The 144,179-nt window shown below is 38.4% G+C and overlaps 7 protein-coding genes across 7 annotated transcripts; 6 read left to right on the forward strand and 1 right to left on the reverse strand.

Moving 5' to 3' along the window:
- Window positions 1-3,619: 3,619 nt before the first annotated feature.
- LOC128564346 (olfactory receptor 4A15-like) lies at window positions 3,620-4,615 on the forward strand. The gene has a single exon (XM_053559844.1). The coding sequence runs from the start codon at window positions 3,689-3,691 to the stop codon at window positions 4,613-4,615; it is 927 nt and encodes a 308-aa protein (XP_053415819.1). The 5' UTR covers window positions 3,620-3,688.
- Window positions 4,616-23,169: 18,554 nt separating this feature from the next.
- LOC128564347 (olfactory receptor 140-like) lies at window positions 23,170-24,099 on the forward strand (the record flags this gene model as incomplete). The annotated part of the gene is made up of 1 exon (XM_053559845.1): window positions 23,170-24,099. A coding segment is annotated over one exon (930 nt), but the record flags the coding sequence as incomplete, so codon positions are not given.
- Window positions 24,100-53,974: 29,875 nt separating this feature from the next.
- Window positions 53,975-54,904, forward strand: LOC128564348 (olfactory receptor 140-like; the record flags this gene model as incomplete). The annotated part of the gene is made up of 1 exon (XM_053559847.1): window positions 53,975-54,904. A coding segment is annotated over one exon (930 nt), but the record flags the coding sequence as incomplete, so codon positions are not given.
- Window positions 54,905-64,992: 10,088 nt separating this feature from the next.
- Window positions 64,993-65,949, forward strand: LOC128564349 (olfactory receptor 140-like; the record flags this gene model as incomplete). The annotated part of the gene is made up of 1 exon (XM_053559848.1): window positions 64,993-65,949. A coding segment is annotated over one exon (957 nt), but the record flags the coding sequence as incomplete, so codon positions are not given.
- Window positions 65,950-86,308: 20,359 nt separating this feature from the next.
- On the forward strand, window positions 86,309-87,244 carry LOC128564619 (olfactory receptor 4C15-like). The gene has a single exon (XM_053560105.1). The coding sequence runs from the start codon at window positions 86,309-86,311 to the stop codon at window positions 87,242-87,244; it is 936 nt and encodes a 311-aa protein (XP_053416080.1).
- Window positions 87,245-105,928: 18,684 nt separating this feature from the next.
- On the forward strand, window positions 105,929-106,846 carry LOC128564350 (olfactory receptor 4C11-like). Its single transcript, XM_053559849.1, has one exon. The coding sequence runs from the start codon at window positions 105,929-105,931 to the stop codon at window positions 106,844-106,846; it is 918 nt and encodes a 305-aa protein (XP_053415824.1).
- An 8,309-nt stretch (window positions 106,847-115,155) lies between these two features.
- Window positions 115,156-116,088, reverse strand: LOC128565598 (olfactory receptor 4C16-like). Its single transcript, XM_053562178.1, has one exon. The coding sequence runs from the start codon at window positions 116,086-116,088 to the stop codon at window positions 115,156-115,158; it is 933 nt and encodes a 310-aa protein (XP_053418153.1).
- Between the last annotated feature and the right edge of the window lie 28,091 nt (window positions 116,089-144,179).

The following is a 144,179-nucleotide window of genomic DNA, read 5'->3' on the forward strand; positions in this document are numbered from 1 at the left end:
TTTTTTTTTTTTTTTTTTTTTGGCCGGGGCTGGGTTTGAACCCGCCACCTCCGGCATATGGGACCGGCGCCCTACCCGCTGAGCCACAGGCGCCGCCCTCAAAATTTTATTTCTTAAGAAAAAGGTTTTGGGTGGCGCCAGTGGCTCAAGGAGTAGGGCTGGCCCCCTATACCGGAGGTGGCAGGTTCAAACCTGGCCCCAACCAAAAACTGCAAAAAAAAATAATAATAATTAAAAAAGAAAAAGGTTTTATCATTTGATCTCAAATGGTTTTTTGCCAGAGCTTCCAAGAATAAGATAGTTCACGCATTTCCTTCATTTTACAGAATATTAATAGAGTAAGTGCAATGGCGATAATCTTTCCAATTTCTTTATTAGAATTGTTTAAGTTCGAACTGAAATAGAGAAAGTGCATAACACAGCATAACTATATATCATAACATATATATGGTCTTTACAATAATTTATTTTGTAGTGCTTAATATAAATTAGAGAATCCAACAATTACTTATTTTATATCTTAATACAATAAAGATAATAGTAAGGATTCCTGTAGCTCTTTAAAATTTGCTTCCTTCTATACAGTATTTTAAATGTTCTGGTTGTATGTAGATGTTTTATTGTTGTTTTTTAAAAATTGTTGTCTTTATAGAGATCTTTCATGTCTTTTGTTAGGTAAATTCCCAAATATTTCATCTTCTTTGGCACTACTGTGAATGGGATAGAGCCCTTAACTGCTTTTTCAACTTGACTATTGTTGGTGTATATAAAGGCTACCGATTTATGGGTGTTGATTTTGTAACCTGAGACGCTGCTGTATTCCTTGATCACTTCTAGGAGTTTTGTAGTAGAGTCCCTAGTGTTTTCCAGATACACAATCATACCATCTGTGAAGAGCAAAAGTTTGATCTAAAGTATCTCAAGAATGGAAGAAAAAGTACCCAATGTACTCAGCCCTACTATGAAACTAATTTAGGGCTTTCACATGAAAGCTATAACCCAGTTACAACCTAATAATAGGGGGAAGTGGGAAAGGGAGGGGAGGGAGGGGGGTGATGGGTAGAGGGAAGGGGGATTGGTGGGATTATACCTGTGGTGCATTTTACAGGGGTATTTGCGAAACTTGGTAAATGTAGAATGTAAATGTCTTGGCACAGTAACTGAGATAATGCCAGGAAGGCTATGTTAACCATTGTGATGAAAATGTGTCAAATGGTCTATGAATCGAGTGTATGATGCCCCATGATCATATCAATGTACAGAGCTATGATTTAATAAAAATAAATTAATTAATTAATTAAATTGTTGTAAAATATGCATAAAACCTTGTTGTGCAACCACCATCAGTATACATCTCCAAAAATTTCTCATCACTTCACCCTGAAAATGTGAACTCGTTAAACAATAACTCACCGTTCCTCCTTCCCCTTAAGCTTCTGGTAACCATTGTTGTAATTTCTCTCTCTATGACTACGAAAGTGCCTTATAAATGTGAGATCATAACATATTTGTTCTTTTGTGGTTTGTTTCTTTCACAACTTAGCATGTTTTCAAGATTCATCCATGTTGTAGCATGTATACAAATTTCATTCATTTTTAAGGCTGAATAATATACCATAATAACGCAATTTATATATCAATCCATTAGTTGATGGATATTTGAATTGGTAGTCATGCCCCTAAGAACAATTTCAATAGTGAAATATGTATTGCATGCTTTCCGTGCTATAAACAATAACGGTTATAATTACTCAACAGGTAAGAGACCTGTTACCATGTTATAAACAATAACTGTTATAATTACTCAACAGGAGAGACCCTCTGACTGGAAGTTACCACTTGAATGCTCAGACAGCCCCCATGAAGTGTGATTTCCTATTTTCTATCACAAATGAAGATGTATTAATAATTGTGAGTAAAGATATTTAATTATATGCATATGTATATACAGTAAAATGTCAGATTCTCCAAAGATGGAACTCGTTCTTCAGGCAGCTGATCTTTTCTACTAAAAAAATCATAAAGTTTAAAATTTGATTTTTTCTTTTTTTTGGTCAAGAAAAATAAAGATCCATCAAAGCAAGTAAGTGCTGGTTCTGGTGCTGTTACCTTCCAGACCACCACCTGATTGGCAGATTTGGACTCTGAAATTCCTGTATTTTCATTCAGGCCCCGAAACCAAACTGCTCACCCTTTTAAAAGCGTATTTTGTTCAACGTATTATGCGTATTATGCCCTTTGCTTGTTCTTATCTGCCTTTTTCTCAGTTATCTCTTATCTTCTTCCTGTTCATACGTTTACTCTCCCTCTGGTGCTTTAGGGTAACTTGGCTTCCCCCAAAGCACAAAGGATAGAATAATCTCCTGACCTTCAAGAACACTTTGAACAAATGTGGACACTCAAATGGAGCACGTTTAAAATGATCCTGCTAACACACAGTTGCACACATTACATGGAACGTGGCCCTAGATCACATCTGAAAGGCCCGACAGACTTTAATGAGAATGACTGTACTCAGCATGAACTCAGATAGCAAAGAACTAATCAATAAAATAACTGATGTATTGGTTATGTTAGGAATCGAGTAACGTTTAACACATGCTAAGCTGCTGAATATAAAAATGGTCTACCACTAAAAAGGTTATGTCATTTAGGATAAAGGCGTCAATGACAAAAAATGCAGAAACCTAGAAAAATCATTACGTTTCCAATAAGGAATATAAGATAGGACCTGATTTTCACAAGATGACTAAGCTAAAAATCAACTGATATTTCTGGATTTTTCATATTCTGTCTACTATACCATGATTTTGCCTAAAATCTTTATTTTTGGCATTCTGAGTTGATCATGAGCAGCATAATGAATTCTAAACAAATTTGAGAAGTGGGGAAAATGTCTGTGTAGTGCTCATCCACTTTCACTTTGAGTTGTATTATCCTATTTTCCCCTTTATAACATATGTTGCATTGAATGGCAATTCCGTTTGTATGTGGGGGTGTATGTGTGTCTATTTTCAATCAAAACATTGCTTTTCTTGTTCTTTCATGGCTGGTAGGAATTTTAACATTTTTATCTATTCACTTTCTCTCTGATGATCTTTGAAAGTCTGTTTAATTAAAGTTTAATAAGCATTTAATGAGCACTAACAAGGTGCCTGGTTCTTTCACTGCTGGGAGTGAATTATTACCAGATTATAGAAGCTCAGAGTAAAGTATTTCAGGAAGGTGCATACCTAAACATCAGCCTATAATTTTGTGCTCATATACTGAGCAGTACTTAACATAAATTTATAAGTTAAATCAATACATATGAAATTATTTTCATGGTACATTTCAGCGAGCAAAAAAACCTCAAGAAAAAAAATCATCAAATATACAGTCTTCACAAGAGATACTCTGGAGAAAGCAGCTGTCTTGATTTAACAGATCATCTCACAGATACACCCACTCACACATACTTTAGAATGCTGAAGTCTCTTCACTGTAGCTGAAACAAGAAATTTAATGAAAATAAAAAGGGTAGTTGTGGGAGGAGATTCTGCACACTTATTTTCTAATGAGCTACTATGGGAGGCTCTGTGGGGGGACATTACATTTTAGACATGGAGCTTGTGATCATCTCAAATTTATTATCGGCCCTTTTGTTTGCAGGCTCTGATACCTGAATTCAATACCTTTAGAGGAACGCATGGGAAGGAGGAACAACGTGACTGAATTTATCCTACTGGGGCTCACACAGGACCCCGCTGGGCAGAAAGTTCTGTTTGTCACATTCTTGCTCATCTACACTGTGACGGTGCTGGGCAACCTGCTCATCATGGTGACCATCACCGTCAGCCCTTCCCTGGGCTCCCCCATGTACTTTTTTCTGTCTTATTTATCATTTATAGATGCTGTCTATTCCACTGCCATTGCCCCCAAAATGATCACAGATTTACTTTCTGAGAGAAAGACCATTTCCTTCCAAGCTTGTATGGCTCAGGTTTTTCTGGACCACTTATTTGCCGGCACTGAAGTCATTCTTTTGGCGGTGATGGCCTATGACCGATACGTGGCCATCTGCAAACCTCTTCACTATTTGATCATCATGAATCGCCGGATGTGTGTTCTCCTGCTGCTGGTGGCCTGGTTTGGAGGCTTCCTTCATTCATTAGTTCAATTTCTTCTTCTTTGCCAGCTCCCTTTCTGCGGCCCCAATGTCATTGACAACTTTTTGTGTGATTTATACCCCTTATTGGAACTTGCCTGCACGGATACCTCCTACCTTGGACTTTCCATGATTGCCAACGGAGGGGCAATTTGCACTGTCACTTTCCTCATTCTCCTGCTTTCCTATGGGGTCATATTACACTCTCTGAAGGCTCAGAGTTCGGAAGGGAAACACAAAGCCTTCTACACCTGTGCGGCCCACATCACTGTGGTCATTTTATTTTTTGTCCCCTGTATCTTTCTGTATGCACGGCCCAAGTCTACCCTTCCAGTTGATAAATTCGTGACCGTGGTTTTAACTTTTATAACCCCCATGCTGAACCCTCTAATCTACACGCTGAGGAATGCAGAAATGAAAACTGCCATGAGGAAACTGTGGCGTAAAAAAGTGACGTTGGTAGAATGACGGCTGTATCTCTCATGTGGAACATGATTTTCATTTTTTCACATTGTTATCATTGCTTTTGATTATTTAGCCTATTTATTCTGAAACAGCCATATAAATTAATATTTATCAACGTGGAATATGTTCTACTCCTTACAGACTAAGTGAATTGCATAGTTTTAATTAATATCTAATACTATTTATGTAATCATACAATGTTAAGATTTCTTTGGTGAAAAACAATTTCTAGGTTTATTTTAAGTATTTTTTCATATTTCAGAATATTATGGGGTACAGATTAGTTACATGGTTTGCTTTTATATATTTTCAGTCAAAGTTATAGGCATGCCCTTTATCTAGAAAGCGTGCACGTGCAGTGAACCCATTGGGTGGGAAGTTGTTATTCTTTTAATGTTTAAAATGATCTTTTTATTTATTTTTAATTGACACATAATATTTATTTAATACTTGTAGGTGCAGTGTGATGTTTTGATATACATATACCTTATAGAAAGATTTAATCAAGTCGATTAATACATACATCACTTCACCAACTTAACAGATTTGGAACTGAGAACATTAAAAATCTATTCTTATTTGTGGGCTATGGAATGTCCCTGGCACATAAAAATGTGATCTACCAAAACCTGTTCACTTTAGTCAATGATATTGGTATTTTAACTTACAAATTTACATTATTAAAACTGTTAATCTAATAGTAGAAATAAATGTCTTGGTCAAATTAATTGAAATTAAAGTTTCATGGCATATGTTCACAGAGGATAAAATTGTAAGAATGAACTTTGTTAACTTTATACTGTTATGGCATAAAGATTTCCAGGTAGAATTTGGTTGATTTTGTATGTTCTGATCAATTTTTGGACAGAAAAGTATTCAATGCCACTCTACCTATTTAGATCAATTGGCCCCCTCCAGTAGCTGAAATATATATTTCTCACACATATCAGAGTAGTGTCCCCAGAATCTGCTTACCTTAAATTAAACTCTCTAGGTACACTTTAAAAAAATAATGAAAATTAAACATTTTGGGAACATTGTTAAATTTTGCACACTGAATACCTTTCTGGTTATCTATAAGCTATATATTCTCATTGTTTTAAGTGATAAAATAAAAATATCTTCTCTATTTACAATTGTTAATATTTCATTATAAAGATAATTTTTTCTTTTTTTTAGAGTGCTGTGACGTCACAGCTCACAGCAACCTCCAGCTCTTGGGCTTAGATGATTCCCTTACCTCAGCCTCCCGAGCAGCTGGGATTATAGGTATCCACCACAACGCCTGACTATTTTTTTGTTGCCGTTTGGCCAGGGTTAGGTTTGAACCCACCACCCTCAGTTTATGGGGCCGGTGCCTTACTCACTGAGCCACAGGCGCCACCCACATAAAGATAATTTTTAAAGGCTCTTGTCAACCCACAACATATATCCAAAAGCAAAATGTTGATCTTTATAATCCTTTTGTCAAGTTAGAATAGATTTACTTAGTGTACATAATAAAAATATGAATGCCTCTAGCAATTCAACAAATTGAATAGGTTGAATAAAAACCAGCCATGAAATTTTATTTATTTTTTATTTTTTTATTGTTGGGGATTCACTGAGGGTACAATAAGCCAGGTTACACTGATTGCATTTGTTAGGTAAAGTCCCTGTTCTCTAGATTTTTTTAATGAAAAAAGAATTCAATATAGGAAATTAGAAACTTCCCAATTTCTGGTTGGAGAATCTAAGATCTGGATACTGGAGAAAATACAGTCAGGCATTCAGCACCCAAGCACCAAAGGTATCTTGGAGGAATAAAGTTCTCTACATGCATTTCTCAAAATCCTTTCCTACCCTGAGTTCTATATAGAGATGACTTTCTCTAAAATTTTAAAGTTTTGCTTTATTACAATAACTTCTTTAATCAATATAGGATTTGAATATTCAGATGAGGTAGAAATATGGTATTTTTTAATGAAATTAACTAAAATTTCCCAGCAAATTTATTGACTAATCACTTACTTTTCCACTATTCTATAATACCACCCTTTCTTATATATCTTTATATCAATTATTCTATTTTCCAGTTTCTTTTTTTTCATTAGTCAATTTATGAGCCAGCACCACCACAGTGTTGACCACTATTGTAGTCTCTATATACTGTTGCTATGTAACAAATTACCCAAACATTTAGTGGCATAAAACATCCAATAAATTTCTCATTACATCAGATCATGTCTGTGGGTCTTAAATTTGTGAACAGGTCAGTTAGGCACTTCTGGCTCATGGTGTCTCATTAGGTTGCAGTCAGAAATATACTATCGCTGAAGTCATCTAAATAGTTTCTTTGTTTACAAGTCTGGTACATAGGATTGAAAGTCTTGAGCAGTGGGGCAGTAGTGGCTAAAATAGCTGGTTCTCCTTGAGTATCTGCCCCCATTTCTATGTGGTTTTTCCATGTGATCTCTCAAGCATCCTGGCTTCAGGGTAATGGGGTTTTTGACATGACACAAAAGCATGCGTCCCAAGAGAGTGAGCCAAGCAGAAGTGGTGTATTTTTTTTTTTTTTACCTAACCTTAGAAGTTACATAGAATCATTTCTTGCCATATTCCATTAGTTAAGACAGTCACAAAGTTCTTACCACGTTCAAGCAGAGAGGGTAGACCCTACCTCTTGATAAGGAAATGGCAATCTTTGGAACATACACAACAAGGTATTATATGACTGGCTGGGCTCATACCTGTAATCAATCATAGCACTCTGGAAGGCCAAGGCTGGTGGATTGCTTGAACTCAGGAGTTCAAGACCCTTGAACAAGAGCAAGATCACATCTCTAAAAATAGTCAGGCATTGGGGTGGGCACCTGTAGTCCCAGCTATTCAGGATGTTGCATCAAGAAGATCACTTGAAAAGAGGAAAAAAGGGATCACTTGAAACAAGAGTAAGAGGTTTTGGTGAGCTCTGATGCCATGGAACTCTACTGAGGGTGACAGAATGAAACTCTTTTCTCAAAAATAAAAAAAAAGATACTATATTGCCACAAAAATATACATTTTCCCATAAGCATAGTACAATAACCTTTCTTTTTTTTTTTTTTACATATATTCCCTTTTTTAACTATTTTTTTATTGTTTGGGATTAATTGAAGGTACAAAGAATTAGATTACACTGATTGCATTTGTTAGATAAAGTCCCTCTTATAATTGTTTCTCACCCCCAAGAGACGTGCCATACACCATGACCCCCACAATCCTCTCTCCCACCTCCCCTCTCCCCACTTGCTCATTCCTCTACATCTCCCCAGCTCGTATTAGCTCATCTACTGCTTTCATATTAGAATAGAGTACATTGGGTTCTTGCTTCTCCATTCTTGTGATGCTTTACTAAGAAGAATGTGTTCTAACTCCATCCAGGTTAATACAAAAAATGTAAAGTCTCCATCTTTCTTAGTGGCTATATAGTATTCCATGGTATACGTATACCACAACTTGTTAATCCATTCCTGGGTTGGTGGGTATTTAGGTTGTTTCCACATACAATCACCTCTCTTTTCTCCAGTCCCCTTTTTCATTTTCACATCAGGCTCCAATTCTAGTTTCAGGACCTCATCATCTAAATCAAGACCAGCTACAGACAAGGCTCATGGTGTGGTTCTTTGAACACAGTTCCCTGAATATTAGTCCTTTCCATTAGAAGATCTTCGAACTGGAAAGACAAGTTACCTGCCTCTTCATCCCCACCCTAATGATGCAAGATGGTGTGACAGGCATGAGATAACTCTTGCACATACTTACCTTCAGAATGAAGAAAAGCAGGGTGAATTCCACAATTCCAAAACCCATCTAGGCATGAGTTGTTTCAGTTCCTTGTTTATTGGAAGTAATTTTTTATGACTCTGTTTTTCTTCAATTTGGGCTCGCAGTTTTGTTTTCTGAGCTATCCATTCTTCTCTATAAAATATGCTCTTGATTGTACGTTAGTAGTTTTCTCATCCTGCTTCATATCTGTAGAAGTTTGGGAATCCAAAATTCTTTTTACATTTCATTTTAAGCAGTCTCTTTTTTTCCAAACTGACATAATTCCTATAAATTTGTTGTGAGTTTCCTACAAATATTATTGGTGTTTACTTCATTGGGCAAGAGCTTTATCCTCCATACCACATTAGGAAAGGATAAGGACCCTAGTATTGAAATAAAAACATGGAAAGAATTTGAATTTCCAAACTCTACTGAGTTAATCTTATCAACAGAAGCATTTCTTCCACCCTGTATGACAAAACTGGCCTTGCCGTGCTTGAAAAGTCTGGTATGTTGGAAATGCTTCTGCTTACTTAGTTGATTAGACTTAAACCTCAGCTCAACAGTAGTGTATGATATTACTAAATAAAGCTGAGGTTCCAGAATGTCATTAAAAAAATCAAATATTTTTGGATCCAGAATTTATTGTGTACAACCTGCTTATCTATTCTCTAACTTTGCCCACTCTAAAGACTCAAAGTCACTCTTCACTCAGGCATTAAGAAAATACATTAGTAGGACTTGGACCAAGATCGCGGCCGAGTAACAGCTTCCTTGCATCTGGGCACCCTGAGTCTGGGGAGATAGGACTCCAGGCATCTCTGGCTGGTGAAATCTGCCTATCATCACCCCTGTGAGGATACAGGGAGTCAGCGAGAGACTTCTGGCCCCCAAGGAGGACTAAAACAGTGGAAAAACGGCAAGTGGTCTCGTGTGTTCAATCCATCTAAACCCGCCCGCAACTTCCACAGGCACGAGAACTTAAAGAGCAAGAGGAAGTGAAAGGAAAATTAGGACAAGGAAATAGATAAAAGAAATCATTCATGAGGAAGAATCAGCAGAAAACTCCAGGAAACATGAAGAACCAGTCCAGAACAACCCTGCCAAGAGAACAGGAGGTAGCTGCTGCAGATGATTCCACCTATAAAGAAATGTTAGGAATGACAGAAAGGGAATTTAGAATACACATGTTGAAAACAATGAAAGAAATGATGGAAACAATGAAGGAAACTGCTAATAAAGTGGAAAATAACCAAAAGGAAATCCAAAAACAGAATCAAATAAGAGATGAACGATATGAAGAATATAAAAAGGATATAACAGAGCTGAAGGAACTGAAACAGTCAATTAGGGAACTTAAAGATGGAATGGAAAGTATCAGCAACAGGTTAGACCATGCAGAAGAAAGAATTTCAGAGGTAGAAGACAAAGTTCTTGAGATAACTCAGATAGTAAAAGAGGCAGAAAAGAAGAGAGAAAAAGCAGAAAGTTCACTGTCAGAATTATGGGACTTTATGAAGCGTTCCAACATACGAGTTATAGGAATTCCAGAAGGGGAAGAAGAATGCCCCAGAGGAATGGAAGCCATAGTAGAGAATATTATAAAAGAAAATTTCCCAAATATCACCAAAGATTCTGACACACTGCTTTCACAGGGATATCGGACCCCAGGTCGCCTCAACTCTAACCGAGCTTCTCCAAGACACATTGTGATGAACCCATCCAAAGTCAAGACAAAAGAAAAGATTCTGCAAGCTGCCAGGAGTAAGCGCCAGTTGACTTACAGGGGCAAATCCATCAGAGTGACCGCAGACTTCTCTAATGAAACTTTCCAAGCAAGAAGACAATGGTCATCTACCTTTAATCTACTTAACCAGAACAATTTCCAGCCCAGAATTCTGTACCCTGCTAAGCTAAGCTTAAAAATTGACGGGGAAATCAAATTATTTACACATATACAAACATTGAGGAAATTTGCCACAACAAGACCAGCTCTACAGGAAATACTTCAACCTGTTCTGCACACTGACCACCACAATGGATCAGCAGCAAAGTAAGAACTCAGAAATTAAAGGACAGAACCTAACCTCCACACTGATGCAAAAGATAAAACTAAGCAATGGACTCTCACAAAATAAGATGAAAAGAATACTACCACACTTATCAATTATCTCAATAAATGTTAATGGCTTGAATTCCCCACTGAAGAGACATAGATTGGCTGACTGGATTAAAAAACACAAGCCATCCATTTGCTGTCTGCAAGAAACACACCTGGCTTCAAAAGACAAAGTAAAGCTCCGAGTCAAGGGTTGGAAGACAATTTTTCAGGAAACTGGAATTCAGAAGAAAAGAGGAGTTGCAATCTTATTTTCAGATACATGTGGATTTAAAGCAACTAAAGTCAAAAAAGACAAAGATGGTCACTTTGTATTGGTCACGGGAAAAATACAACAAGAAGACATTTCAATTCTAAATATTTATGCACCCAATTTAAATGCTCCCAGATTCTTAAAACAGACCTTACTCAGTCTGAGCAATATGATATCTGATAATACCATAATAACAGGGGACTTTAACACTGCTCTTACAGAGCTGGACAGATCCTCTAAACAGAAATTAAACAAAGATATAAGAGATTTAAATGAGACCCTAGAACAACTGTGCTTGATAGACGCATATAGAACACTCCACCCCAAAGATAAAGAATACACATTCTTCTCATCACCCCATGGAATATTATCCAAAATTGATCATATCCCGAGACTTAAAACAAATATCAACAGAATCAAAAGAATTGAAATTTTACCTTGTATCTTCTCAGACCATAAGGCACTAAAGGTGGAACTCAACTCTAACAAAAACACTCCACCCCACACAAAGGCATGGAAATTAAACAATCTTCTGTTGAATAAGAGATGGGTGCAGGAAGAAATAAAACAGGAAATCATTAACTTCCTTGAGCATAACCACAATGAAGACACAAGCTACCAAAACCTGCGGGATACTGCAAAAGCAGTTTTGAGAGGAAAATTCATCGCTTTAGATGCCTACATTCGAAAAACAGAAAGAGAGCGCATCAACAATCTCACAAGAGATCTTATGGAATTGGAAAAAGAAGAACAATCTAAGCCTAAAATCAGTAGAAGAAAATAAATATCCAAAATCAAATCAGACATCAATGAAATTGAAAACAAAAGAATCATTCAAAAAATTAATGAAACAAGGAATTGGTTTTTTGAAAAAATAAATAAAATAGATAAACCATTGGACAGACTAACGAGGAATAGAAAAGTAAAATCTCTAGTAACCTCAATCAGAAATGATAAAGGCGAAATAACAACTGATCCCACAGAAATACAAGAGATCATCTCTGAATACTACCAGAAACTCTATGCCCAGAAATTTGACAATGTGAAGGAAATGGATATTTGGAATCACACCCTCTCCCTAGACTCAGCCAGGAAGAAATAGAGCTCCTGAACAGACCAATTTCAAGCACTGAGATTCAAGAAACAATAAAAAATCTTCCAACCAAAAAATGCCCTGGTCCAGATGGCTTCACTCCAGAATTCTATCAAACCTTCAAGGAAGAGCTTATTCCTGTACTGCAGAAATTATTCAAAAAAATCAAGGAAGAAGGAATCTTCCCCAACACATTCTATGAAGCAAACATCACCCTGATACCAAAACCAGGAAAAGACCCAAACAGAAAGGAGAATTTCAGACCAATCTCACTCATGAATATAAATGCAAAAATTCTCAACAAAATCCTAGCCAATAGATTACAGCTTATCATCAAAAAAGTCATTCATCATGATCAAGTAGGCTTCATCCCAGGGATGCAAGGCTGGTTTAACACACACAATTCCATAAACATTATCCACCATATAAACAGAGGCAAAAATAAAGGTCACATGATCCTCTCAATAGATGCAGAAAAAGCATTTGATAAAATCCAGCATCCTTTTCTAATTAGAACACTGAAGAGTATAGGCATAGGTGGCAAATTTCTAAAACTGATTGAAGCTATCTATGACAAACCCACAGCCAATATTTTACTGAATGGAGTAAAACTGAAAGCTTTTCCTCTTAGAACTGGAACCAGACAAGGTTGTCCTCTGTCACCTTTACTATTCAACATAGTGCTGGAAGTTCTAGCCAATACAATTAGGCAAGACAAGGAAATAAAGGGAATCCAAATGGGAGCAGAGAAGGTCAAACTGTCCCTCTTTGCTGACAACATGATCTTATACTTAGAGAAGCCCAAAGACTCAACCACAAGACTCCTAGAAGTCATCAAAAAATACAGTAATGTTTCAGGATATAAAATCAATGTCCACAAGTCAGTAGCCTTTGTATACACCAATAACAGTCAAGATGAGAAGCTAATTAAGGACACAACTCCCTTCACCATAGTTTCAAAGAAAATGAAATACCTAGGAATATACCTAACGAAGGAGGTGAAGGACCTCTATAAAGAAAACTATGAAATCCTCAGAAAGGAAATAGCAGAGGATATTAACAAATGGAAGAACATACCATGCTCATGCATGGGAAGAATCAACATTGTTAAAATGTCTATACTTCCCAAAGCAATCTACCTATTCAATGCCTTTCCTATCAAAATACCAACATCGTACTTTCAAGATTTGGAAAAAATGATTCTGCGTTTTGTATGGAACCAGAAAAAAACCTGTATAGCTAAGGCAGTTCTTAGTAATAAAAATAAAGCTGGGGGCATCAGCATACCAGATTTTAGTCTGTACTACAAAGCCATAGTGCTCAAGACAGCATGGTACTGGCACAAAAACAGAGACATAGACACTTGGAATCGAATTGAAAACCAAGAAATGAAACTAACATCTTACAACCACCTAATCTTCGATAAACCAAACAAGAACATACCTTGGGGGAAAGACTCCCTATTCAATAAATGCTGTTAGGAGAACTGGATGTCTACATGTAAAAGACTGAAACTGGACCCACACCTTTCCCCACTCTCAAAAATTGATTCAAGATGGATAAAGGACTTAAATTTAAGGCATGAAACAACAAAAAGAAAGCATAGGAAAAACACTGGAAGATATTGGCCTGGGGAAAGACTTCATGAAGAAGACTGCCATGGCAATGCAACAACAACAAAAATAAACCAATGGGACTTCATTAAACTGAAAAGCTTCTGTACAGCTAAGGAGACAACAATCAAAGCAAAGAGACAACCTACACAATGGGAAAGGATATTTGCATATTTTCAATCAGACAAAAGCTTGATAACTAGGATCTATAGAGAATTCAAATTAATCCACATGAAAAAAGCCAACAATCCCATATATCAATGGGCAAGAGACATGAATAGAACTTTCTCTAAAGATGACAGACGAATGGCTAACAAACACATGAAAAAATGTTCATCATCTCTATATATTAGAGAAATGCAAATCAAAACAACCCTGAGATATCATCTAACCCCAGTGAGAATGGCCCACATCACAAAATCTCAAAACTGCAGATGCTGGCGTGGATGTGGAGAGAAGGGAACACTTTTACACTGCTGGTGGGACTGCAAACTAGTACAACCCTTCTGGAAGGAAGTATGGAGAAACCTCAAAGCACTCAAGCTAAACCTCCCATTTGATCCTGCAATCCCATTACTGGGCATCTACCCAGAAGGAAAAAAATCCTTTTATCATAAGGACACTTGTACTTGACTGTTTATTGCAGCTCAATTTACAATCGCCAAAATGTGGAAACAGCCTAAATGCCCACCAACCCAGGAATGGATTAACAAGCTGTGGTATATGTATACCATGGAATACTATTCAGCCATTAAAAAAAAAATGGAGACTCCTGGATTATTGTACCCTCAATGAATCCCCAACAATAAAAAAAAAAAAAAAAAAATGGAGACTTTACATCCTTCATATTAGCCTGGATGGAAGTGGAAGACGTTATTCTTAGTAAAGCATCATAAGAATGGAGAAGCATGAATCCTATGTACTCAATTTTGATATGAGGACAATTAATGACAATTAAGGTTATGGGGGGGGGAAGCAGAAAGAGGGACGGAGGGAGGGGGGTGGGGCCTTGGTGTGTGTCACACTTTCTGGGGGCAAGACATGATTGCAAGAGGGACTTTACCTAACAATTGCAATCAGTGTAACCTGGCTTATTGTACCCTCAACGAATCCCCAACAATAAAAAAAAAAAAAAAATACATTAGTGATAAGAATACCTGTGTACTTGTAAACTATTTTGGTGCTAACTTTTTGTCATGAGGAATAAAAGTGTGAAACCTTCCATTGAAACAGCCTCTGATTTTAACAGTAAGGGGGTGGAGGAAGGGGAGAGCAGAGAGAGAAAGAAGGAGGAAGTGGTGGGGAAAGGAAGAACAGTGAGAGGGAAGGAGGGAGGGGGGTGGGGCCTTTGTGTGCCCCACACCTTTTAGGGGCAAGACACAATTGCAAGAGGGACTTTACCTAAGAAATGCAATTGGTGTAACCTGGCTTATTGTACTCTCAATGAATTCCCAACAATTAAAAAAAAGGCAAAAGGGAAGACTAGGAGGACCAGCTCTATTTTGCTTCTGACCCCCTGCTGTGATATCTTTTAGGTTAAAAGCTTTTGCTTAGCTCTGCATGGAGGCCTACTAATTATAGGAATAATTTAGCTCACAGTTCAACTCTAAAAGAAAGATGATAACTCTCCCTTTCCCAAAACTAACTTCTGGGGACATAAGAAATGTACACGTGCAAATATCAAGGCTATGTTAAGGATTTATAGTCACGTCATGACCTGATCTGCTCATTCAAAGTTAACTAACCAAGAGCAAACAAGTTTTACAACCTCCTCAGACCTTAACCAACACCCAATTTCTGTGGTCCTTAGTTACTTCCTGAATACCTCCCCCTTCATATAACATAAAATGCAGCCTAAAGTCTACACCAATTTCAGATGGTTCTTTGGGAAACCAGTCCACCATCTTGTTTTTCTGGCTCTCTGAATAAAAGTCACTTTTCTTGCCCCAACATCATGTCTCTCAACTTTTAGCTTCCCTGTGCTGAATGGTATGAGAGCTTGGACTCAGTAGCAGGATGGTAGGATCTTGGAGTGTTTATAAACAAAGGTCTTTATCCATTAGGACCAATGTACTTATAAGAGACCTCTTTCACACACAAAGGCCATGTGAGGGCACAAAAAGACAATTCTACTTATAGTTCTCTTAGCAACATCTGTATTGTCCTCCAGAGTGGCTGTCATAGTTTACATTCCTAGAAATAGGGTATAAGAGTTCCCTTTTCTCAACCAACATTGGCTGTTTTTTTCTTTTTCACTAACATCCATCCTAACTCAAGTGAGATGGACCCTCATTGTGGTTTTAATTTTCATTCCCCTGATGATTAGTGATGTTGAATATTTTATCAGATATTTGTTGTCCATTTGTCTGTCTTCCTTTTAGAATTTTCTAAGGAAACTGAATTATGATCATCAATCTCTCACCACCTGATATTTCAATTTGGGAAATTTTCTCCCTTCCTTAGATTTTAGTTACTTCATGGAAAATGACAACAATGAATTAGATAATCTCTAAGAACCCATTCTGCTCTTAGCATCTAAGATTTTATTATTGGTTACCTATTCACAGATAAAATATGGCCTCTCTGGGCTCAAATTCTTAGAAAATTCTCATTAACACCATACGAAATTCAGGATTATTATTCTGCTTAAGGTAAAATATGTTCTAACAATTCCCAGATATTTTGCATTTTGGAAAGCTCTTAAATATGGCAGAGAACATAGTGGAACTGAAAGAGTAAAACTGGCTCACAGTTCTACTGCTTACTAGACAGAGCATTCCAGATAATGAAATAAACCATTTGAGCCCTGCTTTCTCTGTCTATGAAGTGGGAATAAGGTACTCATCTCATAAGGTTATTTTGGTGTTCATATAGAAGTGGCCTTCAGATAATGAGTGCTCAATGTGTATACTTTTGAATAGTGAATTTAGAGCAGGTTGAAAAATGTTATTAACTGATTTAACATGACATATAGTCATATGTCACTTAAGACAGGGATACATTCTGAGAAATGCATCATTAGGTGACTTCAAGGTGTGAACATCGTAGAGGATACTTACATACTCCTGCCTAGATGGTAGAGTCTGCTACACTCCTAGGCTATATGGTTTACCACAAGTTACTGGGCTAAATAACAGGCAATTGCAACACAATGGTAATAATTTATATATCTAAACATAACTAAACATAGAAACGCCAAAATAAAACTATAGCATTACTATCTTAATGGACCAATGTCGAATATGTGGTCCATTATTGAAAACAAACACCACATGGACTCAGTGCTAACATGACACTAGTTTATCCACACTTATCTGCACACACGAAAGTAAAACTCAATGGAAACCCTCATGGAAAACAATTCTACATTCTCCTGAGAGGGGAGTTAGAAATTTCTCAGAGGAATCTGAAAAATCGACATGTTTCAAATTCCCAAGTGGTTTGTGAATAAATTTTTTATGCCTCTATGAGTTAGGATGAGACACAGTTCTTAAAGCCTTTGTTGAAAGATGGATATTAGGGAAGGAGAACTCTAACTGCCTGGGTAAGTTTTTGCATGGGCGGTTCTGTGGAGCCACGATGAGGCTCTACACACTTGTGTTATGTCTTTAGGTCGGCCCTTCATTATCTGCATGTCCTGGGATATGAGGTCTAACCTCTCCATATCTCAGTGTTTCTACCTGTAAGACAGAAGGAGGAACCATTCTGCTACATACATGTATGAATCTTCTAAAAAACATTAAATGAAATAATTTATGTGAAGTACATTTCACAGTGTGAATGTAGTCAATTAATCTTAGTTTTTGATGATTACATGTACTAATAATGGCAAACATTCACACAGAAGTTTATAATTCAATAAAATTATTCACATATCTTATGAAATAATAGCCTCAATTTCCTTAATATTTAAACTTCTCAGAAATTTTAAAATTCCTAAGAGCACAGACATGGCAATACAGATGAGAAAGAGCTATTAGACCATTCAGAAAAGTATTAAAATTTCTTTAAATCTCTCTTTTCTAAAGTGAGAAAAATGTAAAATTGCAGAAAAACATTAATTACACTTAAATGCAAGGAAAGAGAAAAATGTCTGCTTTATCACTGCAATAAACATTTACCATAACAATGCTGTTTTGCTATATTTATTTTTATATTTTTCCATGCATAATTTTGCTTATATTTTTTAAAGAAAATGTATAAACTTAACAAAATAGTAAATGCATATATATACATACACACACATATTTCTATTAAGTTGAAGACTTTTGAGAAATATTCCCTTAATTCATGAAAATAAAAAAGGATGTCTTATTTGAACGAGGTGAAAAGAGTTACTCGCTTTTACTAATTAAATTCTTGTACTAATTAAATACATCCATTCTTGACGTACATGTAGTCTGGTTCTCAGTGTGGAAAGCATTGCTTGTAAATGTGCTTTTGGTTATTCTACGATATTACTGGATTAGAAGGGTACATGCAAATATCATGGATTCTTGGTGAAAGATGTGACTGCTAGTATCACATTTGAAAGCAGCTAAAACCAAGGACTTCTCTTTCCCTATGACTGAAATTCTCCTACTTGATAAAATACATGAATATTTGGAGGCTTAATGTTTTCAAATTCTTAGTATCTTTACATAAGAAATAGCAGTCATTTGCTTTTTAAAGTAATTAAAAACCTACATGGGTCCTTCAAAACTAGGCAGTTACGAAGTTATTCTATTACATATTTTAAATGTTTACTTTATCTTCAGCACACACACAAAAAAATGTAGAGGCATTAGAAGGGGTTGGAGAGCAGTGAAAGCAGGGTTTTTTTATTTTTATTTTTCTTTCTTTCTTTTTCTTTTTTTTTTTTTTGTAGGAGAGAAAGGTTGCTGAACATCAAAATGGAGGGGGGAAGAATTCAAAGGAAAGAGTATCAGTGAATGACAACTCTGGTAAGTAAATATATTTCTTTATGTCATAAAATAATATTTTACATTCATGTTAAAACCGTAATCATGTGTGACAAACACTGCCACTATCTGCCTAATGTCAAAACTAACCAATAACTCCGATGTAGGGTGTGTGTGTGTGACAGAGAGAGAAATATCATAAAATAATATTGGTAAAGGAGGAAAAAAATTAATATTGGGTGGATAAAAACCATGCAGATAAATGATAGACAAACACGTTTTCATTTTTTTCAATAATGTATTGCTTTCGTGTGGTGTACATATATAAATCTTCATTGAAAGAACACTGATTTTAATAGGCATGGTGAAAAGCCATTCATTTTCAGTCAACAATGATATACTCTTTTAAAAATTTCTATTGTGAATTAAAGTAGGTGATATTACAGCTACATACTTTTTACCTATGTAGTACTAATTACTAAGCTGTTATTGGTTTTACTCTCACTGTTAACAATGAGCTAATTATCTTCACTGTACAGACAATAATCTAGAGTTCCCAAAGTCAAATACACTCTGCAGAATTATCTTTGCTCTTTGTTCTAAAGGAAGGCTAGATTTGCAGCCCATTATGGATTAGCTTTCTTAAACTCTTTCAGTTTGAGTTATTTTATCTGTTACATTCAGATAATGCAGTGGTTCTCAACCTTCCTAATGCCGTGAAATTATTTTGTTATAAAATAATTTTATGGTTGGGGGTTACCACAACATGAGGAACTGTATTAAAGGGTCGGCATTCGAAAGGTTGAGAACCACTGGGATAATGATTGCGTGACACGGTGTTGATAGAACAATTGCATGTGTGTGGTACTTGATAGGCACTCAGGCAAATGTTGGTTGTCAGTTGTGGCTTCTACATATAAAATTATCTCAATAAATGGCAATATGGTCTTTAGGTTGTATACTCCAAAAGCTTTGAAATAATATTTATGCTCTTCTCTGTCTGCACCTGACTTTGAGGCCATCAGCAAACTGTACTGTATCTCCCTTCACAATGCATCCATTTCCACTGCTACTACCCCGTCCAGACCACCAGCACTTGCACCTGGATGACCAGGCCACTGGCTTCTGTTCTTGCTCCCCTGTAGCCTATTCTCCTTACAGTAGCCAGAATCATCTATTTGACAATTAAGTCAGATCACGTCATTCTGCTGTGCAAAAACCTACCAAAGCCCAAAACCTGCCTGTCACTTGTGGGGAAGTTTTAGCCTTTACAATGGTCTGAAGGCCTTCCAAGTTCTGCCACCAACCATTCCTGGTTCACGCCTCATGCCACTCCAGAGACACTGAATCCTCAGGCCACTGGCAGTAGCCGCCCCTCCTCCTCAGGGACTTTTCACTTGCTGATATTTCTACCTGGAAACTCTTTCCATAGATACCTTCTCCACTTCTCCCTCGATTCCTGCAGGTTTGGTTATGCCTTCCCTCTCCAGGAAGCTTTCTCTGACCACCTTGTGGACAAGGATTCCTCTCTGCAGACCACACACATCATTTCCTCAGCTTTATTTCTCTCATGACAGGTATGTCAATCTGATGTATATAATGCCTTCTTAAATTTACTATCTACTTTTTTTTCACGAGTCGGGGTCTCACTGTCGCTCAGGCGAGTCTCGAACTCCTGAGCTCAAGCGATTCTCCCTCCTCAGCCTCCCACAGTGCTGGGATTACAGGCGTGAGCCACCGCGCTCGTGAAAAAAATGGAAAAACCCAGCCGGGCGCCGCGGCGAGCGCCTGTAATCCCAGCTGCTTCCGGAGGCTGAGGCAGCGGGGTGCCCGCAGCCCGAGTCTGAGGTTGTGGTGAGCTACCACTCCCACTGCACTCTGCTCAGGGGCATAGGGTGGGACCCTGTCTCAACAAAAAAAAAAAAAAAAAAAAAATTTACTATCTACTCTCTCTCCCTACTAGGACATGAAAATAGGAACTTTGTCTGTTTTTCTTTTTTTTCACTGTGATATCTCTACTTTCTAGAATGCACATAGTAGATTAAATGAAGATTTGAAAATGAATTTATTAATTTTTAAATAGAGCTTAAAATTATATTTAATTACATTTCCTTCCCACCACCCCAACACACACATGTGAGTCCATCATGGCCAAATTGACATAATTTTTACAACTTGGTTTCACTTTACTGTGAAGAATATTCATATTAGCTAAGTCTACTATGGGGACTAGAAAAAAGGTTAATAAGTTTAATCAGAATGTTATCTAAAAGCATATTTTGTTTTCATGGACTTCAAAATTTTTAAAGAAATTTTTATAAGTTGTTTAAGTAGAAACAAGTCCCAAATGCAATAACTCAGAAAAGCTCATGATGAAATAACAGGATAAGAATATGTGAGTTTTTGTGAGTCTTTCAGATTTTTTACGTAATTCTAATAGTAAAAGTCAAAAGAAGTTTCCCAAAAGATGCATAAATCATGATCTTCAAACATGTATAAAATGAACACATGGCAAGTACTTTGTTGTCTCATTAATGATGGAACTAGCAAGATTATAATCAGTCTAAGGAAGAATTCAAGGAACCACATTTAAACATTGTTCAATCAGAGATGTGTAATGTATTTAGAAATAAATGTACAATTGGCTTTATGTGCAATGGTTAGGGAGGCTACTGAACCTCCAGCAGACAATATTTTTAATTCTAGAACATGAATTATTTGCATTATTGTCAGTTCTCTACAATTTAAAAACTTGTAAAATAGCTCAAAGACAGGGAAAAGCTCAAACTCCATAGAATTATATAATCCCAAAGACTGGCACAGACAACGCGCACATTGAAGATGTCCAGTGATGTGTGTATCACATTTGAAAATCTTTCACAATACTTCTTTCTGACAAAACTTAAATATATTTAGCCATTATATATCAAAAGAAGTACAGATGATTTTAAATACAATAAATTTATTTTAAAGGAAAATCACTTTTTTACTTATTTCCATTTACCATTGATTTTTTTTTTTTTTTTTTTTTTTTCAGTTTTTTTGGCCGGGGCTGGGTTGTAACCCGCCACCTCCAGCATATGGGGCCGGCACCCTACTCCTTTGAGCCACAGGCTCCATCATTTACCATTGATTTTTAAACAAATCCAGGGAGTAGTGGTGCCAGTGGACCATCACAAAGGTCTTCATCCCCCTGTCTCCACACTGAGTAGGCTAAGGAAAATAGGAGGGATTCATCTTGCTGTCTCAGAGCTGGCAGAGACAGAAGAAAATCCATGAATAAGTGAACCCCATTCAGTTCAAACTCATGTTGTTCAAGGATCAGCTACATTTACAGGGGAAAAATTCAAACTTTCTGTATCCTTTGAAGTCTCAGCAAGAAATAGCATACTCAAAATAAAGATGGAAGAGGACTTCATTAAGATTAGTATTCAATTTATGGCTAGGGTTAAAGAAAGCTAACAAGGCATGATAAAGCACCCCAGAGCTGGCAGTAACATTAGGCCATCTTCACCACAAGCAGGCAGGAGACAGCAGGGTCAGAAGGTGATCACACAATTCCAAAAGTAATTGGAGCTGCACAGGTCCACCCCAGCCTTGGTTATAGGCACCCAAGCCACAGAAGGGAACCAGTCAAATAAATACCCTGTCATCCTTTCTTCTCTCCTTAGTCTCTGGCCCTCAGTCAGCACTGCCTGGTGCGCAGAGGTCAAGCAGCTGGGTAAAGCTGACCTTGAAAGATCATCCAGACTATCAAGGTAAAAAAGTGTGAGAGCATATCCAAAGGAGAGAAGGGAGTACATGGAGTTTACTTTCCAAACTTTATCCCACTTTTTTCTAAAAAAGATCATGACCACATTTTTTTTGGAGTAACCTGGAAAAAAGAAAATAGAGGAAATAGTAAAGTCTTCCAACTTGTTTGCTTGGTATTTATTGAAGACCTTTGTGAGTTAGACACTGAACCAACGGTAGGGCATAAAAAGGTGAACAAGAGAGATATAGCCCTGTTCTCTGCAGCTTATCTAAATAGCATTAAATAGAAGAGGACAGATGAATTAGGATTCCTCAGCTGTGTGCAGGCACAGAAGTCATGAAAGAGTTTTCAAAAATCCACTTAAGGAAGGGCTTTCGAACATCTCTTATTGCCCGAGAAGGAGTCAGATTTTTCACAGGTGAGTTCCCTACCCCTAAATGTCCCCTAGCAAAGGGCAGTGATCACGGGTTGTAATGGAGAGTTCTGCATTCCCATAAGAAAGTGAATTAGTCAGCTTCAAATATTTACTCTAATCACTGTTTATAAAACAGAAAAAGTAGCATGTTTCTTCACCTCACAAATACCATGAAAGAAAATAGCTTTTATTGTTAAAATGTCTTCAGGCGTGGCACACTGGCACACTATAATCCTAGCAGTGTGAGAGCCTAGGCAGGTGGATTATTTGAGGTCAGGAGTTTGGGAACAGCCTGAGCAAGAGTGAGACCTTGTCTCTACTTTAAAAAATTTAAAAACTAGCCAGGAATGGTGGTGCATGCCTGTAGTCCCAGCTACTCGGGAACTGAGACAAAAGGATCACTTGAACCCAGGAGTTTGAGGTTGCTATGAGCTATAATGACACAGCACTCTAGCCTGGGACAACTGAGTGTCCCAACAAAATAATAGTAATAAAATAAAATAATAAAATGTATTTGGTGTATCTGAAAATCCAAAGTGGATAGAGTCCATCACCTTTTTTAAAAGAATCTTATTTTTACAGGTTAATCCACCACTTCTGAATTTGTCATCAGCTTTTAAATAAAAGAAATCACGATGAATGTGACTGAATTCATACTAATGGGACTGACACAGAATCCTCAGACGCAGAGAATTCTATTTTTGGTGTTACTTATCATCTACCTCATCACTGTCGTGGGAAACCTGCTCCTTGTGTTGACCATAGTCTGTAGCCAGACTTTGGACTCCCCGATGTATTTCTTCCTGGCTTTCTTATCTTTGATAGATGCCTGCTATTCCTCCTCCATAGTCCCTAAAATGCTGGCTGATTTGCTCTCTGACACAAGAGCCATCTCCTTCAATGGCTGCCTGACACAGCTCTTTATTGAACATTTCTTAGGTGCTTCAGAGATTGTCCTCCTGGTGGTCATGGCCTATGACCGCTACGTGGCCATCTGTAGACCTCTGCACTACGTGACCCTCATGAGCCACCGCATCTGCTGCCTCCTGTTGGGTGTGTGCTGGACAGTGGGCTTCCTCCACTCTATTGGGCAGATTCTAGTGACATTATGGCTCCCATTCTGTGGCCCCAACATCATGGATCACTTTGTGTGTGACATTTTCCCCCTGATACAACTGGCCTGCACTGACACTTTTTTAGTGGGTCTCCTTGTTGCTGCCAATGGTGGGGTAATCCCTGTGATCACCTTTGTGATGTTGTTGATATCCTATGTGATCATCCTGCGCTCCCTGAAGACTCACAGCTCTATGGGGAGGAAAAAGGCCCTTTCCACTTGTGGCTCCCACATCACAGTTATTATTTTATTCTTTGTGCCCTGTATTTTTATGTATCTGCGACCAGTAGCCACCTTTCCAATGGATAAAGCCATAGCAGTGTTTTATACACTTGTCACTCCCATGTTAAATCCAGTTATCTACACAGTGAGGAATGCAGAGATGAAAAATGCTATTAGAATGTTATTAAATAGAAATGCAATTTCACATAATAAATAATTTAATATGAAAATTGTATTGTCATCATGATCTTTGTAATTTTATATTTCCTTAGTTTAAAGCTTTTCTCACTTGACTCCCACTGCAAGGTAGGTATTATTATGATTATTCCCATTTTACAGATAGATAAAAACAAAGTTCAAAAAAGCTAAATATCCAGCCCAGTGTAAGAAAAATATTCAGTTATTGTTTTGATCTGAATTCATCTAGATACAAATTTGATGCTCTCTCAAACATATCAAATGGTATCAGTAGAAACAGACAACATTTAGATCAGACATCTCTTGCTCTGCAGAAAAATCAAAAATTGTTCTTTTCAATTATCAAGTTCTATAATGTCCCTTCATTTAAGGAGCATTGCCTACTAGTATTTAGGATAGTGTAAAATATAATTTAGAAAGATGATCTTTCCATACTCTATTAGAGTACACTTGATATATCTAATATTTTAAAATGTATTGAGTTTCTTCTGTTGAGTAAAAGTTGTCAGTGACTATAAAAATTAATTGTGTTAAACCTATGTGAAATTTTTTAAATTTCCTCGCATGGTTCCAGCAACTTTGTCAAAATGAAATCTAGCATTCTTATTTTATAGAAAAGGGAAAATCCAAAGGTTTAATAACAAAATCACAGAACATATATATAATTCCTGAGCTCAAATATGCTTACTCCATGTCCTGTGATATTTTCACTATGGAATATAATGGGACTAATAATTATGGTTGAGTATATTAAAATATTTTTTATTATATGTTATAGAAATGACAATTTACTAGATAAAATATTATTAGCAACAATTAAATGCATATTTTTTTACAAAACATGTAGTAAAATTTATGTGTAAAAGGTTTACTACAGGGTGGTGCCTGCGGCTCAGTGAGTAGGACACCAGCCCCATATACTGAAGGTGGCGGGTTCAAACCCAGCCCTAGCCAAACTGCAACAAAAAATAGCCAGGCCTTGTGGCGGGTGCCTATAGTTCCAGCTACTTGGGAGGCTGAGGCAAAAGAATCACCTAAGCCCAAGAGCTGGAGGTTGCTGTGAGCTGTAACACCACAGCACTATACCAAGAGTGACAAAGTGAGACTCTTGTCTCTAAAAAAAAAAAAAAAGCGAGGATTCACTACAACAAAGCTAGTTGTCATTTAGTTCCTGAATCCAGTATCCTCTCTGAAAACTACTTTAGTGACTCCTTAGCAAGGTCTTTAAAAAGAAATCAGGAATCCTTAAGCCATGGTGAACCAAGGGAAATAGTTCTCAGCTGAACCATTTACCTTGCTAGCAAGACTTTTCTATGAATAACTTTTGGATCTCTTAAAAATTGCAGTCTGTTACCAAAATACAAAAATTTGTGACATAGATATGTTTAGAGCTTACTCTTTAGAAAAAAGATCTAGCCTCTGACCTGGGTAACACCTTTTGTATTGAAGAAATCAGTTATGTAACAGCATTTAGCAAGCATAACATGACTATGGAAACATGATGGAGAACAATAACACCAGCTCTGGGATCAGGGGACCTGAATTTATTTCTCCCTGTGCCATGATCTCATTTAATGATTTTAAACCATTCTCTCTCCTTCTACAAATAGTTTACTTCACTCTTTTAAGTAAAGAGGTGTTTAAGAGGTGTTAACAACTCCTGAGATTATGTTCATGCTAACATATTAGAACTATCAATATTATTACATTTACTTCTACCCCAACTAGTAGAAGTAAAATTGGAATGGTTTGGAGAGATCACATATAGGTATATGGCCAGAAATTGATTACCACCCTACTGTGTGAAGTGTGTCAAGCTGGAGTCCCAGAGATTAAGTCAGCTACTGAAATGAGAAGAGAAGACTACCACTCTCTCTGGAAAGTAGTGATTTTGGTTTATTTCTTACAAGCTTATATACTTTAACAATATCAAATTCTAGGGATGCAAGGCTGGTTTAACATACGCAAGTCTATAAACGTTATCCACCATATTAACAGAGGCAAAAATAAAGATCACATGATCCTCTCAATAGATGCAGAAAAAGCATTTGATAAAATCCAGCATCCTTTTCTAATTAGAACACTGAAGAGTATAGGCACAGGTGGCACATTTCTAAAACTGATTGTAGCTATCTATGACAAAACCACAGCCAATATTTTACTGAATGGAGTAAAACTGAAAGCTTTTCCTCTTAGAACTGGAACCAGACAAGGTTGTCCTCTGTCACCTTTACTATTCAACGTAGTGCTGGAAGTTCTAGCCAATACAATTCGGCAAGACAAGGAAATAAAGGGAATCCAAATGGGAGCAGAGGAGGTCAAACTCTCCCTCTTTGCTGATGACATGATCTTATACTTAGAGAACCCCAAAGACTCAACCACAAGACTCCTAAAAGTCATCAAAAAATACAGTAATGTTTCAGGATATAAAATCAATGTCCACAAGTCAGTAGCCTTTGTGTACACCAATAACAGTCAAGATGAGAAGCTAAATAAGGACACAACTCCCTTCACCATAGTTTCAAAGAAAATGAAATACCTAGGAATATACCTAACGAAGGAGGTGAAGGACCTCTGTAAAGAAAACTATGAAATCCTCAGAAAGGAAATAGCAGAGGATATTAACAAATGGAAGAACATACCATGCTCATGGATGGGAAGAATCAACATTGTTAAAATGTCTATACTTCCCAAAGCAATCTACCTATTCAATGCCATTCCTATCAAAATACCAACATCGTACTTTCAAGATTTGGAAAAAATGATTCTGCGTTTTGTATGGAACCGGAAAAAACCCCGTATAGCTAAGGCAGTTCTCTGTAACAAAAATAAAGCTGGGGGCATCAGCATACCAGATTTTAGTCTGTACTACAAAGCCATAGTGGTCAAGACAGCATGGTACTGGCACAAAAACAGAGACATAGACACTTGGAATCGAATTGAAAACCAAGAAATGAAACTAACATTTTACAACCACCTAATCTTTGATAAACCAAACAAGAACATACCTTGGGGGAAAGACTCCCTATTCAATAAATGGTGTTGGGAGAACTGGATGTCTACATGTAAAAGACTGAAACTGGACCCACACCTTTCCCCACTCACAAAAATTGATTCAAGATGGATAAAGGACTTAAACTTAAGGCATGAAACAATAAAAATCCTCAAAGAAAGCATAGGAAAAACACTGGAAGATATTGGCCTGGGGAAAGACTTCATGAAGAAGACTGCCATGGCAATTGCAACAACAACAAAAATAAACAAATGGGACTTCATTAAACTGAAAAGCTTCTGTACAGCTAAGGAGACAATAACCAAAACAAAGAGACAACCTACACAATGGGAAAGGATATTTGCATATTTTCAATCAGACAAAAGCTTGATAACTAGAATCTATAGAGAACTCAAATTAATCCACATGAAAAAAGCCAACAATCCCATATATCATTGGGCAAGAGACATGAATAGAACTTTCTCTAAAGACGACAGACGAATGGCTAACAAACACATGAAAAAATGTTCATCATCTCTATATATTAGAGAAATGCAAATCAAAACAACCCTGAGATATCATCTAACCCCAGTGAGAATGGCCCACATCACAAAATCTCAAAACCGCAGATGCTGGCGTGGATGTGGAGAGAAGGGAACACTTTTACACTGCTGGTGGGACTGCAAACTAGTACAACCTTTCTGGAAGGAAGTATGGAGAAATCTCAAAGCACTCAAGCTAGACCTCCCATTTGATCCTGCAATCCCATTACTGGGCATCTACCCAGAAGGAAAAAAATCCTTTTATCATAAGGACACTTGTACTAGACTGTTTATTGCAGCTCAATTTACAATCACCAAAATGTGGAAACAGCCTAAATGCCCACCAACCCAGGAATGGATTAACAAGCTGTGGTATATGTATACCATGGAATACTATTCAGCCATTAAAAAAAATGGAGACTTTACATCCTTCGTATTAACCTGGATGGACGTGGAAGACATTATTCTTAGGAAAGCATCACAAGAATGGAGAAGCATGAATCCTATGTACTCAATTTTGATATGAGGACAATTAATGACAATTATGGTTATGGGGGGGAAACAGAAAGAGGAAAGGAGGGAGGTGGGTGGGGCCTTGGTGTGTGTCACACTTTATGGGGGCAAGACATGATTGCAAGAGGGACTTTACCTAACAATTGCAATCAGTGTAACCTGGCTTATTGTACCCTCAATGAATCCCCAACAATAAATATATATATATATATATATATATATATATATATATATATATATATATATATATATATATATATATATATATATATATATCAAATTCTACATGTACACACATGTACACATTCTACATCATTAACTATCTTTCATCACATGTTCCTAATGATAATGGTCAATTGTTCCTAATGATAATAAACAAAACAACCATAAAACTTGTTAATCTACAATCTACTAAGCTGTCAATAATATCACCTGATGCCAACACCTGGCACCAGTAAATCTAACAAACACATCCATAAACTTCTCTAACTAAAAAACAAAATGCCAAATGTGGGGAATAATAGTTTCTGGTGATCACAAGGCCAAACAACAGACTCTGATCTTCTGCTTTCAAAGCCCTTCCAGGAAATTTCTCAGATATACAGATTCTCCCTGCAGAGTCTGCCTCCTACGTGACTGGCCTCCCAATCCACATGAAGAAACATCTTATAAGAAAGTCCCTTCAATGGATCTCTGAAAACTTCATCACAGTGCCTGCTTCTGGTTCTTAAAGTACTCAGGTTATATTTACCCATTTCTTTTGTTAGCATCCAAATTATACATCATCACAGAAAATACGGCAGCCTGTCGATCGGTCACTTTCTTAGCATACTGGACTCATTGACAAACTAAATATAAAACAAAACACAAAACAAAGAATAAAACAAAAGAATCAACTGAACTTCCTATAAGACCATCAATTTTTGACAATGAATTCAAAGTTTCAATCCCTTCAGCTAAATTCTCCAAAATGGAATCTCCATCAACATGCTCTAATTTAATTTGAAATGTTTCATACACTTTTTGTTTCAATCTAATAATATCATCTGTAAGATTCTCATGATTTAACAAATGCTTCTTAACCTTATACCAAGGGAATTCAGTTGCATTGTACCTTACTGGCGTTGTACAAAAAGAAATCATATTCCAATCACATCTTAATTTTATCCGTTTTTGTAAGCTAGACATTTGGTCTCCTAACATTATTACAGCTTGCTCTAAATCTGAAAGTTCATTATGGATTTCTGTGTCAATTTGTCTTTGAGCCATCCAAAGCTGCTCAGAATTATGGTGCCATTCCATGACAAAATCTTCAGTTTTGATGCTCTTGGTCAGAGTAAACCCAGCAGCAGCAGCAGCAGCAGCAATGACAGCAATTATTCCCAATATCACTGCAATCAGCATTCCGATGAAACATCTGGTTCATCTCAGGACCTTCTTGACTATCATTTGCAGGATGGACAACATGGGAGATTCTTTAGGGGCAGGAAAGCTTCACTGGCAGCCAAGTACCTGTTCTGGCTCTTAGAAAATATACCTGCTCTTTGGAAATATCTAACTGAACAGAGCTGTTAATACATATATACATAGTACAGGTTTGTAGAAAGCAAATTTCACCATTTGTTTTGTTCCAATAAATAGGACATTTAAGCCAAACAAAAGGCAATCTCAAGCAAGCCTGAATATCACAAGTTGTTTCTCTAGTAAAGAACAAAGTATAATTTACATGTTGTTTAGCATGATATAGTCCTACAACCCACGTCTGAAGAGGGCAGAGTGCAATTCCTACCTTCCACAAGTGATTTTATTTATGATATTTTAATAAACCAGGGGAGGGAGGAGAAAATCCTCCATTTCTCCACATAATATGACTAGATGCTGCAGTGGAAATTGATGTATGATTCCTTTTCCATCTCAAAGGTGTCATAGACTCCTGATTGTGTGCAAAGCCATGAGGGTCCAAATCAATGACACTTCCATAGAAAGTATTAGCAACTAAAAACACACTGTCACCTTTACACTTTGTTTAATGCACCCAATCACTTATTTGTGAAAAGGTGTGTGTTTGATAAAGTGGTAATTCAGGAGGAGCCACAGCATAATTAAGTTTTGTTCCGGAAATAGAAATCCCTGACAAAAGATACATTTCCACTTGTGGGAATTCACTAGTGTTATGCCTGATGCTTATCCAGACTTGAAACTTCATGGTTAGACAATGAGGTTTATTACCAAAGCACATAGGTGGTCCACTGACTCCAGTACTATAATTAAAGAGTGTCATGCCTTCTTCATTAGGTTTTAAGGGACCACGAGTGTCATAAGGTCCTGGAAGCCAAGAAAACTCATTCATATAAATTGGAACACTGGGTTCAAACCAACTGACTCCCATCAGTAGAGGAGGGTTTGGAATATATGTCCAATATTGAAAAGCTTGTGCACTTACCTGACTGCTTTGGGAAGAAAATATAGCAATCATAGCAAGAAACAAGTTGAGTGTAGTTAGAGGCTGTTTTGCCTGTGCCACCAGATCTTCAGCTTTACGACAGAATTTTTTAACTTGGTCCCAAGACATCTCTGTGGCATTCTTTGTTCTTTCCAGCAATGTTCTTTTCCTCTTGGTAGCGCTGTTCAGAGTCATTCTGAAAAAAGGTCATGTCAGTGTATGTGGATCTGATTGCTGGTCCTTTGCTTTCATGGTAAAGTTTTAAAAGTTTGTCTGAGATCCAAAGATCTCCAATGTCTGTAGAAATAAAAGCATAGCCTCTTCCCCATCATATTACCTGAATAGGCAACCACTTATTGGTAGGAAGATCCTTATAGTAAACAGGCTGATATAAGGGTTCAGTGATATTTTTATCCCAATGTTTATGAGCAGGGATTTCATTTTTGTCATTCATATTCAAAAAATGTAATGTAAACAGGACAGAATGCAATATATTCCTGGGGGGGTTCATTATACTGTTTTCCCCCTTTCTTTTGTTTAAGTAGCATTTCTTTTAATGTGCGATTTTATCTTTCTCTGATGCTTGACCTGTACTATTACCTGGAATTCCAGTGGTATGTTTTATATAATATAATTGAAAAAATGCTTGACACTTACCAGAGATATAAGCTGAGCCATTATCAGTTTTTATCATATGTGGCTTTCCTATTACAGCAAAGATTTCTAATCAATGCATAATAACTGCATCTGCCTTTTCTGAAGTCTGTAGCACCTGAAAAGTGTGAGTAGGTATCTATAGAATGATGTATATATTTTAATGATCTAAATTCAGCAAATTGTGTAACATTCATTTGCCATTATGATTACTTTTGAATCCTTTTGGATTAACTCTGCTTGGCAGAGTGGTAGCATTGATAGGCTGACACATAGGATAGGATTGAACAATGGCTCGAGCTCAGTGCCAAGATATATGATGTCTTTGTTTTAATGATTGTGCATTAGTATGATGTAGTGTTTGTTCTTGTTGAGCTGATAATACGAGCTTATTAAGTGATCAATCTGAGCATTTCCTAAAGAAAGATATCCAGGTAAATTAGAATGAGCTCTTATATGTGAGATGAATAAAGGCTGAGTTCTGAATCTCAGTTAGCATTGTAGATTCTTGAATAAAGTTATCAATTCTGACTCCTTCCAAGGTAAAGTAACCATTTCTATTGTTTGAACTATATGGGCCAAATATTGGAAGTCAGGTACTATGTTTAGAGAAATATCAGAATAATTAGTCAATAACATAATGATAGCAAATAATTCTGCCTTTTGAACAGATTGATAAGGAGATTGTTGAGTCTTATGGTTATAAGGACCCAGATATTCAGAAATGCCCATTTTACTGGTGGCTGTGTAAAATGTAGGTGTTCCTTGAATGGGTTCTGATTTCACTATCTTGGGCAAAATCCATGTAGTGTTTTTCAAAAATTGTAAACATTTATCAGTAGGATAATGATTATCAATTTCACCTAAAAAAATCAGCCAATGTTATTTGCCAATATTTGTACTTAATATGTATAATTGATTTATTTGTTGGTTGGTTAATGTGACTATAATTTTGTCTGGATCTCTACCTGCAAGCTGACGTAATTGATGACATCCTTTAATAGTTATTAAAGAAATTTTTTGAACATAGGTTTCCAATTTTTTGTAGCTCTATTAGATAAAAAACACTGTTGTATAAATGCTTCCTTTTGAGCTATTAACCCAGTTGAAGAATGTTTAGAAGGAAAAATGTAGAGAATGAAATGAGTGTAATCATATATTCTATCTTTTTGTATGTGACTTTCAAGCCAAACTAACTTTTTCAGCTTCCTTGGTTAATTGATGAAGACTATGTAAGTCCGGATCTCCTTCTAGAATTGAAAATAAATTTTCTAGGGCATAAGTGGGAATGCCTAATGATGTTCTAACCCAATTGATGTCTCCCAATAACTTCTGAAAGTCATTAAGAGTTTTCAGGGTATCTCTTCTAATTTGTATTTTCTGGGGAATTATGGTTTGAGCTGTTAGTTTATACCCTAAATAATTCCATGGTTCCTCTGTTTGAATTTTATCTGAAGCAATACAAAGTCCATATGGAACAAAATGAATACAAGCCTTTTGATAGAGTCTTACAATTCATCCTTGGATGGATGATCAAACAAAGTATCATCCATATAATGTAGGCAAATACTTTGAGGGAATTCCTGTTTAAGCGTTTCTAATGGTTGGTGCACAAATAATTGACATAAGGCAGGGCTATTCAACATGCCTTGAGGCAATACCTTCCACTGATATCTAGAAGCAGGTTGAGAATTATTTAAAGAGGGAATAGTAAAAGCAAAGTGTTCTGCATCTTGTGGCTGAAGTTTACTAAAGAAAAAAAATCTTTTAAATCTATAATAAAAATAGGATATTCTCTTGGAATTAAAGAAGGATTAGGCATTCCTGACTGTAATGGGCCCATAGGTTATATTATAGCATTGATCTTGCTTAAGTCAGTTAACATGCGCCCTCTACCAGATTTTTTCTTTATTACAAATACTAGAAAATTCCATGGGCTGGTGGAATGTTCTATGTTCCCTTGTTCCAATTGTTCTTTCACTAAGGCTTGAAGCACTCTAACTTCTCCAGGGATAGGGGTCACTGTTCCACCCAGACAGGCTTATCTGTCTTCCATTGTAATGGTAGAACTAAGTGCTGTGCAGCAGTCCCTAAGGAAAATCCTCTGTTAAAGTTGAATATCCTAGACCAGTTTTGTCACACCCCATCTGCACAGTTTCAGATGGTAATGATGTATTTTTTGCAGTGGAATTATTACCCATATTAACCATAATGTTTTTAGCCACATTGGAAAGGGTAGGAATTGATAGCATAGTGCCCCCATTGTTGTAATAGACCTCTTCCCTATAAGGTGAGCGCAATTGGGGCTATATATGGTTGAAATTGCACTTGTTGTTGGTCTGGGCCATAGCACTTAAGTGGTTTCACACTTTGTCAATATTAGTCATAGTTCCTAGGCCCACAGAGGTGGCTTTTATTTTTGTTTTTGGCCAATCTTCAGGCCACATATAAGAAACTATAATGGACACATCCCATATCCACTAAACTAGAGAGAGAGAGACACCATTATTAAAGGTAACTGTGGATTGAGGTCTGGCATCATTTATGTAGGTGTGCCAGTATATTTGTTTTCCAGTTCTTCTAAATCCTCCTTCTCTTTTAGTAGGAGCAGTTTTTCCATTATGATAGGGGAGGACAAGCAACTGAGCCAGCCTCTGTCCAGATTGTAAATTCACATCTTTAGTAGCTGATGCCATAGTCAATATTTCCCCCATTGTATCTTCATCAATCACTCCAGTATAAATAGTTAATCCTTCCATAGTTAAACTATTTCTTCCTAACAAAAAGCCTACAGTATTACCAGGTATTGGACCAAAAATTCCCATGGGTATTTTTTAGGGGGTTCTGCAGCTTTAATGGTAACATCCATTGCTAGAGGTATATCAAGAGCAGCACTCCCTGGAGTGGCATGAAATAAATTTTGAACTGAAATTTTTTCAGAATTTTCGGGACTTTTTAATTTTGGTTCATCTGAGCATGGACTTGGCTGTTGCTCACTGGGTAGTGGTGTTGAGCATTCCCTGTGTTGTTTGTCTGAGGACTCCAGGGCCAGCCCCCTGAGGTGTTTCCCTGGCTCTGATTTTGGGAGAGTAAATTGCCATCTTTATCCTTTATGAAGCAGCATTCATTAGTCTAGTGTTCGCCTTTGCCATACCTACAGCATAGGCCAGCAGCCCTAGCATTAGAAACCTTTGAGTCCTTTTGAGTTTTTCTATATTCCTTTCTGATATGTCCAGCTTTGCCACAATTATAGCATTTAGTTTTTGCCGCTACAAGCAGGCCTTTTAAGGCTGTGGCTAAGAGATTTGCCTGAAAAGTTCCAGAACCTACATCTCTGCAGGCATGAATATATTGATCTAGGGCAACACCTTCCTGATTTATTAATCCTGCCATAGCCTTTTTACAATCGGTATCGGCATTTTCATAAGCCAAAGAAAGCAAAAGCATACCTTGAGCATCTACCCCAACAATAGATCTTTGAATAGCTGATTGTAACCGTGCTATAAATTCTGTATATGGTTCATTATTTCCTTGAAAAACCTTGCTAAAGATTTTTTTTTTTCCGCAGTTTTTTGGCCAGGGCTGGGTTTGCACCCACCACCTCCAACATGTGGGGCTGGTGCCCTACTCCTTTGAGCCAAAGGTGCTGCCCTAAAGAATTGTTTAATTTCACCTTTTTCATCTAATTTCTGCCATGCTGTATAGCATAATTCACTAATTTGAGCTAATAATTCATTGGGAAAGTTATTTTGAGCTTGTACATCTTCAAAGGCTCCAGATCCTGTCAGATAGTCATATGTATAGGTCAGAGGATTCTGAGCATGGTTTCTCCGGGCCTGTTTTTTAGCTTCCTCACACCACCATGATTTAAATTGAATATATTGCCCAGGAGATAAAGAAGATTGTGCTAAAGTCTCCCAGTCTGTAGGAATCAAGAGATGGTTACCTCAGTAAGATCTTAAAATGCCCAACACATAAAGAGAGTTAGACCATAAGCATGAAATGCATCGTTTAATAATTTTATGATTTTCATATCAACATCATAGTGAGTAACTTCTACTGCACCATCATTGGCTGCTGCACAAACAATTGGAAAATCCAAAGGCATGGGAGTTATATCTGTTTTAGTAGCCTCTGGAGCTTTGGCTTCTTGGACTATATTTAAAGTATCTGAGTCAACAGGGAACCTAGTAACCATTCTGACCCACAGATCAGGGAGAGGTGGTAGAGCCTGATAAACCAGTGGCAGGGAAGTAGGAGTTAACGAAACAGGAAATAAAGCAGCCTTTTTCTCTATAGGTAAGTGAGATTTCAGGGATTCACAACATTGTTTTAGTAATTATTTTAGTACAGAAATCTCATTTTCTGAAGGGAAGGTGACATCAGAAGAAGCAATTACAGTATCATCCTAGCTAGAGCTATTACTGTCCTCCTCATTTGCAGAACCTGGGGGGATATTTTCAGGCAAAATTTATCAGAAACAGGAGCAGTCTCCGTTTGTTTCACTGGTTCTGCCTTTTCAATGTCAATGGGACGAGTATATTCCTCTATATCTGAGCTTGATTGTAAAGGTTGGAGGGCTACTGTAACTAGATTATAGGCTGACCATACATCTTGATCAATACATTCGCCCCTTTGATGTGCACGTCATGATGCCTTGCCCACATTTTTCCAATCTTTTAAATTTAATTGATTTTTCTTATCAGGACTAAACCAATAACAATGCTTTGCAACAACCTGAAATAGGCATTGTAAAGTTCTTTTCACTTTCACCCCTGTGAAAGGGGTGCTCTTTAATAATGTCTTTAACAAAGTAACATACTGTTCTTCCAGTGAAGGAGAATTACCCATATTTTCTCTTTCTGATGCTGAAAGTCTTGCCTACTTACAGCACTGAGCAATTCCTTTTGGTTTCAGAGTTCCAACCTTACCTTAAGTGATCCGGAAAAGTTGGGGTCGACTCAAAGCTGAGCAGGCCCTTGCTTCCACATCAGTCACGTCCTGCCAACTACACCAAGACGTTGTGTGAAGGGTGCTGAGCTGGGGTCGCAGAGATTAAGCCAGCTACTGAAATGTTGAAGAAAGAGAAGGCTACTGCTCTCTCTGGCAAGTAGCAACTTCAGTTTATTTCTTACAAGCTTATGTACTTTAACAATACCAAATTCTACATGTACACACACGTACACATTCTATGTCATTAACTAACTTTCATCACATGTTCCTAATGATAATGGTCAATTGTTCCTAATGATAATAAACAAAACAACCATAAAACTTGTTAATCTACAATCTACTAAGCTGTCAATAATATCACCTGATGCCAACACTTGACGCCAGTAAATCTAACAAACACATCCATAAACTTCTCTAACTAAAAAACAAAATGCCAAATGTGGGAAGTAATAGTTTTGGTGACCTCAAGGCCAAACAACAAACTCTGATCTTCTGCTTTCAAAGCCCTTCCAGGAAATTCCTCAGATGTACAGATTCCGCCTGCAGAGTCTGCCTCCTACATGACTGGCCTCCAATCCACATGGAGAAACATCTTACAAGAAAGTCCCTTCAATGGATCTCTGAAAACTTCATCACAGTGCCTGCTTCTGGTCCTTAAAGTACCCAGGTTATACCACCCTAAAGTTTTCCATTTTGTAAAAAAAGTAGGAGATGTCCTCCTGGGATAAAACGGTCTTTAGATTGGGCTATGGCAGTAAGTACCTTGAGGACTGGTTCCTCTACCTATTGAAGTGCATGAAACTGCCCATAAGAACACATAGCAAGTACCTGATTTTTGTTGAATTAGTTCCTGAAACTGTTAAACATTAAACTTACATCTCAACCATTTCCTTACCAACTAGTAAGAATTTATCAACTGGATGCACATTTAATTTCTCCTTTCCTTCTGGTTTCTCCTTTTGATTTGAAAAATATGTGCTATTGTCTATCCAGTTTTGTTCCCACTCCCTAAACTTTTATACTGGAAACTTCTTTTGTTTATCATATTCTTTTCTTTTTTCAGCATATTAGAGGGTACACCTGTTCTATTTACATACTTAGGTTTTTTCACAAATTGAGTCAAAGTCATAAGCATGCCTCCTACCCAGATGGTGTGGACTATACCCAATAGGTGTAAATTTAATCACCTCCTGGAAAACTCTCTTTTATTTTTTTTTTACATTTATACTCTACTATTAATATATTTGACATGTATCCTTGCAATATGCACAGTAGGTGAGGTCCCATCGATTACCCCTTTTTGAAAAGATACCTTCTTGCCAAACCCTCACTGATTGTGACCTAGCTCTGTAGAATCTCCCTTATCCATTCTCATGCTACTCTAGGCTCTGGGGAGATGATCTAGACAGGTATAAGGGTGTCAAAGAGCACTCTCTACCTCTATCCTGGCAATTTAAACAGAGTCCGATTAGCCACTAATCTTTCATCAGGTTGGGAATAATTACACAGTAAGTACATGCTAATTTTCTGGTCTGGCTCTCTGCTTTCACTCCAGAGTTGTAAAGCAAATTGAAGACATTTTCACAAAGGACACATTACCAAAATTTATAATAGTCCTTTAGATAGTTCCAAACTTCATTCATAGGTTTTTTTGTCACCTGCTATCACAAAGATTATCATGGCACTACAATGTCTAGTCATGAGTTCTCAGTTTTCTTTTCTTCTTTTGAGACAGAGTCTTATTATGTCACCCTCAGTAAAGTGCTATAGCATCACAGCTCACAGCAACACCAAATTCTTGGGCTTACATGATCATCTTGCCTCAGCCCCCAAAGTAGCTGGGACTACAGATGCCCACCACTGCACCCAGCTATTTTTTTGTTGTAATTGTCATTGTTATTTAGCACACCCAGGCTGGGTTTGAATCCACTAACCTGGTATAGGTGGCTGGTGCCCTAACCAATGAGCTACGGGAGCCAAGTCAGGTTTCAGGTTTCTTAAGCTATTTTTTTATTCTTATTTTAGAAAGGGTATTTGAATAAGAGTAAATAAATGTGGTTCTAAACAGGAAAATTCCTCAATTCAATTTGTTTTGAAAAATAATTTCAAATATTGGTATCTGTTTCTTTTAGTAGATGATTCTAATATGCTTCACAACTAGTGACAGCATAAAAAATGTCATGCCATGTTAGTTTAAAAATAATAATGAGGGAGTAAATTTCCTGGCCCTGGATTTAGGATTCTTGGTTTCTAACTTTGCCTTGGCAGATGATGTTCTGAAGCCCTAGCTTAGATTTTCATGTCATAAATGGGAATACTGATTCCTGTCTTTTTTCCATTCCATTGGCATATTGTTAGATGAAATTAAAATAGCTAAATAAATGCATTGCCTACTCAAATATTATATGGGAATGTAATTATTTTTGTGCTTATCTGTTAATCTAATTGTAGAATTAGCATCAAAAACAACTTCCATGAGGTACTGTATGATACTCTTAGTGTGAACTGCTTCTGTAATCATAGGGGTCATCATCACTGTTACTTAATGTTCACTTGAAATTGATATTTACAAATCATGATAAGCATGAAGGATGGGTTGATAAAGAAATGAAATATTAAGGGTGGAGGCAAGATGGCCGACTGGAGCCAGCTTTCCACAGATGCTCCCCTCCAAAAGGAGAGTTAAAGCACAGAATTTTAGCAAGTTAGCTGATGGTTTGGAGCTGAGCCAAGAGAGAAGTTGAAGAGTGCACATAAACCCTGCTGAGGTGAGCTGTGACCCCAAGGAAACAAACAATAGGTACTAAATCCGTTTGGGGACTCCCAAAAAGATGGGAGTCCCCTTCCCCATGAGAACGGCTCATAGTATACTTTATACAAACAAATGAGTAGAATTCAGATCCCCTCTTATTTCATCCCATGGGAGAGACCCTCTAAAAATTGGAACTCCTTCCCTAGAGAGGACTTACTAGTGTGCCATGGCACTCTCCTGCCAGGCATAAAACTGTACAAAACTATATATATTCTCTACCTGCAATTCTGAACTCCCAGCACTTCCCTCCGCTCTCGCCCCATGATCTAGAAGCCTGTCCACCATGAGGTCCAGATTCTGGGTCATTTTCTCAAGAAGTGTGGACAAGGTGTGAGCTGTGGATGGTCTATGCTGATTCTGCAGTGCAAGAGTAAGGAGAAGACAGTGAACTGAGGGAACCATACAGGAGAGAGAGAGGCAGTGCTCCACAGCACAGAGCAGTAGCAGCAGCAGCGGGAACAATAGGGCTCACACCCCTGGGGATATTTTAGAGAGACACTCACTGCCACTCTAGGCAACCAGAGAAAGCCAAACATTTTCTCCAGTGGCAGCCAGTAGTGGAACACATCTGGGATGGAAATGCAGGCCCCATGAGTAAAGGGTATGCCTGAGGCAGTGCCTGGTGGGGCAGGAGCAGTGGGGACAGAGATTAGAATACACACACACACACAAATGGCATACTCCCAGGGTTGGGCTGAGCCAGAAGGACTGCTTTAGTGTGCCTAAGAAGCACCCAGCCCTAAGGGGATCATAGCTGTTACAAAAGCAGGCAGCAAGAGGGAGAAACCAAGAGCTGAGTGTGAGCTCTAACCACACCCACCCCGCACAGAGTGCAATGGAGACAGACACACCAGCTCCGGGCAGTGGCACAGACCAGGGCTGAGTCGCAGTTTCTATGAACTCAAACAGGGCCTGATGTGCATGGGAATATAGCCAGGACAGAAACAAATCCTGACAAAATATAATTTTCAGCAACATCAATCAGGGGCAGGACTGAAACAGAGTGAACTGCCCCTAGCTTCCATTAAGCACCTGAGGTTGTCAGGCCTCAGTTCCCCCTGCCAGATAGTGGCAGAGAGCAGCACCCTGGCCAAAGAGACACAAATCTCCCTGTAACTCAGGGAGGCGCAAACCTCTGGAGCATCTGCTTATTGGAGGGAATTGGGTCACAGCCCTGCGGGGTTACCAGTGACTGGGTGTGACAGAGGTGCAAGGTGGTGAAGGAAGCATCAACCTTCCCAGACTAATTCATTTGCTGGGTGAGTCCTTCTGACCTCGGGGAGCACTGGAGTGAGTCATACTCTACCTGCCAGCAGACCCCTGCTATATAGTTGCCGGAGACCTTTTGAACTCTCCCACTTGAGACCAGTGCTGACTGGGACAATTGATTTGGACCTCTTGTACTGGGCCAATCACCTGAGGACTGTCCAAAGTGATACCCTGGGTGTGTGGTTGTGGGAAGGTCTGATTTTCCTTTTCCATTTATTACTCGTGGGGGGCAGGGTGACTTATCTGCTGGTATATATCTACAGCTGAGACTTCAACCCAGAGTAACTGATTCAGTAGGGTAGGACAGAGACCAGCTGAAAATAGGACAGAGCCACTTAGCCCCACCACACCAATCAGGTCCCCAGTGTCTCAGGCCATAGCACTATATGGGTCCTTTGCAAAGCTCTAGGGGAAAAGGTACAGAGAAACCAGTCCAAGCTCTTGGGCAAAGGGCTGGTTAATCATTACTTCAGGAGTCTCCAACCCAACTTCACCTTTTCTTCTCATCTAGCCAAATGTTGTAAAATAGTCATGGGGTGGAATCGGCAGGAAAACTCCAGTAACATGAATAACAAGAGTAGATCAAATCCCCCAAGGAATGACATGGTGGACACAACTGAAGACGCCATTCATAAACAAATGGCTGAAATGTCAGAAATGGAATTCAGAATTTGGATTGCAATTAAGATTAATAGAATAAAGGCAAACTTGGAATTAGAAATTCAAGGAGCATTTCAAAAGTTGTCTCAAGAATTCAATGAATTCAAAGACCAAATGACCAAAGATTTTGACACATTGAGACAAGAACTTGCAGCCCTCAAAGATCTGAGAAATACAGTAGACTCCCTCAGTAACAGAATGGAGCAAGCAGATGAAAGGATTTCTGACATTGAAGACAAAGCTTTTGAATGCTCCCAAACACTCAAAGAGGAAGAGAAGTGGAGAGCAAAAATGGACCATTCTCTCAGAAAGCTCTGGGATAATTCAAAGAAAACTAATATTCACCCTATAGGAATTCCTGAAGGCGACAAGGTGGCTTTGAAAGGCACAGATGCTCAACTTTATGAGATAATGAAGTAGAACTTCCCAGACATGCCAAGAGATTCTGAAATTCAGATGGCAGACAGTTTCAGAACTCCAGCATGACTCAACCTGAATAAAACATTTCCCAGACACATTATAATTAACTTCACTAACGTTAAAATGAAGGAGAAAAATCTGCAAGCAGCCAGACGGAAGAAAACCGTAACCTACAATGGGAAGAATATTAGAATGACTGCAGATCTCTCTGCAGATCTCTCTGAAACATTTCAAGCTAGAAGAGGGTAGTCATTGACTTTTAATCTCCTAAAACAAAATAACTTTTATCTAGGATCCTGTATCCAGCTAAACTGACTTTCATTTATGATGGAGAAATTAACTACTTTTTCTTTTTTTTTTTTTTTGTAGAGGCAGAGTCTCACTCTGTTGCCCTCTGTAGAAGGCCATGGCATCACACAGCTCACAGCAACCTCCAACTCCTGGGGCCAGGTGATTCTCCTGCCTCAGCCGCCCAAGTAGCTAGGACCACAGGTACCCACCACAATTCCCAGTTATTTTTTGTTGCAGCTTGGCTGGGGCCGGGTTCAAACCCATCACCCTCGGTATATGGGGCTGGCACCCTACCCACTGAGCCACAGGCACTGCCCGAGAAATTAAATACTTTAATGACATTCACATGTTTAAGAAATTTGCTGTAATGAAATCAGCTCTCCAGGATATTTTAGGACCCATACATCATAATGACCAGCACAATCCTCCACCACAAAAGTAAACTCACTCAGAAACTTTTGATCAAATTCCAACTTCCACAATGGCAAAAGGATTGCAAATGTCCACTGGACTTTCGAAAAACTCAATACCCAAAATTCTACCAGGCTTAGCAATATTCTCAATTAATGTAAATGGCTGAAATTGTCCTCTAAGGAGGCACAGGTTGGCTGACTGGATACAAAAATTCATGCCAGATATCTGCTGCATACAAGAATCTCATCTTACCTTAAAAGATAAATATAGACTCAGGGTGAAGGGATAGTCATCTATATTTCAGGCAAATGGAAATCAAAAAAAAGCAGGTGTTGCAATTTTATTCACAGATACAATAGGCTTTAAAGCAAAAAGTAAGGAAAGATAAGTAAGGTCACTTAATATTTGTTAAGGGTAATACTCAACATGATGAGTTTTCAATTATTAACATTTTTGCACCCAACCAGAACGCAACTCAATTTATAAGAGAGACTTTAACGGACATGAGCAAAGATGAGATTAAGAAAGAAATCACCAAATTTTTGGAACAAAACGATAATGAAGGCATGAATTATCAGAACTTCTGGGATACCACAAAGGCAGTCATAAAGGGAAATTTATAGCACTGCAATCCTTCCTCAAGAGAACAGAAAGAGAAGTTAACGACTTAATGGGGGCATCTCAAGCAACTGGAAAAAGAAGAACATTCCAACCCCAAACCCAGCAGAAGAAAAGAAATAACCAAAATCAGAGCAAAATTAAATGAAATTGAAAACAAAAGGATTTTACAACAGAGCAATAAATCAAAAAGTTGATTTTTTGAAAAGGTCCATAAAATAGATAAACCTTTGGCTAACCAAACGAAGGAAAAAGAGTAAAATCTCTAATTTCATCAATCAGAAATGTCAAAGACGAAATAACAACACACTCCTCAGAAATTCAAAAAAATGCTTAATAAATATTACTAGAAACTCTATTCTCAGACATTTGAAAATCTGAAGGAAATTGACCAATACTTGGAAGCACGCCACCTTCTTAGACTTAGACAGAATGAAGTGGAAAGGTTGAACAGGCCTATATCCAGTTCTGAAATAACATCAACTATACAAAATCTCACTAAAAAGAAAAGGCCAGGACCAGATGGCTTCACCTGGAATGAGTGCATTCAGAAGAATGGCTTCATTCTTCAGAATTCTACTAAACCTTTAAGGAGGAACTAGTACCTATATTACTTAAGCTTTTCCAAAATATAGAAAAAGAAGGAATATTACCCAACACATTCTATGAAGCAAACATTACCTTGATCTCCAAACCAGGAAAATACCCAACAAGAAAAGAAAATTATAGACCAATATCACTAATGAATATTGATGCAAAAATATTCAACAAGATCTTAGCAAACAGAATCCAGCAACACATCAAATAAATTATATACCATGACCAAGTGGGTTTTATCCCAGGGTCTCAAGGGTCTCAATTCATCAAATTAAACAAATTAAAAAATGAAGACCATATGATTCTCTCAATTGATGCAGAAAAAGTTTCTGATAATATCCAGCATCCTTTCATGATCAGAACCCTTAAGAAAATGGGTATAGAAGGAATATTTCTTAACTGGTAGAGGCCGTCTACAGCAAACCCACAGCCAGTATCATATTGAATGGAGTTAAATTGAAATCATTTCCACTCAGACCAGGAACCAGGCAAGGTTGCCCATTGTCTCCACTGCTCTTTAACATTGTAATGGAAGTCTTAGCCATCACAATTAGGCAAGAAAAGGCGATTAAGGGTATACACATAGAGTCAGAAGAGATTAAACTTTCACTCTTTGCAAATGATATGCTTGTATATTTGGAAATAGAACATTTTTTCATAAGGTCCAAGCCTGGAAGATGATATGATTAGTACTCAATCTGATAAAAGTAATCAAGTTAGCAATTGTGGCTTAGAATTAAACATTTAAACAGTATCTAGATGAAATGATTTGTGGATCACTATGTGTTATGATTATTAGATAAGATTTGTTGATAAGCCAGGAATAAGAATAAAAGTATTTAGAAAACTCTAAGACAAAAGGGAAGATTCAAGGAGAGAAACTATGTCTAGTGGTTGTGTTTTAGTGGATAGACCAAGTGTCCAGTTGAAGGAAGTCAGCACAAAGAATGAACAGACCCACACAGATTACGGGTGCAGAGCACTGAGCAGCTCTAGTTGAGTCATACCCAGCAAACCTCGGGTCTGTGTTACTTAGTTCAATGTAAGCATTTCACATTGTATATCAAAGCTGTACACTGAACCCATAAATACACCAATGTACAAAGTTATGATTTAATAAAAAAAAATAAGTGAAAAAAAAGCAGGAAGAAATAGTAGACAATTACTTATCAAAAAATCAGCAATAAAAGGAGGGCCTTGGAAACAGCAGACAACATGTCTCCTAGTTATTCTTGCAAAACCACAGACCTTAAGCAAGTCCTTGCCTCTGTCATCAAGTAACTTGGGAGTCTATAGAATCTTTATCATAACCTTTTGCCCTGGTATTGTCATACATCACAAATTCATTCTCTCCTGAAGACCAGTTTTCTGCCTTCCTGCACATACGCAGCTCACATACCATTCTCATGACTCTTGAGGTCCCTTCAGAAAGAAAACAAGTTTATGCTAAAGGTTAGGATATGCAGAGAACAAGCTTACATAAGAATATTTTAGTATGGGGAATCAAGGTATACTTTCCCCGACACTCAGTGGTCAGGGGAGAAAATTAACGAGACACAAATTATAAATTTTCAACAGGAAACATGGAAGGCATAGGAACTAAAGGACAAAATGCAAGTAAGCCTAACATTCTTGGTGGATGGAGACTTGCTAGTTGCTAAGAATATTAAGATGTTCCGTCATGCTCATCATCAAGAATCTCTCATGAGGGCCAGCTGTCATCCGATTATTTGGGGGCTTAAAAAAAAAAAACCTAAAAGCAAGTATGTGCATTTCCCCCTAAAAGTTAATAAGATAATATTTGGGTCCAATGTTAAGATACTTTGGTTTAATCTGGACGTTTAATTCAGGATTACTTATAGCATCATGTAATTTTATGAATAATTTATGAAGGTAAATTAAAATGAAATAATATTTTTACCTTATCATTTACTGAATATGATTGTGCCATATTATGATGTACAGTATGATCGTACTGTACTCCAGCCTGGATGATAGAGTGAAATGCTCTTTGAAAGATGTATTAAAAAATAAAGTAATATGAAATGATTCTCTTCCCTGGCCAGGAAAGAGTGGGAAGTTGTGAGATTTCTTCACACTACTCAAAAGTGTATGTAATTTAAAACTTATTAATTGTGAATTTCTGTAATTGTCCATTTTATAACATTGGACTATGGTTGACCATAAGTAATGGAACTCTGGAAAGCAAACCATGGATAAGGGAAACTACCATACCGAAAACATTAGGGCAGAGTCAAAGAACATACTTGGTTAAAATCTCTCAACATCTTCATTTCCCAAAGGACATGTCTCACTTAAAAAAAAAAGGGGCTAATTGAAGCAATTATATAGATCTACTAGGAAATAAAATAATGTCTTTTGTTCGAATTACTCTAATGAGAATACCAGCTAATGTATGTGGGGAAAAAATAAGTAAGTTGTGACTCAGGAACCCTGTATGATTTTCAACATTTTATTTTTTTTATTGGCAAATAATAATTGCACATATCCATACAGTCCATAGTGATATTTCCATACACATATGTAGAATAATCAGATCAGGGTAATTAGCATAGCCATTGTGGCAAATGTTTATCATTTATTTGTGTTGAGAACATTCACAATTCCCCTTCTAGCTATTTGAAACAATGTAATATGTGATTGTTAACTACAATCATCCTGCAGTGGTATAGAATACTAGAATTTATTCCTCCTCTCTAGATATATGTTATATCTTTTAATAAACATCTCTCTACTTCTGCAGCCTCTTCCCAGCCTCTAGGATTCTCTGTTCTACTTTTTACTCCTATGACATTGACCTTTTCAGCTTCGCTACATGAGTGAAAACATGTGGTGCTTAACTTTCTGTGCCTGGCCTATGTCACTTAACATAATGGCTTCCAGTTCCATCTATGTTGTTATGCATAACAAGATCCCATTCTTTTTATGCCTTCACAGTATTCCACAATGTATATATACTACATTTTGTTATCCACTCATTTGTGTACATTGGCTATTGTGAATAATGCTACAATGAACATTGGATGTAGGTGTCTCTTCAATAAAATCATTTATCTTCCTTTGCATAAATTCCAAGATTTGAGATTGCTGGATCATAGGGCAATTCTATTTGTGGTTTTCTGAGCAGCATCCATACTGTTCTCCAGCGTGGCTGTACTAGCTTACATCCCACAAACAGTGTACAGAGTTCCCTTTTCTAGTAGTTTTCTGAGCAGCATCCATACTGTTCTCCAGAATGGCTGTACTAGTTTACATCCCACAAACAGTGTATAGAGTTCCCTTTTCTACCAACATTTGTTATTTTTTGCCTTTTTGATAATACCCATCCAAACTTAAGTGAGATGACACTTCACTTTGGTTTTGATTTTCATTTTCCTCATGATTAGTGATATTAATTATTTTATTCCATATATGTTGTCTATTTGTATGTACTCTTTTTAGAATTTTCTTAGGAAACCAAATTAGGATCCCAAATCTGTCACCACCTAATTGTTCAACTGGTAAAGTGTTCCTCCCTTCGTTGGATTTTAGATTTTTTCATGGACAGTGAAAAGAATGAATTAGATAATCTCTAGAAACCCATTCCATTCTCAGTGTTTAAAATTTGATTTTTGGTTTACCTATTCAAGAAAACTCTCATTTAAAATAATAGGAAATTCAGGATTATTATTCCACTTAAGATACAACACTATCTGGAGATTTTCTACTTTGGAGAGCTCTTAAATATGGCAGAGAACATAGGCAACTGAAAAGTAGAAACTGGCTTATAGTTCTACCACGTACAGGATATACCATTCTGGATAATGAAATAAACTGTTATAAGTCTCACCTTTTCCATCTATGATTTGGGAGTAATGGACTCATCTCTGGTGGGAGCGGGGTTGATGCAAATATAGAAGTATCCTTCAGATAATGCATGCTCAATGTATATTTCTTTTGAAAGTGAATTTAGAGCAAGTTAAAAATGTCATTAACTGACAATTAATTGTCAACAGACAATTTACAGTCATATGTCACTTAATGACAAGGATACCTTCTGAGAAACACATCATTGGTTGATGTCATTGTGTGAACATCATGGAGTATACTTACATAGTTAGGCCTAAATGGTACAGCCTCCTACACACCCAGGGTATATTGTACACATGTTACTATGCTGAATACTATAGGCAATTGCAACACAATGGTAAGAATATGTGTATCTAAACATAACTAACCATAGAAGAGAGACAGTATTATTACAATATTATTATCTCAATGAACCACCATTCTATACCTGGTCCATTAATTACTGAAATGTTCTTATTCAGTGTTAATGTTTGTTTGTTTGTTTGTTTGTTTTTTTAATTTCAGGATATCACAGGGGTACTCACATTTTGGTTACATATTTGGATTTTGTACATTTCAAGTTAAAATTATAAGTGTACTCTTCATCCAGAATATGTGCACTATACCTGTTAGGTGCAAATCTACTCATTCCCTCCTCCTCCTCCCCCACCTACATGATTTCCACTGAGTTTTACTTCCATAGGTGCAGATAAGTGTTGGTAAACTCATTCCAAGTTAGCACTGAGTCCATGTGGTGTTTGTTTTCCATTCTTCAATTCTACATTCTCTTGAGAGGGGAGATAAGAGATAGCAATATCTCAAAGGAATCTGATAAGTTGACATGTTTCAAATTCCCAAATGTTGTTTGAATCAATTTTTTATGCCTCTATGAGTTAGGATGAGACATGGTCTTGTTAAAGCCTTTGGTGAAAGATGTTACAGAGGGATAATGCTAACTACCTAGGTAAGTTTTTACATGAGCAATACTGTGGAGCCACGCTAAGATCAAGACTTGAAGCCTGGCCAGGCGCGGTGACTCAGACGTGTAATCCTAGCACACTGGGAGGCTGAGGTGGGTGGATTGCCTGAGCTCATGAGTTTGAGATCAGCCTGAGTCAGAGAAAGACCCCATATCTAAAACTAGCTGGGCATTGAGGCAGGCACCTACACTCCCAGCTAGTTGGACGGCTAAGACAAGAGAAGCACTTGAGCCCAAGAGTTTGAGATTTCTGTGAGTTGTGATGGCATGGCACTCTACCAGGGACAATAAAGTGAGAGACACTGTCTCAAAAAAATAAAAAGACCTGAAGCCCTACAGACTTGTGTTAGGTTTTCACATTGCCCCTTCATTACCTGTATTTCCTGGAATACAAGGTCTAACCTCTCCACGTCTCAATGTTTCTACCTGAAAGACAGAAGGAGGAACCATCCTGCTACATACATGTATGACTCCTTTAAACTAATATTAAATAAAATAATTTATATGAAGTGCATTTGACAGCGCCTAACAAGTGTGAAGCAATCAATTAATATTAGTTTTTGATAATTACACGTACTAATAATGGCAAAGCTTCACACAGAAGCTCATGATTCAATGAATTATTCACTTCTCTTATAAAAATAGCCTCAATTTACTTACTATTTAAATTTGTCAGAAATTTTAATATTCCTAAGAACACAGATTGAAACACAGATAAGAAAGAACTATGGGAACATTCAGAAGAGTATTAGAATTTCCTTAAAGCTGTCATTTCTAAGGTGAGAATAATATACAACATTGAAGAAAAGCATTAAACACAGAGAAATAAAAAGAAAGAGAAAAATATCTCCTTTAGTATTATAATAAACATATAACAATGCTGTTTTGATATATTTATTTCTCATATTTTTATAGATAATTTTATCTTTTTTTTTTTAAAAAAATATATAAACTTCAACTATAGAGTAAATGCACATATATTTTTTTCCATGAAGTTGAACTTCTTTGGAGGAATATTTCCTTAATTCCTAAAGACAAAAACGGATGCCTTATTTAAACACATAGCATAGCTTTTATGCAAATTAAGTGCTTGGTAGAACTTTGCTTTCTTGACACATAGGTGGTTTGGTTGTTAAGTGAGAAAGAGCATTGCTTGGAAGTGTGCTCATGGTTATTCTATTGCTGTGGTTATTCTATGCCCGTTACTGGACTAGAGAAGTTCAAGAAAATATCATGGATATTAGTGAAAGATGTCACCGCTAGTACCACATTTGAAAGCAGTCAGACCAAAGATTTCTCTTTCCCTATGAGTTCTTTTGTTTGTTTTTGACAGAGTCTCACTTTCTCATCCTCAGTAGAGTGCTATGGCATCTTAGCTCACAGCAACCTCAGACTCTTGGGCTCAAGTGATTCTCTTGCATCAGCCACCTAAGTAGCCGGGACAATAGGCTCCCACCACACCTATGAGATAAAATTTTCTTAATGGACAAAAATATAGGAATAGTTGGAGCCTTCATTTCTCCAAATTCTTAATACTTTTGCCAAAGAAATAGCAGTAATTTGCATTTTTAAGTAATGGGAAACTGAGGTGGATCTTAGACATTAGGCAGTTGCACTATTGGAATACTATTACCTACTTTCAATGTTTACTTTATCATCAGCATGGAAAGCATCTAGAGGCATTACAAGGGGTTGGAGACCATGAACAAGCAGAGGTCTTTTTGTTTATAGTAGAGGATGGTAGCTGAGCAGTAAAGTAGGGGACAAAGGATATAAACGAAAGAATATCAGTGAATGAAATCTCCCATGAGTAAATATATTTCTTTATGTTAGAAAATTATACTTGACATTCATGTAAAAATTATAATCATGTGTGACAAATACTATCTCTATTTGTCTACTGTCAAAATTAACCAATAAGTCTGATGTGGGTGATGTGTGTGTGTGTGTGTGACAGCATACAGTCACATTTGTAAAGGAGGAGAAAAAATAAAGATTGGGTGGTTAAAAACTATGCGGATAAATTATAGACAAACATATTTTATTTTTTAATAAGTCATTCCCTTTGAATGGAGTACAATAGCTACAGCCTCACTGAAAGAACACTTACGATTTTAATAAGGATGGTCAAATATCATTTCTTTTCAGTTGATAATGATAAACTTTTTTTAAAATTTCAATTGTGAATTATAATAGCCGATATTACAGCTACATACTTCATACCAACGTAATGCCAATTACTGAGCTGTTGTTGCTTTTACTCTCACTGTTACCACTGAGCTAATTATCTTCACTCTACAGAAAATAATGTAGCGTTCCCAAGGTCAAATACATTTGGTAGAATTCCCTTTGTTCTTTGTTCTAAAGGAAGGCTAGAGTTACAGCCCACTAAGGAACATTAACAGTTTTCTTAAACTCTCTCAGTTTTACTTATTTCATCCGTTACATTATGATAATGATTGTGTGACTCGGTGTTGCTACAACAATTGCATGTGTGTGGTACTTGATAGGCACCCAGGCAAATGTTGGTGGTTAGTTGTGGCTTCTACACATAAAATTGTCTCAATAAATGGCAATATTGTCTTTAGGTTGTATAGTCCAGAAGCTTTGGAGTAATATTTATGCTTTTCTCTGTCTGCACCTTGCTTCGAGGCCATCAGCAAACTGTACTGTATCTCCCTTCACAATGCATCCATTTCCACTGCTACTACCCTGTCCAGACCACCAGCACCTGCAGCTGGATAACCAGGCCCCTAACTTCTGTTCTTGATCCCCTGTAGCCTATTCTCCTTACAGTAGCCAGAATCATCTATTTGACAATTAAGTCAGATCACATCATTCTGCCATGAAAAACCTACCAAAGCCCGGAATCTGCCTGTCACTTGCAGGAAAGTTTTAGCCTTTACAATGGTCTAAAGGCCTTCCAAGCTCTGCCACCAGCCACTCCTGATTCACGCCACTCCAGAGACACCAAATCCTCAGACCACTGGTAGTAGCCTCCGTCCTCCTCAGGGGCTTTTCTCTTGCTGACACTTCTGTATGGAACCTCTTTCCATAGGTATCTTCTTCACTCCTTCCTTGATTTTGTCAGGTTTGGTTATGCCTTCCCTCTCCAGGAAGCCTTCCCTGACCACCTTGTGGACAAGGATCCCTCTCGCAGACCCCACATGTCATTTACTTGGCTTTATCTCTCTCAGGTATTATGATCTGACATTCTAAATGATTTCTTTATTAAATTTAGTCTCCCTACTAGGACTTGAAAATATAGACTTTATCTGTTTTTCTTTTTTTTTAGTGCTGTAACACCACTTCCTAGAGTGCCAGATACATAGTACATGATAAATATTTGAAAATGAACTTACAAATTAATTTTTAAATAGAGCTTAAAATGATATCCCAATAAGTACCTTTCTCACCAGATACGTGTGCACAAATGATAACAAATTGGCATAATTTTCTCAACAGTGTGGTTTTACTTTATTGTTAAGAATAATGATATTAGCTAAGTCTACTATGGGGAGTATAAAAAGGTTAATAAAAATAATAGCAATGTTCTTTAATAACATACATTTTGTTTTTGCTTAACTTCATGACATTTTGTTTTCTCTTGACTTCAAAGCAAAATTTAAGAGATTTTTATACAAAAGAAATCTCAAATAGTATAAAACAGAAAAACATGGTAAAATAACAAACAGGGTAAGAACATACAAATTTTTGTGAGTCTTTCAGCTTTTTAGGTAATTCTAATTTCAACAGACAAAAAACTTTCCCAAAAGAAAAGTAAAACCGTGACTCTCATACAGACGCAAAATGAATACATGGCAAATACTTTGTTGTCTCATTAATGATGGAACTAGTAAGATTATAATCAGTCTAAGGAAGAATTCAATGAACCACAATTAAACATGATTCCATCAGAGATGTGTAATGAATTTAGAAATAAATGCAAAATTGATTTATATGTAAGGGTCAAGGAAGTCAACTGAACCTCCAGTAGACAACATTCGTAATTCTAGGAACAACAACTACTTGCATTAACGTCAGTTTTCTACAACTTGACGTGTAAAATAGCTCAAAGATGGTAAAAGGCATGAAGTCCATAGAATCACATAACCATGAAGAGTGGTACAGACAACACATCCATGGAAGAGATCTAGTAATCATTGTGTTACATTCAAAAGTCTTTCACAATTATGTGTTTCTGACAAAATTTAAATATATTTAGCCATTATATATCAAAGAAGTACCGGTGATTTTAATAAAATAAATTCATCCAAAAGCAAAATCTTCTTTTTACTTTTCTTTATTTACAATTGGCCCCCAAACAAAGCCAGGGCTCAGTTGAAACTCCAGAATTAAAAAAAAAAAAAAAAAAAGAAAGAAACTCCAGAATTACTTTTTGACTTCCCCAACTTAACTATAAATATCTTGCTGTTGGCTGGAAGCCTTACTAGTAAACAGTTGATTCACATGTATTTCATTTGTCAGCAGTATTATACATGCTATTCTTACAATAATGTAAGCTAGAGAAAAGAAAATGTTATTAGGAAAGTCATAAAAGAGAAAAATACACGAACTACTTTCTAGGTGCCAGTGGACCATCACAAAGGTCTTCACCCTCATTGTCTCCATGGTGAGTACCTAAAGAGGAGGGAAAAGACCAGGGATTGGTCTTACTGACTCAGAGATCACAGAGGCAGAAGAAAATCCAGGAATAAATGGACCCCTGATTTCAAACCCGTATTATTCAGGATCAGTTGCATTTACAGGGGAAAAATACAAACTTTCTGTATCCTTTGAAGTCCCGGCAAGAAATAGCATACTGAAAATAAAAGATCAAAGAGGGTTTAATTAACATTAGTATTCAATTTATGGCTAGGGTTAAAGAAAGCTTTATCAAGGCATGATAAAGCACCCCAGAGTTGGCAGTAGCTAGGCAACCATCAGCACACACAGGCAGGAGAGAGCAGGGTCAGGAGGTGATCACACAAATCCAAAAGTAATTGCTGCTGCAAAGGTCCACCCCAGCCTTGGTTATAGGCACCCAAGCCACAGGAGGGAACCAACCAAATAAATGTCATCCTTTCTTCCCTCCTTAGTCTCTGGCCCTCAGTTAACACTGCCTGGTGCTCAGAGGTGAGGCCGCTGGGTAAACCTAACCTTGAAAGACCATCCAGACCACCAATGTAAAAAAGAGTGAAAGCATATCCAAAGGAGAGAAAGGAGTGCATGGAGTCTACTTTCCAAAGTCTATTCCATTTTTTTCTATAAAAGATCATGACCACATCCTTTTTGGAGTAACCTGGAAAAAAGAAAACAGAGCAAATAAGTAGAATCTTCCAACTTATTTGCTTGGTATTTACTGAAGACTTTTGTGAGTCAGACACTGAACTAAGTGCAGGGCATAAAAAGGTGAAGAAGAGAGATACGGCCCTGTTCCCTGCGGCTTATTTAAACAGCATTCAATAGAAGAAAAGTGAATTAGGATTCAACAGCTGTGTGCAGACACAGAATTCGTGAAAGAGTTTTTAAAAATGTACTTAAGGAAGGGCTTTCTGACATTTCTTCCTGGCTGAAAAGGAGTCAGATGTTTTACAAGTGAGATCCTTATGCCTGAATTTCCTCTAACAAAGGACAGTGATCATTTGTCAGGGGTTGTAATGAGGAATTCAGCACTCTCATAGGAAGGTGAATTAGTCAGCTTCAAATATTTACTCTAATCTCTTTTTATAAAATAGAAAAAAGTAGCATACATACCAGAAAAGAAAATAGCTTATTTTATTAAACCACATTTGGCTTATCTGAAAATCAAAATAGTGTCCATCATTAAGAGTCTTATCTTTGCAGGTTAATCCACCACTTCTGAATTTGTCATCAGCTTTTAAATAAAAGAAATCACAATGAATGTGACTGAATTCATACTAATGGGACTGACACAGAATCCTCAGACGCAGAGAATTCTATTTTTGGTGTTACTTATCATCTACCTCATCACTGTCGTGGGAAACCTGCTCCTTGTGGTGACCATAGTCTGTAGCCAGACTTTGGACTCCCCAATGTATTTCTTCCTGGCTTTCTTATCTTTGATAGATGCCTGCTATTCCTCCTCCATAGTCCCTAAAATGCTGGCTGATTTGCTCTCTGACACAAGAGCCATCTCCTTCAATGGCTGCCTGACACAGCTCTTTATTGAACATTTCTTAGGTGGCTCAGAGATTATCCTATTTCTTGTCATGGCCTATGACCGCTACGTGGCCATCTGTAGACCTCTGCACTACATGACCCTCATGAGCCACCGCATCTGCTGCCTCCTGGTGGGGGTGTGCTGGACAGTGGGCTTCCTTCACTCCATTGGGCAGATTCTAGTGACATTATGGCTCCCATTCTGCGGCCCCAACACCTTAGATCACTTCATTTGTGATATTTTCCCCCTGTTGCAACTGGCCTGCACTGACACTTTTCTTGTGGGTTTCTTCCTTGCTGCCAATGGCGGGGTAATCCCTGTGATCACCTTCATAACATTGTTGATATCCTATGTGGTCATCCTGCGCTCCTTGAAGACTCACAGCTCTGTGGGGAGGAAAAAGGCCCTTTCTACCTGTGGCTCCCACATCACAGTTGTCTTTTTATTCTTTGTGCCCTGTATTTTTATGTATCTGCGACCAGTAGCCACCTTTCCAATGGATAAAGCCATAGCGGTATTTTATACACTTGTCACTCCCATGTTAAATCCAGTTATCTACACAGTGAGGAATGCAGAGATGAAAAATGCTATTAGAATGCTATTAAACAGGAATGCAATTTCACATAATAAGTGATCTATTGTGAAGATAGTATTTCCATTGCAATCCTTTTAATTTTTATTTCTTTTCTTCAGAAAGCCTTTCTCATACCTCTCACTTGACTGCCATAACACTTTCACGAGATAAGTATATCAGTATTATTATCAATATTATTCCCATTTTACAGTTGAAGAAAACAAACTTCAGAAAACAATAGCCAGCCCAATGCCAGGGACAGATCTAGTATTAGATGTGCATTCAGCAAGATTCAAATCTAATACTCTTTCAAACATAACAAAAGGTATCACAAGAAAAAGACAGCAATGAGAACAGACTTTGCTTGCTTGCATTGAATTTAAAAACTTTCTTTTCTGATTGCAGAGTTATATGATTTTCCTGCATTTAAACAGTAGTGCCCACTAGTATGTAGATTAGTGTAGAATATAATTTTAAAAGCTCTTTCCCATACTCTCTTGGCCAATTCTTGAACTACCTAACACATAAAAATATATTGGGTTTCTCTATTGAATAAAATTTGTCAGTGATGATAAAAAATAATTATGTTTAAACCTATGTGAAACTTTTTAAATGTCCTCACATACTTACAACTTTATAAAACTTAAATCCAATGTTCTTATTGACAGAAAAATGGAGGATCAAAAGATTAAATAACCAGATCAAACAACGTGTACATAACCCTTGAACTCAGACATGCTTACTCTGTATCCTGTGCTGTTTCCATTACAGAATATTGTGACTAAGAATTATGGTTTCGGATATAAAAATATTTTTAGTTCTATGTTATAGAAAAGATAATTTATTAGGTTAAAAATCATTAGTTGCAATTAAATGCATACTTTTATAAATACATACAGTATATTTTATCTATAAAACAGTTTCACTACAAAAAAAAATGCTGGTTGTACATTTAGTTCCTGAATCTGATATCCTCTTTGGAAACTGCTTTAGGAAATGCTTCACAAGGTATGTAGAAAAAATCAGGACTCTTTACTCCATGGTGGTCTAAAGGAAGGATTTCTCAGCTTAACCACTTGCCTTATTTATAAGCCTTTGTTATAAGTAACGCATGGGTCTTTTAAAAACTGTAATCTGTTACCTGAATACAAATGTGTAGGTCATAGATATGTTTAGAGCTCCCTCTTTAGACAGAAAGATTCAGCCTCCTTCCTCATAGGTATCATGTTTTGTTGGAGAAATCAGTGGATTCAGTAAAGTACCAATACCCAACAAGCAAATCATGATTTAGAACACGATGGATAACAAGAACACCAGCTCCAGGATCAGAACACCTGAGTTTATTTCTCTCTGCTGCACTCTCTAATTTTATGATCTTACATCACTGTCCCTATTTCTACAAAGACTTGACTTTGGTAATTTACAAGTTCTTTATAAGTTCTGTGATGATGTTCATGCTAATACATTAGAACCATAAATATTGTTATATTTACTTCTACTTCAACTACAGGAAATAAAAAAGGATGGGTTTGGAGATTGTATATGGCCAGCGATTGACCACCACCTTAAACTATTCCAGTTTTGTAAACGATTTAGGTGATTGTCCTTCTGGGATGAAAGGGCCATTAAGATGGGAGTAAGATGGTATGAGCTCTGCTTTTGAGTGTTTTCTTACCTTGAGAACTGGTTCCTCTACCTATTGCAGTGCATGAAACTGCCCATAAGAATACTTTGCAGGAACCTGATTTTTGTTGTTAGTTCCTCAACCTGTCAAACATCAAACTTACACAGTAAGCAGTTTCTTACAAACTGTGATCGTATGCATATTTAATTTCTCCTTTTTTCATTCTGATTTCTTCTTTTAGTTTGAAAAATCTGTGCTACTGTCAATCCAGTGTTTTTTGACTAATTCCTTGAGCTTGTATTCTAGAAACAGACTTTCCTTTCCAGCTCCAGGAAAACTTCTTTTGAAAAGTTACCTTCATCTTCAACCCTCACCAACTGGGACCTGAATCTACCCACCTAGTCCTTTCTCCATTCTCATGTGTCTGCAGGGTCTAGGGAGCTGGACCAGACAGCTACAGGGATTCCAAAGTGTTTTCTTTCCTCACCATCATGGCTATTTAATCAAAGGCTGGATGGCTGCATAATGGGCCATCGTGAATAGATTTTAATCTTTTTTTGAGGTTGGTTCCTTTTTTGAGGAATAATTACCTAGTAAGCACATGCTAATTCTTCAATCTGGCTCTGTGCTTTCTCTCAAGAATTATAAGGCAATTTTGAGATTTTGTGATGTGGGCCATTCTCACTGGGGTTAGATGATATCTCAGGGTTGTTTTGATTTGCATTTCTCTAATATATAGAGATGATGAACATTTTTTCATGTGTTTGTTAGCCATTCGTCTGTCCTCTTTAGAGAAAGTTTTATTCATGTCTCTTGCCCATTGATATATGGGATTGTTGGCTTTTTTCATGTGGATTAATTTGAGTTCTCTATAGATCCTAGTTATCAAGCTTTTGTCTGATTGAAAATATGCAAATATCCTTTCCCATTGTGTAGGTTGTCTCTTTGCTTTGGTTATTGTCTCCTTAGCTGTACAGAAGCTTTTCAGTTTAATGAAGTCCCATTTGTTTATTTTTGTTGTTGTTACAATTGCCATGGCAGTCTTCTTCATGAAGTCTGGCGTGGATGTGGAAAGAAGGGAACACTTTTACACTGTTGGTGGGACTGCAAACTAGTACAACCTTTCTGGAAGGAAGTTTGGAGAAACCTCAAAGCACTCAAGCTAGACCTCCCATTTGATCCTGCAATCCCATTACTGGGCATCTACCCAGAAGGAAAAAAATCCTTTTATCGTAAGGACACTTGTACTAGACTGTTTATTGCAGCTCAATTTACAATCACCAAAATGTGGAAACAGCCTAAATGCCCACCAACCCAGGAATGGATTAACAAGCTGTGGTATATGTATACCATGGAATACTATTCAGCCATTAAAAAAAATGGAGACTTTACATCCTTCGTGTTAACCTGGATGGACGTGGAAGACATTATTCTTAGTAAAGCATCACAAGAATGGAGAAGCATGAATCCTATGTACTCAATTTTGATATGAGGACAATTAATGACAATTATGGTTATGGGGGGGGAACAGAAAGAGGGAAGGAGGGAGGGGGGTGGGGCCTTGGTGTGTGTCACACTTTATGGGGGCAAGACATGATTGCAAGAGGGACTTTACCTAATAATTGCAATCAGTGTAACCTGGCTTATTGTACCCTCAATGCATCCCCAACAATAAAAAAAAAAAAAAAAAAATGGAGGAAAAAAAAAAAAAAGAATTATAAGGCAAGATCCGGAAATTTTTATCAATGCCACTTTAGCAAAATCAATGTTTATAACAGTCCTTTACAGTTTCAAGCCTCATTCATATGTTCTTTGTCACCTACCATCACAAATGCTATCCTGGCACTACAGCGTCTAGTCATGCAATCTCAGTTTTCTTAAATTGTTTTTTTTTCCTTATTTTCTAAAACATATTTGAACAAGGGTAAGTAAATGTGGTTCCACATAGGAACATTCATGAATTGAATTTAATATGTTTCAAAAACTAATTTCAAATATTGGTAAGTGTTTCTTTTAATAGATAATTTAATATACTTCACAACTTGTGATAACAAGTCATGACACATTAGTTTAAAAATAATAATCTGAGTCTAAGTATCTTAGCCCAGGATTTAGGAGGCTTGGCTTCTAATTTTTCCTTGACAGATGAAGTTCTGTGTAGAAGATTAACATATTTACTACAACAGCCACCAATCTCATAACTCATCTGAGGAATTACTGAGAACAAGACGTTCTCCTGGCAAGCCTGGAAATCGCTTGTGACTTAGAAGGCAAGCCACCCAGTAACTCAGTAATGCCGGAGGAGCAAAGTTCAGTCCTGTAGTAGTAAGGCTGATGCTAAACATTAGGCATTTGATGGCAGTTCCTTGAAGGATTAGTGGAGAAAAATTGCATATAGTCTTTTTTTTTTTTTTTTTTTTAATTTTTTTATTAAATCATAAGTGTATACAATGATATGATTATGGGGCATCATACACTCACTTCATAAACCATTTGACACATTTTTATCACAGTGGTTAACATAGCCTTTCCGGCGTTGTCTCAGTTACTGTGCCAAAACATTTATATTCTACATTTACCAAGTTTCGCAAATACCCCTGTAATATGCACCACAGGTGTGATCCCACCGATTCCCCTCCCTCTACCCACCCCCCCCTTTCCCACTTCCCCCTATTGTTAAGTTGTAGTTGGGTTATAGCTTTCATGTGAGAGTCCCAAATTAGTTTCATAGTAGGGCTGTGTACATTGGATATTTTTTCTTCCATTCTTGGGATACTTTACTAAGAAGAATATGTTCCAGCTCCATCCATGTAAACATGAAAGAGGTAAAGTCTCCATCTTTCTTTAAGGCTGCATAGTATTCACAAAGATATTTGTACCAGAATGTTTATTGCAGCCCAATTCATAATTGCTAAGTCATGGAAAAAGCCGAAGTGCCCATCGATCCACGAATGGATTAATAAATTGTGGTATATGTATACCATGGAATACTATGCATATAGTCTTTTTGGAGACTTAAGTACATACTCTTTTGGCACCTATGAGATCATTTCCCTGAGCACACAGGCCCTGCATGTCTTTTGCTTAGTAATCTTTCCACCCATTATGTATCTTCTCAATAAAAGGACTCTGCAAAAGGTGCTGGAGGCTTGCCCTGCACCTGTGGGAAGCTCACCTCTTGCAGTTTGTACTCTCAATCCATGTCTCATGTGATCATTTATGGGGTCACGTAGTTCTCACTCCCTGGCTAAGGTTTTCATGTCATAAAGTGGGAATACTGATGCCTGTCTCTTTACCATTCAACAGAGATATTATTGGATTAAATTGAAATAGCAAAAATTAATGCAGTTTTCTACCATGAATATCATAAGAATGTAATTGCTTTCATATTTATCCCATTAATCTAATCCAGAGTTGGCATGACAAACTATTGCTATAATACACCTGATGGGAAGTATTGCTATTCTCAGAGGGGTCATAACTATAACTTAATGTTCACCTGAAATCCATATTTACAAATTATGACAAGCATGAAGGATGGGTTGATAAAGAAATGAAATATTACATTCAAAAAATTTTAAGTCAAATAGTTGCCTTAATGTTTAATGTATAGTATACCAAATATCTAAACTCCATACTAAGCCCATCTGTTATCAAATACCCAGATTTACAAGTGGCCTACAGTTTTGTTTATTGTTTTGTTTTGCTTTAACTAAGTGATTCATCCTTCATACAGACCTATAGAAAGAGTTACAAAATAAGATGAATTAAAGATTAAAATTTCTCCCCTAATGTTCAATCAGGTGTGATTTTTCCAATTCATAAGAATAGAACATTTTCGTACAAAGTCTGAACCTGGAAGATAATATAATTAGTACTCCATATGATAACAATGATCAAATAGTTTGCAATCTCTGAGGAGAATTAAACATTTCAACAGAAACTAGATGAAATGATCTGTAGTTCACTATGTGTTAAGATTGTTAGTGTTTGGAATAAGCCAGGAATAAGGGTAAAGTCATTCCTACCCTAAGAAAAAAGGGAGCATTCGAAGAGGGACTCTATGACCAATGACTATGTCTTAGGGGCAACACCAAAAGCCCAGTGCAGGGGTGAGAAGATTATGAGACACGAATTATAAATTGTCAACAGCAAACTTGGGAGGTGTAGGAATGAAAGGGACAAATACAAGTAAGCCTGACATTCTCAGTGGATGGAGTCTTGCTAGTTTGTAAGTAATTTTAGGAATGCTAGTTGTTCCTCGGCACCCATCATCAAGAATTTCTCATGAGAACCAATTCTCATCTGATTATTTCTGGGATCAAAGATTTAAAAAAAAAAAAAAGTCTGAAAGCAAGTATGGGTGTTTCCCCAAAAATTAACAAGATAAGATTTGGATCTGATGTGTAAGGATACTTTGGTTTAATCTGGACATTTAAATCACAAAAAATGCAAGGCATTATTTAAATCAGAGGGTTAGCTTACTATTGGGCTAACTATAAAGCATGCACATTGTTAGATTTTTTACAAACTTTAACTCTTTTATTGCAGCAACAGTTATTATTAGATAAGTCCTTTCATCCTAGAACAAAATGAGACTCAATAAGATTAAGCAACACATCAAGACTTTTAGATTCTGCCTCCTCTGCCCTTTCTGCTTCACATACTTCTTGCTAGCATGTTGCACAAATATCAAAACATGAAACTGATGCTCGTGGCCACATTGTGAAACAGTGAAGCTTCTTCCCTTCTTTGGGGGGGTCTCTTCTTCCTTGCAGTTCTTTCTTAATCTCTGCTTCCCAAATTATTCACACTCTCTTGATTCCTCTTCTGTCAGGGAAAAGCTATCTAATCATCTCATTCCCACAGATGTATGATCATGAAAAGTGGGAGGCAATGAGCTCAAGAAATGAATAACTAATGGTTGAATTTCAAATAAATGGACACATGAGTTAGAGAAATGTTGGGGGGAAAAATAAGCACTAAAAAAAATCATGGAGGTTACTTGACTTGGGGGTAGAAGTTTGAAGTTAACTACTGTGTCTATAGGGACTTTTCCATTATTTTCCCATAGTGTTAATATCTGTTATTTGAAAAATGGCTCAAGGTCAATTAAGTTGGGAAAGTTTTGACCTATTTAACCCCCAAATATTATTCAATGCCTGCAGCATGTCAGAAAGTTCTTGGGGTTGTATATACATTGTTGAACAATACAGGCGATCGTTGTATTTGTGTGGAACTTAATTCCAGTGAGGAATTGATGGATAGTAAATAAACAAATAAATAAACAATATAATTTTGTCACCAATAAGTTTGTTGAAGAAAATTCTTTTAAGAGGATGATGCAGATATAAGAACTGGGTGTAGATTCCTGTAGCTATTTGAAGCACAGCTAGAATTCTAGTTAGGCCCACGTTTAATAACAACATTACTTTTCATTTAGAAAAAAGCAAGTTACCTAATGAATATATTCGCAGTGGACAAAATATCCACCCTAAGTATATAAAAATTGCATCTTGGAAGATAAAAAAAATTTACTGTTTTTACATATAAAGCACAGATAAAATACATAATCAGGTAGATAGTGTATCTTGATATTAAAATTTCAGAGGCAGGATGATTAGGAGCATAAAATGTAAAAAAACTTCAAAAAATCTTCAGTGTAAAACTGAAAAAAAAAAAAAAAAAGGTTGACGGACACTACCCTAACCCCCTAAATGGTTAGGTAAGAACATGGAGTAACTTTGGAGTGTTAGTGAAGAGACTCCAGTGCAGAGGGAGGGTGGCCCATCCCCTGTGAGCATCACACTCCATAATACTGAGAGACTCGCCCTCCTCAAGAGACCACCCAAGGTGTATAGAAAATAGGTTTGTGAACTAGTTATAATCTGTGAAAAAAGTTGCAAATATACAATTTTAATATGTTTTACTCTTGAAGATAGGAAAAGAACTAGGGCTATGACTCCACATATTATTAATTTGAAAGCATATGATTTTGAGTATCATGGAATAAGAATTTAGTTATTATTTTTTCTGGATGAGATCCACGTTTTAATCCCTAGAAATGGCAGCAAACTTGCAGTTAGATTTGACACAATTTCAGTAATAGCCTGAAAAGACGAAGAGAGAACCAGACTGTGTGTTAAAAAAAAAAAAAAAAAAAATTCAGCCCTAATACGTCTGTGTGACCAAGATGTCTTCATCTGCATTACTGGGAGAGGGATCGTTGTGTTACCATAGAACGGAGCTTAGCTGTGCAGCAAATCCTTGCATGGGTGAGACCACAACCTGGGTTTGTGCTGGAAGAGCACCGGCTTGGCCTGGCTCCAGTGGAGCTCCACGACCTGGGTTTGTGCTGGAAGAGCACCGGCTTGGCCTGGGTCCAGTGGAGCTCTGCCCCTGGGACGGGGATTCTCTGGTGCTGTGCTGAGTTCCTCAGTCACTGGAGACTCAGCCTCTAAGGGATGTAGCCGGAGTGATGTAAGTCAGCACATTGTGAAATTCCGTGTGATTTGAAAATGGCCCTCTGCCCTCTTGTAGCCCAGGTCTATTACCCAAAGGGGAACGTATTGTTAATGATGTTTCTTCTAAAATGTGGATTGGAAACTGCTTACAAATAAAGCTTAAAATACAGCCACATAGTAGGCAGGGTCCCATGAAAGATTATATAAGCAGCTTCGCTGGCTACGATTGGGGGCAACTTTATGGAGATAAAATTTGAATTCCTCTGCCAACTACGCAGGTTTTTTCTTATTTAAGTCCTCTGACGCTTAGAGCACCTGGCGCTGCAGCAACGCTGTGATCCTCAGACCACTGGTACTAGCCTGCTTCCTCCTGACGGACTTTTCACTTGCTGACATTTCTACGCGGAACCTCTTTCCATAGGTATCTGCTCCACTCCTTCCTCGATTCCCTCAGGTTTGGTTAGGCCTTCCCTGTCCAGGAAGCCTACTCTGACTACCCCATGCACAAGGATCCCTCTGCGCATGTTCCATATGTCATTTACTCTACCATATTTATCTTGTGGCAGGTATTTCAATCTGATGTACTACATAATTCCTTTTTTAATTTGCTACCTACTCTCTCTCTCTACTAGGACATGAAAATACAGACGTCTCTGTTTTTCGTTTTTTTCACTGCTATATTTCTACTTTCTAAAGTGCCAGGTACATAGTAATTAATAAATATTTGGAAATGAACTTTGAATTAATTTTTAAATAGAGCTTAAAACAATATTCTAAGGTTCCCTTCCCACCATCCTGACACACACAAGTGCACACACCATGGCCTAGTTGACAAAATTTGTTCAACTTCTTGCTTTTACTTTATTCATAAGAATGTTCATATGAGCTAAATCAAATATGAGTAGTAGAATAAGATTTTTAAGAATGTTCTTGGGCGGCGCCTGTGGCTCAAGCAGTAGGGCGTCGGTCCCATATGCCGGAGGTGGCGGATTCAAACCCAGCCCCGGCCAAAAACCACAAAAAAAAAAAGAATGTTCTTTAACAGCATACTGTGTTTTCACTTGACTTCACAGCAAGTTTTGAAAGAGATCTTTATAAGTTAATCAAATAGAAAACAAATCCAAAATACAATAAAACAGAAAAACTCATGATGAAATAACAGAGTAAGAATATGTGCATTTTTGTGTCTTTCAGATTTTTTTAAATAAATCTAATATTAAAAAGGTAAAAGAACGTTCCAAAAAAAGAAGTAAAATCATGACTCTCACACACGTACAGAATGAACACGGGCCAGATACGTTGTTGTCTCATTAATGATGGAACTAGGAAGATTAGTATGATTGAAACCAGTCCTAAGAGAATTCCATGTACCACACTTACATTGTTCAATCAAACGGTGTAATAATTTAGAAATAAATGGAAAATGGGCTTTCTATGCCAGGGTCAGGGAAGTCAATTGAACCTCCACCAGAAAACATTTGTAGTTCTACAAACAAGAATTGTTTGCATTATTGTCAGTTCTCTACAATTTAAAGACTTGTAAAATGGCTCAAAGATGGGCAAAGATACAAACTCCATAGAATTATGTAACCCCAGAGTGGTACAGACAACATATAGATTGAAGATATCTAGTGATTTTTATATTGCATTTAAAAGTCTTTCACAATATTTATTTCTGACAAAAGTTAAATATTTCTGGCCATTATATATCAAAAGGAGTATAGATAATTTTAAATAAAATATATTCACATAAAAAGAACAAAATTAATTATTTCTAATTACAATTGACTATAAAACAAAGATGGGAATTTCTGACGATAGCCTCCAAATAGTTAAAACTCCACAAATACCTTTTGACTTACCCCAAATTTAACTGCCAATAGACAACATTATTGATAAAATAGAAAGAGTAGCATGTTTCCTCTTTTCTGACAAACCATCAAAGAAAACAGCTTATACACGTGTTATCAAAATATGTTTGGCTTATCTGAAAATCCAAAATACATGGTGTGCATCACGTTTGCTATTAAGAATCTTGTTTTTACAGGTAATCCACCACTTATGAATTTGTCATCAACACTGAAATAAAAGAAGATGAAATGAATGTGACAGAATTCATACTAATGGGACTGACACAGAATCCTCAGATGCAGAGAATTCTATTTTTGGTCTTATTTATCACCTATCTCGTCACTGTCATGGGAAACCTGCTCCTTGTGGTGACCATAGTCTGTAGCCAGACTTTGGACTCCCCAATGTATTTCTTCCTGGCTTTCTTATCTTTGATAGATGCCTGCTATTCCTCCTCCATAATCCCTAAAATGCTGGCTGATTTGCTTACTGGGACAAAAGCCATCTCCTTCAATGGCTGCCTGACACAGCTCTTCCTTGAACATTTCTTAGGTGGCTCAGAGATTGTCCTCCTGGTGGTCATGGCCTATGACCGCTACGTGGCCATCTGTAGACCTCTGCACTACGTGACCCTCATGAGCCACCGCATCTGCTGCCTCCTGGTGGGGGTGTGCTGGATAGTCGGCTTCCTTCACTCCATTGGGCAGATTCTAGTGACATTATGGCTCCCATTCTGCGGCCCCAACACCTTGAATCACTTCATGTGTGACATTTTCCCCCTGCTGCAATTGGCCTGCACTGACACTTTTTTTGTAGGTCTCTTTCTTGCTGCCAATGGTGGAGTGACCTCTATGATCACCTTCATAACATTGTTGATATCCTATGTGGTCATCCTGCACTCCCTGAAGACTCACAGTTCTGTGGGGAGGAAAAAGGCCCTTTCTACCTGTGGCTCCCACATCACAGTTGTCTTTTTATTCTTTGTGCCCTGTATTTTTATGTATCTGCGACCAGTAGCCACCTTTCCAATGGATAAAGCCATAGCAGTATTTTATACACTTGTCACTCCCATGTTAAATCCAGTTATCTACACAGTGAGGAATGCAGAGGTGAAAAATGCTATTAGAATGTTATTAAACAGGAATGCAATTTCACATAATAAATGATCTAATATGAAGAGTGTGTTTGCATCATGATCTTTACAATTTTATCTTTCATTACAGCCTTCCTCACACCTCTCAACTCCTCTGCACTTTTGTAAGGCAGGTATTATTATAATTATTCCTATTTTACAGATAAAGAACACAAAGTTTATAGCCAGCCCAAAGTCAAAGGCAGATCTGGTGTTCAGATATAAATTTGTCTAGAGTCAAATCCAATGTTCTTTCAAACATACCAAAAGGTCTCTGAAGAAAAAGACAGCATTTAGATGAGACCTCTCTTATTTTGTCAGAAATAAAAAACAATTCCTTTTCTAATTGCAGAGTCATATAATGAGCCTGCACTTTTGAACACTATTGCCTACTGGTATGCAGAATAGTGTAGAATGTAATTTAGAAAGATTATCTTCCCAATACTCTCTTCACATACACCTAATATATATAAGGTTTTAAAATACATTAGGTTTCTTCTGTTGAGTATAAGTTGTTGGTGATTATAAAAATTATTGTATGTAAACCTTTGTGAATTTTTTAATTTCCTCACATGGTTACAACTTTATAAAACTGATATCCAGGGCAGTGCCTGTGGCTTAAGGAGTAGGGTGCCGGCCCCATAAAGCAGGAGTGGCGGGTTCAAACCCAGCCCCAGAGAAAAACTGCAAAAAAAAAACCCTGATATCAAATGTTCTTATTTTACAAAAAAAATGGAAGATCAAAGGTTAAAAGAACTGAATCGTAGAACTTGTATAAAATCCTTGAGCTCAAATGTTCTTACTCCATATCCTGTGATACTTTCATTATAGAATATATTGGAACTAATATTTAATTATTGTTTAGTATATAAAAATATTTTTGATTATATGTTACAGAAGGAAAAATTTATCGGTTTTTAATGAATTTTTTTGAGACAGTGTTTTACTATGTCACCCTCAGTAGAGTGCTGTGGCACCACAGCTCGCAGCAACCTCCAACTCTTGGGCTTAAGTAATTCTCTTGCCTCAGCCTCCCAACTAGCAAAGACTACAGGCGCCTGCCACAACACTCTTCCATTTTTTTGTTGCAGTTATCATTGTTGTTTAGCTGGCCTGGGCCAGGTTCAAACCCGCCAGCCTCGGTGTATGTGGCCAGCATCCTACCCACTGAGCTATGGGCACTGAGCCAAGATTTTAATGATTTTCAAATCATTAGTGACAAATGCATTTTTTTTTACAAAACCATATATAAAAATTTATTCAAAACTATGGTTGTACATTTAGTTTCCAAATCTAGTATCTCCTTTGAAAACTCTTCTAGGAAACTCCTTTAGACATTACAAGGTATAGAGAAAATAATTGGGAATTATTACTCCTTGGTGGACCAAAGGAAATATTTCTCAGCTAAACCACTTACCTTACTTGCAAGACATTGTTATAAATAACTTTTAGATCTTTTAAAAATTGCAGTCTGTTACCAAAGTACAAATGTGCATGGTTTAGAGCTCCCTCTTTAGACAGAAACATCAAGCCTCCCACCTCATGGGTGTCATATGTTTGTTTTTTTTATTGTTGGGGATTCATTGAGGGTACAATAAGCCAGGTTACACTGATTGCAATTGTTAGGTAAAGTCCCTCTTGCAATCATGTCTTGACCCCATAAAGTGTGACACACACCAAGGCCCCACCCCCCTCCCTTCTTCCCTCTTAGGTGTCATATGTTTTATTAAAGAAATTAATTGTGATGAAACAATATTTAGCAACATATTATGATTTTATAACATGATGGCAGATAATAACACCAGCTCCAGATCAGGAGACCTAAATTTCTTTCTCCCTGTGCCACTATCTCCTTTCATGTCTTTAAATCCCTCTTCCTATTTCTACAAAGAGTTTACTTATGTCATTTAGGAGGCGTCTACAAGTTCTGTAATTATGTTCATGATAAGATGTCAGAACAATCAATATAGTTGTATTTACTTCTACCTCAACTATAAGTAAAGTAAGAAGGGTTTTGAGAGATTTTGTACCTATATGGCCAGCACTTGACTACAACTCTAAATTTTTCCATTTTTTGTAAACCACTTAGATGTCTTCCTGGGATAAAAAGGATTTTAGAACAGACTAAGAGAATATGAGCTCTGCTCTTGAGTGTTTTGTTACCTTGAGAACTGGTTCCCCTTCCTATTGAAGTGCATGAAACTGCCCATAAGAACCCTTTGCTTTGCAGGTACCTGATTTTTGTTGAATTAGTTCGTGAACCCAGCTAACATCACACATACACCTCAAGCAGTTTCTTAACCATCTGTGATCTGATCCACATTTAATTTCTCCTCCTTTCATTCTGTTTTCTCCTTTTTCTCCTTTTTCTCCATAGTTTTGAAATACTATGTTTCTGTCTCACCTATGTTTTTCCTACTCTATAAACTAATATTCTAGAAACCTCCTTTGTTTTTTTTTTTTTTTAATATTATTATTGTTTTTTGGTTTTTTTTTTGGTTTTTGGCCGGGGCCAGGTTTGAACCCGCCACCTCCGGCATATGGGACCGGCGCCCTACCCCTTGAGCTACAGGCGCCGCCCTCCTTTGTTTATCATATTCTTTTTCCCCAAAAATATTAGGGTTATACCCATTTTACATACTTAGATTTTTTTCACAAATTGAGTCAAGGTTATAAGTGTGCCCCCCACCCAGTGTGGACCATACCGAATAAGTGAAAACTTACTCCCCCCACCCTAGGAAAATTTCTTTTAAAAAGTTACCTTCTTGTCCAACCCTCACTGACTTTGACCCAACTCTATAGAGTCTCCATTCTCCATTCTCACACTACTCTGGGCTCTGGGGAGCTCGACTACACAGGAATAGGGGTTCCAAAGAGCTCTGTTTCTCACCACTCTGGCTATTAATCGGCAGATAAATGGCCACTTAATTGGATCATTATGTATAGATTTTAATCTTTTATCAGTTTGAGAATGATTACCTAGCTAATTTTCTGGTTGGCTCCGTGTTTCCACTCCAGAGTAGTAACACAAGTTGAAGACATTTTCACAGATGACACTTTAATGAAATTTACGTATCTAATAGTCCTTTAGATCGTTCTAAATCTCATTCATGCATTCTTTGTCACCTGCCATCACAAATATTATGGATATCATGACAACATGGCATCAAGTCAAACTAGATTAGTGATGTGGTCTCAGTTTTCTTAAACTCTTTTTTTTTTTTTTTGCCATAACACAATGCTGTTCATAGTAACTGCATTCTCTCAAGCCAATCCAGAGTTATGTACAATTAGTGTTATTTTTAAATACCTATTTTTTTTCTTATTTTAGAAAGTATATTTGAATAAGGGTAAATAAATCTGATCCTACACAGGAACATTCCTGTATGTAATTCAATTTCAAATATTGGTATTTGTTTTGTTCAGTAGACAATTCTAACATGCTTCATAGTTGATGACAGCATAAAAATGTCGTGATACATTAGTTTTTAAATAAAATCTAAGCATCAGGATCTTAGCCCAGGATTTAGGAGGCTTGGCTTCTAAGTTTTCCTTGGCAGGTGACGTTCTGACTCCCCGACCAAGTTTCTCACGTCATAAAGTGGGAATACTGATGCCTGGGTCTTTTCCATTCCCTAAGGATGCTATTAGGTTATACTCAAATGGCCAAAACAAATGCATTTCCTATTCTGAATATTACATGAAAATGTAAATATTTTCATACATACCGAGTTAATCCAATCCAGAATTGGCATGAGAAACAATTGCTATGAAGTACTGTAAGATACACCTGGTGTGAAGTGCTATGTCACCATAGTGGTCATAACTGTCACTGAAGGTCCACCTGACATCAATATTTACAAATCATGATAAGCCTGAGGATGGGTTGATAAAGAAATAAAATATTATATTAAAAATTGTTTAAGTAGATAAATGCCCATCTCAATGTTTAGTTTATACAATGCCAAATATCTAGTCTCCACAGTAAGCCCATATGTTATCAAATATCCAAATTTGTAAATGATGGCTGGTTTTGTTTTGTCTCATCCTTCATACAGACCTATGGAAGAAGTTAAAAACTAAACATGAATTAAAAATAAAAAATTATTTTCTCATATTCGGTCAAGAAACACAAAATAAATTCACCACAACTAAGACACTTTACAGAATTTGACTACACACAGGATATGTGGCATTGTCCAAAGATACCAATTATATCTCAACAAATACTTATGCTGCTGAGTTAGTTGGCGTTTTTAATCTTACAACCTTTCTCATTTCTTGGTGCACTAACAGGTATCCGGAGCCCCAGCCATAGAGACATGTTAAACAAAGAGGCAGATGAGATTTCTCTTCTTGCCCTTTTTTTTTTTTTTTAGGAAACCATACAGCATCTCAAGATTAAATATTATAGGGATTTTCCCATTATTTTCCCATACTGTTAATATCTATTACTTGAAAAATGTCCCAATATTAATTATTTAACCCCCAAATATTGTTCAACTCCTGCAGTATGTCAGACAGTTCTGGGGGCAGGATATGTACTGTTGAACAATACAGACAAGAGTTGTGTTTGTGTGGAACTTAAATTCCAGTGGGGAATGGATGAATAATAAACAAATAAATAACATAATTTGTAAGAAAAAAGTATATTGAAGAAAATACTTATAAGGTGATGAAGCAAAATATAAGAACTGGATATAGATTCGTATAGCTGTTTGAAGAATGGATAAAATTTTAGTTAGACTCAAGTTTATTTTATTTTGTGTGTGTGTGTGTTTTTGTTTTGTGGTTTTTGGCCGGGGCTGATTTTGAACCCACCACCTCTGGCATATGGGGCCAGCACCCTACTCCTTTGAGCTACAGGCTCTGCCCTAGACTCAAGTTTGTTATTAACATTGTTTGTCATTAACATATAACAATGTTTGTTATAACAACATTACTTTTCATTTAAAAAAAAGTAAGTGACCTAATGAATACTTTCACACTGGACAAAATATCCTCCCAAACATGTAAAAATTGCAATTTGAAGGATATAAATATTTTACTGTTTTTATATGTAAAGCACAGATAAAATACACAAATGGGTGGATAGTATATATGTAGTATTAAAATTTCACAGGCAGGATGACTAGGAGAATAAAATATCAAAAAATCTTGGGGGACGTGTAAAACGGAAAAAATTTAAAAAGTAAGGTTAATGGACACTGCCCTAACCCACGTCTGAAGTAATTTTGGAGTGTTAGTGAAGATAGTCCAGCGCAGAGGGTGGCCCATCACCTGTGAGAGTCATGTTCCATAAAACTGAGACTCTCCTTCTTCAGGAAACGTCCCAGGGTTCATAGTAAAATACGTTGGGAAGTTGTAATCTGTCAAGAAAGTTGCAAACGAACAACATTAATAATTTTTACTACTGAAGGTAGAAAAAGAACAAGGGATATAACTCCAAGTATTTCTCAATTGAAAACATTTGATAGGGAGTGAGAAAGAATTTAGTTCTTATTTTTTCTGATTAAGGTCCATGTTTTAATCCTTAGTAATGGCAGCTATTGAGCAGTGAGATGCAACGTGATTTCAGTAATAGCCTGAAAAGATGAAGACAGCACCACAGCAGGTGTAGGGACAGATGATAGTTTTGGTCTTTCTCCTTCATGGTCTTGGGTATGGGACAAGGGACAAAGTCTGGACTTTCTTCCCATGGACACGTACGCGTGCGCCCAGACAGCCATTGCTGTGTACAGTGAAGTCGTGCTTACCTAACTGTTGTTTGCGTGTTACCATGATTGTTCCTGAGTGTAAAGGTCTACAAGACCCCCTGAATGTGTGGACAGCACATCACAAAATGTAGACTTTCTGTGTAACTCAGCCTCTTGGCCACCAGGAGCCAGATAAGGACGGACCTCCCATGCTGCTCACCACCTGCCCTTGAGCTGAATAAAGCATATTGCACCTGCCCTCCATGCCTGAGTTTCTCTCCAGTCTGTCCGAATAAGAACACTGCCATTACACTGGGTGTTAGAAGAATTCAGCCCTGATACTTACCAGGTGGCCAGGATGGATAGAGGCCCTTGTCTTCTTCTGTGGGATCCACAGAGGGATCATTGTGTTACTGAAGAACAGAGCTTAGCTGTGCAGCCGATCATTGAACCGGTGAGCCCACGATCTGGACTGTGCTTGAGGCGCCCAGCTCAGCCTGGCTCCCATCTACCGCTGGTCAGGAGTTTCCCTAAGGGTGTTGTTTCTTCCGTGTTTCCAGTGTGCGCATGCGCCACCCTGAAGCACAGGTTCTCCTAGCAGTCGCGGCAGCCCCAGCAGAGAGGGCGGGAACTGCACCTGTGAGAAGAGGCGGTGTCAAGGACATCGGTAAGATCAGCGGTTGTGAGGCTTTTATTGTTACCAGCAGGTTTCTGCAGCCACAGCTAGAGAAAACGTAGGTTAAGAGCATGTGAGACAGGGTGCAAAAACTGTCCAGCACACCTAATCATTACTAATTAAAAGTAACACGGCTTTTGCAGAATGTGTTCTTTGGGGGCATTACGAAGAATCCAGAGCTGAGGAAAATGTTCCCTGCTTTGTTGCTAGTCACAGAGTTGGGACACCTGCTCCTGTTTGGTGTGGTAACTATGACTGCAAGGCAGAGGCTGAGGCCACCTGTGTAAGTTTCCCTTCCTTCCTTGTTTTCAGATCAAATCCCTCCTCCTCTGAGAAGTCTTTCCTGATGACTTTTCTGCCCATCTCCCCCCCCCCAGTTATTCCCTAATTCTATATCCTGGTTTTATGCTTAATATTTATGATCATAAATTATACTTTAATTTTTAATGTATCTTGTTTTCCCTACAAGATTATAATCCTTGTCAAGGCAAGAATTATGTTTACTCATTCATACCATGAAACCAGTGATTAGAACACTCCCCATCACCTGGTGCACAATTAATACATATTATTGGATGAATGTAAGTTGAAAAAATAGGGCTTTAAAAATATTTGCAAATAAGTATAAAATAAGGAGTGGAAAGGATAAAAGCATGTGTGCACTTCAGGAGTTAGAGTTCCCCCCATTTTCCTTGATGCCAAGCATCTTTTTTAGAAGCAAAGACAATCACAGCTTATTAGTGTGCTATTTAATAAAGAAGATGCCACTTTTCCAAAATTCACCAATGCCTCTTGTTATTCTTTAGAGAAGTAAGAGTCACTTGTGTTTGAGTGACTATTTTAGAATCAAGTGCCAGTTTTGGAGCTGTGTGCTGTGACAAGTGCCTGTAGTCTCAGCTGCTTGGAGGCTGAGCCTGAGGAGAAGGGATTAATCATTTTGCACTCAGAAGCTTGAGACCAGCCAGGACAACATAGTGAGGCCCCATTTGTAAAAAAAAAATTAAAAACGAGTGTCTGTGTCTTGAAATTAAGTATTGTTTCTGGGGCCAGAGCAACTGTATAAATCTTTTCTGTTAATGAGACAATAATTTTTCTGTGACCCTTTGAGATTTTCATTTCCAAATCTGAAGAATGAAAAAGCTGTCACTAGAAAGACATTCATTCTGTTTTAGACTGTCTTCCTTGAAATGGTACATAGAAAGCTCTGGAAAGTTCTAGACAATAGAGAAATGGTTGAGCAGAAACCCTAAGCCAGGCGCACTACCAGTGCACAGCGCACAAGAAGGGACAGAGTACGAGGTGGGTTGTGAAAGGTAGCCAGGGCTCTCCGGAGAGTGTGCTATTATTTTTTAGTCTTTAGTTCATGAAAAGCATGGACATCAAAGAGATTCTCTTAGAATAATAATTTAAGCATCACGTCCTTCAGAGACATCAGAAACTTAGCGTCAAAAGTCTTTGCATGTAGCTTCCAACGTAGAGCATATGTGCAGCTATCTTACAATAATTTAGAATTAAATACCCGGATTCATTTTAATTCATTCATTCTTCTCACCCTGATTTACCAAAGAAGAACATGCTATTGATAGTCATGTAATTTGTGTCTACATAAGAATGTTGTCACGACCATGTTCTCAGTTCAATCACAAAACTAAAGAAATGGAAGGATCATAATGAGATTCCTACCCTGAAACATTTGCAATCTGTTTGATATTTTACAGTGTCAAAATTAGGCCCAGAATGTACACCTTTTATTATATAAGCAAGAGCTGTTCTGACCATTCATGCTGAAATTATTATCAGTCTGTTAGAGTCCAAAAGTTTCTTCTCCTCTACATTCTATACAAAATTTATTCCCACAAAATAGCTTCAATAATTAAACACATTACATTTAAGCTCAATGCTTGATACTTTTGACACTCTAATGTCCGAAATGTGTCTCGGTCCTAAGTTTTTATTGGAACTTGTTGTTATTAATAATAGTTTATAAATCATATGATTATCTACATATGTTAGAATTTGAAAACTTTAGTACTAATCATGATACAAAGGTATTGAAAAATAGGAATAGAAGATACTTTGATTTGAAGATGGATGTCTTCCTAGAAAGCTACTTCAAATATCAAACTTAATGGGAACCATGAGATCAACTTCCTTCCATTTCACTAAAAACATTTAAACCATCTAAAGAAAGCTTCCCCAGGCTGTTACGACTATACATCCTATAAATTACATCAATCTTCCAGCCTCCATGTGTTTATAGGCTGCTTCCTGCCTGGGTCATCTGTGCCCCAGTCCAAACCACTTTCCTTGTGCACAGGACTGAGGTCATCTCCTCACTGCACACACGGGGACTTTGATCTCAGGTCCTCTCCTCTGTTTTCTTCTTTCATCTGCATTCACTCTCTACTGGATCGTTTACATCAGCACAGAAGCAATCAAAAGTCTCTCTTTTCTTTGAAAAAATCTTGCACTGACCTACTTTCTTTATCAGCTAGTCCCCCTTTTCATCCTCCCTCCTTTGTAGCAAAACTCAAAAGATCGCTCTGATGCTTGTTCCCCGAATTTCTCTCCTTCCATTCTCTTTCAGCCTCTTTTAGTCATGTTCAATATCTAATACTTTCTGAAAATGCTCTTTTTGAGGACACCAACAGCCCCTGTGTCATTAAATTCAATAGTCCTTGCTTGTTCTTATCTTATGATATCCATTAGCATCATTTGACCCAGTTTTCACGGACATACTCTGCTACCCTGACAAAGATTCCCAGATAGCTACTCCAGCCCGGGCTTCTTTTTGAGGTTAAGGGCTGGAGATCCAGCTTCTTCCATGGCATTTCCACCTGAATGACCAATAGGTTTCTAGCACTGAACAGGTCTAACGATGCTCTCCTGGTTCTGCTCCTATTCCCAAATCTACTCTACTCACAGACTTCCTATCTCAGCTGAGACACATTCAGTCTCTATGTCTCGTACTCAGTCTTTCAGAAAGTTCTGTTGACTCTATCTTGTCATATATCACAAATTTAACCTCTTCTAGTTACTGTTAGAACTGTCACCCGGTGCCAAGCCACCATAATCCTTCACCTGAGTTGTTATAGTTGCCTCTTACTGGGCATCCCCTGCTTCAATATTAATCCTCAACACAGCACTCAGAGTTTTCTTTCAAACTCATAAGTCACATCACTTCACAGCCCTACTCATAACTCTGCCATGGTGCTCTATGTCTCCCCAGGTAAAAGCTAAAACCATTAACGATTATTAAATATCTGGCAGCTTTGATCTGGTGCCCCAGATTATCTCTGAACTCCTCCCTTACAGCCAATCCCTCGGTGCTGCTCCAACCTCTCTGCTGCCTCTGTCCCCTCAGTAGCCAAGCTACTCTTGCTGTGGGGTCTGTGCATAGGCTATTCCCTCTGGAACACTTTCCCCAATCTTCTGCACAACTGGCTCACATTATGGTCATAAATAGGAAAAAATAATATTTCAGATAGTACTGTCCTTGGACAGTAAGCAGGGCAGCTCTCCTGAAGTCCAACCTTTAGAGTACTTTATTACAGTTCTCTTCCACTGTGTGGGACTGGGCACTGCCTCCAGCTGTGGTGTCCCAGCTCAGACCCAACTGCATGGATATCACCCCTGTTTCTCTCCTTTGGGGTGTTCTTTGACATTCTGGTCAACCAGATGTCTCCAGAAGCTCTGGCTGCTGTACCTATGAGGTTATCCCACGATCTGTGGCCAAGATTGTAGCACCAGAAGTGCAGCCTCACAGGCACATGTCTCCCTCAGGCCAGTTCATTCTATCTTTCATAGGATTGCACCACACTGGTCACTGTAATTGTGCTGGCATGCTGATTTTGGGTGACACAGGATGAATTCAAGGTTCTGGGATAAAAATGGGCCTGGACATTGTCCATTATATACCTTCATCATGCTTTGACTTCGGTGCCAGCTTCGACACACCTGCAGGTGGTAAGCAGGTAGCAGGCATCTTCTACCCTGTGTGTCTTCTGCTGGCACCTGGGAGGTCACCCAGCCCTTCCACAGATTCTGTGCCACGTGTCAGGTAGTCTCCAGGGTGGCCATGCTTATCTCTCTCAAGGGCTTTCAAGCACATGCTCTGCAGTGCCGGCTGGCCCCCGCCTGGTGTTCTCTCTCACTTCCACTGGACGTAGTGACATTGTGAGCTCCTGTGTTTGTCCTAAGCCATGTGTGATGAGGGACATGCCTGGCATGAATGGAGCCACTGTTCTTTATGCTCAGTCTGTTCTTTTGCCTGCCTGCTTCCTGGTGGTGGTGTGTGGGAGACAATGGCATGTCAAAACATATCCCATTCCAGGAAAGCAGTGAACATGGCCTAAGGAGTTCAAGAGACGACATGGTCAGAAGTGTATAGTTCTACATATATGATATAAAATCCCAGTCAATTTGACATGAACAAGAAAAGAATTATTCACACTTGCACAGTTTGGTCATCAGATTTGTGTCTATTATTATTACTAAGACAATATGTTTGAGAGAGTCTTTGGAAGCCGGAATTCACAGGCAGCCCAATAAAAAATGAAGCCTTGTGATTAAAGAGGAAAAAACAGTTGAAAATAGCACTGAGGATTTCAGAGATGTTATTACAACATAGGCAGGATCTGAAGAGAACAAGAAGAGAAAGTTCCTGGACTAAAGGGAAAGAAAGAGGCCTGAACACCAGGAGAATCTTCCTGTGATCTGACTAGATGCTGTACAAATACCTAAGTCCCTCCTGTGTATAGAGGAGTATACTTCCACTAGCTCATTAACTATCATCAGATTGTTTTATTTTTTTACGTCAAACCTGATAATGTAAACAGGTCTGCTGCAAAAATATTTGGCTGACTGCACATACTAGGAATGTCCTGATTTTAGAGACAATAATTTTGTGATGAATTAATACCCACCCATCCTTCCACCCCAATGACAAATTTTTTTTCCACATACATTGATAACTCAATTCTAAAATGTACACAGATGTTTGTGTTGAGTGGCAGCCTTGGAAATTAGAAAATGCGTGAAGCATAGAGATGGAGTACTAGATACAGGAGATAGCAGAACTTTCTTCAAGTTCTCGTTTGTAAAAATGTTGCTAAGATGTTAGTAATAAAGAATTCTAAGAAACAAAAGAAGTTTCCCAGAAATTGAACCATCTATTCAGAAATTTAGTATACATTTGTAATTTCATAAATGATGATGACAGAATTTTAAATTAGTAGGAAAGAGACTATTGGATAGATTTGGGGAGGGCAAGTTACTAACTTCCACCTGCCAGTTCTCCTTGGCTGCCTCTGTCTCTGTCTTTGTTTTCTGATTCAAACTTTATAATTTACGCTAGTTTTTCATAACTGTCCAAAAATAATGTTTCTTATAGTATCTGCGTTAGTCCATCTTTACAATCTTACTTTTTATGGTATTCCCCTCTGTCCCGCTAACAAAAACAATAAAGGACTGAGCAAGGCAGGGGATGGAATGAAGGAGAGGCTAACGGTTGTGATGAGAATCAGTGTCCAGAATGAGCTGCTCAAGTCTGCTGCTGAGTGATACTGATGAGGATGATGCTCCCATCAGGGGATTCTTCCATTTTAGGACACACACATAAAATTTCATGTCAAAGAAAATAAGACTCCTCTCTTAATTCCACAGACAATTGAAGTGATGGTGCTTCTGGCTCTTGACTTTGCTGATCAATCTCTTCAGTTTTGCATTTTTCTGGGGGGTGCGAATAAACACCTAAAAAGGTAGGATGTTTAAAGACTGTATAAACCAATAAGTTGTTTGGGTGGTCCCTCCCGGAAGGGACCTGATGAGCTAAGGTCAAGCATCCCTCAGTCTTCCGCTTCAGTGGTGTGTTTCTTAGAGTAAACAGACCTGATCTATACTCTTTTCAAATAACGTGAAAAGAGAAAAATTCCTTTACTCTATAGAAATGGTGCTTTTAGTTGTAAACCATAGAACTTAAAGATCAGTTTCTGAGAGAAAAAAAATAGCATTTTGATTAATCTGTGTGTCTTTGCATATGTATACATAGAAAGTCATTCTTCAATAAGCACTCATGGCTACCCTTGCCCCAAAGCAATGTATTTTGTCCTTATGAATTGACACTGCGTTATCCCAGAATCCGACTCTTTGACCTGGCAGGTATGCAGGAAGTTTGTCCTAGTTCTGTGACTCCATCACAATATACACAGTCTGTTATTTCTGAATATGAAGGAAAATGAAAGCTTTTTCAAATAGAAACCTGGGGAGAAAAAAAGGGAAAAAAACTCTAATTGATCAGGGACATAAAAGTTTGGAAAACAGTTGAGCTAAAAAAACTGTATCTTGAAAAATCATACTAATGGGAAATTTCCAAACCCTGGGGGAAGCTGAGAAGCAATTCCATAGGTTCCTGACCTCTCAGGGAAATCTCTTTAAATTCCAGTTGGACGTCAAGGAGGAAACATTTGTCACATTATTATTTTTTTTTTTTTCTGGAGACCATGTTAAAGACAGCACTTGATAAGCAGTCAGGGACATTCTCTATCTCGTCTGCCAGATGCTCTTCCTCTCTTTCTTAGATGTAGAAGGCAGGGTGGGAAACAACCTTTGTTTTTTGGCCACCCACCAAATGGACTTTTCTCCATAGACAATGGGACATTACCATCACCAGAATTTTCAAGGAACTGATAAATGGTGAGGTGTATAATTCACATTTTGCATTTTTAGAAAGGATTTCAAATTGTGATACAATACTTAAAAGTGTGGGTGTTGTGGTCAGGTTAAAGTTTAATGCAGTACTTGAGCCTATCACTTAAGAACTGTGTACTTTGGGGCTAGTTACATCAACTTTCTGGCTCTCCTCTCAGACTCCTCAGACCCAATAAGGATAATACTGCATCACCACACTGAAGGGCTGTGGAAACAATACAATGCATGTAGAGTCCATAGAACAGTGCTTGTCACATAATGTCAGAGTCCAATAAGCAACAGAGGTTAGAATGCAAATTGGTGTTTGTTTTTTGGGGAGAGGGACATAGTACCGCCTAATTAATTCAAGTCCAATGAAATCAGGCCTATATTCAGTCTTTCACATTCAAGTAAGTTCAAATAACTTAGAAATGTAACTAATGCATATTTTTGTCCTTGCTCTCCACTGGCATTTTATTAATTCCTTATAAAATATTCTTAGGTATCATTTGTCCTCTGATGTTCTCCCCATCCTGATGGTTTAGATTAAAAGCAGAATTTTCTGCCGTATAAAGGCTGTATAAAGAACACTGATGTGATGTAGTAAATCCAAGTGTTGTGGAACCACATATAGAGTTATTGATATAGAATAAAGCACTTTCTGTTTCCACGATGACACCCTCACAATGGCACAGGAAGGACGTTAAAGCTAAGGACACTGCCTCACATCACAGAGGGGAGTATTCTGATTTTAGCTGGGTCCACGTTATTTTCCCGAGCATATTTCATGTCTCAAATAACATGAGCTTCCTGCCTCAGAATTGGGCAGGAACATCTAACCTGCTTTGGTGCTAGTTGTCCTGATTTTGTCTTGCTCCTAAAATAAACTAAATCACTAAGACAACAGAGAAAAAGAAGGTTCAGGCATCTGTCAGGAAGGACACCCGTGGAAACAGAGAAAGGTTTTGTTTGGTTTGGTTCAAATTCCAGAAATAGTAGGACTATAAAAGTTAAGAGATTTAGGGAAATCATCAGAGCAACATAGTTGGGAGAGAGAAAGATCTGAAATTTGAAGAGAACATACTTTCCAGGTTGCCAGAGAAAAGAATATGCTTAGCCAGACAGGCAGCGATAAGTCTTTTGTTGCTAAATATTAATGCTGCATAAAAAAAATGTGCATTTCAGGAACTTAACAGGGAGGATAATTACAAATGGGATTTTAATTTATTCTTTTTCTTTGAATAACAATATTTGGAAAATGATATGTAAGCGTGACTGATATGCACACAAAAGTACATATCCATGAATCTAAACTTTACTGCTTTACATATAACTATAAAACATTACTTATTGGGCGGCGCCTGTGGCTCAAAGGAGTAGGGTGCTGGCCCCATATGCTGGAGGTGGCGAGTTCAAACCCAGGCCCAGCCAAAAATTGCAAAAAAAAAAATTACTTATCATGTTAATACGCATTAATTCCTCTTGTAATTCTAAATGTTACATATATATCAACCTTCAAACAGAAATTCTATTTCTTTTCAGAATTAGTTTTACTGCAAAAACTGATGGGCAGAGAATAGTAGGCAATGTAGATAGTGGGGCATGAGAAGATCAACTTCCCAGGTGAGAGCTTAGGAGATTCTGTGAGGGGGACCTGAGCAAGCTGGGGTGCAGCTCCAGCACGGTAAGAGCGTGTACATCAGGACAGGAAAGTCCTTGGGAGGTTCTAGGGGAAATATGGATAGGGTACATTGCTACCTATAGGAGAATGTGAATTCTAAATTGTTATCACAGTATGTAAACTAACCATTTGTACTCTCATATTAATCTGAAATAAAAATTAAAAAGAATAAAACTAGAACCAAAATAAGATATAATAAAATAAAGTAAAATAGTTATCACAGTGCGTGGAGAGAGGATGAGGGCCACAGTCTGGTGTTTATGGAAAGTACACGATAGCTTAGAATTTTAGTATAAGATCCTGTATAGTGTTAGCACTTTCATTCCATCTCTGCACATGAACTACCCTCGAGCTACCTCCTTTGTCTGAACTATTTAGACGATAAAAAATATGGTATTGTGGGTTTTGCAATTTGATGTTTCATCTTCAAAATTCTAACAGCAATGTTACAAACAAAAACTCTAATTTGGGGTATTTCCTTCTATACTATAAAATTATATTTAAAATATCTGTATAAGTGAGCAGAGTTATTATAGTTTTCTTCTGTTTTCCTCACTTATGAGGTTAGACGGTTAAGTTCATGAACTTGCCACCATGTGCTTATGTTGGCAGCTCTGTACAAACAGCTCAGAAAGGTTTCATCACCCGGCATGTCAGTATCTCACAACTGTGTTCGTGTTGCTGTGTGGAGGTGTGTTGCTGGGTGGTGTTCACTGTTGTGTGTTTTTTGTATGCCTTTGCAGGAATGTCAGAGCTTGAATTAGAGCAATGAACAAACTCTAAATTTCTTGTCAAGCTTGGGAAGAGTAGAAGTGCAATTAATTAGAGACACGTCGGTCCAAGTTTATGGGGATAACGCCATGAGGAAAGCAGCAGGTGTAAAAATGGATTAAGCATTTTTCTGAGAGGAGAGAAAGCATCACTGATGAAGAGAGGTCAGGGCAGCCAGTGCCGAGCAGAACTGATGAGAACATTGCAACAATTCATCCAGTTATGCATCAAAATCATTAGCTGACTGTGAGAAGCACAGCAGACCAAGGTAACATCAATAGAGAAACAGGACAATCTTAAGTGAAAATGTTGGCATAAGAAAGGTGTGTGGGGAGAGGGAGGAGAGGGAGGGGGAGGTTGGGCAGAGGGAGGGTGATTGGTGGGATTACACCTGCAGTGCATCCTACAAGGGTACATGTGAAACTTAATGAATGCAGAATGTGTTTGTCTTAACACAATAACTAAGAGAATGCCAGGAATGCTATGTTAACCAGTGTGATGAAAATGTGTCGAACTGTTTATAAAACCAGTGCATGGTGCCCCATGATCGCATTAATGTACACAGCTATGATCTAATACTAATTTAAAAAAAAATTAAAAAAAAAAAGAAAGGTGTGTGCAAAAATGATCTCGGAGGAGTTCAGCATTGAACACTGTCAGTGAGTGCGTTTTTGGCCAATAAACGAATAACTGTATTGGAACACCCTCCCTACTCACCTGATCTGGCTCCCCATTGACTTTTTTCTTTAGCAGAAGATAAAGGAAATATTGAAAGGAAGACATTTTAATAACATTCAGGACTTCAAAGGTAATATGACAATGGCTCTGATGCTATTCCAGAAAAAGAATTCCAAAATTGCTTTGAAGGGTAGACTAGTCACTGCCATCAGTGAATAGCTTCCCAAGGAGAGTACTTCTAAGGTGGCTGTAGTGATATTTATCAATGAGGTATGCAGCCCTTTTTCTATGATGAGTTCACGAACTTAATTATGAGACCTTTGGATATTACAAAAATGCTTCGCTTGCTATATCCTCATATTATCAGTGTTTTATTTATAGCACCAATTATTATTTATTTGTAATAATCTGATTTAGATAAACTTCTTCCCATCATTGAATATTTTAGATACCTATTTTCACTATTATAAATGACGTGCCATCACCTGTCCTTATAAAACTTGCCCATCTCATTTCACCCTCAAGATAAATTTTTAGAGTTGGTGTTACATGTATAAAAAACACAAACATGTTGATGATTATGAAATTATTTACTAATATGTTTTCTAAAATGATTACATGGATGAAGCAGTTTCATTGCCATTTTAGAATGGGTATAATTTAAAAACAGCATGATGTTAAAAACACATACTGTATTATGTATTTCTTAAGAAGAGATTCCAATTCTTAGCTCACTTTGTGTCTGTTAAGTAAGGCTGTTTAAAATTAATGCTGATATCAATATTGGATTCCTACTTTTCAAAGCACATCAATAATAACAATTTGACTTGGATGGGTCAGGCAACTTGAACGAGTGTCATCATCTGTTTTGTAGCAGAAGCTGCTGACATGGTGGTTTCTTCAATGACTCACAAGGAGCACACAGTGAAGGTGGGATTGCTAGCGTTTTGCTAGCACCAATGAAACATTTTTTTTTCTTTTTGATTAACTTCTTATTTGGAGTAATTTTAGTTTAACAGAAAAGTTGCTGAAAGGGCATAGAAAGTTCATATGTTCCACTCAGTCTCCCTTACTTGGATCATCCTACATGGGTACGTTTGTCAAGACTATTAAATGAACATTGACATGTAACTCTTAACTAAATATCACCTTTTATTCACATTTCACTAATCTGTCCACTGCTATACTTTTCTGTTCTAGAGTTCAGTCTGGCACAACACATCACCTTTAGGGCAATTATCTTTTAAATGACTTAAAATCACAAATCTTGTGGTCATAAACCATGAGGACAGTACAGTTTCTGTTGCTAAAGTTTTAACACTAACTTTGGAAATCCCTTTTACCTGAAAAGAAGAAGGGGCTTTTTGTTTATAGCTAATGAATCTTTTAATACTAAAATGGTATTGCTCTTAGAATATCCCAGATGAAAGAAGTAGAGCTATTAAAAATTATTTAATGGGCCAGGTACAGGGGCTCACGCCTATAATCCTAGCACTCTGGGAGGCCAAGGTAAGTGGATCACTTGAGCTCAGGAGTTCACAACCAGCCTAAGCACGAGTGAGATCCTCATCTGCAAAAATAGCCGGGCATTGTTCTGAGTGTCTATAGTTTTAGCTACTCAGGAGGCTGAAGCAAGAGGATTGCTTAAGCTCAAGAGTTTGAGGTTGCTGTGAGCTATGCTGCCACAGCACTCTACCAAGGGTGACAGAGCAAGACTCAGTCTCAAAAAAAAAAAAAATGGAATTATTTGACTAATATAGAGCCCTATCTTCCTTGCCACCACCCACCCAAATAGGCTTTCTTTATTCAGTGAAATTATCCAAAATAGAAGTAGATGCTTATAAGCCTGAGGGCCAAAATAATTTATTCAGAAAATACTAAGAACATTTAAAAGTGTTGAATATTTTTAAAATGTCATTTCTGTACAGAGACTGACCAAACACCATATTTCACATTTGTAAATTAGTAAAAGGATTAGTAAAACATCTTGGTCAGGTAAAGCAGGAATTAGGAGAGAAGATGTTATCATGGCTGCTTCATGTCAATGACTCAGCATGATCTTCTGGGCTCATTACCACAATAATGATTTTGTGTGTGTCGCCTTACCTGACTCTCACAAGAATCCTATCCATAGGATTCTTCTTATACCCATTTACAGACACGGGCATCTGAGGCTTTGAGACCTCGAAAAATTTTAAATAACACATTCCACCCCAGAGAGTAAGTGAAAGACCCTAGATGTGAACCAGGGCTGTGTGGGGCTGGAGCTGATGTTCTTAGTCAGTTCACTTCATTATCTTTGCTGCTCTGGGTCTAGGCTAAGCTGAGCACTCCTGGGTCTTATGTTGATATTTTTCACTTAGTAATAAATGTCTGTTTGTTGATCCAATGACCTAAAGGGTTTGTTTTAACTCTCTTTTTCTCACTGATAGCTTGTAACTGCATGTGGAGGTCATAGCGTTGACACCAGTAGGAATGACCCTACAAGCATAAGAAAAATGATTGTCTTCAAGTAAGCCACAACACAGATATTAACATACATAATTGTATATTTGTTAGTTTTATTACATTTGAAATGGTTTTTGTTAACTGAAGTGACAGTCATAAAAATCAGCTTATTTGTAAGTCTCACAATAAACCCCATTTTTCTCTTATTCATATACTTTAATAAGCATATATGTATACATATACAAATATGAACACATACATACATGTATATGTGTTATTTGATTCATTCATTTCTCTTATACGTACAGGTGAGGATACAACTATCCGGTGATGCTGTGTCTACCTGTGGAAAATAAAGTCAAAAGTTGGATAATTATCTAGATGACTCATTTGAAAGCTGTCTGTTGGTAAGGTGGATGACTTTTAAGTGAGTTACTAGTAATCACAGTTGGTAAGGAAACTTTATCATAAACAACATGTTCTTATTTTCAAATTGGACCTTCATTATACTCCTGGGGAGACAAGCAGGTAATTTCCATGCACACACATCCATACTTTACAATAATGTCAAACCAATTTGAAACATATATATCTTTAGGAATTCTACTTGATCTGACCTCACCACATTGTGTAAATAACTGGTAAGTAATTAATAAAGGCTCCAGCCTCTGGCTTATATGCAATGTGTTGTTTCTCTTCCTTGCTTCTGTGATTGCTGCCAATTTACATGCAAGTGCTTATAGAAGGGCCACCCCGCTCCTCTGAAGTTCTTGCTGAAAAAGAAAAATCCCCACTCTTTTCCCTGTTGATCCAACGGGTGCTAGAGCCAGAAGGTCTGTGTTCAACTCCCAGATCAAGCATCTGTTGTTTACTTGAACTTAACCTCTCTAAGCATGAGTATCCCCCAGGCAACCAGGGACGATGAGACTGATCACAATCTGTGTTCTAGGCAGTGAATCACTTAGTCATTATGACAACCCTCTCTAATGTAGATATTATTATTTTTATAAACTTCTGTTCTCATTTCAAAATGAAAGATCAAAAACACTACGCGGAATTCATAAAATGAATTTTTAAAAAACTCAACATTTAGTGCGTTCTTGCTATGTATTAAGTGTTAAAACTAGGAATTTTCCATAGAGAATTTATTATTAATTTATTTGAAGGTCCAATGCAGCTCAGACTTTTAAAGAAATATTTCAGGAGTGGCCATGATTTTCAAGTGGATTATAAACTGCATGTTATTTCTTCTTCTTTTTGTAGAAAAAGCCATCTCCCAATCAGGGAGGACATGTCGGTCACCCTGCTCCCACCCCACGTCAAAGGCAGACATGACCAACAAATTACAGCCCTCCATTCACCATAGTTTGCAGGTAGCTTCAGAATACTGCTCAATAATTCATTCCAGAAAATCACTAGTGAATGATTGGAGCTGGCACTTGAGATGAAAACTATATTTCTCTTCTCTACCACATGAGTATGCTTTCCTTCCCCCATATTGAAACTCTGGCTCTTTGAAAGCACTCAATAATTTCTGTCTATCTTAATTCAACCCAGTGTTTCACTACTATCTTCAACAATTGCTCATTGTGTGTCCTCAATAACAACAGAAACACTCAAGATAATTTTGTATATGGATGCACCAACTTGTTGATGACTATAATATAACAAAGTGGTCTGAAGCAAAATTTTTTAATCATAATTGCAGGTTTCACATGATGATCACTTTGGAGCTTCCACCTTTTCCTTGGCCATCATGCAAAACCAAAGCTTTGTTACTGAGTTCATCCTCCTGGGGCTTTCACAGAATCCAAGTGTTCAGAAAATATTATTTGTCATGTTTTTGTTTGTCTACATTGCAACCATCGGGGGAAACGTGCTAATTGTAGCAACCATCTTCAACAGTCCTGCACTTCGGGAGTCCCCCATGTACTTCTTCTTGGCCTTTCTGTCCTTCCTAGATGCATGCTTTTCCTCTGTCATCACTCCAAAGATGATCTTGGACTCCTTCTATAAGAGGAAAATCATCTCCTTTAAAGGCTGCATGACGCAGCTTTTTGCAGAACACTTCTTTGCTGGGGTGGAGGTGATTGTCCTCACGGCCATGGCCTATGATCGCTATGTGGCCATTTGCAAGCCTTTGCATTACTCCTCCATCATGAACCGGAGGCTCTGTGGTGTTCTGATGGGAGTAGCCTGGACAGGTGGGTTCTTGCATTCCACGATACAAATTCTCTTTACTGTCCAGTTGCCCTTCTGTGGCCCCAATGTCATTGATCACTTCATATGTGACTTGTATCCATTACTGGAGCTTGCTTGCACAGACACTCACGTCTTTGGCCTTTTGGTAGTTGTCAACAGTGGATTTATCTGCATCATAATCTTCTCCTTGTTGCTTGCCTCCTATGGTGTCATCTTGCTCTCTCTGAGAACTCATACCTCTGAAGGGTGGAGTAAAGCTCTCTCCACCTGTACATCTCACATTGCTGTTGTAGTTTTGTTCTTTGTCCCATGCATATTTGAATATGTGCGACCTCCCTTAGCCTTCTCCTTTGACAAAATGGTGGCAGTATTTTACACCATCCTAGCTCCCTTGTGCAATCCTTTGATTTATACTTTCAGGAATAAGGAAGTGAACAACGCCATGAGGAAAATATGGAAGAGATTAGTGATGGTTTCTGATGAAAATTGAAATATTAAACTTATTTTAAATCAATATTAAGAGTAAAAGAGTCAAAATAGCCTTCAACAAAACTTTGTAGGCTATACCTTTTACCAGAAGACGTAATGTAATGCTATAAAAACAACAAAAAAGCATTAATGTGGGGTCATAAAATACAGGTTTCACCCTGAGGTCTCTCCTTACCTCTGAGTAGGCAGCTCAGTATCCTCATTAAAGAGAGCTGAATTTTACTTAGAACCTAGAATTTACTTAGAATCTAATAATCAGAAAAAGAATGAGAAGAGAATTTACCCTATCAGACTTCTTGCAATACACTTCATCCTTTGAAAAACCTTGTGGATGGAAAACAACTCTATCTTGGCATTTAGGGACAGAAATTTGCCTAAACTATGTCAAATGAAAAGAAGTTTGTGTTTAGGACACTGATATCAGAAACTCTGAGGAAAAAAACAACCAGGACTCAGGAAGGGCAAAGACAAGGTCATTCACACAGCCAAACAACTATGGGTGTTTCTCTTTCACACGACTCCATCATTTCATGTTGGTTCATTATCAATTGCTACAGAATTTGAGTCACTCGGACAATTAAACCTGATTGTCCCAGTCATGATCACAGATGAGTTCCTCTGTGGTTAAATAGTAACACCAGGCCAATTGGCTTTGGGAAGGAAAGGGAAACAGATTTCACAAGGCAGTTAGCAGTGAGTATCTTTTATTCAAGCACAACCTGAGGAAACATTTGAGAGACCATGTTACTACCAAAGAGGGACCAAAGCTGTAGACATAGTGAGCTGACACCCCCCACACAGAGGGTAGAAGCTATAAGCACCAGAGAGTAAAAAGCAGATTTCAAAAGAGGATTATTGTTCATCTTATTCAGTGATTTGAATGTCCTTGATTTTTGTCTACCCAAATGAAAATAATTCTATTTGAATACTTATCTTTTTTTTTTTTTTGAAACTTCAACACCATTTTATTTAATGAACAAATGATCTAGCAGACAGAAAATCAGCTAGGACATCATTGAACTGAACAGGACCATCATCCAACTGGATTTAATCAACATATGTAGAATACTTTATTCAACAACAGCACAATGCACATTCCTCTCATGCTCCCATCAACATTCACCAAGACAAACAAAATTCGAAATCATAACACATCTCAACAAGTTTTAAAGAATGTAAATAATAAACTATGTTTGCTGACCACAATGGGTTAAACCAGAAATTAATAACAGAACAATAGCTAGAAAATCCAAAATACCTGGAGATTAAATAATAAATACACTTCTAAAAAATATGTGGGTCCAAGAAGTCTCAAGAGAAAGTGATAAATATTTTGAACTAAGTGAAAATGAAAATACAACTTATCAAAATTTGTGAGCTGCAACAAAAGTACTACTGAGAGGGAAATTGATAGTATTGAATGCATTTTAGAAACAAGAGTGCTCCAACATCAATAATCTAAGCTTTCACCTCAAGAAACTAAGAAAAGGAAAACTAATTAAAAACAAAGTAAGGAGGAAAAAGTAAATAATAAAAACTAGAACAGAAATCAATGAAATTGAAAACATAATACATTGTATTAGTAAAGAAAATCAATAAAATCAATAAAATTGATAAACCTCTAGCCAGGTTATAAAAGAAAGAGAGAAGATAGAAGGTATTGACTTTATTTATTTTTTTTTTTATTAAATCATAGCTGTGTACAATGATATAATCATGGGGCATCATTCACTAGCTTTACAGACAGTTTACCAAGTTTCACATGTACCCTCGTAAGATGCACCGCTGGTGTAATCTCACCAATCCCCTTCCCACTACCCACCTCCTCCCTCCCTCCCCTCCCTTTCCCCCTTCCCCCTATTCTTAGGTTGTAACTGGGTTATAGCTTTCATGTGAAAACCCAAAATTAGTTTCATAGTAGGGCTGAGTACATTCGGTACTTTTTCTTCCATTCTTGGAATACTTTACTAAGAAGAATATGTTCCAGTTTCATCCACGTAAACATGAAAGAGGTAAAGTCTCCATCTTTTTTTAAGGCTGCATAATATTCCATGGTGTACATGTACCACAATTTATTAATCCATTCGTGGATCAATGGGCACTTGGGCTTCTTCCATGACTTAGCAATTATGAATTGAGCTGCAATAAACATTCTGGTACAAATATCTTTGTTATGATGTGCTTTTTGGTCTTCTGGGTATATGCCCAGTAGAGGGATTACAGGATTGAATGGCAGATCTATTTTTAGATCTCTAAGTGTTCTCCATATCTCTTTCCAAAAGGAATGTATTAATTTGCATTCCCACCAGCAGTGCAAAAGTGTTCCCTTTTCTCCACATCCACGCCAACATCTCTGGTCTTGGGATTTTGTGATCTAGGCTAGTCTCACTGGAGTTAGATGGTATCTCAAAGTAGTTTTGATTTGCATTTCTCTGATGATTAAAGATGATGAGCATTTTTTCATATGTCTGAAGGCCACGTGCCTGTCTTCTTCAGAGAAGTTTCTCTTCAAATCCCTTGCCCAGCCTGCGATGGGATCCCTTGTTCTATTCTTGCTAATGCATTTGAGTTCTCTGTGGATTCTGGTTATTAAACCTTTGTCAGAGACATAACCTGCAAATATCTTCTCCCATTCTGAGGGCTGTTTGCTTGCTTTACTTACTGTGTTCTTGGCTGTGCAGAAGCTTTTTAGTCTGATCAGGTCCCAGTAGTGTATTTTTGAAGCTGCTTCAATTGCCCGGGGGGTCCTCCTCATAAAATACTCGCCCAGCCCGATTTCTTCAAGGGTTTTCTCTGCACTCTCCTCTAGTATTTTTATAGTTTCATGTCTTAAGTTTAAATCTTTGATCCAGCGAGAGTCTATCTTAGTTAATGGTGAAAAGTGTGGGTCCACTTTCAGTCTTCTACAGGTTGCCAGCCATTTCACCCAGCACCATTTGTTAAATAGGGAATCTTTTCCCCACTGAATGTTTTTAATTGGCTTATCAAAGATTAAATAACAGTAAGTAGCTGGATTCATCTCTTGGTTCTCTATTCTGTTCCAGACATCTACTTCTCTGTTTTTGTGCCAATACCATGCTGTTTTGATCACTATTGATTTGTAATATAGTCTGAGGTCTGGTAGCGTAATTCCGCCTGCTTTGTTTTTATTTCTGAGTAATGTCTTGGCTATTCGAGGTCTTTTCTGATTCCATATAAAACAAAGTATTGTTTTTTCAAGATCTTTAAAGTATGACAGTGGAGCTTTAATAGGGATTGCATTGAAATTATATATTGCTTTGGGTAGTATAGACATTTTAACAATATTGACTCTTCCCAGCCATGAGCATGGTATGTTTTTCCATTTGTTAATATTTTCAGCTATTTCTTTTCTTAGAGTTTCATAGTTCTCTTTATAGAGATCTTTCACGTCCTTTGTTAGATAAATTCCCAAATATTTCATCTTCTTTGCCACTACTGTGAATGGGATAGAGTCCTTAACAGTTTTTTCAACTTGACTGTTGTTGGTATACATAAAGGCTACCAATTTATGAATGTTGATTTTGTAGCCTGAGACACTGCTTTATTCCTTGATCACTTCTAAAAGTTTTGTAGTAAAGTCCCTAGTGTTTTCCAGATATACTATCATATCATCTGCGAAGAGCGAAAGTTTGATCTCTTCTGACCCTATATGGATACCCTTGATTGCCTTTTCTTCCCTAATTGCAGTGGCTAAAACTTCCATTACAATGTTAAAAAGCAATGGAGACAATGGGCAGCCTTGTCTGGATCCTGATCTCACTGGAAATGATTCCAATTTAACTCCATTCAATATGATATTGGCTGTGGGTTTGCTGTAGATGGCCTCTATCAGTTTAAGAAATGTCCCTTCTATACCAATTTTCTTAAGTGTTCTGATCATGAAGGGATGCTGGATATTATCAAAAGCTTTTTCTGCATCGATTGAGAGAATCATATGGTCTTTGTTTTTTAATTTGTTTATGTGCTGGATTACATTTATAGATTTACATATATTGAACCAGCCTTGAGATCCTGGGATAAAACCGACATTGTCATGATGTATAATTTGTTTGATGTGTTGCTGGATTCTGTTTGTTAGGATCTTGTTGAATATTTTTGCATCTATATTCATTAGTGATATCGGTCTATAATTTTCTTTTCTGTTGGATCTTTTCCTGGTTTGGGGATCAGGGTGATGTTTGCTTCATAGAACGTGTTGGGTAGTCTTCCTTCTTTTTCTACCTTTTGGAACAGGTTGAGTAATATAGGTACTAATTCCTCTTTAAAGGTTTGGTAGAATTCTGACGTGAAACCATCTGCTCCTGGGCTTTTCTTTTTAGGGAGGTTTTGTATGGTTGATGCTATTTCCGAACTTGAAATGGGCCTGTTCAACATTTCCACTTGATTCTGGCTAAGTCTTGGAAGGTGACGTGCTTCCAAGTATTGGTCAATTTCCTTCAGATTTTCATATTTCTGAGAATAAAGTTTCTTGTAATATTCATTAAGGATTTTTTGGATTTCTGAGGAGTCTGTTCTTATTTCATCTTTGTTGTTTCTGATTGATGAGATTAGAGATTTTACTCTTTTTTTCCTGATTAGGTTGGCCAAAGGTTTATCTATTTTATTGACCTTTTTGAAAAACCAGCTTTTTGATTTATTGATCTGTTGTATTATTCTTTTTTTTTCAATTTCATTTAATTCTGCTCTAATTTTAGTTATTTCTTTTCTTCTACTGGGTTTGGGGTTGGAATGTTCTTCCTTTTCCAGTTGCTTGAGATGTCCCATTAAGTTGTTAACTTCCTCTCTTTCCATTCTCTTGAGGAAGGCTTGTAGTGCTATAAATTTCCCTCTTAGAACTGCCTTTGTGGTGTCCCAGAGGGTCTGATAGTTCGTGTCTTCATTGTTGTTTTGTTCCAAAAAATTGGTGATTTCTTTCTTAATCTCATCTCTGACCCAGCTATCATTCAGCATAAGGTCATTTAACTTCCATGTTTTTGTATGAGTATGCAGATTCCTGTTGTTACTCAGTTCAAGTTTTATTTCATGGTGGTCCAAGAAGATACATGGAACAATTTCTATTCCTTTAAATTTACTGAGGTTAGACTTGTGACCTAAGATGTAATTGATTTTGGAGTAAGTTCCATGGGCTGATGAGAAGTATGTGTATTCAGTTTTGTTGGGATGAAATGTTCTGTAGATGTCTGCTAAATCCAAATGTTGGATGGTTAGGTTTAAATCTAAGATTTCTTTGCTCAGCTTCTTGTTGGAGGATCGATCCAACACTGCCAAAGGAGTGTTGAAATCTCCGACTACTATGGAGCTGGAGGAAATCAAGTTGCTTGTTAGAGTTTCTCTTATAAATTGAGGTGCATTCTGGTTGGGTGCATAGATATTAATAATTGAGATCTCATCACATTGAGTATTACCCTTAACAAATATGAAGTGACCATTCTTGTCCTTCCTTACTTTTGTTGGTTTAAAGCCTATTGTATCTGCAAATAAAATTGCAATACCTGCTTTTTTCTGATTACCATTTGCCTGAAATATGGACGACCATCCTTTCACCCTGAGTCTGTATCTGTCTTTTAAGTTGAGATGTGACTCTTGTATGCAACAAATATCTGGTCTGAGTTTTTGTATCCAATCAGCTAACCTATGCCTCTTTAGAGGACAGTTTAAGCTGTTCACATTAATGAAGAATATCGATAAGTCTGGTGAAGTTTTGGGTATCGAGTTTTTCAAAAGTCCAGTGGGCATTTTTAATCCTTTCGCCAGTGTGGAAATTGGAGTTTGATCTGAAGTTTCTGAGTGAGTTTACTTTTGTGGTATAGGATTGGGTTGGTCATTATGGAGGATAGGTCTGAGAATATCCTGAAGAGCTGGTTTGGTTATGGCAAATTTCTTCAACATATGAATGTCATTAAAGTATTTAATTTCTCCATCATAAATGAAACTCAGTTTAGCTGGATACAAGATCTGCAGTTGAAAGTTATTTTGCTTTAGGAGATTAAAAGTTGGTGACCACCCTCTTCTGGCTTGAAAAGTTTCAGCAGAGAGATCTGCAGTCATTCTAATATTCTTGCCTTTGAAGGTAATGGTTTTCTTTCTCCTGGCAGCTTTGAGGATTTTCTCCTTCATATTAACTTTAGTGAAGTTAACTATGATATGCCTGGGGGATGTCTTATTGGGGTTGAGTCGTGCTGGGGTTCTGAAGCTGTCTGCTATCTGAATTTCATAATCTCTAGGCATGTCTGGAAAATTCTCGTTCATAATTTCATGCAGAAGGGCCTCTGTGCCCAGTGAGGCCACTTCATCTGTTTCTGGAACCCCTATGATTCAGATATTCGCCTTCTTTGAATTATCCCAGAGCTCTTGGAGAGAATGATCCATTTTTGCTCTCCATTTCTCTTCCTCTTTGAGAGTTTTGGAGCATTCAAAGGCTTTATCTTCGATGTCAGAAATCCTTTCTTCTGCTTGCTCCATTCTGTTGCTGAGGGATTCTACTGTATTTTTCATATCTTTGAGGGCTGCAAATTCTTGCTTCAGTGTGTCTAAGTCTTTGGTGGTTTTGTCTTTAAATTCGTTAAATTCTTGAGACAACTTTTGAATTTCTCCTCGAATTCCTAATTCCACTTTGTTAATCTTGTCTGCAATCCAAATTCTGAATTCGATTTCTGACATCTCAGCCAGTTGTTTATGAATGGGATCGTCAATTGCATCTGCCATATCTTTCCTTTGGGGGGTTGATCTATTCTGGTTATTCATGTTACCAGAGTTTTTCCGCTGATTCCACCCATGGTTGTTTTACTCCCTCTGATTTTTTCCCCTGGGGCTTTGTCGAGGGCCTGTACAGTGTTGTGGCCTGAGAAACTGGGGCCCTGTCTGGTGTGGTGGGGCTAAGTGGTTCTGTCTTAGTTTCAGCTGGTTTCTGTTCCACCCTAGTGAAAAGATACTTTAGATTGAAGTCTCAGCTGTGGAGAAATATCAGCAATTAAGTCACCCCGCCCCCAACAGGCAAACAATTGGAAAAGAAAAATCAAACCTTCCTACCACCGTGCAAACCAGGCACCACCTGGTTTGTCCTGAATTTGTTCAGATTATTGGTTCAGTTTAAAAAGGTCCAAATCAATTGTCTCAGTCTGCACCTGTCTCGGGTGAGAGAGTTTAAGAGTTCTCTGGGAACTGGATCACAGGGGTCTGGTGACTACTCTGGTGTGGCTTGCTCCAGTGCTGCGTGGGGTCAGGAGAAGCCACCCAGCCAATAAATCAGTCTGGAAAGGTTCTACCTCCTTCCCCACCTTGCACCACTTCACATCCAGTCACTGATAGCCCTGCAGTTGGCTGACCCAGTTGCCTGTAGTGAATCAGTACTCCAAGAGTTTGTACCTGCCTGAATCACAAGGAAGTCTGCCAGGCCACTGCGCTCTGCCTCCCTCCAGCAGGAGGAGGTGAGGCCTGACAACCTCGGGTGCTTGATGAAGGTTGAGGGGTTTTTCACTCAGGTCCAGTCTCGCCCCTGATTAATTGAGCTCCAAATCAGCTTGCCTTTGCTCTTATATTGTCTATAGGCTGATGATCCCCTGAGGGCCAGGTGCATCTTAGGTTTAGTAAAGCGGACCTCTGGGTCAGCCCCACACTGGGAGTTTCCCTGGTTTGCAAATTGGAGTTGCCTCAGGCAAACTCAGAGTCTCTGGTTGCCCAGGGAGACAGGGGGTGTGGCTTCAGAATATTCGGTAGTGAGCTGTATTGCTAGCAAAAGAGGGCTGCTGCTTTATGGCTCAGGCAACAGCTGCTCCAGTGTAGCTCCCCTCCTCCACTCCTGTACCCCAGAGTCTGCACCAACAGGCTGCATCCCAGCACTGTCTACACCCCTCGAGCAATCGCCCAAGAGTCTGGACCCCTGGGGGACAGGCCTCCAGACCTTGGAGTGACAGCAGAGGGGAGTGCGGGGAGCGCTGGGAGCCTGGTGTTGCAGGCAGAGAACACACAGAGCTTTACACAATATTATGCCTGGCCGTATTGTCATCAAAAGACGGCTGTCGCACTGTGCCTCAGGGAACTGCCACTCCGGTGCAGTCCCCTCTCCGCCCACCTACCGGGACTGGCCTCCAGACCCCAGTGTGAGCGAAGGGGAGCACTGGGAGCTCAGAATTCCAGGCAGAGACTATATACAGTTTATACAGTTTTATGCCTGGCAGGAGGACACCGTGGCACCCTAGTAGGGGAGATAGGTCCAGTTTTTAGAGGTTCTCTCCCATGAAGTATAGTGGGAGGACCTTTGAACTCTGACCGGTTGTTTGTGGGGCACTCTGAGCCGTTCTCATGGGGGAGGGGACTCCCGTCCACTTGGTGATGGATTTTGTACCTTTTGTTTGTATCCTTGTGGTCGCAGCTCGCCTCAGTGGGGTTGACGTGCGTTCTACAACCTTCTCTCTTAGTGCAGCTCAAATCCACCAGGTTACTTGCTGAATTTTTGTCCTTTAACTCTCCTTCTGGATGGGAGCCTCTGTGGAAAGCTGGCTTCAGTCAGCCATCGTGTCTCCTCCCCTCGACCTTGAATAATTATCAATGAAGAGATTATTCAAATTTAGACACATCATATAAGTCATTCCCATTGTCATTCCCAGGTTGCCATGTAGCTTCTGTAATAAAATTATTTGCAGTGAAACATTTCAAATTTTCCTATAGTATCAACACTAATAAAATGCCTATTAATTGAGTATTAGAAAAGCACTAAATGGTATTTTTCTTTTTCCTTTAATCTTTCATAACTGTCCCAATGTAGAAGAGTATACGATATTAGTTTTCTTTTTCAGAAAATACATGGAAGAATGCAGGTAAGATTTTGTTGATCTCACACTAGTAAGTCCAAGGAGTATTTAGATTAGGACCTAAAACATTATCCAAATAAAGTGTGTGCACTGAAGCAGTGTGACAAGTGAGGGAACTTGCTGCTCTTCTCTGCTTCTCCACAATCTGTGTGTCATCATAGAAAGGAAAGCCTCCTAATGTCTTTTTCTTTCACATAGAGATTCTCATTATTAAGTAGTTCAGTTATACCTTATAACTAGCTAGAGAAATAATGATCCAGTATCATTGGCTTAGTAAATTTATAAATCTATGAATCCAAGATTTGACATTCTACAAAATAAAACATTATTCCAGCCAGATGGTTGTGACCAACACAGATTCATGCCTGATCCATGAAACACTCAAATTCAAACATATTTTTTAATATTTTAACTCCCAACTTCTCATTGGGGACTCTGGGAATAATATACAATGAGAAAAGTAACCATAATATTTAGCACATGGAAAAAACAAATACTGAAAGACATCTACCCAACCTTTTTCATTCATGAACAGAATTTTGCAACTTTTTCCCACCAACAGCTAGTACTTTAGCTTTCTGGTATTTTTTTTTCCTATGTTGAATTTACCTAGGCGTTGTGAAATTAATTCTGATCAAACTGACTGGAGTAGGATAGGGTCCAGTATCTTAGGATTTTGTTTTCAGTTTACAGGGGAAATAAACTTGAGGAACAAAGAGCCTAAAATTTTAGATTTCAGCCTGTAGGTTACACTTATCCTTCCTGCTTATATCCAGTGCACAAAAATTTAGTCATAGAACTACACCTGGATGCACAGGGGGCTGAGGAAAGTGTGCTCCTGTTGGGTGGTCACCACAGGTACCCCTCTGTTACTGCACAGGAGGGGAGAAGGGGTTTTAGTGGACAATTACCAGCCCTCTCACAGGCACTTAGCACCAGGAACATCCATAGAAATGTTTTTCACTCAAAATTAAATTCTGTCTAACAAATATTCATTGGCAAATACTATTCTAAGTAGCAGTGAAAAAAGTCCTGTATTCATAGTCAACAACCTGGTGGATTATGCTCTTCCAAAACATTCAATAACAAGTTCAGTAGTTTTATGAATTCCCAGAATTTGAAGATATTACATGAACATTTCTCCAACTGGGGACCGCCAGATTTTTAAGAGAACCTTTATGTTTTGAATTTCCCCCAGTATTAGAACCTTCCTGTTTTCATCATAAATCTCACCCCCACTCCCTACACACACAGAATAAATACACTTCCATTGATCTTCTGGATCTCAAGTCAAAATCATAAACAGAATCCTCAATCATTCTCTTCTCTTATGTGACTATTTCCTTTCTTTTATTGCTTTCCTGTCTCTCTACTCCATGTTCCACTTAAGTGAGGGATGTTTCTTCTTCCACAGTTCTCATTCCAAAAGCCTCAGATGAGATTTTGTTGTGATTGCTTCTGATTGCTACTTTCAGCTCCTACTTTTTAATCTCAGTCTGACTATTCCAGACTTCTCTTTTCCTTATAAAAATCATTTAATGCTTCCAGGGTCATTTCTCCTTGAACCTTAAAGGTGTCAGCTCCTGGATCACAGTCAACCAATGTGATTCTGCCATACTTCTTGGTAATTTTTTTATTTCCAGTTTTTGGCCAGGGTTGGATTTGAACCCACCACCTCCGGCATATGGGGTGTCGCCTCAGGTGCCACCCTTCTTGGTAATTTTAATATCCATGCAGAGTATCCTTCCAATAGACTGGCTCCTAAATTGCTCTATTTGCCGATTCCATCTAGGAATCTCATCCTTTAACTTACCTCAGCTGCTCAGTCCTGTGGTCATACCACAGACCTTGTCATTACCCATCATTCTAAAACCCTCTATAATCTCAATTTCATACTCACTGATTTTCAACCATATATCCATTATTTCCAGCTTCATTCTATCAATAATCAACCCCAAAAATACTCTAACCATTGTTCCTGTCAACTTTTTACACAACCCCAGATATACTCCTGCCTAAGAAACTGTGAAGAACAAATCTCGGTGTCTCAATTATTCTTCCTCCAAATCTGTGCATGGAGTTTCCCCTTACTTCCTTTAGTTGATTATTCAAATGTTAATCTCTCAGTGGTGCATTTTCTGACTACCTCACAGGACAGCAAATTCCACCCACTAACATTTCTGTTTCATTTTTCTACCTAATACCTATCATTACCTAACATGTAGTACGGTTTAGTTATTTATTTTGATTATTGTTTGGGCACTAAAAAATAATTTCTATAAGGGTGAGGATTCTTATCTTTCTCAAAAGCTTTAATGTGAAATCTCCAAGTCAGACAGTTTTTAGAAAACAACTTTACTGTTAAATCTCCAGTGCTTCAAATAGTATGCACATAGTAGGTGACACATACCTGTTGAATGTATTGAATGAATAAGTGAACGACAGTGAAAATACATATATGAGCTTCTGTTCCTGGGTATCTCACAATAACTTGTGACCAAATGGTCTTGAGAACAGCTAGAAACACTACAAACCAGAGAAGTCACCTTTATGAGGTACCAGAAACCTACTGAGGAAACTGAAACTGAATGGGGTGAGACTAGACAGACCAGATGTCCAGTAAAGTGAGTTGAATTTTGTGGCCACTTTTACCCTGGGAATATGTCTTGATTCTTGGCAAGGGCGGGAGAATCTGAGCTTTGCACTGATGGGGAGTCACTCCTGGAGGAGGGCGGAGGAAGCAATACCATCAGAGCTTTTGGAATAAATGTGCGAAGACTTAATCATGCAATAGTTTTTCCTTCAGACAGTTTGGGGGGCTGTATAGGATTGTCGTGGGTTGAATTGTATTCCCCCAAACAATGTTGAAGTCAGTCCTAAACCCCACCACCTGTGACTATGACCTTAGTTGGAAATAAAGTCTTTGCAGATGATCCCTAAGATAAGGTTATTAGGGTAAATCCTGATCCAACATAACTACCCTTATAAAAATGGGAAACAGTTTACATGGATGGAGCTGGAACATATTCTTCTTAGTAAAGTATCTCAAGAATGGAAGAAAAAGTATCCAATGTACTCAGCCCTACTATGAAACTAATTTATGGCTTTCACATGAAAGCTATAACCCAGTTATAACCTAAAAATACGGGGAAGGGAGAGAGGGAGGGGAGGGAGGCGGGAGGATAAGTGGAGGGAGGGTGATTGGTGGGATTACACCTGTGGTGCATCTTACAAGGGTACATGTGAAACTTAGTAAATGTAGAATATAAATGTCTTAAAACAATAACTAAGAAAATGCCAGGAAGGCTATGTTAACCAGTGTGATGAAAATGTGTCAAACGGTCTATACAACCAGTGTTTGGTGCCCCATGATCATATTAATGTACACAGCTATGATTTAATAAAAAAAAAAAAAAGATTTGGCTGAAAGGAGAATGCTTTTGGTAACTTTTAGTGGTCTACACGTGAATATGGCTTTGAAAGTATGTTTGACGGAGTACTTGGTATCTAAAATGGGAGTTGTCCCTTAGGACAGGCAAGAAGTAGAGGCAGGTTCCGAGAACATAACAGACTTGCTTGGGATTAATTGGCCCTCTGGTTTGCTGTGGTCTTAGGTTAACAGCCCTAAATTGCCCATTGACCAAACCCTTCAACATGTGCTATGTTTTCCTCTGGAGGCTGGGCATTTTTGAACTCTTTAGAAATATACCTTTCATTCACATATTGTGCCAAAGAATATTTTGGTTTAAGAGAGCTGACTTTAGAGATGTTTCTATACAGAAGAGTATTCTTTTCTAGAATTTGAGAAAGTTCTAGAAGCAGAAGTAAGACACCTTCTTCTGACATTTAATACTCATTTTTAGAGTCTTGACTTAGGCCTCTTTAGGAAGGGTTGGCTGTCTGGGGACCATCTCCTCTCTCCATAGTTTCTGCCATAAAGTGGAGGAACCAAAAGTAAAATTTACACCTGCACTGCACGTGACTATCTTCAAAGTAAATCAGAATTGAAAAAGAGAAAGCTGCGAGCTTTCTATCGGATATCATCTCTCTCTCTCTCTCTCTCTCTTTTTTTTTTCCCCACTAGGAAAAAGGATAAGTTTTAAAGCCCCACTGAACGATTTCTTCTCTCTTGGCTCCAATTCAAGACGATGTAGGGCAGTTTTCATCCAGGTCTGTCTCCTGAGAAACAAAGTTCCAGGGACATACTTCCTCCAGTGATGAGAAGATTGATTCCCCAGATTGCACTGGCCTCTGCTTGATGCAGCAATATCTCAGGTCAGTTCTGATAGAAAAAGAAGATGGAGTAAAGGGGATTGAGGTATAGTATCCAGTATTTTCAGACTTCCTAGTTGCCAAGTTTGAGGTCGGGGCAAAGGTAGGGATGCATGCAGATTGTACACCTTCAGAATGCATTGGCAACTGATGACACCAACAGTCCCGACACTGATAATGGTGATGTGGGCTGTCCACAACCTTCTGTGTCCTCTTTGTGACATTGGGGAAAGGGACAATAGAGGGGTGGAGGAAAGAGAAACAAAATCTTTTAGTGAAATCCTAGGAGAAACAACTCTTCATCCCTACCATGGTTTTTAGCTCATCTTATTGTGCTTTTCTCTCTCATCTCCTGAGTCTTCCTTCTCTGACTCCTGTTCACAATAACATTTTCTTTTTCCTTTTGGTTCTGACTCCCCCTGTTATTCTAACCTGCTACCTCCTTCTTGCTATTACTTTTTAAAGATATGTGGCTCATATCTTTGCTACCAGGGAGACAGCATCCACTCAATAGTCAAAACACGTACTGAACACGACAGTGGTTTCCACCTTTACCTGTTAATGGTTTTTTGGCTCTACACTGGCTCCACCTGGGTGACTGGAGTTTGGTGCCTTGCATGGCATGTGGGGTGGAACATTAGACAGAGATTGCTGTGGATAACACAGGCTTAGGTTCTGGGTGGTGCCTGTGGCTCAGTGTGTAGGGTGCCGGCCCCACATACCAAGGGTGGCAGGTTCAAACCTGGCCCCGGCCAAACTGCAACAAAAAATAGCCAGGTTTTCTGGTGGGCCCCTGTAGACACAGCTACTTGGGAGGCTGAGGCAAGATAATTGCCTAAGCCCAAGAGCTGGAGGTTGCTGTGAGCTGTGACGCCACAGCACTCTACTGAGGGCAACAAAGTGAGACTCTGTCTCTACCAAAAAAAAAAAAAAATAGGCTTAAGTTCTGATCCTGGATCTTCCCTAACTGCTCACTGCTAAACTCTGCCTCCCAGCTTAGCCTGAATTGTTCAAAGCAAAGCCCAGTCACTTTGCCTTATGAGAGACTGTAAAACAAAATGCACAAAGGTGTTGAAGGGAAAATGAGAGGAGGATATTCCGATCAAATGTATAACTGACTAACACACATGCACACACATTTTTAACAGTAGAAAGCCATTAATAATGAGAGAACTCTGGGGAAATCTGAGAAGGCTTTGCCAAGATGCTGGTATCTGAAGTGGGTACTCTGTCAACAGGTAGAGATGGACAGTGGAGGCTATAGCAGAGGACAGGTCATTGAGCCTCTCAGAGATATGGAATACTCAGGAAGTGAGATGGCTAGGTGCATTTACACGGCACGGAAAATGTGAGGTGTGGTAGGAGTGTGAATGCGCAGAAGCACTGTGGGGACGAGCAGAAGGTGAGTGAGGGTATCACGTTGTGGACTTTGAAAGCTGGAGTGAGCATCTCAGCCATCGCATTTGGAAACCAGAGTACTCATTTTATTATATAGATGAATCATGTCATTAAAATGCCCACTTTTCCTTTTCAAGTACTAGAAAGGAGGTGAAAATAAGAAGATAAAAGAGTGGGAGGAGGGAACATCAAAATTTTGTTTTTTCTTCCTGTTTAAAGACATATCTCTGGATCCCAACCTTTTTTTTTTTTTTTTTTTTTTTGTAGAGACAGAGTCTCACTTTATGGCCCTTGGTAAAGTGCCATGGCATCATACAGCTCACAGCAACCTCCAACTCCTGGGCTTAAGTGATTCTCTTGCCTCAGCCTCCCGAGTAGCTGGGACTACAGGCGCCCGCCACAACGCCCAGCTATTTTTTGGTTGCAGTTCAGCAGGGGCCGGGTTTGATCCCGCTACCCTCGGTGTATGGGGCTGGCGCCTTACCGACAGAGCCACAGGCGCCGCCCATCCCAACCTTTTTTTAACGAGCAAGATTTATTTTATTTCTCTTTTCTTCTCATCGTATAATCTTTCTTCTTACCATATAAACAAGATTTAATGCACTTTTCATTCATTTTATTCTTTATATTTGTTAAAAATATTAAGTACTGTCATTCCTAGCTTTTGGTCATAAATAAATAAATAAATAGCTACTATTATCCACAGTGCTGATATAATTTCAGCCACTCAGCAAAGAAACTTAATGTTTTCAAACAGTTGTGCAGCTATGTTATGGGTAATTAAGCAATTTAAAGTGACCTTTTTGAAACATGGAAAGTCCCTTTTGCAAAGCCAGTACTAATAATCATGATAAAAGTAACTACACTTGTACACAGTACATGGCCTCATCTTCTACATATAGTTGACATATACTAAATTACCTAACCTTTGTAGCAAAGATAGATTATTATTTATGTTTTACATGTGAAGATCAAGAGACCTGTTAAATGTCAAACCACTGCTAGGCAGGGCAGAGGGGTTGAGTCTGGGCAGTGTGGCTCAGGCTCTGCTCTCATTGCTGTGAGACACCAGCAGAGCTCTCCATTCCTGTTTTTAATGTTTGCATCTCGGAGAAACTTGGTTGAAAACCTGAAATCTCTTTAAATAAAATTATAGTTAATGTAATTTTGGATTTTTCACTGACCAATCTATTTTTTTTTTTTTTAGGGACTTTTTTCTCTAAAGATGGTTTCCAGTTGTCTAACACCGACCACATGGTCCCTTATGTAATTAATCATTTTATCTAATGTTTTTCCTAAAATTCATGGAAGTTGTTACAAAAGGGAGCATTTTTCCTATTTCTCACAACAATTTTTATTCAATAGTTTTAATAAATTAATGAATAATTTTAATTTCAGGCAATTCTGATTCAATATTTATGTGAAAAATGATTATGGAATTATAGAAAAGTAGAGAATATTATAATTTTTTAATATTTTGAAATAATATACTAAATACTAAATTAAGATGGGAAAATTGACAGATTGAAATATGCAACAAGGTAAAAGGAATGTGAAAAAGAGGAATAATAACTGAGAAGAAGCAAAATCATAATTCTTAATTAAGAAACATAATGATTATTTTTCTAGGTTAACATCCATTTTACTAAAATATCAAGATTGCAAAAGATGGGCTCAAAAATTTTTTTAAATGATCATAAGGGCAATATTTTCAAAAAATGTATGAAAATGTAACATTTGGTTGATAATGTGAATAAAATATATATTTATCCCTATTAATCTAATAAGGTAATAGGATAATGTCATAAGATAATTTTTTGCATGTGCTTCAACTTTTCTGATCAATCATTAATACTAAACATTTTTCAAAAGGACATAGAGATACACATGTATGTAAATACTTATACATGTTTTGGGAAGTATGTATAAATTTTTTTTTTTTTTTTTTTTTTTGTAGAGACAGAGTTTCACTTTACTGCCCTCGGGTAGAGTGCCGTGGCGTCACACGGCTCACAGCAACCTCTTTACTCTTGGGCTTACGCGATTCTCTTGCCTCAGCCTCCCAAGCAGCTGGGACTACAGGTGCCCGCCACAACGCCCAGCTATTTTTTTTGTTGTTGTTGCAGTTTGGCCAGGGCTGGGTTTGAACCCGCCACCCTCGGCATATGGGGCCGGCGCCTTACTCACTGAGCCACAGGCGCTGCCCGCGTATAAAAATTTTTTTAAGATTAAGGTTATATATTCAAATAATGTGAAGAGAAATTTTAATGTTTACTGTCACGTTTTTCTGTTTATTTTAAATATGGTATCATAATCATAAATTATTCTATAATAAATATATAAAAATAAGTATTGGGGCGGCGCCTGTGGCTCAGTGAGTAGGGCGCCGGCCCCATATGCCGAGGGTGGCGGGTTCAAGCCCGGCCCCGGCCAAGCTGCAACAAAAAAATAGCCGGGCGTTGTGGTGGGCGCCTGTAGTCCCAGCTGCTAGGGAGGCTGAGGCAAGAGAATCGCGTAAGCCCAAGAGTTGGAGGTTGCTGTGAGCCGTGTGACGCCACGGCACTCTACCGAGGGCAGTAAAGTGAAACTCTGTCTCTACAAAAAAAAAAAAAAATAAGTATCAATTGTTTTATACAAAATAATTTTGAATAGTTAATAACACTAATAATATTTAGAATTTGGATAACAATATTACACCTGAGAAATTTTTATAAAGTTGTTTACAGAACTGTTATTTACAAGAGCAAAAAGTGGAAGCAACATAGCTGTCTCAATGGACAATTATAAAAATTTATATATTATTACACCATTAAATTGGTCACCTGCAAAGAGTATAACAAGAGAATAATTATTCTAACAATTTTGTCAACATCTGAATACAAAATGGTATTGTATGATTACTTCAATCATGTAAACTATATATGTGATTAAGTAGGACTTGAAATAGAAATATCACTGTATGTTGAGATTATGGAATTTTTTTTTTATTAAATCATAGCTGTGTACATTGATATATTCATGGGGCATCATTCACTAGCTTCACAGACCGTTTACCAAGTTTCACATATACGCTTGTAAGATGCACCGCTGGTGTAATCCCACCAATCCCCTTCCCTCTAGGAATTTTTTTTTTTTTTCAAATAATGTTTGTAGAAAAAAATTTCCTAGGGAATTAAGGATGTGTATGTAACAAGGCACATGTATGACTGAGAAAACATGCTACTTATGTCCCAGTCATGTTAGAAATTTTATATCAGGTCAACTTCATACACAGAGAAACTCAATATTTTATTAGAATAAGTTTAAGAGTACAGTAAAGAGGGTGAAGAGTAGTTTCTTTCAATTATGCCAACCTCAAGATATTATCCAGCTATCTGTTATATCATGACCATCCATGAGCTGACATCTCGAACACAAGAGGCATTAAGTGAGTTTGTCAAAATTCTTTGTAAAGCACATTTCATCCAGTCAGAATCAAAGTTGTTGAGGAAATGCTACTCTAGATATCTGGGCTTAAGTCTGCCTCACTGGAGATACCTACCTGCATGGATAGATCCTCAAATGCCAGTGAAAGCTGGAAAATTCAAATTGTAGGGTCAGGCCCAATGGACCCAAACATGAGTGCCCTGAACTGAGAAGATTTCCTTCAAGAGGTATTCCCTAACAGTACTGATGCTTAATTATATTGCAATATTTTTTTTTTATTGCAAAGCACAGAAATAAAATGCATAATACAAGAAATATGTGTACATGTGTATGTAGATATGTGTGGGTATAAAATCTTTAATTCTTCTAAAAATTCAGAATAAGTCAGAGCACATGTTACTCATATAAAGGCTAAGTTTCAAAGCAGTTAAGTCACTGAAGAACAAGTTCTACAGTTCTCAATCTAAATGGAAGTCAACATTTTTGAAGGACACTTCTTTTTTTACTCCCCAAATGCAAAAGTTTTTGCCCAATCTCAAGCTTGAGTTTATGAATTAACAGATAAATCTTGGAGATGCCAGGACACCTGCAGATTTACAAAGATTCATAGGGATCCTGGTTCCCTGGAAAGGCAGGTAATAGGCATGAAAGGGAACCCAAGAATTAGAGATCAGCACACTGATGTCCCCAAATTGTCATTTCTTTCCTTCTCTCTGCAGATTTTCAACTGCATCCTACCTACAGAGGCTAGTACGGTGATGAATAACAGTGTGAATGAATTCATTCTGTTTGGATTGACACAGGATGCTGGCAAGCAGAAAGCAGTATTTGGGATTTTCTTGATTCTTTACCTTGCAACTCTGTTTGGGAACTCTCTCATCATGGTGACTATTAAAACAAGCCAGACCCTTGGGAGTCCCATGTACTTTTTCCTTTTCTACCTATCCTTTGCTGATGCTTGCTTTTCTACAACGACAGCCCCCAGATTGATTGTGGATGCCCTTTCTCAAAAGAAGATCATTTCCTACAATGAGTGCATGACTCAGGTCTTTGCAGCCCATTTCTTTGGATGCACAGAGATCTTTGTGCTCATCCTCATGGCCTTTGACCGCTATGTAGCCATTTGTAAGCCCCTGAGATACACAACCATAATGAGCCACCACGTCTGTGGTATATTAGTGATTTGGGCCTGGATAGGGTCTTGCATTCATTCTTCGGCACAGATTTTCCTGGCTTTGAGATTGCCCTTCTGTGGCCCAAATGTAATTGATCACTATTTCTGTGACTTGCAGCCCCTGTTGAAACTTGCCTGCATGGACACCTATGTGATAAATTTGCTGATTGTGTCCAATAGTGGGGCCATCTGCATGCTGAGTTTCATAATTCTGTTTATCTCCTATATCGTTATCTTATACTCTCTAAGAAACCACAGTGCCGAAGGAAGACGAAAAGCACTTTCCACATGCACGTCCCACTTTATCGTGGTTGTCATATTTTTTGGTCCGTGTATATTTATATACACACGCCCACCAATGACTTTTCCAATAGACAAGATGGTGGCTGTGTTTTATACCATTGGGACACCCTTACTCAACCCTCTGATATATACACTAAGGAATGCAGAAGTGAAAAATGCCATGAGAAAATTATGGTATAGAAAAATTGACATCAGTTGATAAGTAATATAGAAGGATTCGAATGTGTATTTCCTTAACTGTTTCATTTCATTGCATGTACTGAAAAGAGGAAATATTCTTGTCAGAAAATAAACAATCAAGACACACATGCCAATATACTGTGTGTGTGCACGTGTCTATTTATTTGTGTGAATACATAAATACATATGTAAATATACCTTATTCTGAGAAGATTGCATTAGATTGTGAAGGCTTAAAATGTATAATCATTCTAACCAACCTTACTTGAATTCTATCCACATCTGGCCATCACTGCGTGGAAACTTTGTTTCCTGGACAAGTTTTTCCTCAGGAAGAAACGTACTGACTAATGACTGAATGTGTGTGTGTGTGTGTGTGTGTGTGTGTGTGTGTATACACTCATTCTTTTTTAGGTTTTATTCTAGTCCCTTATGCATAGGATCATAAGAGCTAATCTCCAGGAATCTGGACACTCACAGAATCAAAGTTGTTGAGGAAATACTACTGTAGATATCTGGGCTTAAGTCTGCCTCACTGGAGATACCTACCTGCACTGATAGATTCTCAAATGCCAATGAAAGCTGGAAAATTCAGAGAAATCCTACTGGAAAACTCCTCAATGTTTTTGGTTCAAAATGGGCATTGTTTTAGCCCATTTGAGGTTGCTATAACAAAATACCATAAACTTGATATCTTATAAAAAACAGGCAATTATTTCTCAAAGTTCTTGAGCCTGGGAAGCCCAAAGTCAGTGTACCAGCAGATTCGGTGCCTAGTGAGGGGCCCCTTCCCAGTTCCCAGACTGCAGTCTTCTTGCTATATAACCTCACCTGGCTTGAAGGAAAAGGATCTCTTTAGGGCCTATTTTTTTTTGAGGCACTCATCCCCTCCCTACCCTCTAATCCCATTTCCTTGGGGGTTAGAATTTCAATATATGAATTTGTTGGAGAGCATTTGGACACACTTTGTAATTCTACATCTATTGTGTCTAGTCAAAATTTTTCTTTTAATACTTTGTGATATACAAAAGTTAATTTATAAATAACATAGCAACACTGAAATTCAATAGGATTTATTGTCATTCATAAAGGGATTGTAGGCTGGGTGTAGTGGCTCACATCTGTAATCCTAGTACTCTGGGAGGCAAAGGCAGATGAATTGCTTGAGCTTGGGAGTTCAAGACCAGCCTGAGCAAGACCAAGATCCTATCTCTACTAAAAATAGAAAAGCTAGCCGGGTGTTGCGGTGGGTGCCTTTAGCCCCAGCTACTCAGGAGGCTGAGGCAAGAAGATTGTTCAAGCCAAGGGTTTAAAGTTGCTGTGATCTATGATGCTACAGCACTCTACCCAGGGTGACAGAGTGAGACTCTGTCTGAAAGAAAGAAAGAAAGAAAGAAAGAAAGAAAGAAAGAAAGAAAGAAAGAAAGAAAGAAAGAAAGAAAGAAAGAAAGAAAGAAAGAAAGAAAGATTGCATTTTACTCTAATCTGAGAAACGTTTTCTAGCACTCACATAAAAGATTTTTCTAGACAAAAGTTAATATGATTAAAACTGACCTGTATTCCCATCCCTAGTACATCTCACTTAGGACCAAGGGCATTAGAAACCAAGACAGGGAGAGAGTGGGAAGGGAGTGAGGGATAAAAACTTACCAGTTGAGTACAATAAACAGTATTTTGGTAACAGGCACACTAAAAGCCCAACTTAATCATTAATCATTATACAAGTTATCCATTTAATAAAAACATTCGTACCCCCTTAATGTTTTAAAATTAAAAAAAAAAACAAAAACCTTAACTGTAAATAGGGAAAACTTCAAAGTCAATTATGCAGAGACTGACTTTAGAAAAAGGTAACGAGGAAAGGAGGAGGGAGAATCGCTGCAAGTTTAGAAGTGGGTGAAAGGAAGAAGATCCGAACATCAATAGTTGGTTGGGCCAATGGGAAAAAACGAGTCACTAAGAGATGCTAGACAGCTTCTGAAGAGCCCTCTGGTGATTCATGTGTCAGGGGAGCCGTTTTTAGTACTCCCATCTCTGCACTCAAGTCTTCGATTTCTTTGCTAGCATCCCTGCTCCCCACCTCCCTTCCCAGCCTCTGTAACTACTTTCTCTGCTCTGTCTCCAGAGAAAGGATATCAATTGTTTTTAATATTTACCTCCCATGAATGAGTGAGAACATGTGAGATTTGTCTTTCCAAGCTTAGCTTATGTCACTTAACAAGATGTCCTCCAGGTCAAGACATGTTGGAAACGACAGCATCTTTTGTGTTTCCATATAAATTTTTTTTTCCAGTTTTTAACCGGGGCTGGGTTTGAACCCGCCACCTCTGGCATATGGGGCCAGCGCCCTATGCCTTTGAGCCACAGGCACCACCCATAAATTTTAAGATTCTTTTTTCTATTTCTGGGAAGAATGTCATTGGTATTTTGATGGGGATTGTATCAAATCTGTAGATTTCTTTCATTCTTATTTCCATTTGACACTGTTGATTCTTCTCATCCACAAGCATGGGAGATCTTTAAATTCTTTTGTGTCCCTTTTATGAATGTTTATAATTATCATTACAGAGACCTTTCACTTCCTTGTTTAAGTCTATTTCTAGGTATTTTATTTTATTTGTAGCTGTTGTAAATAACATTGCATCCTTCATTTTCTTTTCAGATTGTTTGCTGTTGGCACATAAAAATGCTACTAATTTTGTGTACAATAATTTTTTACCCTGAAACTTTGCTGAATCAGTTTATCAATTCTAATAATCTTTGGATGGAGTCTTTGGGTTTCTCTAGATATAAGATCACACCATCAGCAAACACACATAATCTGACTTCTTCCTTTGCAGTGTGGATGTCCTTCATTTCTTTCTCTTGTCTGATTGCTCTAACTAGTACTTCCAGTACTATATTGAATAAAAGTGATAAAAGTGTGGATCTTTATCTTGTTCCAGATCTTAGAGGAAAGACTATCAATCCCTCTTTGCTTTCATTTGGAAACAGTTTTCTAGTGACCTATTCACTAGTCCTGCATTATACCTAAAAGCAGAAAAATTCAATTAATATTTAAAACCAAGGAAATTTTAAAACTAGATGCATGGATTCTCCAAATATGTGGACAGTGTTTGCATGTTTGGGAGCTTAATTTGTGGGTCATCAAACAGTATGTTGGTCATATATTTTCTTCAGAAAAATCCTGTCCCCTCCTACTTACTTTACTATGTGAAAAACCTTGAAGTGGTGGTGTGTGCAGGCTGCTGACATCCTAGAAACAGTGACAGGCAAGGCCACCATTGTTCACTACATAGATTCAGACACATCTTCATACGTGCTGGTGCATCTTTCATCACACTTCCCACATTACTAGTAGAAAATTTAGTACTCGGTTTGTCAAAAGAAAAATCTCCCAACCTTTTGCACAATAATGCAGAGAAGATATCATCCAGCTGTATGGAAAATGGCCTGGGAAAAGAAAATGATTGCCATAATTCAGGGTCTATTTCACCCCTAGAGTCTGTGGAACCTGACTCTCCAGCCTTTCCAGGAGTTCTCAGGAGTTTCCGGGTGAACTAGCTTGCTATTCTCTCTCCCTGTTCAGACAGGGGCAACTTCCTCCATCTGCCTGCTGTCAGTTATCTAATATCACTCCACTTTGTGTTTCCAAAGAGGTATGAACAATCTCTCACTATGTCGTGTTTCCTACCTCATTATTTCCTCATTATGGGTTAGCATACAATTTTCTATTTTATTATCATTTTAGTGAGAATTGAGAAGAGAGGAAATATATTTTTATTTAAATAAATATTTAACCATGTTTAACAAAAATACAATTTTTATTCTTTAAGCTCATTAAAGAATTTTAATAACTCAAGAAAAAAAAGAAGAAAAGAAAAGATATTGGTCTGTAGTTTCCTTCCTTTCTTTTTACCCTCTTTTTGAGGCAGCGTCTTGCTATGTTGCCCGGGATAGAGTGCTGTGGCATCGGCCTTGCTCACAGTAACCTAAAACTCATTCCCTGTTTTCTTCTAATAGTTTTACAGTTTCAGTTGTGTGTTTTAAGTCTTTAATCTATCTGGATTTGATTTTGTGCATGGTGAGAGATAGGGGTCCAGTTTCATTCTACTTCTTATGGTCATCTTATTTTCCCAGCATCATTTATTGAAGAGTGTGTCCTTTCCCTCATGTATGTTGTCTTGTTTTGTTTGAGACATGGTCTCACCACTTGCCCTCGGTAGAGTGCTATGGTGTCACAGTTAACAGCAACTTCAAACTCTTGGATTTAAGTGATTCTCTTGCCTTAGCCTTCCAAGTAGATGGGACTACAGATTTCTGCCACAATGCCTGGCTATTTTGTTGTTGTTGTTGTTGTCATTGTTGTTTGGCAAACCTGAGCTGGGTACATTTGGCCCATGCCCTAACCACTGAGCTATGGGCACCAAGCCTGTTTTGTTTTATTTTGTTTTGCTATAGGGTCCCACTCTGTCTCCTGGGCTATAGTACAGTGGTGTCATCATAGCTCACTACAACCTCAAATTCTTGGACTTCAATGATCCTCCTGTCTCAGACTCCTGAGCAGCTGAGACTACAGGTGCATGCCACCACACTTGGCTAATTTTTCTATTGTTTTGTAGAGATTGAAATTCAATTTTTAAAGTAGCATTTATTAGTTTTTTTTTTCATAGTACAATCATATAAGCAGAAGAAAGTCAAAAGGTACACGAGGTCACCATCTAGATGGCCTATTTGCATGGAAACGTAAAGGATCACAAGCATTTGAATTGTGAAAATTCAAATGTTTCAAAAACATACAAAATAACAATCTAATCATCTCTTTTCCTTGCTCTTCTAAAATGATATTCCTTAACAGTTCTTATGATTCATTACATTAAAAAAATCATCTTATGCACGTATCTACATGACATTTCTATGTTGTATTCTGCTTATATCCACAGAAAGAAATAGTATAAACACTGCTACATAACTTGTTCCTTCATACAATAATGTACCCCGTCTTCCTGCAGTAGCACCTGGAAATGAAACTCCATGGTTTAGTGACTCAGACTGGATGTAGCTGCTGACTTCACAGCAGACACAATGGAGATCTGCCAGAAAAGAGGGAATGCTAAAGCAACCAACAGTGAGAGAAGATGAGAGAGATGAGAAGATGTTATGGTGGTAACATCCAGGGTTGACAACTATGTATGTGGCCCTTATCTCGGAGGTAGTAACTCAGAATCCCCTAGGAGAGGGACCATTCATATTTTCCAAATCAGACCTGAAGAAGGACACAGAACTGAGATACACTCCTTATTGTTACACAACTCCCAGAAATGATAACTGATGCAGAACATGTCCCTTTTCCCCATTCTAGATTTCTCTCACCCTTGGCCATCATTCTCATTGGTTTGGGCTGTTTGCTTTGTGAGGTAACTGAAAGAGTGTGATCTACAGGAGTTTGATCCCAGTTGCCTTATTCTTATTGGGCTGTCATTGCTGCAATTGTACAGTCAGAGTTATCGTTGTGTTGCAAGTGCTAAGCCATATTCCAATGAGTTCTCTGCACTGTGAACATCATCATGTATGTCCTAATCTATAGCAACAACAGTAGTTACTCACAATAATTAGAATCAAGTGCCACAGCCAGAATGGTAACTCCTCTTTTCCTGACTGGTCTACTTGTAAAAGGAGCACAAAATGGAGATTCCTACTATGCGTCTGGCAGGTGTACTTTTCACTCCAGTAACCAAGATCTCAACCCAGAGGAAAATGCAGACTTTGCAAATGAGTTCCTAGCAGAGTTAACAATAGGGTGAAATCCTTGGGTAAAAGAAGAATAGGGACGCTACAACAAGTATCAAGCATTGGCTTAGCATTCATTGCATGTAATGAAACTAGACACAGCAACCTCACTCCTCCCCAGACTGACTTCTAGCTCGTCTCTTAAATTGGGCTTTTAATGGGCCTTTCCTCTCTTCTATCAAACTGGATGTTCATGGGTGATAGGTTACATGGTAAAATTAGTTCTCAGTGCTGAGATCATGAGATTACTTTTGCATATTCTTTGGTCATAAATAGGTGCAATGTCTTTTAAGACATTTTATGTCGATATATGTTTGTGTTAAAATCATCTAATGTCAGTGTAGGTAAAGACAGTATATACCCATATCTAAGGTATGTATAATTTATGGCAATGACAAATTGATGCCACCTTCATGGTGAAAGAAGTCTAATATGATCGATGTAGTGGCAGGTGAATAGCTGTTTTCCCAGAGACTGGTGTCATACTGAGTGCTTAGACATGAAATCTGCTACTAGCAAGTTGGACATTCAGAAGTGGCAGGAGGCAGATCAGTCTTTATGAGTCCTTCCCACAACAAACACTCTGTTCACATGCTTGTGTGCCATCACCAGATAGCCTTAGATTGGGCCCAACCAGAGCACAGATCATCCTGATCATACAAAAATGTGAAGTCTCATCTCTTGTACATTCCTACTAGTTAGTCCCCACTTTAATAAGTCTATTCACATCACTCTTTCCAGAAAGCTTTTTCCAGTCTTTTTACCTTCCAGATGCTTGATAAACAACCCAAGAATTTGTCTCTCTTTCTGAGTCAATGTATATGCATAACCCAGCACAATTTTCCTCTATATAAAAAGGAAAACAAGAGTATTCCTCAGGAATTTGCACATTAGCAGAAATTCCCTACATTACTTAACTTGGAAACCACCTTTGAATCATCATAAGCCACTGTTCTTTTCAGGTTAATGTCAATGTATTGTGGTGCCTTGCCCAAAAAACAGACCCAAATCCTTTCCTTCTCCTTCAGTTTAACCATACAGAACTCCCAAGGAGGCCGTTCTTGTGACTTGAGGGAAATGCATTGTTTTAACAAAACTGAGTGACAGTAGAATCAGAATCATCCATTTGTTCATGGATTACTCTCGCCTTCCAGCCTCCCTGGGGCCTCTAGAAGGCACGACTTGTTGAATCCTATATTATCCAATTCATAAAAGGCAATAGAAGTTGCGAAATGTATTCTGCTGATTTGATCAGTATTTTTTGTAGTTCCTGTGGAAAAAAAAACTAATTTTATCCTCCTTATTTATGGAGATCAAGAATTTTTTTGCTTTTACTGAGTGCCAAAATTTCTGTCATTATATTAAATGTAGGGTACTCAGGTAAGGAGCTGTAATTGAGACCCTATCGTTATCCATGATAATGCATTGGGTTTAGCAGGGACCAGGCAACTTAATACAAAGTATAGTAGTCATCTCCACAGAAAAATTATACTTTTTATCCTAACATCTTCATCTTTTCTGTGCAAGTTATTCTGTTCTAGATTGTTTTGAAAACATCACTAAAATAAGTTATGTCTGTGAGGGAGCTATTTCTTTCTCAATCTTATAATATTTCTCTTGGTTATCACGTTTATTGTTTAACCTGTTAATACTTCAAATTTCCTACCCTCAACTGATTGCCCTCTTTATTTCTAGCTTACATAAATATCTCTACCTTATTTGAGCTATCTATACTACAAATGCAATGGTCCTCTTTATAAACAAATTACTATAATTATTATGCTTCAAAAGGAACCTTAATACTCCTCCAAAACTATAAGGAATCAAATAAAGGCAAAAAATAGATTTTTCAAAAAGAACAAATCACTGCTGGCAGTGACAGCCTTCCTGAAATCAAGAACTCTTTCAGAAGGTGAATTTTCTCTCCATCTTTCATCATTATTTTAGAAGTATCTACTTAAATTATGGTAAGTTTTAGTTTATAACTTCAAGAATTAAAAGGGAAATTACCTAACTTATTTATACTAGCCCTTATAACATGAAACTTCTATAATTGTTTAAAATGATACTTTCTGCTGGGTCAAGAAAAACAAGTAAGTTGACCATCAGATATGGTAAAACCAAAATATCTAATAAAGGATATTCTGTTTAACAGAGGGAAAATCTGTCAGACCGTGCTGGGTATACACTTTGGGTTTACGTATGGGTAACTATTAGCAGGGAACTCCAGAAGTGTACATAGAGAAGAGCATTAAAAAAATAACTAAGTGATATGAGGCAGGAAATAGAGCCAGAGGCACAGCAGTGAACAGCAGTGAATGCAAAGGGCTCTACTCATCTGTTTGTGCCTCGGGCTGATTCTTCCATGGCAGGAAAATGTTCAACATTAGCTAGTGTGTGTGTTCCCACTGTCTCTTTTCCTAAAGAACTAACACTTACGTCCCAAAATATAATTACATTAAATCAACAATAAGATGATGTTCTCCACTGACTTCTCTAGGTCACTCCAAACTGAGAAGAAGAATTTAAAACCTTCATTCATCTTCTGTCATCTGAGATCAATTTCTTGCTCCACAACTTCTTCATGGCATTTTTCACTTCTGCGTTCCTCAGTGTATAAATCACGGGGTTGATCAAAGGAGTTCCAAGTGTATAAAACACAGCTATCATCTTATCCATGGGGAAGGTGGTCGCAGGGCGTGTGTATATAAATATGCAAGGTCCAAAGAACAAGATGACCACGATGATGTGGGAGACGCAGGTGGAGAGGGCTTTCTTCCTCCCTTCAGCACTGTGGTTTCTCAGGGAATGCAGAATGATAACATAGGAGAACATCAGCATGACAAAACTCACTGTACAGATGGCCCCACTGTTGGAAACCAAGAGTAGGTTGACCATGTAGGTGTCTGAACAAGCAAGTTTCAACAAGGGCTGCAAGTCACAGAAATAGTGATCGATCACGTTGGGACCACAGAATGGCAAACTCAGGGCAAGAAAAATCTGAGCTAAAGAATGTACACAGGACCCCACCCAGGCCACAGCCACCAACATACCACAGACCCGGGGGTTCATGATGGTCAAGTAGTGCAGGGGCTTACAGATGGCCACGTAGCGGTCAACCGCCATGAGGATGAGTATGAAGATCTCCAAGCAGCCAAAGAAATGGGTTGTAAAGACTTGAATTATGCACTCTTTAAAAGAAATAATGGCTTTCTTCGAAAGGGCATCAGTAATCATTCGAGGGGCTGTGCAAGTAGAAAGGCAGATATCAGACAAGGATAAGTAGAAAAGGAAGAAGAACATGGGGCTCTCAAGGGCCCGGCTGGCCTTGATGGTAGTAATAATCAGCAAGTTACCCAGCAACGTCCCCAGATAGATAAGCAAGAAAATGGCAAACACTGTTTTCTTCCAAAAAGGATCCTGTGTCAACCCAATCAGAATGAACTCAGTCACATTATTATTCAACTGCATGGTTTCATGAATGAAGAGAAGGGGCAAGTGGGAAATGGTTTATCTGCAAAAGATAAAGGAATTAATTTATGGGGTTTTAGGTGGTATTATGCAAAATTAAATGTTTCTCATCAGGCATATTCTATTTTTATTTTCTTAATAGGTCACTTCAACACTTGTCAGTTTTAATGACTTCATAGGGTTAATATGGGTCTCAAACATGCTTATGAATATGATACTTTCCCATAGCATTCTTCAGAAAAAAAAATTGTTAACTTTGGCATGATGCTTATAAATTTTGCCCATTCAATGACTATAAAGTTCAGAGATAAGTATCTATTGCTCCCACCTTTTCTTACGCTATTGCAGATTTTCCCTATGTGTGTGCTTCATTTACCTTCCTTCCGGTAACATTGGAAAGCTACGCATTACCAGGATATTATTCTCCACTGTAGCAAGCCCAATGTTTGCACAATGTAGGTACCTCGTGTTTTTGAATTGAGTATTCTCTCTTACCTCTTAAAATATAATAGAATTTATCTGATTATTCTAGTGCTATTCTGATTGCAAAAGATAATCGCATCATTAATTTATTGGGGTTTTCTATTATATATGGTAGATCACTAATAGGCTTCTCATTGAAAAAGCCAAACAAGGGGGGGAAAGCCTGAGAGATGTTTTAAATAACTTAGTGAATCAGCTCCATGACCAGGAGTGAAGCATACACTCTGCACAGCAAGACACTGCCACGAATACCTTGAAACTATGACTCCCACAAAATGACCATCTTAGAAATTAGCTGTTCTTGTCTTACATGAATCCTTAGCCCTTAACCAATACAGGGAGAGTCTTGACATCTTTCTTAGATTTTGATACTGATGCACATTTTTGTGGCTTTCTATGTGTACTCCCCTAATCCATTTTTCCCCATAGGAGTCTTAACTCTTTTCATAAAGTTCTCAGAAGAATCAGATCCCAAAATGGGTTACAGTGGTCTGTAGATAAAACAGCACCAATAATACATCACATCTAGTAACTACTGTGCAGACCTCAACTCTTCAAACGGGGGAGGCCAACCTTACAATGGTGACATTATTCAAAAAAATAGTAAACAATGTGCTGATGATGGAGGTAACAAAGGTGAAAGAAAAGCAATGAAGAAAGGTGGAGGAAGAGGAGGGGGAGCCAGCGAAGCCGGATGTTACCGCGTCACAGAGGCCAAAGAAGAAGCGCGGTTAAAGAGCCGATCTTAATCTACCCAAACCTCCATGTGACCAGTCTACCAGACTTCTCCCTTTGAGAGAATCACTACACTCACTTTATTTCTATGCAAAATTTATCATTCTCTGTAAAAAAAAAAGAAGACTGGTTGTCCCAAGCTGCTTCATCCCCCACAAACCCAATCTGAAGAGTGATCATTCTACCCTCCTGGAGCTCCTCACTCCGTGTAACTGAACCCTGCTGTCTGCTTAAATGATGCCCTGGAAAATAGCCTGGCCTGAGGCCTAAAATGTCATAAAATTCAGTGCCCATTACCTCTACTTCTTACATCTGCTTGCCCCAAACGTCGTGAAATTAGTAGGCAATTATTCCTCCCCCCAATTTTTTTCTTCCTTTTTTTTTTTTTTTTTGAGGCAGCATCTTCTTCGGTCACCCGGAATAGAATGCCATGGCGTCATCAGAGCTCACAGCAACCTCAAACTCTTTAGGCTCAAGATATCCTCTTGCCTCAGTTTCCTGAGTAGCTGTGACACCCGGCTACTTTTCCTATTTTTAGTGGAGTAGTTTTGCTCTTGACCAAGCGGGTCTCAAACATACGAGCTCAAAGCAATCCACCTGCCGCAGCCCCCCAGAGTGCTGGGATTACAGGCGTGACCAACCGTTCCATTTCTTTTCCCGCATCTTAATAGATAGACAAGCTGGAGCATTGTGGAGGGGCAAGGATAGATAAGATGACACGAGAAAGAAGGTGGGCAGGGACATATATGGAGCAGAAGGCAAGATTTTTTTTACCCAAGATATTTTTAGTAATGTCCCTACTATATAAATCATATATATTTTCACCTTCGATATGTAGTGTTTAGACTGTGGATTTTCATGTTTGCTCTAAATGTTTTCTGAGGAGTAGTTGCCAAAATTCAAACTTCATCTCAGATACGTTTTAATTGCAAATGACATTCTTATGATGCCATGTAAGAAATATGCGAAGAGCAATAATTCTGTGCTGTGATATACAATACTGTATTCAAATCTGTCATTTGGCTTTGGAAAAGCTAGCGTTCTCCAGAAGCTCTGTCAAAGTTACTATTCCGTATTACCCCTTCTCTGATTGTTTATCAGTTACAATCTCGTCAAAGTTGCTGGTACCCTCAGTTTGAGTGGGGACTTATCTTGCCCAACTACCTTCAATTTAAAAAAAATAATTATGCACTTTTCTATACTCTGCTACCTCGAAAAATTGCAATAAACTACAAGACATACGATTCATCCTTCTCTCTGCACACAGCATTAATGGCTTTTCACATTCCAGGTGCTCATCAAATATTTTTTTTAGTTCAAAAGATAGTTTTGTTTCAAAGCTTCTATTTCATTCAATGTATTTTCTATGTTAACAGAAAGTCTATAAAAATCTGATTTGTTCATTTCTTCTTCATCATTCCTTGGGTGATGTGGGAACAGTCAAATCACAAATCATACAGAATTATTTTTAATTATGTTGAATTAATTTGTAATAATGACTCAATCAGCTGGCAAAGGTGGAAATCACCTGTCACTTACCTGTTAGAAGACTCTCTAAATTAGCATTCTCTGTCCGTCTCCTTTTTAAAACATCCTTTGCATGGAATACTAAAAAATAGGAAAAAACTTGTGTTGTGCTATCCAGAAGGAATATTTTAACCAAAATGAGGTAAGATATTAGTACCTGGGAGAGTAGTAGTCCCTAAATGTTCCCCTTTTTCTGACAATCAGAATCAGCTCAGATGTTAGAACAAATGTAACTTTCTCTTTGTCTCCTTAGCCTGTTAGAATAGCAAGTTGACTTTCCTCATATTAGGTGACAAACGAGGGTCTGAAGGCGGCCGGTACCTCGGGCACATCACAGGTACCAGAAAAGGGGAAAACTTTTAATGGATGATGGAGATGGTGATACAAAACAAAAAGGTGAACAAGCAGTGTCATTGCTAAACAAGGGAACGGCTCACCAAAGACTAACTGTGCTGCCACCCCATAAGTTGCCACTACTTGCATTAGAAAAACAAATTTGTCTAGCTCCTGTAATATGCTTGTAATATATTTTCAAGTACGACCCAGGGAAGGCAGTGTGGTGCTCTGAGGCCAGACATTCCCTTCTGTGAGTGACAGACAACCCACCCCCAAAGAACCACACGTTTGCCACAAGACATCTGAGGATTTAAATACGTACGACAAACACAGAATCTCAATTTCTTTTCAAAATCATTTGTGTTTGTTTTACTAATTCAAGTTATTAAAAAAGACACTACTTCAGGAATAAATTTTTTTGAAAGAATATTACTTTACCATAGAGAGAAAACAGAAACTCGGAGAAGTTATGCAGTTTGCCTAGGGCTCATATTTAGCAAGTTCAATATTCAATGACTGTTTTATTCCATGTCTTTTACATCTTCCATCTTTTTTCTTACACTAGACTAAACTGAGTACTAGGAAGTACTAGAAAGTGATGATAATGAAAGGTATTTATTTTTTGATAAAAGGTATTTCTAATGATTGAGCAATAGTAAATCAAATTGAGAAACCTAGAATTAATAGGCTGAAATGCAGATAGCCATGGATATGTACATGGAAATTTTCAGGAGGCACTGAATTTTTTTATTTATTTTTTATTTTTTTGAATATTTTTAAAGTATGAACTTCAAGACAGTACTTCAGAAATCAATTTGGAAGTCATTATTTGCAATTAACTCATGAGGTTACATGCAGTCACCCAAAGAAAACAGGCAGAGAGGTTAGACAAAATAGAGAAATGTATTTTTTTCCCTAGAAAAAATTCTAGAGAAATGAATTTTTTTTTTTTTTTGACACAGTCTCAAGCTGTCACCCTGGGTAGAGTGCTGTGGCATCACAGCTCACAGCAACCTCCAACTCCTGGGCTTAAGCAATTGTCTTGCCTCAGCCTCCCAAGTAGCTGGGACTACAGGTGCCCACCACAACACACAGCTATATATATTTTTTTTTATTGTAGTTGTCATTGTTGTTTGGCTGGCCCAGGCTGGATTCGAACCCACCAGCTCCAGCGTATGTGGCTGGCGCCCTAGCCGCTTAAGCTACAGGCGCTGAGCCTAGAAAGTTTTAACACAGGAAAGTTTTGAACAATAGCTGGAAACCAGGAAAGAATTTTTACTTTATTTCTCAAACTCTTAGCAAATTCTATAAATTGTAAGCACTTACTGAAGGGAGGGATTATAATTATCTAGTTCTCCACCATATCTGCCACAGTAAATATTTATGAAATATAATTTATAGTATGCAATTAAGAATTCATCATGTAGCAAGGGAAGGAATGGATAAAATAAAAACAAATTGAAAAATAATTTGAATAATTATTCATAATCTTCTTTGCTGGAAAACTACCTCTGTAATGATAAATAATATAAAAATCTCTTATTCTTTCAAAACTGTGCTAAGACTACTATTTTAGAAGGCAGCCGATAGAGTGAAATCTGATGCTGGGATGCAGCAAATACCCGCGGGGAATCCCTTTCACAAGTGATTTCCTAGGACAATCAACAGCACTGAGTGATGTCATTTGAGATATTCAAAATGTTATCTTGTCTCCATAATAGAATGTGATATGTTCCATGACACTGTGTGGAATGTAGCATCAATAATGAAGATGCATTCAACCTTTGCAGGATGTTTGGTGTTTGTTTGCACACCATCTAAGCACCTCTGTAGAAACGTGCAGCCGGCTGCATAGTAATGGCTGAATATGAGTTGTACAGACTGTCTCAAGGGGCAACGATTGTCCTTGCCATTTTCCTTCTTGAATAACTAAATCCTGATTTTCCTTTGAGAAACCACAGTTTCTCCATATTCAGTCTCTATGGTTTGGGTACGTTATCTCCCCAAAATGGAAGTATAAGCCCTGTTGGGGTCAATCAGAAAAGACATCTCCAAGTATGGAAGGATCTGGTCAGGAATCTAGTAGCAATCGACATGCAAATTTCATTCTTTTGTGGATATTTTAAGCAAAGTCTTTCTTTTTCCTAAGAGAATTTCTGAAAGGACAGGCCAGAACGCCTACCTATAATTTTACCATGAGTGGAGACAGCCTGGTCTAAAATGCAGACAACACCAAAGGAAGCGGAGCCACCAAAGAGAAGAAACCAGTCCTTGTAATAAAATTTCAGCTGTAGAAGTCATCTATTTCACAACTATGTTATTTTATTTATTTTATATTATTACATTCTCTACATTGACATGAATAGTACAAAAAAAATCTATAAGCTTACTGCCCATTTCCCAAATTAAAATATTACCAATGTTTAAATCCATTTTAATTCTTTTCCTATCCTGCACCCTTGCCTGACCTTTAAACAACCAATATCCTGATTTTTTATTATATAATTATCTTTGCTTCTTAAAATTAAATTATCTTTATCACTTTTTTATTTTTACCTGATTTAAATTTTAAAACATTTTTCATACCAAATGAAGAATTTAAGGAGTTTATCTTCATTTTTCACTTGACATGAATTTGACAAGTTTCATATGAGTTGTTAAATTTAGTTGTAGAAGCATGCCCACTATTTTTATCATATTCTACTGGGTAATCATTTCAAAATGTGTTTATTCATTATCTTGTCAATGGATATTGGACTACTATGAACAGTGCAACTATTCCTAGGAATGCAATTGATAGGAACATATTGCAGGATGTGCCAAATATTCAGCTTTATAAGATAAAATCACAGATTTTCAGAAGAATTTCTGGAAATGCAATCTGAATATGTGCTTTAAAAAGAAGGCTGTCATATGTGTGAAGAGACCTAATAACCTCCACCCTCTAAGGACTAACTTCAAGAATTTATTTTGAGTTTATCTTGTTAACGTTGTTTTAATTAGGTGCATAGACAGATTTGTAAGTCACGAACAACCTGAGACTATTTTGTAATCTCAATTTTAAAAAGTCAATACTTAGTCACTTGATCTGTGTCATGTTTGTACTAAAATTTCTTGAACGCTAAAATAGACTGATGTCCTGTAAGAGATCATTTGAGGCATTAAGTATTAGCCTTATTTTCTAAATAGGATTAAATTACAGGATTTGGATAGTTATATTTGAAGTATTCTGTTAATAAAAACATATTTACAAAAATATTTCTCTCTATCTCTACTTAGCTACATCAATTAAACATGACTAACAGAGGTTAGCAGAGGCTTAATAATTAAAAAAAAAAAAGAACTCAGAATATTATATGAGATCTTAGGGATTATTGTGTCCCATAATATAGCTTAGGTTCAAAAGTCTTCCCATGTATAATAAGGTCCCCTTGTTGGGAAAACGACAGTAAGATGCATTTTCTTAATTCTTTGACAGATTTGTTAGGCAGCTCAATGAATAAATGAACTTCCAGAACTATGAGTCTTAAATGAATCAGATGCCTTCTATTGGCAGATTCTGTCTACAGATACTTTCTCCTATGAGAAATTCCTTAAAGTGAAGAACTTTAAAAGGTTTCCCAAACAAAGATACATTTACCTGCATCCTCTTCCATAATTCAAACACCCCACATCATCATTTTGCTGATGTAGAGAGAGTTATGGGCATAGTTGACGTGTAAGCATGAGCTACACTGAAGTGATGGCAGAGATGTGTTCTTTAAATCTGCCCCCCTTACAGATTCCTTGGGACTCCAGCCTCTATCTCAGGTTCAGGAAGTGGGGAGAGAAAGTGCATTCCCTGAGGTATATGTCCAACTGTGGTCAATATCTCCTTCTAACATGGTCTCTTGGCCTCCGAGGCTGATGCAATGCATTAATAATTCAGAATGTCTGGTGCCAAAACCACTTCCATGCTAGCAGGCACTACTGTTTCTATTCCCCAGTGAGAACATCTTCTAGCAGCCAATCTTCAGCTAGAAGATTCAGAGCTGAATTCTGCAATTGAGCTACCAAAACATTGTCCATATTAGCAGACCCCAATTCCCCCAACAAAGATCCTCTACATTTATTATTATTCATCAGCCACTTTCATGGTGTTTCTGTCTCCACTGCCCTCCCCATCAAGAACTGTGACTACAGCCTCATGCCTTTCTCCTGTCTATGAGTTCTGCCTTTGCACAGAGCACCTTCCTGAAATCACTCTTCTCTACTTCCTGTCACACAGAGCAGAGGCACAGCCACATCCTCACTCAAGACTATGTGTCCCTTGGAATTTTCCATTGTTTGTAGACATGCAAACTGAAGGTACCTTTTTAATGTGTAGACAATTATTTCCCAAACTTGAGTATTGTAGAAGTCCTTCTAATAGAAATGCTCTGAAGTTCAGCTAAAGCCTTAGTATTCAGCCAAAATAATTTATCAGCTCAGACTTCCATCGTTTGAAATGCCAAAGAGCTAAATGCCTCCATCAGTGTTATTTCTGACTCTGCCCTCGGGGATGTGATTGCATAGTTTATCATCACTCACGATGACAATAGTGCATGATGGCACTATTACAAAATCAGTCATAGATATCACATTTATGGTCAACATACAAATATCCACCCTCAGATATTCGTGAGAACTCTAAATGTAACTTGGAGAGACTATCTCTCTGTTTGGTTTATTTATTTTTCCCCTTGGTTTCTTTTCGATATTAAACATGAATCAATTGACATTCTCATAGTATAAATAGTTATAATCCTAACTTCCTTGCACAAAAGGGAACACAGACACGACAACCACAGCTGCAGCTGACAGTAAATCACTTCAGTAACTAGCTTGAGTGGAGTTACAAAGCATAAGAAATTGTGCAACTTTTTCCTTCCTCCACTTTTTTTAACTTATCACGTCGTGGAAAACTAATGGAATCCTTTCTTATATTCTTACCTCAAACTGCTGTAACAGTGAGAGAGAAGCTTAGCACAACTAACTCCATTTTGCATCTGTCCCCTGTGGTAAGATCTATTAGGTTAAAATTTCTACATAGCTAGAAGAAAGTTTATAACCCTCCTTTTCCCGGGTGATAAAGAAAACATATAATAAGTAACAATGCTGTGCTAAAGATTTGTAAGAACATCCTGACCCTTGTCCTCCAAAGTTAACTGGTTAAGAGCAAATAAATTTTACAACCTCTACAGACCCTGGCTGAAACCCAGATGTCTGTAATCCTCTGATCCTCAATCCTAGATTACATTTTGCAAGCTCCTTCCCTTAGGAGAAAAAAGATCTAATCGTTTATACTAACTTTGAAGGTTCTTTGGGACATAAGTCTGCCATCTTCTCAGTTTGATGGTTCTCCAAATAAAAGTTGCTTTCTTTTCCCAACACCTTATCTCTTCACTTATTGCCTGTCCTGCATAAACTGATATGAGCCTTACCATGATTACACTAATTAATAAAATAATCTTGACATGGCTAGCATAGACCTATAATATTTGTGTCTGTGTGTGTATGCATGCTTACACACATACGTACAATCCCTTAAGGTGCATGGAATTTCTATTTTAATAATATGCTTGCTTTTTGTTTGTTTTGGATGTTTGTAGAGAATAATGACCAGTGGAAAGGGTCTGGATGAATTTCTACAGGAAGATGTTTGTAAATGTTCCCAGGATAGGGCAGGAAAATGGAAAAGGAGGAAAAAAATCAAGAATCAGGATACTGAGTCATTTTTAAAAAGCTTAGCCATTGGAAGGATGGAAAATAAGATCTTCATTCATGGGGATGATGGGTGTTCTAGGTACCAGTCCTGGTGCCCACAAACATTGGAGAGGATCATAAAAGTGATGAGTAGATATTTGCCTACAGATCAGTCATCTAAGAAAGAGCCTTGGGAATCAAAAGAAAGATGATGGGGGGATACCCAAAGTGTAGGAAAGAGAACTGGGGCAACTCACCCAGCAGTTATAGAAATATCCGAGGAGGGGGACCTACACATGGAGAAAGGGCAGAAGAGAGAACCTGGAGCTCCAAACATTCCCAGCAGAAATTTCAATCTGAGCTACAGGAGGGCCTCTCCACTGGAGGCCTCCACAGCAGGCCTCCAGATTGATGCAAGGAGCTGCCTAGAGACTGTGCAGTAGCATTGCTCCAGAGAGAAGATACAGTGGAGTCCTGCTGGCTCCTGAATCCTGGGCACTGAAGCTGGGAGCATTCTGAGGTCCCAGCACCACTGCATCTACCTTGGAAGCCACCTCCATCCATTTCTGCCACCTGCCCATCACCCCTGCCAAGCTAGAGAGGGAATTCAGAATAAAGAACACAAGTAAAGGCTGGGTGCATTGGCTCACGCCTGTAATCCTAGCACTCTGGGAGGCCGAGGCAGGTAGATTGCTTGAGCTCACAAGTTCTAGACCAGCCTCAGCAAAAAGTGAGACCCTGTCTCTACTAAAAAAATAGAAAACTGAGGCAAGAGGATCGCTTGAGCCCAAGAGCTGGAAGTTGCTGTGAGCTATGATGCCACAGAACTCTACCCAGTGTAACAGCTTAAGACTCTGTATCCAAAAAAAAAAAAAAAAATCACAAGTAAGAATAATGAAATTAATGAGCCTGTGGCTCAACGGAATAGAGCACCGAAAAAAAAAAAAATACGAAGAAACCAAAAATAATAATTTAGGATACAAATGAAAATTTTACTAAAGAGGTAATTTACAAATTACATGTATGACTGAACCTCTGGAAATTAGTTATTTACAAATTTCAAAACACAATGAAAAGTTTTTAACAACAGACTAGACCAAGCAGAAGAAAAATTTTAGAGCTTGAAGACAAGGTTTATGAATTAACCCAGTCAATCAAAAATGAAGAAAAAAGTATCAAGAAGAATAAAAAATATCTCCAAGAAATGGGGATTATGTAAAGCACACAAAGATAAAATCATAGATGTCCTTGTGGAAGAAGAAAAAGCAAAAATTATGGAAAACCTATCAAAAGAAATAAAGGAAGAAAACTTCCATGATATTGCTAGAGATTCAGACATCCAGATACAAGAAGGACATTGGAAACCTGAAAGGTTCATGGCAAAAAGGATTTCACCAAAGTTATAGTTATCAATCTGGCCAAGGTCAAACTTCAGAAGAAAATTCTATAAGCTGCAGGATGAACGCATCAAGTATTTTTTTTTTTTCTTTTTTTTTTATTGTTGGGGATTCATTGAGGGTACAATAAGCCAGTTACACTGATTGCAATTGCTAGGTAAAGTCCCTCTTGCAATCATGTCCTGCCCCCATAAAGTGTGACACACACTAAGGCCCCACCCCACTCCCTCCCTCTCTCTTTCTGCTTCCCCCCCCCATAACCTTAATTGTCATTAATTGTCCTCATATCAAGATTGAGTACATAGGATTCATGCTTCTCCATTCTTGTGATGCTTTACTAAGAATAATGTCTTCCACTTCCATCCAGGTTAATACGAAGGATGTAAAGTCTCGCATCAAGTATTTTACAAAAGAAAATCCATCAGACTAACGGCAGACTTCTCAGCAGAAAACTTACAGGCCAGAAGTAACTTGGATCCCATTTTTAGTCTTCTTAAACAGAAAAACTGTCAGCTGAGAATTTTGTATTCTACAAAACAAAGTTTCATAAATGAAGGACAAATAGTCTTTCCCAGACAAGCAAACATTAAGGAAATTTGCCACCACTAGACCTGGCCTTCAAGAAATGCTTAAAACAGAACAATTTTTACCTACCACTGTAAAAAAATTTTTTTTTGAATGTTAAAATTCACAGCTCTTCTAAAACAGTAACGCAGGGGGAAAACAAAGCAACTAGCAATCAAAATGATGTCCAAAACAGTATCTCACGTTCCATACAAACATTCAGTGTAAACATTCTCAGTGCCCCCACTTAAATGTGATAGATTGGCAGAATGAAAATACTAACTAAAAACTGTCTCCAAGAAACCTATTCAAATTGGAGAGATTCTCATAGACTCGCAGTAAAGGGGTAGAGGGAAAGACCATGAAAATAGAAACCAAAAGCAAACAAGCATGTCTATTCTTGTAGGAAATAAAATAGACTTTAAATCAACAATGGCACAAGAAGACCAAAAAATGAATAATTGTATAAGGATACAGGGATCAATTCAATAAGCAGTTATAACAAACTGAAATATATATGTATCTAATGCAGGAGCTTCCAGATTCATAAAACCAGCTGTACTAGATCTAAAGAAAGAAATAAACAGCAACATCATAATAACTGGGACTTTAACACTGCAATAACAAAACTGGACAGATAGATCATCGAGGCAGAAAATCAACAAAGAAAAATTGGCTTCACCACAACTCTAGAACAAATGAACCCAACAGGCATTTACGAAACATCCTACCTACAGACTCACACACTTTTCATCAGCACATGGGGCATCTTCCAAGATAAATCATAGGTTAGGCCACAAAATACGTTTCAATAAATTTAGAAAAATTAAAATCACACTATGGACCCCAGTGAAATAAAACTAGAAATCAATCCCATGATGAACTCTCAAAACTACACAAATACATAGAAGTAAAACCACCTGCTGCTAAACAATCCTTGGGTCAATGACACAACAAAAATGAAAATCAAAAATTCTCTGATTGAGTTAATATAGTCACGTGTCACTTAACAGCAGAGACATGTTCTAAAAAATGCATCATTTAGAGGATTTGGTCATTGTGTGAACATCATGGGGTGAGCCTACACACACCCAGATGGTACAGCTTACTACCACACACGTAGGCCATATGCTATAGCTTGTCCCTCCTGGGCTAGGTTACTGTTTGGTACAGCAGGTTACTGTTCTGAATAATGCAAGCAACTGTAACACTAGTGGTATTTGTACATCTAAATACATCTAAACATAGAAAAGGTACAGTAAAAATGTGGTGTTATAATCTCATGGGCCCACCATTGAAGTGCTATGTGGTACATGCTTGTGTTAAATTTACTCCATAAAACTATTTAAATCCAACATTTAAGAACAAGGTAAAATGTTCACTAATTGATGGATAGATAAACAAAATGTAGTATATCCTCACAATGGACGATAACTCAGCCTTATAAAGGGATGAAGTTATCGTCCAGCCTGATACAGGCTACAACATAGAGGAACCTGGGAAATGGTTTGCTAAGTGAAATAAGCCAGTCGCAAAAGTATATAAATTTTCCTATTCATTTACACAGTATATCTAGGTAAGTATGTAGAGACAGAAAGTAGATCAGAGGTTAGCAGGGGCTGGGGAAGGGATATGGGAAGTTATTGCTTTGTGGTTACAGAGTCTTTGGGTCATGAACAGTTTTGGAAATAGACAGTGGTGAAGGGAGCACAACCTACTGTGAATGTAATTAATGCCACTGAATTGTACACTTAAAATGGTTAAAATGGTAATCTTTATGTTACATGTTTTTCATCACAATAAAAAAATTTTCAAACCAAAAAAAAAAAAAAATTCAAATTGAATGATAATGGCAGCCCAAACTTCAAAAATCTCTTGGATACAACAAAAGCAATGCAAAGAGGGAAGTTCCCAGCACTAACTACCTATGTCAAAAAGACAGAAAAGTCACAAATTAATAACCTAACTCCACTCCTCAAACAGTTAGAGAAAGAAGAACAAACTCAAACCTAGACAAAGAAAAGAAGTAACAAAGATAATAGCAGAACTAAATGAAAGCGAAACCCACAAATAGAAAGGATCAGTGAAACAAAAAGTTTGTTCTATGAAAAGATAAATAAAATCTATAGACTACTAACCAGATGAACCAGAAACATAAAAGTAAAATTTCAAATTAGCTCAATCGGAAATGAAAAAGGAGATACTACTACTTACACCACAGAAATACAAAATATTATCTAAGACTACTGTGAAAACCTCTATACACACAAACTAGAAAATCCAGAATTGAATTAATTTTTGGAAACATACGACTCCCAGGACAAAGACTCTCAACCTGAAGGGAGAGGGGGAAAAAAATCTTATCATTAATAAGAGAGTTGACAATACATTTTTTAGATTAGAAAATGTGTTACTCCTATACACAAATAAGCTAAGACAGTGCTATGATAAATATGTGGATAAAGATCAATTCTCAGGACCGTTTAATAAACAGTTACAGAAACCAGCCACTCACCCCAGTCCGTGTCAGATTAGGAAAATCTGATTACTGATAATTCCTGCAGCTCCATCACCCACTGATTAATTTGACATTATGAGATCTTCCCACAAGGTGGCGCTCAATTCAAGTAGGAGGGCAAGTCACAACTCCTTGAACCTAACCAAACTCAAATTTCCATGTTCCTGGCATTCAAAGACGCCTTTTTTTCCCCCGATTAATATGAAGGTACATAAGATTAGATTACATTGTTTGAAGAGATACTACATTCCACTGTTTCGTGTCATCAAAAGGGGCAAAGTTCAATTTATTATTTAAATAATAAATTTAAAAAACATAAAAAAAAAAATTACCCTGAAGTACACCTGACCCTGGAGGAATTGTAGACCTACCTTTGTCTTTAAAAAACGTTAAAAGATTGAGGGAATTTTTAAATAGATCGTGTGTCACCCTGTGAGTGTTACTTGGGACCACAGTAGCTGGTCTCATGTCACATTCATGACCTGGAGGTCAAGTGAACTCTTGAAACTGGTAGAGCATCATTGTATGTGTCCACAGCCCATTAATTCTCTCACTCTCATGAAGGACTATTCCACAGCTTTCTCTCTAACTTTATTATTTTTTTTTATTAAATCATAACTGTATACATTGATATGATCATGGGGCATCATACACTCGCTTCATAAACCATTTGACACATTTTTATCACAGTGGTTAACATAGCCTTTCTGGCGTTATCTCAGTTACTGTGCCAAAACATTTACATTCTACATTTACCAAGTTTCGCAAATACCCCTGTAAGATGCACCACAGGTGTGATCCCACCGATCCCCCTCCCTCTACCCACCCCCCACTTCCCACTTCCCCCTATTGTTAAGTTGTAGCTGGGTTATAGCTTTCATGTGAGAGTCCCAAATTAGTTTCATAGTAGGGCTGTGTACATTGGGTACTTTTTCTTCCATTCTTGAGATACTTTACTAAGAAGAATGTGTTCCAGCTCCATCCATGTAAACATGAAAGAGGTAAAGTCTCCATCTTTCTTTAAGGCTGCATAGTATTCCATGGTATACATATACCACAATTTATTAATCCATTCGTGGATCGATGGGCACTTGGGCTTTTTCCATGACTTAGCTATTATGAATTGGGCTGCAATAAACATTCTGGTACAAATATCTTTGTTATGTTGTGATTTTTGGTCTTCTGGGTATATGCCCAGCAGAGGAATTACAGGATTGAATGGCAGATCTATTTTTAGATCTCTGAGTGTTCTCCATATATCTTTCCAAAAGGAATGTATTAATTTGCATTCCCACCAGCAGTGCAGAAGTGTTCCCTTTTCTCCGCATCCACGCCAACATCTCTGGTCTTGAGATTTTGTGATATAGGCTAGTCTCATTGGAGTTAGATGATATCTCAAAGTAGTTTTGATTTGCATTTCTCTGATGATTAAAGATGATGAGCATTTTTTCATATGTATGAAGGCCTTGCGCCTGTCTTCTTCAGAGAAGTTTCTCTTCAAATCCCTTGCCCAGCCTGCAATGGGATCCCTTGTTTTTTTCTTGCTGATGCGTTTGAGTTCTCTGTGGATTCTGGTTATTAAACCTTTGTCAGAGATATACCCTGCAAATATCTTCTCCCATTCTGAGGGCTGTCTGCTTGCTCTGCTTACTGTGTTCTTAGCTGTGCAGAAGCTTTTTAGTTTGATCAAGTCCCAGTAGTGTATTTTTGAAGCTGCTTCAATTGCCCGGGGGGTTCTCCTCATGAAATACTCACCCAGACCAATTTCTTCAAGGCTTTTCCCTGCATTCTCCTCTAGTATTTTTATAGTTTCATGTCTTAAGTTTAAATCTTTAATCCAATGACAGTCTATCTTAGTTAATGGTGAAAGGTGTGGGTCCAATTTCAGTCTTCTGCAGGTTGCCAGCCAGTTCACCCAGCACCATTTGTTAAATAGGGAATCTTTTCCCCACTGAATGTTTTTAATTGGCTTGTCAAAAATCAAATAGCAGTAAGTAGCTGGATTCATCTCTTGGTTCTCTATTCTGTTCCAGATATCTACTTCTCTGTTTTTGTGCCAATACCATGCTGTTTTGATCACTATCGATTTGTAGTAAAGTCTGAGGTCTGGTAGTGTGATTCCTCCTGTTTTGTTTTTGTTTCTGAGTAATGTCTTGGTTATTCGAGGTTTTTTCTGATTCCATATAAAACGAAGTAATGTTTTTTCAAGATTTTCAAAATATGACAATGGAGCTTTAATAGGGAGTGCGTTGAAATTATATATTGCTTTGGGTAGTATGGACATTTTGATAATGTTGATTCTTCCCAGCCATGAGCATGGTATGTTTTTCCATTTGTTAACATTTTCAGCTATTTCTTTTCTTAGAGTTTCATAGTTCTCTTTATAGAGATCTTTCACGTCTTTTGTTAGGTAAATTCCCAAATATTTCATCTTCTTTGGCACTAATGTGAATGGGATAGAGTCCTTAACTGCTTTTTCAACTTGACTGTTGTTGGTGTATATAAAGGCTACCGATTTATGAATGTTGATTTTGTAACCTGAGACGCTGCTGTATTCCTTGATCACTTCTAGGAGTTTTGTAGTAGAGTCCCTAGTGTTTTCCAGATACACAATCATATCATCTGCGAAGAGCGAAAGTTTGATCTCTTCTGACCCTGTATGGATACCCTTGATCGCCTTTTCTTCCCTAATTGCAGTGGCTAAAACTTCCATTACAATGTTGAAAAGCAATGGAGACAATGGGCAGCCTTGTCTGGTTCCTGATCTGAGTGGAAATGATTCCAATTTAACTCCATTCAATATGATATTGGCTGTGGGTTTGCTGTAGATAGCCTCTATCAGTTTAAGAAAAGTCCCTTCTAGACCAATTTTCTTGAGTGTTCTGATCATGAAGGGATGCTGGATATTATCAAAAGCTTTTTCTGCATCAATTGAGAGAATCATATGGTCTTTGTTTTTTAATTTGTTTATGTGCTGGATTACATTTATAGATTTACGTATATTGAACCAGCCTTGAGACCCTGGGATAAAACCAACTTGGTCATGATGTATAATTTGTTTGATGTGTTGCTGGATTCTGTTTGTTAGGATCTTGTTGAATATTTTTGCATCTATATTCATTAGTGATATTGGTCTATAATTTTCTTTTCTTGTTGGGTCTTTTCCTGGTTTGGGGATCAGGGTGATGTTTGCTTCATAGAACGTGTTGGGTAGTCTTCCTTCTTTTTCTACCTTTTGGAACAGGTTGAGTAATATAGGTACTAATTCCTCTTTAAAAGTTTGGTAGAATTCTGACGTGAAACCATCTGGTCCCGGGCTTTTCTTTTTAGGGAGGTTTTGTATAGTTGATGCTATTTCTGAACTTGATATGGGTCTGTTCAACATTTCCACTTGATTCTGGTTAAGTCTTGGAAGGTGGCGTGCTTCCAAGTATCACTCTATTTCCTTCAGATTTTCATATTTCTGAGAATAAAGTTTCTTGTAATATTCATTAAGGATTTTTTGGATTTCTGATGAGTCTGTGGTTATTTCGTCTTTGTTGTTTCTGATTGATGATATTAGGGATTTTACTCTTTTTTTCCTGATTAGGTTGGCCAGAGGTTTATCTATTTTATTGACCTTTTCAAAAAACCAGCTTTTTGATTTATTGATCTGTTGTATTATTCTTTTGTTTTCAATTTCATTTAATTCTGCTCTAATTTTGGTTATTTCTTTTCTTCTACTGGGTTTGGGGTTGGAATGTTCTTCCTTTTCCAGTTGCGTGAGATGTCCCATTAAGTTGTTAACTTCCTCTCTTTCCGTTCTCTTGAGGAAGGCTTGCAGTGCTATAAATTTCCCTCTTAGAACTGCCTTTGCGGTGTCCCAGAGGTTCTGATAGTTTGTGTCTTCATTGTCGTTTTGTTCCATAAAATTGGTGATTTCTTTCTTAATCTCATCTCTGACCCAGCTATCATTCAGCATAAGGTCATTTAACTTTCATGTTTTTGTAGGGGTATGCAGATTCCTGTTGTTACTCAATTCAAGTTTTATTCCATGATGGTCCGAGAAGATGCATGGAATAATTTCTATTCCTTTAAATTTACTGAGGTTAGACTTGCGACCTAAAATGTGGTCAATTTTGGAGTAAGTTCCGTGGGCTGATGAGAAGTATGTGTATTCAGTTTTGTTGGGATGAAATGTTCTGTAGATGTCTGCTAAATCTAAATATTGGATGGTTAAGTTTAAATCTAAGATTTCTTTGCTCAGCTTCTTTCTGGAGGATCGATCCAACACTGCCAAGGGAGTGTTGAAATCTCCAACGATTATGGAGCTGGAGGAAATCAAGTTACTCATGTCTGTTAGAGTTTCTCTTATAAATTGAGGTGCATTCTGGTTGGGTCCATAGATATTAATAATTGAGATCTCATCATATTGAGTATTACCCTTAACAAATATGAAGTGACCATTCTTGTCCTTCCTTACTTTTGATGGTTTAAAGCCTACTGTATCTGCAAATAAAATTGCAACACCTGCTTTTTTCTGATTACCATTTGCCTGAAATATGGATGACCATCCTTTCACCCTGAGTCTGTATTTGTCTTTTAAGGTGAGATGTGACTCTTGTATGCAACAAATATCTGGCTTGAGTTTTTGTATCCAGTCAGCTAACCTATGCCTCTTTAGAGGACAGTTTAAGCCATTCACATTGATGGAGAGTATTGATAAGTCTGGTGGAATTTTGGGTATCGAGTTTTTCAAAGGTCCAGTGGACATTTTTAATCCTTTCGCCAGTGTGGAAGTTGGAATTTGATCTGAAGTTTCTGAGTCAGTTTACTTTTGTGGTGTAGGATTGGGTTGGTCATTGTGGAGGATAGGTCTGAGAATATCCTGAAGAGCTGGTTTACTTATGGCAAATTTTTTCAACATATGAATGTCATTGAAGTATTTAATTTCTCCATCATAGATGAAACTCAGTTTAGCTGGATACAAGATCCTGGGTTGAAAATTTTTTTGCTTTAGGAGATTAAAAGTTGATGACCAGCCTCTTCTGGCTTGAAAAGTTTCAGCAGAGAGATCTGCAGTTATTCTAATATTCTTACCTTTGTATGTTATAGTTTTCTTTCGCCGGGCTGCTTTGAGAATCTTCTCTTTCATGTTAACTTTAGTGAAGCTAATTATGATATGTCTGGGGGATGACTTATTGGGGTTGAATCGTGCTGGGGTTCTGAAGCTGTCTGCTATCTGAATTTCAGATTCTCTAGGCATGTCTGGAAAATTTTCTTTCATAATTTCATGCAGAAGGGCCTCTGTGCCCTTGGAGGCCACTTCATCGTTCTCAGAAATTCCTATAATCCTTATGTTGCTTTTTTTCGAATTATCTGAGAGTTCTCTGAGTGAGTGATCCGTTTTTGCTCTCCATTTCTCTTCCTCTTTGAGAGATTGGGAGCGTTCAAAGACTTTATCTTCAATGTCAGAAATCCTTTCTTCTGCTTGCTCCATTCTGTTACTGAGGGATTCTACTGTATTTTTCATATCTTTGAGGGCTGTAAGTTCTTGCTTCAGTGTGTCTAAGTCTTTGGTGGTTTTATCTTTAAATTCGTTAAATTCTTGAGACAATTTTTGAATTTCTCCTCGGATTCCTAATTCCATTTTATTAATCTTGTCTGCCATCCAAATTCTGAATTCGATTTCTGACATCTCAGCCAGTTGTTTATGAATGGGATCTTCAATCACATCTGCCGTGTCTTTTCTTGGGGGGGTTGATCTATTCTGGTTATTCATGTTACCAGAGTTTTTCCGCTGATTACGCCCCATGGTTATTTTACTCCCTTTGGTTTTTCCCCTGGGGTTTTATCGAGGGCCCATACAGTGTTGTGGCCTGAGAAACTGGGGCCCTGTCTGGTGTGGTGGAGCAAAGTGGTTCTGTCTTGTTTTCAGCTGGTTTCTGTCCGATCCTATTGCAACTTCTACTCTGGCTTGAAGTCTCAGCTGTGTGGAAAAATCAGCAATTAAGTCACCCCACCTGCCCACCTCTGGCCCCAGTTGGAAAAGGAGAATCAACCTTCCTACAACCGTAGACCCAGGGCACCGCCTGGAAAGTCCTCAGTCTATTAGCCCAGTTCAAAAGGTCCAAATCAACTGTCTCAATCGGCACTTGTCTCGGGTGAGAGAGTTCAAGAGGTCTCTGGGAACTGGATCAAAGAGGCCTGGTGACTCCTCTGACACAGCTCACCCCAGTGCAGCGTGGAGTCAGGAGGAGCCACCCAGAAAACAGAGCAGTCTAGGAAGGTTGATGTCTCCTTCCCCACTTTGCCCCTTTGTCAGACCCAGTCACTGGTATCTCTGCAGATTGCTAACCCAGTTGCCTGCAGTGAACAGACACTCCAGGGGTTTGCACCTGCCTGAATCGCAAGGAAGTCTGCCAGGCCCCCGTAGACTGCCACTATCTAGCAGGAGGAGATGGGGCCTGACATCTATGAGTGTTTGATGCAGGTGATGGGAGGGAGGTGTTCACTCAGGCTTAGCCCCGTCCCTGATGGATGCTGCTAACAGAACAGAACAGAACAGAACAGACAACTTTGCGGGGTTCTGTCTCTGTTCCTGTCGAAATCGCCTACAGAAGACGAGCTGTTTTGAGTTCAAACGTCTTTGGTGTTGGAGGTTTGAGTCCGATCACCTCTCTGGGTCAGCCCCGCCCTGGAAGCTTCCCGGATTTGTGAGCAGTGTCAGGAAATCCCCCGCTCACCGGTGGCCTCCTCTGGTTGCCCAGGGAGACAGGGGGTGTGGCCTCAGAATATCCAGAAGTGAGCGTTCTGCCGTTAAAGAAAAAACGGCTGTTGATCTACCTCCAAGGGGGTTCCGAGCTGTAGGGAGCCCGGTCGACAGCGAGCAGATTCAGTTTCTCCCAGTCTCTCACCCGGTTGTACTGCCGCAGCTCAAGCCTTCAGGCTTCAGAGTGGGGGCAGGGTGGGAGGGAGCGGCTGGAGCCCAGAACCGCTGGGCAGAGGACAGACTCGGCTATCCCCAGTTCCCTGCCCAGCCACACGGCAGGTGTTCAGGTCTCCAGACCACAGAGTGAGGGCGGGGGAGCGCCTGGAACTCAGAGCAAGCAGGGGCTCCAAGCCGTAGGGAGCCTGGTCGACAGCGAGCAGATTCAGGTTCTCCCGGTCTCTCGCCCGGCAGCTCAAGCCTTCAGGCTTTAGAGTGGGGGCAGGGTGGAGGGAGTGGCTGGAGTTCAAACCGAGCAGGTCTCCGGACCCCAGAGTGAGGGCGGGGTGAACGCTGGGAGCCTGGAGCCAGAGCCCAGTCTGCAGTGAGCAAATTCAGATTCTTCCGGTCTCTTGCCTGGTTATACCGCTGCAGCTCAAGCCTTTAGGCTTCAGAGTGGGGGCGGGGTGGGAGGGAGTGGCTGGAGCCCAGAATCCCTGGGCAGCGAACAGACTCGGCTATCCCCAGTTCCCTGCCCAGCCACACGGCAGGCGTTCAGGTCTCCGGACCACAGAGTGAGGGCGGGGGAGCGCCAGGCACTCCGAGCCAGCAGGGGCTCCGAGCCTAGGGAGCCCGGTGGACAGCGAACAGATTCAGATTCTCCCGGTCTCTCGCCTGGTTGTACCGCCACAGCTCAAGCCTTTAGGCTTTAGAGTGGGGGCGGGGTGGAGGGAGTGGCTGTAGCTCAGAACCGAGCAGGCGTTCAGGTCTCCGGACCACAGCCCGGGGCTCTCGGCAGCAAGGAAATTCAGATTCTTCCCGTCTCTCGCCTGGTTGTACTGCCATAGCTCAAGCCTTCAGGCTTCAGAGTGGGGGCGGGGTGGGAGGGAGCGGCTGGAGCCCAGAACCGCTGGGCAGCGAACAGACTCAGCTATCCCCAGTTCCCTGCCCAGCCACACGGCAGGTGTTCAGGTCTCCGGACCACAGAATGAGGGCGGGGGGAGTGCCAGGCGCTCAGAGCAGCTGGTAGCGAGTTCGACTCAGCTATACGCCTGGAGGTATTGTTGCCCAAGGAGGGCTGCTGCACCTCGCCTCGGGGAAGTGCCACCCTGGTGAGGGTCTCCCTCCGCTGACTGTCCTAACCTCTCTCCCATGCCTCAGAATCAGCGCTGACCAGCCACAGCTCAGGGACTGTCCTCTCCCCTTTAGGAGCCACCCAAGAATCCGAACTCCTGGGGGACAGGCTTTCAGACCTCAGAGAGAGTGGAGGGAAGTGCTGGGTACTCAGAGTCACCGGCAAAGGAAATTTACAGATTTATACAGTTTTATGCCTGGCAGGATAACGCCTAGGCCTCCTAGTAAGGGAGGTAGGTCTAGTTTGTAGTAGGTCTTTCCCGTGAAGTGTAGTGGGATGGCCTTTGATTTCTGCCCTTTTGTTTGTGGGGCCCTTAAGCCGATCAGGTGGGGAGGGGGGACTCCCGTCCGCTTGGTGATGGGTTTTGTACCTTTTGTTTGCTTCCTTGTGATCGCAGCTCTCCTCAGCAGGGTTGATGTGCATTCTTCAACTTTCTCTCTTGGTGTTGCTGGAATCCATCAGGTTATTTGCTAAATTTTCGTCCCCTAACTCTCCTTCAGGACAGGAGCCTCTATGGAAAGCTGGCTTCAGTCCGCCATCTTCCCATCATCCCTCTCTCTAACTTTAATACACCCCCTTCCTTCTCCTCAGTCTGAACCAATGACTCTACTTTATATTCACAGAGAGATCATGAACCAATCAGAATAGAAATGTCGGCAAACTCTCATCACCCTATCTCTCCCCAGCGCCAGCATCTATATATACGTAGTCAGCCTCTCTGCCTGTTACCATTGACTCCTGCTCCCCGCAAAGTATCTTGCTACTGTCAGAAGTCAATACCTGTACCAGATCACACATGGTCCTTAGCAACTTTCCCTATTCCCTTCATCATAAATACATCCCACTATTGTTTGCATATTAATTTTTTTTCTCTTAACTGCACTTGTCAGCAACTTTTTCCACTAGTTTCTTCCTATTCAAAGAAAAATACACTGGGAGAATTATTGTACCTGTTGCCCCTAAGTCCTTTACCTCAGTCCATCTAAAACCTATACCAGGCATGACTCCAACCACTCCACCTTACAATATTGCATCTGCCAACATTGCAAATCACTTCAGTTCTCAATCATTATTTCACTATTTCTTTCAAGTCAACATTCGCCATTATGAGTCTGCCTTTCTCCCCAACCTCTTAGTATTGCGTTTCCCAGGGCTCAGTCCTGTGTTTACTTCTTTTCTTTTGTCAACACATACTGCTTCAATAGATGCCCCAATTCCATAGCTTTAAGTGTTATCTAAATGCTGAATATTCTCAAGTTTTTAATCTCCATTTCAGACCATGCTCCGTAACAGACTCACATGCCTGACTGTCTGTCCAAATCTCCACATTATTGTCCAATAAAAATCTAAATTCATGATGAACTCCTGATTCCATGGCCCCTCACAACCACCACACCTCCACATTTCTTTTGTGGGATTCCTCTTCTCTGTTGATGGCAACTCCATTCCATCAATTTCTCAAATCTAAAACCTTTAAGTCACTCTGCTATGGCATGAACATTGGTGTCCTTCCAAAACTCATACGCTGAAGCTTAGCCCCCAAAGTAATGGTATTGAGAGGTAATTAGGTTATCAGAGCTCCCTAGACACAGGTAAGATTACCACCCTTTGAGAAGGACTTGAGGGAATGAACTTATCCTATTCTGCCATGTGAAGACACTAAGAAGGTCCTATCTATGAAAAATGGGCCCTCACCAGACACTGAATATGCTGGTACCTTGATCTTGGGCTTCCCAGTCTCAAAGACTATGAGAAATCATTTCTGTTGTTTACAAATTACCCAGGGTAGGTAATTACCCAGTCTAAGGCATTTTACTATAGCAGAAAGGAGCTAAGACACACACTTTACTATGCTTTCTCATCCCTCACATCAAGAAGACATGTGCATGCAAACTCTCCCCCAGGCGGCATTAGATAGGTTTATCCACCATAGGTTAGGGTTCAGTTCCAGACAAAGTTCATCCACTATAGTTTAGGTTTCAGATCTCAGATATGTAGGAAAGAAATCTCCACCATCTTGGCTCCCCAAAGTGGACTTTTATTACAAACCCGTCAGGAACTGACTCTTGATATCTAAACTCATTAGCTAACAATATATTTAGTGAGCTACAACAAAATACACAAATCAAAACCAACAAAATGTTTATCCCAGTCATTGGTCAATACATTTCTCTCCAAGGAAGGAGTTGTCTATAGACAGTCCAGCTACCATGTTCAGTTAAAACAAGTAAAATCTGAAGTGAGAACACTGTATTCTAAAAATGTATGCCCTCATCTTAAATTGAAATAAAAAATATTGGCTTCCTAGTTGTACTTTGGTAAGCGGGGAAGCTCCCTTCAGTGGACAGTTTCACTCTTTGGATTATTATAACACTAGCTTTTTTTCTTTATGTATCAATAGTGGATATTTTAATATTTATGATATTATCTATGAGGCGTTAATTTTTATGACTCTCACAATTTTTATAAAATGTTTGACAGTTCACCAACCAAAATATTTGGGCAGTGTCCATTGGTTTCAATGACTATATCTATTGTACACAAACACACACTATAAATCAAAAGAAAGTACTTAGAAGTTACAGCTCAATACTCTGAATATGTGCATTATAACCAGACATAGAAAACGTTATGTCTCTACACATGTTCAAGAGAAATAAAAGGCCATTTTGTATGTTTGTTACAAAAGAAAAACCAAGCCCCAGCCAAACTGCAACAAAAGAAAAATAAAGTTCATAATAGGGGCTTGACTTGATAACATGTGTGCCCTTTGGCAGTATGTTTTTTGGAGTGATTTTTGGCTATTGACTGCTGAACCCAGACAGGAGAAATGCAATGGAGAGTCAGTAGTCCCAGAAGTGATTGGCCAAGAAATCAAGGGCGAAAATCATGGATAAACTCTTTGACATGGAAAAGAAAACCCCAAGCAAGTATAATCTATGAAAGGGGGAGAAAAGGCACAGGATCTGGCTCTTGAGCTTCAAAACAGTAGAGGAATCAATGCAAAGAACAGCAGGGAGGATAAGGCGCGTGCTCCCTCAAACATGGTTGTATTAGATATTCTGTCACTGTGTGACATTGTCCCCAAACAGGTAGATCTGTGCTCATTCCATTTCCCAGATATCTTACGTGGAGAAAATTATGTTGTCCACATCAGAATACAAATATTTACTCTTATCTGTCAATTCAGTGTTATTTAAACTGTTAATATTCATTGGTCTATAGTTTCTTTTCTTGTCGAATCCTGTCCTGGTTTTACTGCCAGGATGAAATTTGCTTTGTAGAAGGACCTGGGGAGGGTTCCTTCCTTCTCAAGGTTTTGGAGTAGGATCTGCAATATAGGTACAAGGTTTGGTAGAATTCGGGTGTAAAATTGTCTGGCCCAGGAATAAGCTTTGTTAATGTTGCCATTCCAGTTTATGATGTTGGTCTGTCAGAGTTCTATTTTTTCCTGGATGAGTCTAAGGAGATAGTCTGATTCCAGGAATTGGTCCACTTCTTCCTCATTTTCAAATATCTGGGCAAAGAGTTTTTTGAAGTGTTTCGTGATGATCTTTATATGTCCTGACTCAGAAGAATCCCGTGATACGAATCACTCAGCAACAGATTTGAGTAACTCGTTTCTCGAACCCTGGTTCTCACTTCAAACCACAGGTAGTGTCTTCATACCATGCCCTGCTTTGTTTAATTCTTTATTATTTCTTTTTGTTAGATGAATAGCTATGAAAAACTAGGATAAATTATGTTTTAATGTTTGAATCAGACATCTTTCTTTTCTTTCAGGTCCAGGAACTTTCTCTTCCTGTTCTCTTCAGATCCTGCCTATTAGTATTAACACCACTTAAATCCTCAGTTCTCTTTATTTAACGTTTTTACTTCATTACTCACTATGCTTCATTTTTTATTGGGCTGCCTGTGAACACTGGCTTCCAATGTCTCTCTCAAACTTACTTTCTTAATAATAATCACGGACACAAATCTGACAACCAACAAATATAAGAAAATGCGAATGATTCTTCTCTTGTTAATATCAAATTGACTGTCTGGAATTTTATACCATATGTATGGAACTATACACCTCTGACCATGTCTTCTCTTGAACTCCTTAAGCCGTACACTGCATTCCTGGAATGTGATGTGTTTTGACATCACCCACATCCTGTCTCCCACACACCACCACCAGGAAGCAGGCAGGTGAAAGAACAGCCTGAGCATAAAGAACAGTGGCTCCATTCATGCCAGGCATGTCCCTCATCACACATGGCTCAGGACCAACACAGGAACCCACAACGTCACCATGTCCAGCGGAAGTGAGAGAGAACACCAGGCGGGGTCCAGCCGGCACTGCAGAGCAAGGGCCTTCAAAGCCCTTGTGAGAGACAGCACAGCTGCCCTGGAGACTGCCTGCCACGTGGCACAGAGTCTGTGGAAGGGCTGGGTGACCTCCCAGGTGCCAGCAGAAGACACCAGGTGAAAGATGCCTGCTACCTGCTTACCACCTGCAGGGGTATCAATACTGGCCCTAAAGTCAAAGCATGATGAAGGCATATGCATGGGCGATGTCCAGGTCCATTTCTACCCCAGCACCTGGAATTTGTCCTGTGTCACCCAAAGTCAATGATAGTGACCATTGTGGTGCAATCCTGTGAAAGATAGAATGGGGCGGCACCTGTGGCTCAGTGAGTAGGGCGCGGGCCCCATATACCAAGGGTGGTGGGTTCTAAACCCGGCCCCGGCCAAACTGCAACAAAAAAATAGCCGGGCGTTGTGGCGGGCACCTGTAGTCCCAGCTGCTCGGGAGGCTGAGGCAAGAGAATCACCTTAGCCCAAGAGCTGGAGATTGCTGTGAGCTGTGTGACACCATGGCCCTCTACAGAGCATGGCAAAGTGAAACTCTGTCTCTAAAAAAAAAAAAAAGAAAGAAAGATAGAATGAACTGGCCTGAGGAAGACATGTGCCTACAAGTCTGCACTCCTGGTGCTACAGTCCTGGCCACAGATCCTGGGATAACCTCATAGGTACAGCAGCCAGAGCTTCTGGGGACCCCTTGGTGGGACAGAATGTCAAAAGCACCCCAGAGGGGAGAGACAGGGATGAGATCCATGCAGTCGGGTCTGGGCTGGGACGCCACACGTGTAGACATCGCCCAGTTCCAGATGCTGGAAGAGAACTTAAATTTTAATAAAGTACCCTAAAGGTTGGACTTCTGGATAGCTGCCCTACTTACTGTCCACAGACAGTACTATCTGAAATATTATTTCTTCCTATCTATGACCTAATGTGAGCCAGTTGTGCAGAGGATTGGGGACAGTGTTCCAGAGGGAATACCCTATGCACAGGCCCCATGGCAAGAGCAGCCTAGCCACTGAGGGGACAGAGGCAGCAGAGAGGTTGGAGCAGCACCGAGGGACTGGCTGTAAGGGAGGAGTTCAGAGATAACGGGGCACCAGATCATAGCTGCCAGATATTTAATAATCGTTAATGGTTTCAGCTTTTACCTGGGGGGATACAGAGCACCACGGCAGAGTTATGAGTAGGGCTGTGAAGTGATGTGACTTATGAGTTCGAAAGAAAACTCTGAGTGCTGTGTTGAGGATTAATATTGAAGCAGGGGATGCCTAGTAAGAGGCAACTATAACAACTCAGGTGAAGGATGATGGTGGCTTGGCACCAGGTGACAGTTCTAACAGTAACTAGAAGAGGTTAAATTTGTGATATATGACAAGATAGAGTCAACAGAACTTTCTGAAAGACTGAGTACGAGACACAGAGACTGAATGTGTCTCAGCTGAGATAGGAAGTCTGTGAGTAGAGTAGATTTGGGAATAGGAGCAGAACCAGGAGAGCATCGTTAGACCTGTTCAGTGCTAGAAACCTATTGGTCATTCAGGTGGAAATGCCATGGAAGAAGCTGGATCTCCAGCCCTTAACCTCAAAAAGAAGCCCGGGCTGGAGTAGTTATCCGGGAATCTTTGTCAGGGTAGCAGAGTATGTCCGTGAAAACTGGGTCAAATAATGCTAATGGATATCATAAGATAAGAACAAGCAAGGACTATTGAATTTAATGACACAGGGGCTGTTGGTGTCCTCGAGAAGAGCATTTTCAGAAAGTATTAGATATTGAACATGACCAAAAGGGGCTGAAAGAGAATGGAAGGAGAGAAATTCGGGAAAAAAGGATCAGAGCGATCTTTTGAGTTTTGCTACAAAGGAGGGAGGATGAAAAGGGGGACTAGCTGATAAAGAAAGTAGGTCAGTGCAAGATTTTTTCAAAGAAAAGAGAGATTTTTTAAACTGCTTCTGTGCTGATGTAAACGATCCAGTAGAGAGCGAATGCAGATGAAAGAAGAAACAGAGACCCTGAGATCAAAGTCCCTGTGTGTGCAGTGAGGAGATGACCTCAGTCCTGTGCACAAGGAAAGTGGTTTGGACTGGGGCACAGATGACCCAGGCAGGAAGCAGCGTATAAGTAAATGGAGGCTCGAAGATTGATGCAGCACATATATTCATAAAGGTCTGTGGAAGTTCTCTTCAGACAGCTTAAGTTTTCTTGGTAAAATGGGAAGAAAGTTCACCTTTTGGTTCCCATTAAACTTGATATTTGAAGTAGCTTTCTAGGCAGACATCTGTCTTCAAATCAAAGTATCTTCTATTCCTACTTTGCAATACCTTTGTATCATGAATGACGGTAAAGTTTTCAAATTCTAATAGATGAATGATTATATTATTTACAAACTAGTATTACTAGAAGCCATTTCCTATAAA

This window comes from Nycticebus coucang, chromosome 14 (assembly GCF_027406575.1).
Source record: "Nycticebus coucang isolate mNycCou1 chromosome 14, mNycCou1.pri, whole genome shotgun sequence".
NCBI classification, from domain to species: Eukaryota; Metazoa; Chordata; class Mammalia; order Primates; family Lorisidae; genus Nycticebus; species Nycticebus coucang.

What these genes read in the sequence shown, in the direction of transcription:
- LOC128564346 (XM_053559844.1), top strand. Translation starts at nt 3,689, where the DNA reads ATGGGAAGGAGGAACAACGTGACTGAATTTATCCTACTGGGGCTCACA.
- LOC128564619 (XM_053560105.1), top strand. Translation starts at nt 86,309, where the DNA reads ATGCAAAACCAAAGCTTTGTTACTGAGTTCATCCTCCTGGGGCTTTCA.
- LOC128564350 (XM_053559849.1), top strand. Translation starts at nt 105,929, where the DNA reads ATGAATAACAGTGTGAATGAATTCATTCTGTTTGGATTGACACAGGAT.
- LOC128565598 (XM_053562178.1), bottom strand. Translation starts at nt 116,088, where the DNA reads ATGCAGTTGAATAATAATGTGACTGAGTTCATTCTGATTGGGTTGACA.